Source organism: Vombatus ursinus, unplaced genomic scaffold, assembly GCF_900497805.2.
Source record: "Vombatus ursinus unplaced genomic scaffold, bare-nosed wombat genome assembly UNPS02009205.1, whole genome shotgun sequence".
In the NCBI taxonomy this organism is placed as follows: domain Eukaryota; kingdom Metazoa; phylum Chordata; class Mammalia; order Diprotodontia; family Vombatidae; genus Vombatus; species Vombatus ursinus.
In genome coordinates this window covers 1065306-1209484 of record NW_020948983.1, presented here as the reverse complement: position 1 = coordinate 1209484, position 144179 = coordinate 1065306, and the positions used below count along the sequence as shown (strand labels likewise).

General features: G+C 37.7%; 1 protein-coding gene across 2 annotated transcripts; it reads right to left on the bottom strand.

The window, feature by feature from the left end:
- Positions 1–26998: 26998 nt before the first annotated feature.
- CACUL1 (CDK2 associated cullin domain 1) lies at positions 26999–110369 on the bottom strand. Of its 2 annotated transcripts, none has more exons than XM_027851557.1 (10): positions 109806–110369; positions 98177–98303; positions 94182–94284; positions 60131–60226; positions 53833–53935; positions 48104–48193; positions 42534–42672; positions 33137–33180; positions 32965–33014; positions 26999–32648 (listed from the first exon to the last, which is right to left on the bottom strand). In XM_027851557.1, exons 1-9 carry the CDS (start codon positions 110338–110340, stop codon positions 32986–32988), a joined length of 1266 nt encoding a protein of 421 aa, XP_027707358.1. In that variant the 5' UTR covers positions 110341–110369; the 3' UTR covers positions 26999–32648; positions 32965–32985. The 2 variants fall into 2 exon arrangements, with proteins under 2 accessions (XP_027707358.1, XP_027707359.1); XM_027851558.1 differs by having other exon boundaries at positions 109974–110369.
- Positions 110370–144179: the final 33810 nt, after the last annotated feature.

Below are 144179 nucleotides of genomic sequence, written 5' to 3'. Positions count from 1 at the left end.
AAATTTATCAAATTTTCCAGCCCATCCTTGACCCCAACTTGCCTTTCCAGACCTCTCTGTGCGCCCCCTCATGGAGCACCGCCTCTAGAGTTCAATGAGCTGCATTTAAATCCTGATTCTGATATCTACTGTCTCCTAATGGCCTTAGGTAAGTCTCTTCCTTGGTCTCAGATTTCACATCTGTAAAATGAGGACATTACCTAGATGGCCTTGGTTACTTATTCCTACAAACACACCATATTCATGCTCATTTCTGAGTCTCTGGCCTCCTTACCATCATTTTCTGCCTACCCATGTATGGATCATCTAGTCCCATCCCTTCATTTTATAGATGAGGAAACTGAGTCCCCAAGAAATTAAATGACTTACCTAAGGTCACATAACTATACAGCATACTGCAGGGCCTCCTGGTAGCCTCCTCATAACAATCCTATCCCTGCCCATTTTTTTGTTTTTAGTCAATTGGGGTTAAGTGACTTGCCCAGGGTCACACAGCTAGTAAGTGTCAAGTGTTTGGTCTGAGTCCAGATTTGAACTCAGGTACTCCTGACTTCAGGACCAGTGCTCTATCCATTGTGCCACCTAGCTACCCCCCGGCCCATCTTTTAAGACCAAATTCAAGACAACCTATAAAAAGAAGCTGAAGGGGCTGGGGTCTGGGGAAGAGATACCAGGGAGTACTTACCATGGGGGCACAATGTTCCAAAGAATCAACACCAAACAGAGGTACTGGTGGAAAATAGTTACTTAAATTTGTTTCTTTGCAACTTTTACCCACTGTTCCTAATTCCACCCTCTAGAGCCCAAAAGGATAAATCAAATCTTTTTCACAAGACAGCCCTTCAGGGGCAGCTAGGTGGTGCAGTGGATAGAGCACCAGCCCAGCAGTCAGGAGGACCTGAGTTCAAATCCTGCCTCAGACACATAATACTCACTAGCTGTGTGACTCTGGGCAAGTCACTTAACCCCAATTGTCTCGCCCAGAAAAAAAAAAAAAAGACAGCCCTTCAGATAATTATAGAGAGCTATCATGTTTCTCCTAAGTCTTCCCTTCTTCAAACTGAAGATCCCCAGTTCTTTCAACTGTTTCTAAGCTAGCAGGAAGGTAAGCCTTCCACCATCCTGGTTGCCTTCCTCTGGCCATTTTCCAAATTATCAATGATTTTCTAATCTGTGATCTAGATGTGGTTTTGCTAATGCAGGGTATAGGTGAGACTACTGCCTCCTTATTCTTGGAAGCCTTGCCTCTTTTTGTGAAGTCCCATTTATTCTAGTTGTTTTTGTTTTGTTTGGAGAGGGGGGGGCCTTATCATACTGTTGACTCCATACTGTGGAGCTTGCAGTCCACTAAAACTTCCTATCTTTTTAACATAATTGTTATCTAACCATGCCCCCCACATTTTATACCTGTAAATTTGATTTTTTTTAACCCAAGAGTAAGATTTTACATTTAACTCTCTTTAATTTCATCTTATTTGATCATTAATAACCAATGATTTGGGGAGATCAAGAGTTCCTTCTTTTTCTATAGTTCTCATTTCAAAGTTCAGTCTTTTGAAGGACATTTCTGATAATGAGATTGAACTAACTCTCCTCAATGTGGGTCAGACCCCACTCACTCCCCCAGCCTCACAAGGAATTGAAAGTGAAACTCCCAACCCATTGTCTTCTACTCAGTCTTGGGTGGGGGATATAGATTCTTTGTCTAGATTTCCCCTAGACTGGGGGTAATTTAGAAGTAAATGACATAGTAAAAGTTAATAAGTCCATTCCTCATTGTAATATTCATTCTCTCTCATTACTTATTAACCAATTAGAGTTGATTGTGACACTCTGGAACATCTACTTTTCCAAGATCATACAAGCCTCAAACCCACTGCCATGTGGGTCTCTGGCATTTGAAAGTGCCACTCACCTCTTTTATTAAAATGCTACCATTATTAATAAAATGACTAATTATCCAGAAATTATGTCTCTTGAACTTTTTAAACATCATAGGCCCAAAGGGCTAGCCTCCAAAGATATTTTCACATCCTATCATCTGAAGCATTAACTGTCTCATGTAGCTTTGTGTATCATCTGTAAATGCCATAATATTGCCATAAAGTTGACCTATGACTTGACCTCTTAGGCAGGAAGATAGTGCCTTACTATGTGGCCTTCCTTATCTTGGATACCAATTTATGCTTAGCCATTTTTGTTTTATTTCTTCCAGTCCAAAGTCACTGATAAAGCTGTCAATGCACTGGGTCAAACCCAGAGGCTTGGAGTATTCCACTGAAGCCCTCCTTCCTAATGAACAGAGAACCATCAATGAGTACTACTTGGGCCCAGTATCCATCTAACTGTCATCCAGCCACATCTCTCCATGATCCATGAATTTTCTCCAGAACAGCATGAGTTTTGCTAAAATCTGAGTAAACTCTACCTATAATATTCTTTTGATCTACCAGTATATTAACTGTCAAAAAAAAAAGAGAGAATAGAAGAAAGAAACATATAAAGAAACAAAGAAAGGTCAATCTGGCTTGACCTATTCTTTTTAAAAATTTGTATTTATATCCTTTTTTTTTTTCAGTTGTTCAGTCATTTCAGTTGCATCCAACTCTTCATGATACCATTGGGGTTTTCTTGGTAAAGATGCTGCAGTGATTTGCCATTTCCTTCTGAGCTCATTTTATAGAAGAGGAAACTGAGGCAAACAGGATTAAGTGACTTCAAAGTCACATAGCTAATAAGTGCCTGAGGACAGATTTGAACTCTGGAACATGAGTCTTCCTGACTTCAGACCCAGCACTCTACCCACTGTACCACTTAGCTGCCCCTTTTATTTTCACACTGTATATATTTTCCCCATTTCTTTCCTCTTCCACCTCCCAAAGAGGAATCCTTTATAACAAGGAGTTTTTGTTAAGAAAAAAAGGATGACTTGAATTTTCACAGAGTAAAGCTCTGAATGAGTGAACAAGTGAATTGGCATAGCGAGCAGAGAGGGGAATTTGTTTTCTGACGTGTGAAAATTTAAGAATAAGATAAAGAAATGAAAGTTAAAATACAGGTTATCCTAAAAAGTCTTAGACTTTTGGGACATTCCCTAATTGAAAAAAAAAGAAAAGAAAAGAAAAAAGGATGAGAGGGGCAGCTAGGTGGCACAGTGGATAGAACACCGACCCTGGACTCAGGAAGACCTGAGTTCAAATCCGGCCTCAGACATTTGACACTTACTAGCTGTGTGATCCTTGGCAAGTCACTTAACCCTGATTGCCTCGTCAAAAAAAAAAAAAAAAGATGAGAAAAGATGAGAAATAAAACAAACAAAAACAATTCAGCAAAACCAATCAATAAACTGGAAAAAAAATCTGACATTATAAGCAATGTTTCACACCATTGACTTCACACCCCTGCTAAGGACGGTGTCTTCCCATTTCCCTTCTTTGGGGCTAAGTTCGTTCTTTGTAACTTTTCAACCTTCATTTTCAATTATTTTGTGGTAATTGTTCTTTCCATTTAAATTGCTGTAGTAATTATAGATGTTCTCTTCACTTTGTAACAGTTCATAAAGTTTTCCTGCGCTTCTCTAGATTTATCATTATGTGTTGTTTCGTACAGCACAGTAATATTCTATTACATTCATGTACCAGAATTTATTTAGCCATTCGCCAAATAATGATGACCTACTTTTAATGAGGTCAAGAAATCTCCCTGTGATCACCATTTCATTTTCTAGATGTTAACTAAGAATCTCTTTAATAATCCGTTCTAGAACTGTGCTAGGGATCTAAGTCAAGCTTGCTGGCCTATAGATTGCAGATTCCATTCTCTTCCCTCTCTTGAAAAACTGCACATTTGCTTTTCTGATGGTGTCTCTCTTGCTCTCCACAGTAGCATGCATAGTGTCACAGCAATCATGTGTGGTAGTTCCCTCAGGATTTAACAATGTTGTTCATCTTGGGACATGTGACTTGACCTCTTGGGAAGGTAGGGGGTCCCTTAATATCTGGCCTTCCTTGTCTTGGATATCAATTTCTGATTAGCTATTTTTGATTTATTCTTTCCAGTCCAAAGAACATTTTCCTTGGCAAAGAAAACAGAAGGCAAAGAAGAATTAAATAGCTCTACCTTCTCTTTGGTTATCAGTTATCATCTTTGTCTCAGTCATCTGAATGACGGTCCTTTGCCTTTTCCTTCAAAGAGATTCTTCGATACTCTTTCCCACAAAATAGCTTTAAAAAAAAATTCACTATCTTTTGGTTTCCCAGAAGTAGTCTGTTCATGCAAAGCTTCTGCATAATATTTCTTGCATCCATCCCCTTCTTTCCACTAGAATGCCCATTGTTCAGTTGTTTCAGTCGTGTCTGACTCTTCGTGACCCCTGGACCTCTGTCCATGGGGTTTTCTTGGCAAAGATACCAGAATGGTTTGCCTTTCCTTCTCCAGTGACAAAAAGAGGTTAAGTGGGACCTGCCCAAAGTCACAAAGCTAGGATGTTTCTGAGGCTGGATTTGAATTCAAGTCCTCCTGAACTCAAGTTTTCCTGATTCCATGGTCAGCTGCCTCAAATTCAAATCTGGCCTCAGACACTAATTGTGTGATCTTGGGCGAGTCACATCACCCTGTTTGCCTCAGTTTCCTCATCTGTAAAATGAGCTGGAGAAGGAAATGGCAACTTACTCCAGTATCTTTGCCAAGAAAACTATGCAAATGAACAACTTCCTGACTCCAAGCCCAGCATTACATCCACTGCACCACCTAGCTAGAATGTCCATTACCCCAACTCAATAATAATAATAATAGCTAACATCATATAGCATCTACAATGTGCCAGGCAGCATGCTAAGCTCTTTACAAATATTATCTCACTTGAGCTTTACATTGGCTGAGACAGAGGTGCTATTATTATCCCCATTTTACAGTTGAGGAAACTAAGGCAGGGTTTTAGTGACTTTCCCAGGATCACACAAATAGTTAGTGTCTGAGGCCAAACCTGAACTCAGGTCTTCCTGATTCCAGGCCCAGTGTTCTATCCACTGTGCTACCTGGCTGTCATAATTTAGCACCTGTCAAATTGATTACTACAATAGTCTCAGACCCACTGTGAGAAATGATTATTAATAACCAATATCTTAGGAAGATTCAAAGCTCTCCCCTTATTTCAAAGTCCTGATTTAAGTTATCTCTTGAAGGACATTACTGGTAATGAGACTGCATTAACTCTCCTCAATCTTGGTCAGACCCCACCCAACCTTACAAAGAATTTAATCCAAGGTGGGGAAGCCCATTGTGTTCTACTCGAGCTTGGGTGGAGACAGATCCTTTTATCTAGATAGCCCAAGGTTGCATTGGTCTGAGTACAGATAATTTCTCTGTCCAAGGGTAAGGTGATGTCACTAGCAGCCCCTCATTGCTTTGAAGGGAATTATAAACTGTGAGTCTGCCACCGTGATTGTCTTTGGTCAAAGAGAGATGGCCAAATGGCCATCCTTTTATTAATAACCTGCTGGACTCATTAATAAAATGATTAAATTACCCAGAAACTGTCTCAAACCTTTTTAAAAGTTGCCCCTACCTCTAATCTCTCCCCACCCTAATTTACCCATCACATAGCTGCCAAATCGATATTCCTAAAGCCAGGCTTGGAGCACATCCCTTTCCTGCTCACAAAGCTCTAAGAAAAGCTATAACTTTTGCCTGCAGGATCAAATAGAAAATCCTCTGGTTGAGCATTTAAATGCCTTCACAATCTGGCTTCAGCATATTCTGCCAGGCTTCTTGGTCATTCCTATGTTTCGTCTTCCACAGATTTCTCTAGTGTTACGGGAGAAATGCCTCTTCTCTGAGTTTATGGGGTAGGTAGCCGCTGCCAAAATAGTTACCACCACACAGAAATTAGAGCGGCAAAAACCTACATTTTATTATTATGCTCAAGCGTAGGTTCAGACCTGAGAGAAAACCTCAAGCCCCATTAGGATTCCAACCAAATAGGCCAAATTACATCAGAGTGACGGAGAAATAATTCTTTTACATATTGTAACCTTGTACGTTCCTCCTGATGTACAAGGCCATAGAAGTTAAAGAGAAGATAGAAGATAGGTCCATAATCCCATACTTCTTTCAATGACATAAAAGTTGAACAAACTTAAACAGAGTCATAATCTCATTTATCCCCTAAGGAAACAAACCTGCCAAACAAACTCTTGTAGGTAAACTAAGTCAGGTTACATTTAAAGGATTCACAAATATGCTGGCTGAGGGGGAAGATTCACATGCCACCAAGATAACCAAGAACACTTGGCATCAGGGAAGTCCTTCCTTCAACAGTTAGCTTGGGGGGGGGGGGGGGCAACAAATAACTAAATCACTTTGGCTTCCCTTTGGCTTCCACCTGAGGAATGTCAGTCTTCCCTTATCTCATGAGTCAGATTTTGGTCAGTTAAAGTTAATATTGAGAGAAGAAAGAGTTTTAGTTAATCAGAATATGCAGGAAGAATGGCCCTGAATCTTTAATAATAAAAGGAAACTTAAAAAATCAAAAATTCCCATTGTATTAGGCATCCCCAGCTTGCTCACCTTGAGTTTTCCTTCCTTCCATCTGTGTGTCTCTGCTAAGACTGTCCCCTACCCATCCTCACCTCTGCCTCTTAAAATTCCTCACTTCAAGGTTTAGCTCATGGGCCACCTTCCACAGGAGACCTTTCCTGAACCCTACAGTTGCTTCTGCCCTCTATCTCTAAATACTTTATGTATGTTTATATTTTCTTTTTGGTGTAATAGTCCTGGAAGGCAGAGACTATTTCATTTTGCCTTTACATGCCTGTCTGAAACCTAGTAGATGCTTGATAAATGCTTAATGGATGAATGAATGGTAACTGGGACTGCCACCTGAGGGGCAATGGTGCTGCTTTGATATTGCCCCTACACTCTGTGGAACAGGTACAGGACAGCAATGGCACCTCCTGAACCGCTATCATTGACACTTTGCCCCTTAGTTGGCCAGGGCTGGTCCCTAGAAAGGGGTCTGTCTGTCTGTCTGAGTCTCTCTCTCTCAATCCCCTAAGCTCTTTAGATGTCCTGCTCTCTGGTGCTTTACTGTTCTCTGATGACCAATATAATTGTGGTCTGCATTTCCCAGGTCCCCCAACAGACCTAGTAATTTCTGACTTGTCTGACATAAACACAAGGAATCAAACTAATTCAACTTTGCAAGGAGGCTGAAAATTACTTGAGAAGTATGACTGCAGCAAAAGAGAGAAGATTAAAGGCACCTAACACAGAGGCTGATGTAGGAAAGGACATCAAAGAAGGAAATTCCAAGATCAAAGTGTTGTTTTCTTCTCCCCCCCCAACCCTGCCCCAACCCTCCCAACAGCTATCTGATCAGGGGCTGGGGAACCCAACCACACAGCACTCCCTGGAATGCAAAATGGAGAAATTCAAAATGAAATTCAGATGTTCAATACAAGATTGATGGAAAATCCATTTCTACGGAAGAGAACTGAAAATTAGCAGGAGGTGGCTTGACTACATGTCTCATAGGTCTGATGGGAAAGTTGGTCAGACCAGTTGGGACAACCACTGCATTGCAGAGAAGAGCAACTCTGAGTCCCCAGATCTTGTTGGGGTGAGGGGAGGTAGTGAGATGGAGTCCCAGATGGAGGAGTCAGGAAGTGCTACAGGTGAGGGAAATCAGGCAAATCACAGATGGAGCACCTTGGTTTAACAGTTTGTAGGGTTATTCTAGGAAAGATTTCCTACAAGTTTCACAGGAAACCATAGAAATTTCCTTTGGACTGTTGTGGATTGTGAACACTAATAAGAGACACTTACTAAAGGAAAAGAAATGAATGTGTGTCCCAGAGGAGTACTGGACTTGGGCCACAGCTCAGAAAACAGAAAAGCTCTTAGGGATCAGGGACTTGTTGATTTTATACTGTCATCTAGAATCACTTATTTAAACTGAGGGCCCCTTACTCAACCACTTCTTCCTGACCTCAGAGTAAGATGCAAAGTGCTAGAATTTCATGAGTACGTGTGAACTGCAAGAGAAAATGAAGCTCAGTTTTCAGTAGTCGTTCTCAGGAAGATGCAGTCTACTAAGTAAAGGAATTATTGTCCTGTGTAAACAAGGTCCCCCCTAAGACTTTTAGAGGTCATATTCGCATAGGAAAAGTTCGGGAATGGGGCTGAGTTGTTGGCAGAAACAATGGCTTTGCCCTCTCAGTATTGAATACTTACTAGCTTTTCCCCTTTCCAATCAGTTACAAAAACAGGAGTTTAAAAATACAGTTGGGAAAGAACTGACTCATGAGAAATAGTCTGTGACAGAAGTGAGCCCTTGCGGGACAGCTAGGTGGCAAAGTGGACAGAGCACCGGCTATGAAGTCAGGAGGACCTGAGTTCAAATCTGACCCCAGACCAAACACTTGACACTAGCTGTGTGACCCTGGGCAAGTCACTTAACCCCAATTGCCTAAAAAAAAAAAAAAAAGTGAGGCCTTGGGACCTGGAGCGGAGATCCTACTGCTTGGGAGGTAGTAAGTCTCAGAACCGAAGGGACAAGAGAGCAAAACTGGGGAGATTCTCTGCTGGTCCCAGAGGAAAGGTTCTGGTTCTTCCTGAAAGAGTCCAGCAGTACCCCAAACAAACATTTCAACTGAGGCAGAAGCTAGAGTCCGTGGAGAATACAGCCTACCTACCAGCAGACGAAAGCTGGAGCTGATGGAAACTTCAGAGCAACACGTCCAGCATAAAACAGATCCTGAAAGTCCAGCATAACAAAGCCCAGAAGAGATGTCTCACCCAGCCCAACCAAGTGAGACATCAAGGCCTAGGAAGACAACAAAGGCCTTATCGCAGCTGTGTTTGGCCATGTGTGTCCACTCTCCTTGCTGATATTGGGTGTACTCATGAGAATACCTCCAGTTTAGGGAAGAAACAATACTGTAGCATAGCTTCTTACCAGGCCATTTCAGGAAAATGTCTTTGCTTTGAACTTACTGCAATCTCTGGAACTTCCTGGCTTCTGTCAGAGTCTAGGCTAAAATCCCACCTTCTGCAAGAAGCCCTTTCCTTAATCTTAGTGCCTTCCACCAAGTGGGATTATATCCAATTTATCCTGTGTATGACTTACTTGGGTCTAGTTTGCATGATGTCTCCACCATCACTTTGTGAGCTTCCTGAGAACGGGCTGGTTTTTGTTTGTCTGGTTTGGTTTTGATAGCTTTTCTTGGTAGCCCCGGTGCTTAGTAAAGTGCCTGGCACATAGTAGGCATTTAATAAATATTTGGGAGTTCATGAGCTCTAGCTTTAGGGCTGTAGCCCTCCCACCCCCAGACTACCTTAAACCCAGAGTCAGAGTCATTATCCAAGGGATCCAGCCTGCTGCTGTGAGTTGGAAAGGGTAGGCCAAAGGAACGTTCCCATTACATAATAGACTTAGAAACAAAAACTTAATCCACAGATTTGCTAATAAAAACCTTGTGGTGTCTCAAAACAGAAGAAGCAATAGACCTGAGTTTGAATCCTGGCTCTGAAAATAATGAACTTTATTATTTTTGGAGACTCACTTCTCCAATTTCTCCTCGGTGTCTTCGTCCTGTAAAATAAGGGAGTTGAAGTATGTGATCTCTAAGGCTCCTCCCAGCTCTGAAATCCTAGCGTCTTCTAGTTGGTTCAAAGAAAACATGAGGCAAAACAATGTTACAAGGGCCAGGGGCTGGTTTCACAGGAACAATGTTATAAATGGCAAAACAATGACACAGTATCATTGAAGTTATTAAGAAATGGCTTGAAAAGGGTGACATTGATGGGGGAGGGGGAGAAGGAAGGACACACGCTGGCTTTTTTTTCTAGAATGTTTCTTCTTTTCTAGAATAGATGCTAGTCAAAATTCCAAAACCTAAGCCAATGTAACCAAGATTAGGGGGGAAGCAGAAAACCGGGAAAGAATTTTTACAACCAGTGCCTCTAATAAAGGCGTCATTTCTAAAATATATATAGACAACTGAGTCAAATTTATAAGAATACAAGTCATTCCCCAGTTGATAAATAGTCAAAGGATATGAACAGGCAGTTTTCAGATGAAGAAATTTAAGCTATCTATAGTCATATGAAAAAATGCTCTAAATCACTATTGATTAGAGAAATGCAAATCAAAACAACTCTGAGGTACCACATCACACCTACCAGATTGGCTAACATGACAAATTACATGCATATGAAAATTATAAATGCTGGAGAAGATGTGGGAAAATTGGAACACTAATGCATTGTTGGTGGAGTTCTGAACTGATCCAACCACTCTGGAGAGCAATTTAGAACTATGCCCAAAGGGCTATAAAACTGTACATACCCTTTAACCCAGCAATACCACTTCTAGGGATGTATCTCAAAGAGATCATAGAAATGGGAAAAAGACTCACATGTACAAAAAATATTTATAGTAGCTCTTTTTGTGGTGGCAAAGAATTGGAAACTGAGGGGATGCCCATCAGTTGGGGAATGACTGAACAAGTTGTGGTATATGAATGTAATGGAATACTACTGTGCTATAAGAAATTATAGGGGGCAGCTATGTGGCACACTGGATAGAGCACCAGCTCTGAAGTCAGGAGGACCTGAGTTCAAATCCTGCCTCAGACCAAACATTTGACACTTACTAGTTGTGTGACCCTGGGCAAGTCATTTAACCCCAATTGCCTAAAAAAAAAAATTATGAGCAGGCAGATTTCAGAAAAACCTGAAAAGACTTACATGAACTGATGCTGAGTGAAGTGAGCAGAACCAAGAGAACACTGTACACAGTAACAGCCACATTATGTGATAACCAACTTTGATAGACCATCTCTTCTTAGCAATGCAAGGATCTAACACAACCCCAAAAGACTCATGATGGAAAATGTTATCCACCATCTAGAAAAAGAACTATGGAGTCTGAATGCAGATCAAAGCATATTTGCTCTGTCTGTCTGTCTGTGTCTCTCTCCCCCCTCTCTCATTTCTTCTTTCTCATGGTTTCTCCCATTGGTTCTAATTCTTCTTTACAACATGACCAATGTGAAAATAGGTTTAATATGAATATATATGTTGAGCTTATATCAACTTACACACTGTCTTGGGGTGGGAGGAAGGAAGAGATGGGGAGAAAATTTGGAACTCAAAATCTGATGGAAGTGAATGCTGAAAACTAAAAATAAATACATTTATAAAAAATTAAATTAAATTTTTAAAAAATTCCAAAGGCCTTAGATGGTTCAGAGAAAGGTGGAAGAGAGAACCAATTGCTCCAGCTGTTTAGCAGGTGTGGCATTAACTCACGGTGGTACACTGGGAAGGGACCCTCAGTCTCTTTGGGCCTCACTATAAAATGAAGGCATTGGGCCAGATTAGCTCCAAGTTCCCTTCAGATCCTGACTGACCTAAGAACAGCACTTCTGTTTAATTCCACCAATATTTAGAAGCACTACAAGAAGATATTATGCAATATCCTAAGAATAGAAAGGCAAAACAAACTGTCTCTACCCTCAAGGACTTGCATTTGAAGATTGAACATGGAGTAAAACTGTAAACACTTCTCTCTAAATAGGGGCCACCAAAGAGGCTATATCCTCAGGTAACCCCCAGGGATAAGGGAACAGCTGTAAATAAGGATCTAAAAATCAATCTGTCCACCAGGAAAGAGCAGGGACTTTTGAATACATCTGGACAGGTCTTTTGCTGGTCCTTTTGACCCTCTGCTTAAGTCTTTTCTGGTACACCTTCAGAAAATTCACTCAAGTCTTTCCAAAGGACTGACACTCCATTAGAGCCTACACTCGGTTCCAGAGATTCGTAAATTACTTTCTCACCAAAGTCTGCCAGGAAGAAAATGCATTTTCAAACTCAAGGTTAGGCTGGTTCTATTTTAAAAACGGTAGGGGATCTTGCTATGAAAGGCAGCTCTGTGATCCCCTAATCCCATCCCTGATGTTATCCAGTCTGTCCTAGAGGCTCCATAAATGAGAGGGAAAAGGGAGGAAGTCAGGATCCTCCCAGAGAGATGGCCAAAATGGGAGGCCATGTGGGTGCTTCAGGGAGAGTAACCCAGGAAAAAGCTGCCTGCGGGGCTCTTCCCAAGCTTCTCCCTGGTAAGCATAATCAAGGTTCCTTCTTTTAGAGCTGTGGAGGATGCTCAGATACTGTGAATGACACAGAGGTGGGAGGGAAGTGGAGAGCTAGGAACTAAGGTCTCTGGGATCCCTTACCTTTTAAAAAATAAAAGTCTTCATGAGAGGGAGCATGGCATAGTAGGATAGAGGGCTGGCTTTGGAGTTGGGAAGACCTAGGTTCAAATTCTGCCCCTGGCATAAATACCTATGTGACAATGAGGAAGATACTTAACCCCTTCTGCCAAGTACTTTTTCTGATTTATAGACCAATATTTTTTTTCCCCTTTAAGTCAGTAACTGCTGGAAGAATTGACTGCACTTGGAGAGATTAAGGAGTATAATTAGTGAGCTCTTCCCCCAAGATTTTGCAAATCAATATTTATTGAGAAAATATAACAAGAATAGAAGTATAAACGTCCCCTCCCCCAACAATACCTGAGGACACACTCTCCCCTATACCATCTTAGTCCTAGGGGGAGAGTGAAATCAAACTTAAAGCAGTTTCTACATAGCATCCACCCCACCCAGTTCACTTCCAAATTGGCAGATCCAATGGATGATGCCCTGTCATTCTTTCTTGGCTTTCTTCTAGTCACTAATTCACATATGGAGTCAAATAGGTCACTTCCTGGAGCTATACTAATAGCAAACTATGGCATAGACCCCATATTCCAGCTCACTTTCTTCTTACCTTTCAAAGCTCACAAAGTATCAGCCTGATTTATACTCTACCTAGGAGCAGGAAAGAACAGACACAAAGAGGCAAAGAAGAGAAGCCCATGTTCATGGGCAGCAAGGTAGCACATTGAATGTGCCCTGCACATGTAATCAGCAAGACTGGAGTTCAAATTCAGCCTTAGGTACTTTCTGTGTGATCTTGGTCAAATCACCTAACCTTCGTCTGCCTCAGTTTCCTCAACTGTAAAATGAGAAGAATAATAGCGCCTACCTCCCAGGGTTGTTGTGAGGATCAAATGATAATATTTGTAAAGCAACTAGCACAGCACCTGGCACACAGTAGGTACTTAGTAAATGCTTATTTCCTTCTCCTCTTGGACCACAGATTGGATGGAGCAGAGAGGCAGCTGGCAGCAGGAGTGCTGTTACACTGCTACCTTTCTCAGCAACAGTATGGCCAAGTACTCTCAGTTCTATGGCAGCTTCGAGGGAGAGAGGGCCCAAGGTCCCTCTCCCACCTGGAGATGACCCATAACATTCTGCTCACCACCAGAGAAGGAAAAATGCATTAACTAACTTCAGGAGCAATGCATTCCAGGCAATTCTGTAAGAATCTAAGTTATCAACAAGGTGCCAATTGCATTAGTGGAGGGGATTTCCATACCAGAAATTCATATACTTCTGAAATGAGAGACACATAGACAGAAAAAGACCTCCTATTACTAACCTTACCATGTGAGTTAGTGATCAAAGCAATGGTCTAGGCCTCAAAAACCCCTGACCTATATTCCAGGTTCAGTCACTAACTTGAAACGTAACATACGGCAATACTCACAACTTTTTTGGGTCTCAGTTTACTCAGCTGTAAAATGGGAATTAAAATAATCTGCTCTCCCTATTACACAGGACTGTTCTGAGGATTAGGTGAGCTACTGGATGGCAAAGATGCAGAGTCCTATAAACATGTGAGGCAGAGGTGTCAAACTTGCTACTAGTCAACCGGATTAAAATGTACTCAGGAAATGTTAAATAAACTATGAATAAAAATACAACATAGGTCATGCTAATTTGGGGTTTTCTATGTCAACATGCTGGCAGGGATCCCTTTCTATTTGAGTTTCTATTTGAATTTGACACCAGTGATGCAAGGTATTTAATAGCAACTTTATGCTAGATTTATCATGAAGATCACATTTTTTTTCCCCTTTTAAGACCAAGAAAGAGTTAGAAAAAGTCCTCCCCAGGCCTATCCAAGTGTTTTAATGTTAATGAAGGACAGCATATCACTATAGCTCATAGAACATTAGATATAAAAGGGGCCCTAAATATTCAAGAGTATTCATGCAATAAACATTTAAGTGCCTACTATGTGGAATCCCCTATGCTAGTCACAGAGTATGTGTGGAGGGGACAAGCATTCAGTAAGCACCTTCTATGTGCCCGGGAACTGTGCTACATGCTTTATACACATTTGGTCATTTGGTCCTCACAACAACTCTGTGAAGTAAGTGTTATCATTATCCTCATCTTACCAGAGAGAGGTTAAGTGACTTGCCCAGGGTCACAGTAGCTATGATGGGTCTGAAGCTGTGAACTCAGGCCTTCCTGATCCCAGGCCCTGTGATCTATCTACAATGCCACCTATCCGACCTAGATACAAAACCACATAAGATAGAGTCCTTTCTCTCAAGTTTACAATCTATTCTAGCCCCTCCCTCATTTTACAAGTGGCAAAAATGGGCCTTGAGCTAAGAGTTTGAATTGTTGTCTTTGTATCCCTCCCACCAATATATTTGGTATCAGGGTAATGTGTTTAGAGTTGTAAAAATAAGGGTTTTTTCTGTCTTTTAATGTGGTAAGGTTTCCGTGATAAATGCATAATATGTGCGTAATAAAGTCGTGCAGGTTATTTAGGAAGTAGGACAGAAAAGTGGAGAGAATTATTTAGAGCAGGAATTATCACCATGTGTCTTTTTAAGGGAATATATACATTTGTGGAGAATAAAAAAAAAAATGGGCCTCAAGAGGGGAATGTGACATGTCTAATGCCATACATCTCGTTAGGGGCAGAGCCTCTATGATTTGCCTCATGATTGCTAGACCTTTGCTCTTTTCCCATCCCCAGGCAATAAGGGGCCACTTCCCTTTCCCAAGACTGATGAAATGAGAGACACATAGACAGAAAAGTCAAGATGAAATCTCTTCTTGGGGAATGCAAATCTCTCAACTTTATTTTCAAGGGTCTTTTCCCCTCTGCTTCCTAGAAGCTCCTGAAGACATAATTCATTCTGGAATCTCCAAATGGGAATTAGGAATAAGTTGTTTTTTTTCTCCCATTTTCCCCTAGATCTGAAGTCATGTAGCACAACTGTCCAGCTGGGGCCTGAATGGAATATCATACAATATGGAGTGGTTAGACATCTTGGAGAAGGGATAGGCCAGCCCCCACATATTACAGAAGAAAAGACTGAGATCCAGAGTGATTCACCCAAGTGCACCTAGGCAGTAAATCCTAAAACTAAGGTTCTAGCTGAGTGCTTCTGAATCCATTATATCTATTTAATGAAATTTCTAAAACCAGACTGCCTCCCAATGAATAGTGTTCTTCCTATTGGTACTGCTTATACAGTATTCTAAACCATTTAATTTTTTTGTCTTTCCAAGAATAGATAATTTTTCTAGCAATGAATGGCTTTAAAAATTGTTGATTAGCAAATCTGAAGAGCATTTGGCAGAAAAAAGAACTTGTGTTTACATGCAGATCTTTCTGGGAACTCACTGGATGTACTCCACAAGAGCAAAAAGGCAAGCAATCTCAATGTAATAGCTCACAACACTACTACCTAACAATTACATGGTACTTACTACATGCTAGGTACTGTGCTAAGAGCTTTACAATGACCTCATTTCAATCAATCAATAAATATTTATTAAGCACTTACTATATGCCAAGCTAAGTGTTTCACAAATATTTCATTTGAGCCTCAAACCCCCCCCCCCAGGAGGTAGGTACTATTATTATTCCCATTTTACAGATGATGAAACAGAGGCAAAAAAAGTTAAATGACTTGTCCAGGGTCACACAGTAAGGGTCTGAGGCTGGATTTGAACTCAGGCCTTTCTGACTTTAGGCTCAATACTCTATCCACTGCACTGCGTAGCTGCCCTGTTATGACAATTCAATCACAAAGTTTTTGCCAACCCTTTCAAAGAAGGTCCCAGATACCACGAAACTGCAATCCATTTGAAATGTGCGTCCATCAGCAAGAATGATTATGGCTCCAATAAATAATTGTTGTTTTTTTTTTTGAATAGATGCTCAAGTTTGCAAAACAATTGACACACGATCACACAGGTCACACATCAGAGGTGGAATTTAAACCCAGTTCTTGACTCTATCTCCTCCGCAATGATACCTCTCTGTTTGTGCCACACACGCCCCACACACCTTTTACTTCCTGTTCACTACCTTGCACCCACTAGGCAGGACAACTCCAGAACAAAGTGTTAAAGCTAGAAGATAAGTCACAGATGCTCAATTTACAGAGGCAGTTAGCCAGAGCAGAGTTAGACCTAGAGCCAGGAAGACCTGAGTTCAAATCCTGCCTCAAACATTTCCCAGCTGCATGACTGGGCAAGTCACTTAGCCTCTCTGAGACTGTTTCCTCACCTGTAAAACGGGGACAATAAAAACACTTTCTAGGGTTGTTGTGAGAATCAAATGAAATAGTATATGCATAGTGTTTTGCAAATCTCAAAGCACTATTAAAATGTTACCTATTATTATACCACAAAGAGCACTAGACAAGAGAGTTGGATGTGTGTTAGTATCCTGCATTTGTCACTCCTAGGTCTTATCACAGATAATAAGTCAGCTTCTCGGAATCTCAGTTTCATCTTTAAAGTAAGGATAAGACTGGCACCACTTTCTAGTCCCAAGGCAGTTGTAAGGATCCAATGAGATATTCTGTATTCACAAAGCATATATGAGTTACAGCAATTGTTATTTGTGATGAAGGACCCAGATCAAAGAAAGGAAAATGACCTACATGAGATCACACACCTAGCTGGGGAAGAAGGGTTACTAGAATCCAGGTCTCTGCACACCTACCTGTACTTGGTTGAACAAGATGCATTCGTGAAGTGCACATTTTGTGCCTGGAGATCTTAAACTCTTTCCACCACATTTATTTGGCCTCTTCATGGAAAAGGCTTGAAATGGAACATTCTTGCCTCCCATCAAGGGAGAGTTCTTGTGGGTGAAATGATAAGCCACAGAGCAAGGTAACAAGAGAAGCCAGAACCACCAATCCTAGGGTCTTTCCTCCACAGACCCCCTTCCCCTCTTTTTGCAAAACCAAGTTATGATCACCCTTGAACAGACCTCATTTGCCTTAGGACAGCTAGTGCAGTGCCTGGATCATACCTAGCAAGCTGTTTAAGAGATCTCATAGGAGAACCACAAAGTGGCAAGGCTGTCAACACTGAGCCCACTGTAAAGGGTCAGGTGCAGAGAAAGGCATGGACGGCGGCTGAATTAATTCACTCCTGGAGTGTGTTCAAAATTTCAAGCTTGTACATCTTCCCCTGGAAGCCTGTGCAGGGGAGATCAGTCATCCCTTTCTCTTCTGAGCCATGCAGGGTTAGACATCTTTCACCTCCAAGTCTCCTTGTGACCCAAGAGAGCTATTGCTCTCAAGACGCCCCAGAAACCATTTGGGACACAGAAGTCATTTACCTGTACCTTGTTTATCCACCTCCTTCCCATGAGCAAGAAGTTGGCTCTCGAAGAGCACTGAACTCCACAGATGCTGGGGTTCTGCTTGGTAATGAGTGCTGCTGGCACATTTGCAAAGGTGCTAATTAGTAATACAATTTAGGTGCTTAAAGAATCCCAGAGATCATTCTATTATCAATTGCTCAAACTACAGAAAATGGTGTATGCTGAAACTGCATGTGCACAATCACCCTACTCCCTCCACTGAGTTTTTCTCCCAAGATGGGTCACATGCCATGCCTATGTCTTATCATTTCTAACTTTCAAGTAGACTCTGGCAACTGCTCCCTCCATGGAGGTGGGGAGTGGGATATGGGGGGGGGGCGGCGGCAGAGCTTAGACCAGTCAGAAGAGGTGACTAATTAGTTCTCTCTAAACGTGAAACTATAGCTATGTCCCTTCCTCCTAACAAATGGACTTACACCATTCCTTGTATATAGGGTAAATGGTTAATCTCCTCTGTTCTGTATTCATTCAACATTTATTACTCAGATCTCTACAGCTATCCCTCATCAGGTACCATATGCTTAGATCTTGAGTTACTCAAGCATGGGGGATGGTAACCACGCCTAGCTCTTGTATCCTAGGGATGAGAGGAAGGACAACCCCATCTTTCCCCCTTCGTGAAATCCATTACAAGAGTGAGCCACATGGGAGTGAGGGGTGGGAGCAGAAATAATGAGGATTGTCACCCTTACCTCTAACAAAAGCGGGGAACTGCTTTAAAAAAAAAATTCTCTTCTCTAAGGTCAAGATTATCATTATGACTACACAGCACTTGGCTTTAGCATTTTATATTATCCTACTGACTGAACATATTGTTTTTCTGGCTCTGCTTCAGTCTGCTTTGGTTCATAAACTTCCAATGTGTCTCTGAACTCATTTATACTTTTGTGGCACAATATTCCATCACACTTCATTATCACAATTTGTTCAACCATTCCCTAATTGATGGGCAGTTTCCACTCTGTCATATAGTTTAGTGTTGGGTTCCCCCCCACCCCCTTCTCACCCCCAGCATAAAAGTATTGCTATGAATACTCTGGTACATTTGTCTTTTGCTTTTCGGTTTTTGTCGTCTTTGATCTGCCCAGTATTTCCTTCTCTGTCTCTTTTGCTAGATCATGCCCATTAACGATGTCTCTCAGGGTTCTGTCCTGGACCCTCTTTTCTCCCTCTATGCTCCTTTATTTGGTGACCTCATCAGCTCTCAGGGATTTAATTACCAACTCTATGCTGACGATTCTCGAATCTACCTCTCCTGCCCCAATCTCTCTGCTGACCTCCAGTCTCACATCTCCAATGGCCTTTTAGATATCTCGAACTGGATGTCTAGTAAACACCTTCAACTTGTTAAATCCCAAATGGAACTATTTTTCTTTCTCCCTAACCCCACCTACTGTAGAGAGCAAAACCATCCTCCCAGTCCCTCAGGTTCACAACTTAAGGGTCATCCTGGACTCCTCACTATCTCTCCCCCTCCCCCCCCAATTTCCAATCAGTTGCTAAGACAGATCAATTTCACTTCTGCAACATCTGGGAAAACATCCACTTTCTTCTGACACTGACTCTGACTCTAATGAAGGTCCTCATCACCTCACACCTGGATTATTGCGGGCCTGGTTCAAGTTGTGAGAAATGCTAATAGTTTGGTTCCCACAGAATTGATAAGAAAACAGGACAGGGGGAGATTAGGTTATTGATTAATTGATTTATTGGGCAGGGGGAGATTGGTCCTCACAGACTCTATAGAAGCAATAGATACTGTTTTGTAAGCACAGATGTTAAATGGGACTTGTAGGAATGTTGGGACAAGTTGGGGGTTAAAGCCAAGTGATCCTATATAACCACTTGCCCTGCTCCTGTACAGGTGTGTGATTCCAATGAGGGAAACACACCCAATTCTCAATCCCCTCAAACCATCATCCTACATTTCTCCTCCCATTCTTAGCCAAACTTGTTTTAAAAAGCAGTCTACACTTCTTTCACTTCCTGTCCTCTTAATACTTTTCAATTTGGTTGCCAACTTCATCACTCAACTGAAAACTGCTCTCTCCAGTTACCAACAATGATCCATTATTTGCCAAATTTAATGTTTTTCCTAGTCCTAATCCTGCTGGATCTCTACTGCATTTGACATTGTGGACCATCTATTCCTGCTGGATAATCTTTCCTGGCTGACCTTCTACCTGTCTGACCAATCCTTCAAAATCTCCTTTGCTGATTCATCATCTACATCATGTTCCGTAACTGCAGGTGTTCCCAGATATTCTATCCTAACTTCGTCAGCTCCCATGGGTTTAACTATCAACTCTTATGCAGATGACTCCTAGATCCATATATTCATCCCACCTCTCTTCTGAGCTTCAGTCTCACGGCACCAAATGCCTATGGGATAGTTCACATTGCACGTACTGGAGAGATTTAAAAACTCAGCGTTATCTACAACTGAACTGAATTTTCACCCCTACTCCCTTCTTTCAAACTTCCTATTTTTGTCAGAGGAATCATTATCCTTGCAGTCTTTTGGATGTAACCTTAGTATTATCCTAGACTCCTTACTCCCCCTTACCTCATACATACATCCAATCAGTAGTTAACTCTCACCTTTTCTAATCTCACAATAGCTCTTGCCTCTGACCCCTCTCTTAACACAGCTACCTCCATAAGCCAAGCCCTCATCACCTCACCGAGATTACTGCAAAAGACTTCTGCTTCATTTCTCCCCAATCTAGTTCATCCTACACAGTAGTGTCAAAATAATTTTCCTTAAACACTCTTCTACCCGAATAATTTGTATCTTATTACCTCTAAGATCAAATACAAATATTGATTGGTTTTAAAAGTCTTGCATAACCTGGTCCTACTCTTTCTAATACCATGGACGTTACTATTTCCTGAACTTCACAATCCAGCCAAACTGGCCTTCTATCTGCTCTTCATGTGACATTCATCTCCCATCTTCATGCCTTTGCATTAGCCACCCCATATGCTTGTAATGCACTCCCTCCTTACTTCATGAGTCCCTCTCTTCAAGATGCAGCTCAAGCATCACCTTCTGCATGAAGCCCTTCCCAATTCCCACAACTACTAGTGTCCTCCCCCTCCCAAACTACTGTATTTAACTACTTTGCATGCATTTACATTAACTATATAGTTATGCTATGTATATTTTTAAATGTACTTGTCTCCTCCATTAAAATGTAGACTGCTGAGAAGAAAGGATTGCTTAATTCTTTGTATGTCTCCAGCATCTAGGACAGTGGCTTGATCAAGAGCTGTCTTAAGAAATGGGGCTGTTTAGCCTAGGAGTTGGGGGTGGGTGAAGGCACACTGGACATCAGTCTTCACTGCTTTGTAGAATCATTTCTGCTTGTCACTCATGGTAACTGGGTAACTGACATAGGTACTTGTTTCCTCACTTTACTATCATTGCTTCTCCTTGGGAGAGAAGTACATTGACTGCAAATTGCTATCTATTTTTATCTCTTCATCTCAGCATACTCCCAAGTAGCCCTTCCAGGTTTTCTCCTTTTTAAGTGTCTATGATTTCAAAAAACTGAAGTGCAAATTACCAAAATTTGCCTATGGTTTTTTGTCAAATTCTAGCAAAGCCTGCTGCTTCTAATTTGAGTCATTTTTTTCCCTCTTCCATTTCCCAGATTGTAGTCTTTGAGAGTTTTTTTTTTGGTGGGGATGGGGAAAGGTACAAAGGGAAGAAATATCAGCAATCCACTGTCTTATGTCACCCAGAGCTAAAGTAGGTTCCAAGAGTAACTGAGGAGACATCACTTACCAATAGAGGGAACCCCTATTGCTTCCTACCCCACCCCCCAAAAACAATATTCTCACCATGAGATCCTGAAGGCAATAATTTAGATCTGGGTGTAACCCCCTAAACCTAGAGCATCAGGACAGATTGGAGTAAATCAGAGCCGTCAAACACATATCCAGTCTCATGCATGCCATCAACACTCTGGAGTACCGCTGAACCAGATTAAAATTAACTGGAAAAAAATAACAAAATAAAAATATAATAAAAACATGAATAACATTACCTTTTAAAATTGTCAATATGCAACCAGTAGGGAGCTTTATATATAGCTTTACCACCCTGTCCCTTCCCTCCGCCAGTCAAACTATGAGGAAAAGAGGGTAAAGAAAGTATCCCACTGCCCATTTCAATATGAAAAAAACTATGTGGAAACCTCATGTCATTTTACTTTTCTTTATAAGGCATGCTGTCAATCTGACAAAATTAACATATCATGACACTTTACATGTAGTCTCATCTCATTAGATCATTTTAACAGCTTTGAGATAAAGCAAGTATCATTCCTAATAAAAATGAAAATCATAATTAATGACTTGTTTTCAGCATCCCTAATAATCTTATAGAGCTAAAAGTTAGGCTAGAAGGAACTTTAAAAAGATGGAAGCTCAGACAGGAGAAATGATTTGCCTAAAGGTCACATGAATAATGGCGTAGCTGGAATGGCGTAGCCCAGATCTCTTGAGAAGGCTTATGCAAGTCCATATAGTGCACCCTTAAACCCTTATTCTAGCACTATTTTTAGTACAGATCCTTTTATGGAAAAATCTTTGGAAGTTTATGTCTTGTCTTAGACAAGCAGCACATCTTTAGTGTGATATCTTAAGTGTGATGTTACCTTTAATATAATAAAACTTCAAGAGTTATTGGTTGTTTAACTCCTATGACTCATTTTATTCACTTAGTGATTCAAATACCATTTATTAAAAATGCTTGAGAAAGCTGGGAAACAATCTTTACAACAGCAAGTGTCTCAGATAAAGGCCTCATTTCTCAAATATAAAGAGAACTGATTCAAATTTTGTAAGAATACAAGTCATTCTCCAATGGATAAATGGTCAAAGGATATGAACAGTTTTCAGACAAACAAATTAAAGTTATCTACAATCATATAAAAAATGCTGTAAATCATTACTAGAAAAATGCAAATTAAAACAACTCGAGGTACCACCTCATACCAATCAGATTAGCTAATACGACAGAAAAGAAAATGACAAATGTTGGCAAGGATGTGGGAAAGTTGGGACTGTTAGTGAATGTGCTGTTAAGTGAAGTTGTAAACTGACTCCACCATTCTGGAAAACAATTTTGGAATTATACCCAAAAGGTAATCAAACTCTGCCCACCCTTTGATCCAGCAATACCACTACTATCCCAAAGAGATTTTTTAAGAAGGGGGGAGGGGGGAAGAGAAGGACCTATTTGTACAAAAATATTTTTAGCAGTTTTTTTGTGGTGGCAAAAAATTGAAAATTGAGGGGATGCCCATCAATTGGCTGAACAAGTTGTGATATGTGATTGTGATGGAATACCATTGTGCTATAAGAAATGATAAGCAGACGGATTTCAAAATACCTGGAAAGACTTACATGAACTTACGTAAAGTGAGCAGAACCAGAAGAACGTGGCACACAGTAAAACAGCAACACTGTACGATAATCAACTGTAAATGACTTAGCTATTCTCAGAACATCCAAGACAGTTCCAAAGGATTCATGATGAAAAATACTATTCATATTCAGAAAAAGAACTGGAGTCTTAATGCACATTGAAGCATAATATTTTTCATTTTTTTTGTTGTTTTTTCCCCTTTGGGTCTGTATCTTCTTTCACAACATGACCAATATGTAATGTTTTACATGACTGCATATACACACACACACACACACACAACCTATATCAGATTGCTTACTGTCTTAGGGAGGGGGGAGGTATGGAGAAAACTTGGAATTCAACATTCCAAAAAACTGAATGATTAAAATTGTCTTTATACGTAATTGGGAAAAAATAAAATACTATGTAAACAATAAAGGGGAAAAGCTTATTTGGGCAAAGCAGTAATGTCAACAGAATTCTGCGGCTTTATATCTACGTTGCCTTTCTTCATCCATCCTTAACTTCCTTCTATAGCCCCTAGAGTCAGCTGCTCTCACTGCCTCTCCTACTGCTTTCTACTTTCTTTTTTGCACTATGTTCTCTTATTCTTTGCTTTAGCACAGGAAGAACTTAATTTTTATTGACATCTTTAGATAAAAGTGCTTTCTTCTGGGCAGGAAACTGACCAATTATGGCTTCCAAAAGAATCTTCTTGTGTGACTCAACTCTTCAGAACTCCCTTTCTTTAACTCAAAGGTCTCAGGTACCCTGGACAACTGAGGGCATAGAACAGACATGAGCTAGTGACAAAATACTCGTATTTCTTTGAATATTCTTGGATTTTAAAACAAAACCACAGTCATGTACTGATGCATATCTTTGAGAGGATGAGTGTAATCTGATACCAAAATACTGAGGTTTATCTTTATCCAGAATACACTTGTTCTTAATTCTAAGAAGATTAATTTCAAAATGCTGTATGCTTAATCAAATCAACTCTGAGGTACCACATCACACCTATCAGATTGGCTAACATGACAAAACAGGAAAATGACAAATGTTGGAGATGTGGGAAAACAGGAATGCTAATGCATTGTTGGTATAGTTGTAAACTAATTCAATAATTTTGGAGAACAATTTGAAACTATGCCCAAAGGGCTATAAAAATGTGCATACCCTTTGACCTGGCAATAGCACTTCTAGGGCTATATCCCAAAGAGATCATAAAAATGGGAAAAGGACCCACATGTACAAAAACATTTATAGCAGCTCTTTTTGTTGTGGCAAAGAATTGGAAACTGAGGGGATGACCAATTGCAGAACGGCTGAACAAGTTGTGGTATATGAATTAATGGAATATTATTGTGCTATAAGAAATCATGAGCAAGTGGACTTCAAAAAAACCTGGAAAATCTTGTATGGACTGGTGCTGAGTGAAGTGAGCAGAACCAGGAGAACACTGTACACAGTAACAGCCATGTTTTGTGCGATGACTAACTTTGATACTTAGCTCTTCTCAGCAATGCAAGGATCTAAGACATCTCCAAAAGTCTCATGACAGAAAACGTTACACACATCCACAGAAAGAACGATGGAGGTTGAATGCAGATCAAAGCATACTATTTGCTCTTTTTTTCCCTTCTGTTTTGTTTTTTTTCTTTTCTTTTTTTTTTTTGGCTAAGCAAGGGGGTTAAGTGACTTGCTCAGGGTCACACAGCTACTAAGTGTTATGTGTCTGTTTGAACTCAGATCCTCCTGAATCCAGGGCTGGTGTTCTATCCACTGCACCACCTACCTGCCCCTTGTTTCTTCATTTTTATGGTTCCTCCTACTGTTTCTAATTCTTCTTTACAAGATGACTTATGTGAAATTATGTTTAATAGGAATGTATATGTAGAGCTTTTATCAGATTGAACGCCATCTTGGTGAGGCAGGCAGAGAGGGTAGGGTAGAAAATTTAAAACTCAAAAACTTATGGAAGCAAATGTTGAAAACTAAAAATAAATTAGTAAAAAAAATGACCAAAAAAATGCTCTATGTTTAAATTATACCACCCTCCCCGCCCACCCCGTCAAATGGACACCATGGTTGTCTGGTTTTGAAAAGTCTTAATTCCTCACCTAAAGCAATGAGTATAGATAGGGCATTTTAACTGTTATTGGATGATTCCATCATCAAGCTGCATATAAGGAAGGCATGTGACACATTGACCTCACCAACACACATCCAACAAAAGAATAAGATAACAGACACATATATAACATAACTAGGTCTCTCTCAAAGGACACCAACATTAGATTAGCATTTCCTCCCATGCAGCACTTAAAGGACTTTAAAAGACCATCAGTGTATAGAATGGTTTCCAAAGATATTGATAGTTCCATTTCCCAGGGAGGACTGAAAAGAAGTTAGAAAAAGATGGTAATGCTGGTTGATGGAAGGCTATATTCCTAGCCAAATTAAGGAAGGATAAGGGGGAATAAAGTTGTCCTTTGCCAGTTACTAGCATTCCCTACACCTTTCCAATTTCCCCAGAAAAAAAGTATGCATAAGCTTTGAAATATAATTTTAACTGGAATTAACAGGCTGAAGGGAAGGAGGAAGGGGACATTTTTAACAACAGAAGACGCTAGTAGACAACCCTGAAGAAAGGGAAATAAGCATCTACTCTGCCAGAGTATATGAGCTTTCTAAACAAAGCTGTTTTATAAACACCACCCAGAGAAAGTAAAAATGGATTAATGTGAAATCAAACAACCTTTTTATGTCAGCTTATTAGTCTAACAGAAGATATGAGGAACTAGGTTCTTCTTGGAACCTCTCAACGATCACGGTGAGTGGCTGCCTACACAGAATAGTGCTTAGTAACTGCAAATGTGGCAATGCCATGCCGCTAAAAAGCAAACATCAACATTTGAGTGCAACTGAGAAAGAGGCCAAATGTGCTCGATTATACAGAGTTCAGATGAAAAAAAAAATGCTGAAACTCAGTTCAGGTTTAGAAGGACATATAAATGGAATAAAGATTAGTACAAAATTTCGGGGCAGCCAGGTGGTACAGTGGATAAAGCTCTATCCTTGGAGTCAGGAGGACCTGAGTTCAAATCCGGCCTCAGACACTTGATACTTACTAGCTGTGTGACCCTGGGCAAGTCACTTAACCCCAATTGCCTCACAAGCAAGAGATCAGTACAAAATTCAAAAAGCCTTGGCATATTAGGAAATAGGCTGGCAGAGAGTAAACAACACTTTTTGACCTAAAAAGAGGCAAAATTGAACCTAACAGAAACATGATGTGTGCTCAATAGAAATGTTAAGTGAGGAGGGCAACTTCCTAAAAAATTCACATAAAGAGACATAAGAGAAAAGAATAACACTTGAACAAGAAAGGGCAGAGAGGCTGAACAAAGTTAGACCAAATAAAAAATAATCACACATAATGTGTATACTATAGATACATATACTGCATATACTAGAAGACTAGATATGACGAAAACTGAAGAGGCAGTAACTCAGGTGATAAGAGAAGAGCTTTTGGGAATTAGTATTCTGAAAAAGTACTCAGGAATGGTATTTCAAAAAAGACAATTACATGCAATAAAGTAAACATTCATAGCAAAGGTTTAAAAAAATAGCAGATATAATTTTAATTTAATTTCAAAGGGAACAACATCTAAAGAATAAGGTAACCAAAGTAAAAACATTTCCACACTTTTCAGTAAGATTAAGGTGAAAAAAACCAAAATTAAGCAAAAGAAAAAAAAAAAGAAGATGAAGTAGAAAAGAAGCAGAATTTATAACTCTAGTATTAGGGCGCAAGAATAACAATACCTTACATTATAGGCTAACCAGTTTGTGTGTTAGTGTTTACCAAGTAACAGCTGTATTTCAGAAGATATGACCAGATCTATAGTGTAACCATAATATAGGAACCATATTATACTTGTCATATCAACACAGCAAGACTCAAAACAGCATTACAAGCTTTATTTCATCAATAATAACATTCATGAAAGAAAAGTATTATTTCCTAATACAGAAAAGACAAGTAATGACCTACCGTAAAGTAAAACACCACAGCAAAGATTTTGGCATAAGTTTTAGGGCAAACTTGAGGGAATATAACAGGGTCTCTTCTGAATGTCAGGGAAAATGAAGTATCAGGTATGCTAACATTTAAAAAAAAAAAAGAACTATGTACAAGATCCTCTAATGCTATTATTATGATTCAGCAGGCAGGTAATAGAAGCCTCTTGCCTGGACCTGGCTGGTGCAGGGGGTATCGTGCTAGTGAACTTCTGCTTCTCAACCACAGTTCTTTGCAACCACATTTCTAATAATTTCTTCAAAATATCATGGTTGTAATGTTGGCTAATTGGCCAAACAGTAAATGCTACTAAATCACTACCTGTTTTGAACTCAGCACATACTTATGGAAGAATGTCTAGAGGCTTACTGCATTAGCTACATATTCATCACATTAAAGTAATGAATGAAAAGTAATTTAAGTTTTTTTTAAATTATTAATCTCAGATCTATATTGTTTCTCAGAATCGTAAGTCATTATAATTGCTTTTTGTATTTGTTTTTTAAAAACAAAAGTCTGAGCAAAAGAGATTTAAATAATTTCAAATCAGCATGTGTGCAATATATACATATGAAAAGAGAAAGAGTGTTGCATAAAAATATGTACTCTTGATGTGGCATTTTCTTTAATAATCCTCTTACAGCCATCCAATAAAAATAAAGAGATTTGTTAAATATATTTACTGTCCTCCAAGAACAGATATGAAGACTAACTGTGGATTAGGCACCCACAATATCATCCAGCAAATCTTTTCTTGGGGGAGGAAGGGAGGACACTTAGTCCTATGCCTTTTAATTGAGAACCACTGAAATAATTAATTTTATCTTCAGAAAACTCTGTAAACACAAGACAGAAGTTGATAGTCATTTTTCAATCAACTCAGTATATAAAAAAGGATTCTGGTGTGTTTTAAATATTTTATATTGGGGGGGCAGGGGGGAGAAAAGAGAAGTAGAGAGGGTAGTCCTTTTATATATGTAACAGCTAGAAGGTGTGGCCAGAACAATGAAGATTTAAAGAAGGCTGTTTTCCCATGAGCTCTTGTATCCTCTAATTCTTCCTACAATTACATGAAATCTTATTAAAAATTGCTAATTTAACACTAAAAAGTCTTGTGTTTTCTTATAGGCACTAGCCATACATAATATACTTATGTTCAAACTTGCTATTGAAAGACTGGGTCTCATTATCCTTTGTTAAAGACCAAGCAAAAGGCTCAAAAAGGAGACCATAAAAATCAGTCCTAAATGTTCCATGTGGATTTTGTGTTTTTTCATTTTAATGGTAAGGCTTTTAATAGCTTGGATTAGTTTGTACTCATAACCCAACATTTAGAATTATTAATAGCAACTGCACTTAGACAAAATATTTTAATTTTAGGGCAATGCCCTCAGGGCAATGCCTCTCCCACAATAATCACTAAAATAATTAATTTCTCTGCAGCAGAGTAAACAAAAGGAGGACATACTGCCAATCTTAATAACAATAATACAGTCTTGTTTTTTTGTGGAACATATGATATGGGAATAGAAAATGAAACAGAAGAGTAAGAGATCTACAGGCAAAGCTACTGTTCAGTTTAGAGAAGCAGAAGCTGAGTGGGTTTCTTCAATCACAGCTGCTCCTCTCACAAGGAAGTCAGTGGACTCATGTGAAAAAGGAGGGAAAGATTTGTTCCTTTTTCAGTCAGTACAAGAGCCTGCTACTTGATCCGAGTGCAAAGTATTATTGAGGGATAACAAATACATACAAAACTACAACAGAAGAGACTCATACGTGGGATAAAATAGGGAAATTTTATATATTTGTACTACTAAGGTCATATGTTCACAAAGTATTGTTACAGAGGAGCCTGTATCACATAAATATTTTTTAAACAAACCTCCTTAGATCTTAGCACCATGATTCAATCAGGTTCTAGGACTAAAGGGATAAACTCTCTACTCTCCTTCAAAGGGAGAAGAAACCGCCTTTCTCAACTGATCTTAACATACCTTCCCAAAATATGTTATGATAGAAAGAATAGCAATTGTGTAAAACTTACTGACAGAAAATTAAGTATGCACCAGATAAATATTTTAAAACATTTTTTGGTTGAAGCTTATGCTAAAGTTCAGGTTTCCTGACAAGATTTTTGTTTTTTACTCCTACAAGAAAAATAGGAAACAATTCCTTCTGGGTAAGGGTAAAGTGGTGAGACAGAAAGATAGCAAGATGAGGCTAGTACTAAATTCAAATCTTTAAAACTGAAGGCAAATCTTTAAAACAAGTAATCTTTATGAAAAAAAATTCATTAATTTGATCCAACTGTTACATCACTGTTTGAAGGTTTTTTGAGGCCTTCTGCCTTCAATTATTTTTCATCCAGGGCACAAAAATTAGGGAGGATTATCAGACATGTGCAATAATGTGGTACTGATAAAAAACATAAGCAAAAAGTATTTCAAGAAAGCATTTTCATGGTGAGTATTTTCTACAAAGTCAGCATGTTGTAGGGAATAGTCAGCCTCAGAGTGATGAAGACCTGGGTTGGAGTAACACCTCTGATATAGACTAGCTATGAGATATAAGACAAGTTCTTTAACTTCTTGGTATCAAACATGAGGACCACTGTGCAGCCCAAACCAGATTAAAATGTAATTGGGAAATACTTAGCAAAATAAATAGAACTACAATAGAACAGAATGTTAATATGTGGTTTTCTGAGTTAATATGAGGCCCACAGGGATCTGAAGATAAGATCTAGTGGCTCATTTCCATTTGAGTTTGACACCACTGCTCTAGGCCACTGAGGCAGAGAAGAAGCCAACCTGCACTGGCAGAGAGGCATTTACTCACCTACAGTTCTATAGCATCAAAGAAATCCCAAATCTGTTTGCCTCCCCTCCGCCATCCCAATTATTTACTTAAGTCTCATGGCAAACTTTGCTGTTACTTAGCATATCTCAAGCCAGCAAATTACAAATAAGAATTCAGTACATAATCTTAAAATTTAAATATCACATTGTTTCACTCAACAAATTAAAAAAAACATTTAATATTAATACAGAAATATGTTCCAAAGTATAGTTTGTATTTCTGTTATTGATGAGTTCGTTTCAGGGGTGGAGTGGAGCTTGGGAACAATATACAAAGCAAAACCAGTTATGTCGTCAGAAGAATGACCAATTCTGTCTTACCTTACCCTCGTGGCTTTACAGTACCAGCTCCCAGAAAGGAGATGCCTTTAATCACAGTGTAAAACTTAGAAAACTAAATGTAGGCTATTATCTATTACGTTAAAACACACACAATAATAAAACCATAGAAGACAGTATAAAAATACCTCTGCATTAAATTAATAATGCAAAAACATACACAAATTTTAATGCCAATTCACAACATAATACAGTATTTTTTTTTCTTACAAAGGAAATTCATACATACTGCTGGACAAGCAAGAACGCTACATTGTGGAAAAAGGTTTTCACTACTGCTAGGGTGCTTATGCATTCATCTACATTAAGAGGAATGTTCAGTTTTTCCCTCTTGTAGGACAATGAAGTTTACTTCCGAATGAAAATTTGTTATAACCACCTTCTCAGACGTGAGACTTCAGTTCTGTGTACTATTTACAAGCTCAATATCAAACTTTTTATTAAACAAAGTAAAATTCTAACTTCATGATGAAAGAATTCTTCAACACTCTAAATTAGAATGTTACTGATGTAGCGAATCAATTTCTCAGGTCACATTTTGTTCCTGTACATGTACATATATATATATACATATATATATTTTACAATAATTCAACATCTATTACCACAGCCTATAGATCCTTGGATGGTTAAATGGACCCTGCTCAAAGTGCTCCATAAGACTGGAAGGTTCTCCTTAATCACTGATCCTAACTAACTGGAAAACTCAATAACATCTTCAATTCTTGCTTTCCTAGTGGAACAAGTTTTCCCAAAGTGGAGGCTACTTTTGAAAGGATGAATTGCTCCCCTGGATCTTTCTTTTCAACCCTATGTCTTATTGCCTAACTCCCTCCCAAACAGAGCCAGTTGGAATTTATGGAGGCTACATGAGATAAGGCTTCAAAACAGGAGTGAGTGGACCAATCCAAAGGGTCCCCCTAAAGGCCTCTTTGCCACCTCTACAATTTTTGAGGAGGTAAAAGTTATGCTGACACAGCCACATAAAACTGAAGTCTGTAACACAAAACAATACAGTCTATTTGGACTTAAGGAAAGAAGAGAAATTTTTTTCCTGCCACATCTTGCAATTTTCTCCTCCTTTTAAACTGGGATAAACTTAAAAGAATTTGGCCAAGAGAGAGTACTGTGGATGTAGAAGAAAAAATACTCCTTTGCCTCTGCTGGGAAAGGTCCTTGTGACAGCAAAGTAGGTCTAACCCCACCTCCGCCATGCCAATGAGCTCTATCAGGATGATATGGCTACCAAAAGCTAGAGTCAAACTGCTTTGTTTTGTCAAGTACATTTCTCACCCATTTAAAAAGAAATGTATCAGGAACCCTACACCACTGATTTTATCTGGATTCAAAATCTAATTCAGAACTTTAAAAGGTGATAGTTGTTCTGACAACCCTAGAAACACAAAAGTGGTGTGTGTTCTGAGATTCACTTACTTACTGCCATCACAGCAGCAGCTAACATATTCATGGTTAAGTGATAAAGGGAATGGAAATTTCTCCAAGAGTTGGTCCCCAACACTAATATGAACACACACATATTAAAGCAGATGGAATATCTGACCAATCTGCTACAGATTAACAATTTCCCCCCTCAATGAGCACCCTGCCAGCTGAGCAGCAGTTAGCGCCTTCCTGGGTTTGTATATGACACCACAAGCATCTTCAGGAAGCATCTCTGAATTTGCAATCAGTTGTTGCAAAGTGCACAAAGCTCAAGGCACACAGTGGAAAAAAGAGAACCAATAAGAATTCAGAATATTTATGACAAAACAGAGTTAGCAATCTCTTTTAACACACTTTCTAATGCTAAACAAAGGACCAACTCTTTAAACAGGGGATTTTGTTTTGGTTATGGACAAAAAAATACTGTATTGTAATGATTTTTAAGTAAAAGATATCTTGACATATGAAACTGATATATACCAACACACTTAACAGTCCACAAATGAACAAAAAATAAGTGCAAAAAAGGATTCTTCTGGTCTTTTGCAGGAAGCTGCTGATTTGGGCTGCCAATTTTCACTGAGTAATGCTTCTCAAGATACCTGTTCCTCAGAGAAGGTGTGAATAAAATTTGTTGAAAGATTGTCACCTCTCAAAATTATCCCCAGGTCTAGCAGCAACTGACATTTTAAGAAAAATTAGAAAACCAAGCATGAAGTCCAACCTCCTCTTCCAAGTCTACCTTGGCGACAGAGCTCCTGAGTCTTAGCAGGGCCCAAGCTGGTGCTCTGGATACAATTCCAGCTCCTCCAGGGTCTCCTTTTAGGAATGAAAGCACATTCAGGACACATTCACTATCTGTACCCTCTGGAACTGGCACATGCTGATGAGCCATCTGAAAAAAACATCTGAATAGTAAACAATTGTGTACACAAAACACCATTCGATAGTACTCTAGGGGGCTGTTGCTATTTCCCTAGCCCACACAACCTCCTCCCCAAATCCCGTTGTTGCAAAGGAAGGCTTTTACAAAAATATTCTGGGTAGGATTAAAGGGCACTGAATATATAAGGGTCATGAAAAGTGCTAGATCACTAGCATGTGAAACTGGGTCACCCTTTATTCTGGTGAGAAACTGCACAGTGCCAGCTTCTTCACAATCACCCCACCAATGCCCACCACCAACAACTTGATTTCCCTACTGAAACTACCTGCAGGAGTCAGTCTGAATTTCATGAAAAGTTGGTCCTTATGTGGACACCTGTTTCACCAAGAAATGTACCAATGTTAAAACACTTCATCACATAGTTATCAATACTATTTGTACAAGGTCACAAAACTATTTGATTCTTTAGATTTAAGAACAAAAACATTATTACTTACTATAAGCTAATTCTTCTCCAGCTCTCTTACGTGACTGATCACCTCTAGGAAAACAAAAGCAAGAAGGGTAAACAAGACTGACTTATTGGTAGAGATACAAGGGAAACCATGTCCTTAATTATGATACAGATATGTGTATGTGCATATATATATGGCAGATCCAGTCTTAATTACTCCTCTGCACAGGCTGTCCCCCATTCCTAGAATGTACCACCATCCATTACAATATCTACTTTTCTTTAAAACACAACTCAACTGTCATCAACAACATGAGGCCGCTGCTGATCCTCCCACCTTCCAGTGATTCTGCTCCCCAGTGACCCTGCATATATGTGTACATGATATCTCCCAAGAGAAGGAAAGCTCCTTGAGGACAGAGACCATTTCTCTCAGCACACAGCAGCCATTACATGTTGACTAACTAATTCTAATCCAAGCAACAGATTTAAGTCATGATAATAAAAAGCAACACTGCTGCAAACTCTGAAACTTGGATCATATGCATTTTAAAATAGATTCAGCTCTCAAATATTTACATCTAATGGAAGGACAGTGACTATGACAATCTATATTCTGTTTTCGAATGTGTTTTTGCACAATATTTGAAAGACCTGCATGGGATAAGAAATGTATGAGTCTAATAATGCAGTGTTTCCATGTTCTGAATTTCAATAAGCATCAATTCTAACAGACATGAAAAGTCTATTTTTTTTTTGCCACCATGAATTTATGAAACAGGCAGAGATGGGACAATTCTGTTCTCCTTTTGGTCCCTGCTCATCTCCTCCAAAAACCCTGTCATATAGTTTGAAGATTACAAGAAGTAACTGGGTTGCTAGCAATGCTACTGATGTATAGATTTAGGCAAATCCTCAGACTCCCCAAATGCCAAATGAACATTTGAAGGGTTTTACCTGAGAGAGTATAATGAAGCTAAACAAAATGCCTAAAAAGTTCATAAACATCACCCTAATGTACCATAATGTCTTTCTTCCAAGAAAAGGAAAGGGATTATAGATATTATCTAATTTACCTTAAAACATATGCAGGAGAGATGGGGACAAAGATTTCTTTACTCTTTACTTTATAGATGAGAAAATATGGAAGCTAAAATTGGCAAATCCAGAGCATATTAGTGGCAAAAACTAGGACTAAGTCCATGCATCACCTATAATCCATTCTCTGCCTTCATCCAGGCATTTTAGTTAATATATGAAATCATTTTCATGCTTAAGATCACTTAAGTAATATTTCATGTAGTCATTACTTATGAGTTATTAAAGCACAATAAATTTCCTAGTTTTGAAATCTCTCTCCAAATTTATATATTTTTCTGATCTAAAAAATACTAAGTTAACTAAGTAAAATAGACATCTAATTCTCTTTTCTGGGCCTAAAATTCTAAGAAAAATACATTCTTTTTGAAACTCAACTCAATGGATAATTTGGATCCAGATGTTATCAATTCAGGAAAAAAGATTCCATTAGCAAATAATATTTATAAATAAGCTTGTACAACTCTGTTTTCAGCAGTACTTAACTAAATGCCAAATGAAATTCCATTCATCATAATGTTCTTTATGGGAATAATTCTGAAAAAAGGAGGTTCAAGGACCCTCCATTCATGATATAAACTGTCATGAAAAATATTCATTACTTCACCTCAACAGACACAATTAAAAACATAAAACAGATACCATGGAAAACTACAAATGCACACAATGTAGAAAGACTACAAACACAGGAGAAATCTAAGAATAAAAATACAATCCCTTGAACCTATCTACCCATGAAATCAATATACAGCCAATGACAGGCCATCTAACCCATACTAATGACAAACTGTGAGGTACTCTAGAGCTGTAATCTCTATTACCACACGGATACAGTAAAAGTTTTCAGGTTCAACTACGTAGAGGAAAACAGACCAACACATTTAAGGGCTTCGATTTTCTTTTGTAAAAGAAATTGTTCATTGTACTATTAGGAAGTTTTCTTTTACTATTAAAAGTAGTTGGTAGTTACCGCCAAGGACCCCAAATGAAGGTGTAAATTAGGGATGGTTCAATACCTTTTCAAGCTGAGCACACACTTTAAAAGCTCAAAGTTAAGCTTACTTTCCATTATTTGATTTCAGACGACAAACCAGAACCTACAAAGTCAATTCAATTAAAGAACAGAAAAAAGTTGACTCCAGTAAAGAACAAAAAAATTAAAGAATAGGAAAAGTTGACTGCAGCTCACAATATCAATTGTGTTTTAAAACAAGACACTCTGTAGAATTCTTTACACTCACAAACATCTTTTCCAATTCACGAAAACACCCAGCCCAAATGTGAATGTGCTCACTACCAACTAATAACATAGTATGAATACAACAAGATTTATATATTAGGACAAAACACTGCAAAGACTTCTGTGGCACACTCTATTAAATCTTGGACATAGTGCTAGACTCCAAAATAATGTGATGGCAATATAATCTTAAATGAAAAAGTGGTTTGCAAAGCTGTGCAGTATAATCTTGTGGTTGGCTGAGCATAAATCATAAAATGACTGCTCGTATCAGAATAGCCAGTAACAGAATTATTATTAGATAACTGTACTATATTCTTGATTCTTCTCGCATCAGTGGATACAATTTCTTCAAAAACTGCTCTGGCCAAATAATGATCAAAGAAGGCACTGAGTTTTACAGAGCATAATTTATAAGACCCATCAACAAGCTCTTAAGAGCAAAAGGGTGGCTTTTGCATTAGCCTAAGTATGGTTTCTGCAAATCCCCTCTGAATACTATTCAGTGGGAGGATAAAAAGTTGGACTGGAATAGTTGTATATGATGACATGAGCTTATATTGCCTGTTCTACACAAAGTACTATCATTATAATTTAAGAGGAGAGTTTAATCCTCACACTAAACGTATAACCGTAAATTTAATTATATAAAAAGCACAATTAACTTGATTATAATAAAATCTATTTTAATCTTATTATGTTCTGAAATATTGCCTGGTACTTAAATTTCAGCCAGAGGCTGAGCAAAGAAAATGAAGTTTTTCCATATAAAATAAAATTTTTAATCATTTTTATGGACGTAAGGGATTTTGTCTTAATTGTATAATTCAGTTATATATTTAAGTTAGTATTGTATGTACTCAGAATTTATACATGAAAAGATTTAATGAAGAATTCATACCATGCCTAATGACTTCAAATCCCAAACCTTAAAATGTCTTGTCCTAAGGACTAGAGAAATGGTTCTGCATATTCACTCATCCTAATAAATTGTTCTGGCACAAAGCATATTCATTCTTCAGAGAAGCAATAAAATGAAAGCACCTTGAAGACAGAGACCGTGTCATTCTTGTCTTCACTTCCCCATCAGACAGCACAGTACTCAAAGGTATTTAATGAGTATTTGCTGAATTGTATAGCTACAATCTTAACACTACCTTCATCACAGTTCAAATAAAAAAACCAAAAAATGTTTAAAATTGTAAAAGTGATTCTCAGTCCCATGTAGGTCACCTTTTAGAGGCAGAAACAGAGCTTGAGGGTTAGAAGAGTTGGTTTTTAGCCGAGGAGTTAGGTTCTTATCCTTTTTTGTGGGTATTGAACTCCTTTGGCAATAACCTACATATTCCCTTCTCAGAAAAGTGCTTCTAAATATATAAATACCTAAGATGATAAAAGAAACCAATTACATCAAAATGTGGTTATCAAATGGTTAAAAAAAACTGATGGTGCCCAGGTTAAAAAACAAATTTGTTTTAGGCCATCTATAAATACTAAACCACTGGTATACTGAATATAAGCCACTAATCTATCGACCAAAGAGTAGACATAAAAACATAAACTGAATTATATAAACCTCGGTATTCCCATTTTAAAAGATAATAGGAAACAAAAGGAAACTTCAGTTAAATGGAATTAGGGCACATGGGTTCTCCTTAAAGAGCAAACAGAGGAGTTGGTTGTATTGTTTTACTCATGCACCCCAAAGTAACAATGAAATTCACAAGATACTAGGTAATCTTACATTGGTAAGATGTACAAAAAAGATTCACCATGAAAATAACTGCCACTTACATATCACCACCTGTTGTGGAGATGATGGAGGTTAAAAAAAAAAATTCTATCAAGAAGCTGATATGCCTCTCCTTATTATATTAATATTATTAGAGATGGAAACAAAAAATCTAGAAAGCACGGTTTAAGATTAAAAAATAAGAAAGGCCAAAGGAGTACAGAACATACTCAAGAGCTGCCTCTAACAGCAGATATTTTTAACAAATGCTTATTGTCTGATTGACACTGAAAAGAATCAGTGCCCTAAGCTGATCTACCCTAGTTCCTGCCCATGCATACCAGCCTCTAGTAGACCATCATGATGCTCCTAGTCAGTAGAAATGTTCCTCCAGATCTCCCCCACAGGATTTTGTTTGGCACACCTCTCTAATGGTTCTTATAGAATATCATATAGGATAGTTACCAAAGCATGTACCTCATTCGTCTAATAAACTTCCTATCTTCTCCACTTTCTCCCCCTAAACACACACACACACACACACACACACACACACACACACACACACACACACACACACACACAAGACTCAGACCTGTATGGCAAAAGTACTTAAAACAGAAGAAAGTCATATGGTGCTAAACATGGCAATCATCCAAATAACATCAGAAAATAAAATGAAATTATATTTTAACTGAAAGAAAGTAACTGGTTACTGATGTGGAAGTCATTTCGAAATTAACTCTCTATAGTCGGACTACTGACTAGTTACAGAAAACATCAAAATCAATATGAAATTAAGAGGAAAAAAAGATATGGCACGTAACCGAGACAATTCTGACCTGACCTAAACAGGCTGTTTATGTACAGAAATGAAAAATGGGATATAAGATTATCACCATTTCCTAAAGAAATTAAAATACTAAATCAGTAGTTACAATAAGGAAACCAAAACCTCAACTGGTAAATACTTCATTTCCTTGTCAAAAGTGATACAGCAGGTAAAAGCATGAGTTTTTATAAACTCAAAAAATCTCAGAGTAGAATAGGACAAAATTATGATCAGTAAGTGAATAAGAAACAGAGTAAGAAATGGTAAACAGATATTACAGATGGAAAATTATAAAGCTCATAATTAAATAGGTATAGAAGAGTTGTATTGCAGCTTTGCAACCAGGTGGTGCAATAGATAAGGTGCTGGACCTGGAGTCAGGAAGATCTGAGTTGAAATCCAGCTTCAGACACTTACTAGATATGTGATCCTGGGCAAGTTACTTAAATCTTTGTTTGCCTCAGTTTCCTCAACTATAAAATGGGGATAACAATACCCACCACCTTCCAGAGTTGTTGTGAGGATAAAATAAGATAGTATTTGTAAAGCTTTTAACAAGTGCCTGGGACATAGTAGGTACTTAATCAATGTTTATTCCCTCCCTCCTACCACATTGCAAAACTGCTCCACTTTCACCCCAAAGCGTCTATCTGAAACAAAGGGCTATATTTTTTAACATCCACAGTGATACCATATGGCTAAGGGATATAAAATATCACAGTCTCCAAAGAATTCAAGTTAAGGGTCACCCAAAGGTCAATGACAATGCACATGACAGGCATACACAGACTGCAACAAAGTACCAAGAGGGACTGCGCGGGGAAGAAAATGTAGTAAAAGAAGCCAGACATAATTGACCAGAAAAGAAGTGAGGGTTGGTTACACAGCACAAATGAAGGCTAACTGATAGACTGCTTCCTGCTCCACTGATATCCATGCAATGTCAAGAGATCCAGAGGAAGTCCCCCTAAGCACAATGGGTAGACTCCCCATTGTGGGGATTTAAGGTAAACATCAGCAGAGTGTTCTGCACAGGTGAAGCACTGATGAAAACCTAGAACCATATAAGTAAAAGTTTTTAAGAGAATACTTAACTTACAGTGCACACAATTTTAAGATGATCTCTAAAAAAAATAAATCCAAATGCTTCTGGGTCATGCAAGATAGTGGTCTTTCTCCAGACCACTTTAATTCTTTGAAACCGCCAAAAAAAAGATTTCAGATCTAAAGCAATTACAGCAAAATCCAGTTCAAAGAGAGAATCCCCACAAGGTAAAATCCTTATGAATTAATACCTCTCTCACCTGCCATCATACTTCTGGCAGGAAAGCACAAAGTAATTCACAGGCTTGAGCATGAGGCCCACATATATTGGGATCCAGACTGCTGCCAAGGCTCCACTTCATACTTTATCTTTTATGTCCACAACTCACAACAGTAAGCAAACACTGACCCTGCCGAGGAGCATGAGGAGAAATGATGATAGCTGAGTAAAAGCATCCCTTTGACTGGGCCCAACCCCAGGTTATCGCTCCCCCCACTCCAACTCCACCCCTGTAAGACTTCAAAGTAGTATACAGAGACAACTTCGGAGTCACAGGTATTCCAACAGAATGTGACAAATCAAAAAGCCCAAATGCCACAATGCAGGAAATGCAATATAGCTGATGTGTGGTTTTGCTGAACTTCTTTATTCCCCTTTTTTTTATTCTTGTTTGGAGAAATGCTTTGATGGGAAGGGGAGGGATATAGAAATGAATATGATGTTAAAAAAAAACAATAAAAACATTTTTGAATGCTAAAACTAGATTTCCTCCCCCTCATCTTAAAACACTAATTTCAGATTAATGAGCTTGTGATTTCATGTGGGCACTCTTTCTGCCAGTACAAATGGCAATGTCTGCTTGCCTTCTCATCCTATCATTCCTGTCCATGTCTTCCCAGAAATCCTCCACAGGAGTATCTATCCAATTGTACTCCAGCCTCTGCTTTAGGACTTAATCTTTCATAGGTACTTAAGCTATCCAGCTGTTTTTCTTTAAATGATTAGCTAAATTCATTTTCATCCAAGCCCTTTAGTATATTTTTTACACTACTTTCTATGTGCATATTACAGGTAATATGTTTTACCCTATTTACTTACACACAACCTGCTCCTACTTTTCAATGCCCTAAATCACCTTCAATTTAGATTCTTTGGAGATGAGGTACAATTTGTATCAATAAACACCAAGTTTGTATCATAACCGGGAGAATATTGATATTAAAAAGATTAGTTTGTGTTTTAGGAAGCAGCGTAGGACCCAAGTGCCAATAATTTCCCAAAAGTAATCCAGCTCACTCTCCTATTAATTTTAGGCCCAGTTCACTGTTCACATGCAAAATCATTCCAGATATACATGCTGATAGAAACAGGCTAAAAATGAGCTGTCCATCTAATTGCATGTCATAATCTGGAAAACAAGCATTCTCCCATTATCCATTTTCTTCTTCCTGTGCACGTTACCAAGCTGATTACCTTTTTAGAGAGTGTGGACCTCACTGAGGTAGCCTTAGGACTTGACTCAATCTGAACAATGTCATCCACAGACAAGAATATCTGGAGAAACTCATCACTATGTTTTGCAAGTAAGTGTATGTTGAATTAAACAATCTGGTATTTAAAAACATTAAAATTTAAAAACAATCATGTATTAAAAATCCTTGGCTGTTTCTTGTCTCCATTGACAAGGAGACCAAGAGTTTACCAGTTTAGGTGATCTGGGGGCTCTTCAGACTCCATGTTGTGACAACTTATTCATATAAGTTAAACTTTTCTAAGAAATAGTAATGATGGTAAAGCTAATAAAAGCTAATGATGTTCATTTAGCTGCCATTTTTTCAGAGTCAACAAATTATTTAGACAGGATGACATACAGTATTTTTTCTTTATCCTTTTTTTATAATTTGATGCTTATTTTGGCCTTTGCTTTTAATCAGTTAGTTTGATGGCAGAAACAAATGATTAAGAAATGTCTCCAACATCCGTAACCTATAATTTGCTATCTAATGAGATAGAGCCAGTTTCATCCAACAATGAATCAAAGTGAGACAGTAACTCCTCTTTGAATCCTGGCCACTAGAGGGAACCAAAGATGGGGCAACACTGCTGTAACCCATGTAACTCACTTGCAGCTAAGCAGTGAAGCTTTACCAGGTCAATCTACATAGACTGATAATGTGAAGAAGCAGCAGGAAACACTGTGTGCTAATAAACAATGTGAGGGTATAGTTCTACCTTCTATCCCCCCATCCCACTGCCAGCCTCCCCTCCTCCAGGCACCTACAACTGGAGGTATAGCCATCAATAATATCTTCATTTACAAAGGAAAACAGGAGTCTGAATAGCTCTATATCAAATGTTATATGAATAAAGAGAATATGATCATATTTATTATTCATCACTAACAGTAAAACATATATAACTGTAGAACTGAAAAAGAGCTGTTATCTCAGCCAAGGTTACCCCAAAGACTCAAGTAAACACCAGAACCTTTGATAAGTCCTCGTTCGCAAGAGCGTGTTCATCTCCAGCTCTGAAGAAAGGAGCCTAAAGAGGGCATGTTCCTTTCCAGAGTTTAATATCCTGTCAACAGTTGGTATACAATTACTCTTAAGAAGTATTCAAGCATCTTCATTCCCTCTAAAGGATTGCCGAGCCTGGTTTTGTAACATGTTAGGGAATCTCCAAATTTTCAATGGATGTCAAAATTCAGACAATTTTCATTTACTTCAACTTAAATACAGTACAGTAGGGCACTTTAGCAAAAGGGGTGTGTATCACTCAAAAATTATGTTTAAGAAAAAATAAGATATGGTCAACTAGATATAAAAAATTTCTGAAAATTCTAAAGGAAAGTTTTCCAGGAAAAAAATAAAAATATATAAATACCTTAAAAAAAAAGTGCTCTATGCATGTTTTGTTAGCTTAGGACTAATAAAATTTTATTTTACATAACTCAATTTGATTAAAATGTTGTCTATTTAGAAATGCAAAGGTCCAAAAGTAATCATCTCCCCCACCCAATTTTTACAATTTGGGGGTGGGGGCAGTGTAAAGGCTGTAAGGGTAAAAAGTATCTTCCCTTCTAGGAATTCCTACTCTAGGAAACCTCTAAAACAGGGGTTCTTGATCTTGTTGCGACACGAACCCCTTTAGAAGGCTGGTTAAGCCTATGGATCCCTTTTCAGAATTTTTTATATGCAGGAAATAAAATTTAAAGAATTACAAAGGAAACCAATTACATCGAAACACAGTCATCACACTATTTAAAAAGCATATTCATGGACTCCAGATAAAGAACCTCTGCTATCAAACTTCACATAATGCAATAAAATCTCTTACATAACCCTCCCATGGAACCTATCCCCTATTTTAACACTATAAATATCCTATCTTGTGGAAACCCATGTTAACACTGATCAAACTACTAAAAAGGTTTTCCTTCAGCTGCAGCCCTAGCCTATGAGAGTTGGTACTGAAGCATAATTCAATATACCTTGCAAATCCATTTTGTAAAAGGTCTCTCTGGAGTTTCTGATCTTGAGCTGCATATTGCTGAAGCTCTGATTCCACTGCAGGTGGGAGTATGTTTGGGATGAACTTAGAAAATAAAGCTGGTGCCATCTGAACCCACTCTGAAAGGAGGAAAAAAAAAGAAAAATTAAATGAAATGAGGAGTTTGGGAGTTTATTTTGTTTAAAAAGCAAAATCTATACCAAAGTAAACTTTAAAAGAAAAAAATCATTAAAAGATCTCATCTACTACTAAATTTTAAAACTTGACTCTCAATTGTATGCCAGCCATGTACACTGCCAAAGATGAATAATACTGTCACTACCCTCTAGGAACAGGTGAATATAAAACACACAAATAAGCATGGAACAAAATAGAGTGTGGTAAAGATGCTCAAAATGTTGTGAGAGTTTTAGTAGCGACAAGGACACTTTTTGGGAATGATTGCCAGGGAAGAAATTTTTGGTCTAGGCAGTCAGAGGGATTTTGAGTGGAGACACAGGGAAGGAGGCTACTGCTCCCTTTCTATTACCAGTGGTAGTACCAATTCGTTAACTGCTTACAGATTAAGAGTAAGAGGTAGAAAAGGGGTGGAGGAGTGGTATATGCACAATTGCCACTGTTCAGTTGTGTCCAAATCTTCGTGACCCCATTTGGAGTTTTTTTGGCAGCAATACTGGTTTGCCATTTCCTTCTCTAGCTCATTTTACAGATGAGCAAACTGAGGAAAACAGTTAAGTGACTTGCCCAGGATCACACAGCTAATAAGTGTCTGAAGTTGAATGTGAACTCATGTCTTCCTGACTCCAGGTCTGGCACTCTATCCACTGTGCCCCCTAGCTGCCTGTATGCACAGTCACGAGGTAAATAACAAGATGCTGTTGTGTAGGCCCCTGATATCCTAGGAGACGGCTGGAAGGATGTGAATCTAGACAGGAGTTAAGGTGAGTTTCTGTTCACCTACATAGCAGGAAAATTTGCATCCCCTCTCTTCCTACCCTAATCATCATGAAAATTATTTTATACATATATATATGTATATACACACACACAATCACACTGCCCTGTATTTAGAACTCTACAACTTCTTCATAGAAAAAAAAAGATCTTCCTTATCTCAGAACATAGTAATGCTACTTTAAGCCATTGTTAGTTAAAATTTATCTTCATTTCTACTAAAAAAGAAAGAACTTTTAGGTGCTCTGGGGAGTTTAAGATGAAAGAAAGAAGCAATGTGACTCAGGGGACAGAAAATAAGGCTTGAAGTCAGAAAGTCCTGAGTTCAAGTCTTCCCTCTGACTGACTGTGTGATACTTAACTTCTCCACTGCCCCAGGCAATTCAAGACAACATATATCTAAGAATAGTTGCTAATCAGTATAGATAGAGAATCTGGTTCATCTTAAGTTCCTTTTACCAATTGAATCATAAGTGCAGACCCTTCCCTCCCTTCCCAAAATGCTAAAAGAAAATAGGTACAATGTGGTAAGTAATGGTAACAGTCAAATGCTGGGTATGTAAGGGTTTGGGGTTCTTAAAATCATAAATCATGTCTTTTTTAGGAACTTAATCTTTTTTAGATGAGTGAACATAGTACAATACAAACTCCTCAATAAAACAGAAATACAGAGTTCTTAAACATCTTCAGTGCAATTTTAAGCTATCAAAGCTTAAAACTGTATTTTACTTTTAAACTTTTTAAACATTTTCAAGACACCCTCCATAATGGCTAGTGCTAATAACATAAAGGTGCCAAAAAATAAGTCCCTCAGAAAATATCTAGACCAGCAAAGGCTGTCTAAATGGGGAAAAAAAAAATGTTTAACAGGTCAATTCTTGAATATCAAGTTCTTCTCACAATATTATAAATTCTCTTACTAGTGCCCCAGCCTAGATAAAATAACTTTTAAAGAAACATGCACCAACATTTCTTTTTACCCTAAGAGATTAGCCCTATTTATTCAAAAGCCACATGCAATAAAGCTGTCTATTCAGTATACAGAACTCCAAAATGCCACAAAGTATCTGGTTGCCATCCAACATGAAAATATTACTCATAGGCTAACCCTTAGAAATCATATGAGCTCTGTTCAGTACTACTGTTTAATTTAAAAAGCTCCAATTCAGTTCAATAAGATAGGTAATAGATTATTCAGGGGCTTCTAGTCAAAAATTTTCAGGTATATAACCTAGTAAAAACCTGACACAAATTTGTAATACTTCACATTAAGCTTTTTAAACAACTAGGGAACCACTGGTATTAATAATAGTCTATGGGCATTAGGAATTTCTAGGAAATTAGGAATGGGGGGGGCAGTCATTATATTTTACATCAACCTTGACAGGCTTCATTGGTTGACTAGACCAGAAACTTTCCTTAGAATTCTCAACAGTAATACAGTAATTAAAACTAAATTAGATGGGTATGGCATTTTACCAATTAAGGAACACTTTATTTACAAATAGTTATTAAATGTTTTACAGACTCATCCAAAGAAACATTATCTAAGTTTGCAGGCTGTAAGATAATGTTCCACATTGGGAACTTAAGAAACTGTTCCTGTAAAGTATTTTTAAAGCTGCGTTTTTTTTTTTTAAACTAAGGGAATTGCTTGGGATGTTTTCCATTCAGATGGAACAATGATTCAAAACTTTAGTCTGATATTCAAGACTGCCCATATCTGCCAGATTATCACCTTTATTTCAATCTCATCCCATGCTAACATCCCATTACTAATCTTATAATTTAGTTTAACTGCTCACTGACTCCAAGGATCTTCTGTACTCCTCTACATTTGTACTTTTGCTCCTGTCATTCCACAGGCTAAGAACGGCCTTAACCCCCAATTTTTCCTGGTAAAATACTACTATCTTTCAAGACCTTACTCAAATGCTGCTTCTTCCATGAAGCCTTCCCTGCTCCTCTTCTCCCAAGAAGAAGCCTTCCCTTCTCTCACAGAATTGATGCTGGACAATATATCTGTGAATATCTAGTCCAAATCGTAACAAAAAAAATCTTCTAGTTTCATACCGAATAAGTAGTCATTCAGCCTCTGCCTGAAAACTTCCCAATGAAGGGAAACCCACAACCTTCAGAGTCTGTCTTCAAGGAAGAATTAGTTGGAAGAAGCTAGGCCGTTGTGATACACTTATCAAGTTCTTGAAGCCTGTTCTACAAATATTCTTGGCCTCTAAGTAACCTCTCCAAAAAAGATTGAATTTCAAGAAACACACTACATACAGTCCTTTTGGAGGGCATACTCACATCCATATATCTTATACTCAAATTCAATAAACAATGAGTAAGTGCCCATGAATAATATAATAATGATGACGATGATGACTAACATTTACGTAGCACTTATTGTGTGCCAGTCACTCTGCCAAGCACTTTGCAATCATCTCATTTGATCTTCACAATCCCTGAGTGCTATTATTTTCCTTGTTTTACAGATGAGGAAACTGACACAAACGGGTTAAGTAACTTGGTCGGGATCACACAGCTAGTCAGTGTCTAAGGCTGGATTTCACTCTAGGCTCAGCACCAGGGATGCAAAAACAAAAACTAAAAAGTCCCTGACCTCAAGGAGTTTACATTCTATTAGGAGGACACAATACACATACAGAAAAGTATACTACACAAAGTAATATGGAGAAGAAACTAACCACTGAGGTGATTTGGAAAAGGTTGCACCTAAAAGGAGTCTTGGATTCTGAGAGGCTGATCTCAGGAAAGAGAGCACTTGAGTCATGGTGATGAATGATATGAATGCAGAGGCAGGAGATAATGTCAAGTTCAGGAAGAGCAAAGAGTCCACTTTGGCTGGAATATAGCACGAACGAAAGGGAATAATATGAAATAATGTCGAAAGGTATACTAGAAACTAGGGCTTGAATGCCATGCTATGGAATTTATATTTTGTGGTAGAGGGGAGAGAGAACTAGACTTGGTTTTCAAATTCCTTTGGTAATTCACTAGCCTGTGTAACACCAGGAAGTCAAAATTACCTAGGTCTTAATTTCTTTATGTATAAAATAAGGGGGTGAACAATTCTATATTTCAAATCCTTACAAATAGCCCTGTGAATACCCTTATTTTACAGGGATGAAACTGAGCTTCAGATTGATTCTGGGTTACTGGGTTTGATAACTAATAAATGCTGAATACCCAGATCTGCCCGAACAATGACAGCACTCTACCTGTTAGTCCATCCTGCCACTAAATCCTATAACATCAGGAGCCATGTTTTATCCATTTCTGCATTTCCCCTTATGACTGGTACTGGGCACAGTAAGCTCCTTTAAAATATCTGTTAAATTCTATCTGGACAAGAAAGCCTCTTAGGGTTTCCTTCACAGTTGGGCTGCTCTTATTTCAAGACAGGTACACTCGAAGAGCATGCAAAAATACACCTATGAATGTGTGGGTCTTAATTGCATTAATGCATACAGGCTTTGGAAATATTTATTTAAAACCAGCAGCACTGTTGTGACACTTCCAGACCAGCAGTTTACATTTGTGTCTGGTAAGATAAAGCTATATGTATATGCAAGGCAAGAAGAAGTAAAGATTCTTTAAAAGAAGTATATATCAATACACAAAAGTTAAAACCTGAAACATGAGATTCAGTTTCTTCAAAGGATCTTTTTTGCTACCATTTAACTCCTTCTTTTCCTAAGTCCTATTTTAGAGTACAATTTTGCCTAGATCACTTGTTCTCATGTCACGATGATAAATACCACTCCATGCTATGTGGCAGCGCAGTACAACTGAGAAACGGCTAGTCTTGAAGTCAACAAGAGCTGAGTTCAAGGGCTGCCTCTGATACATACTAGCTAAGTGAACCTGGCCAAGTCACTGAACATCTCAGTGCTCCAGGCAATTCTCTAATTCCATAGGAGGCAGAACAGTTGTATGTTGGCATTGGTAGAGGGAGTTTCCTCACCCAGCATTCCATAACCCAGTGAAATCAAAGGTATGGAGTTACTCCACTTTACTCCCAAAAGAAGCATTTAAAACTTCAAATATTTTCAAAGCAGTTACTTCAGAACTTTGGCTTCTATTTAACACCTAACTTTTCTTTTCTTTTTTTTGGGGGGGGGGATTGGGGTTAAGTGACTTGCCCAGGGTCACAAACTAGTAAATGTCCAAGGTCAAATTTGAACTCAGGTCCTCCTGACTCCAGGGCCAATGCTCTATCCATTGCACTACCTAGCTGCCTGCACTTAACTTTTTAAAAGCCTTAGTTTTCTCATCTCTAAAATGAGGGTGATAATAATAGCTACAACCCCCCCAAGGTTGTTGTGAGGATCACATGAGGTAACATATGCAAACCTTAAAAGTGCCATATACACAATAGCTAATATCTACCATTAGAACAATCTATAAAGTGGTAAACTAAATTGACACAATGAAATGTCCTACTATTAACCTTCACAGAGGAGAAGATTTAAAATATACATTTAATTTTTAAAAAATTAAGCCATTTCACTATTGGTTGAGGCTGACCCTCAATGTTTTCAATCCTTTTCAAAGGAAAAAGGTAATGTTTACCTGGTCTAAGTGTATACAGGCCTTTCACAATATTTGCCATAGTTGAAGGTGTTATTTGAAATGGTGTTGACTGGGCTTCTAAAAGTAAAGCTGAAATAAAAAAGAAAAAATGGTTACAAAGGCTAAAACCCTTACTAGTCCCCAAGGCTGCTGTTTACAACCTTCCTGTTTCACCTGCTTCTCTAAGAAAAGCTTATCAAAATTTCTACAAAAGATCTACATATAACTAGAGACAGTAATTGCTGGCTTACTAGTAAACATGAGAGTCTGTGGGAATGTCTAATGGAAATGACTCAATTCCCACACATTCTAGCATATATCACATTTGAATATTGACACCATTCATGTTACTATAATGAATGAACTTGTAAGTGCTTCCATTAAGTTGCTGAATCAAACATTTTCACTGAGGCAGTAGAATGTTCTCTAGATTTGATTTTTTGACAATAAATAAACTCAATAAGGTCACTATCCCCTATCTTTCCATAAGAGAATGTTTCTTGGTAAGTGAAGTCAATAAATCCTGACAAGGAAACATTCAGAAAAATAAAATTTCTGGATTGCAATGGTCTGAGTTTATTCTAAACACGGCAGGAGGGCTGATAACTGAGCTGCTTTAATAATTCCAAATGAAAATGAGTTTTGTTTTTGTTACTAAGGATTCACTGAGATTAATTAACACTTATTCATTATAAAAATTATTAGATTATTCAAGATATCACAATCACAAACAGATAAAAATTTTTACTATTTTTCCATTAATGTTTAGTAAGCTTTAAGTAATTTTTTGGCAGATACTACAGTGTGAATCAATAATGTTATTTTTTTTTTAATTTATGGTCACTTATTTATAGCTAAAGTCTTTCAAATAAGTCAATAGCAGAGTTTTACTATAGTCTGATATAAAGTTACAGAAAATAATTCTTCATTTATACATACTCAAACGGATCTATGATCTCATTGATTAGGGAATTCATTCCAAGATAGATTATAATTCATCCATATCTGCCTATTTCATGTTACTCAGGTCCACCGCCTCAACAAAGGCTTGCCAAACAGAGTTCATCCCATTTGCTGGAGGCCTTACTCTTTTCCCACAGGGTAGCAATTGTACACAATGGCTGCTTATCTGACACACACATCCCCTTGCTATGTGACCAGACTTCACTTCTGGTCATGCAATTCTCTGAAGACATCTTTTACTCCTATTTGTTAGAGTTTCTTACTTGTTATGTGCTGCAGGCACCATGCACTCCTATATTGCTCTCTGTGTAATACTCATTTTTAGTTTTCCATGCCATGTAGCAACACCAGTAAAATGTTAGTATTTAAAATATGGGCCGCCTTTGCCTTTATGAGAAATTTTGTAAATGGTAAAAAAGCTTAGCAATTCCCCTAAAGTAATCCAGTCTGCTCTCCTCTTGTTTGTTGAACAAACTCTGTAAGGCACCTATCAAAATACATGTTGATATGTAAGCAATAGATCAGGCCTACACAAGAAGTTCTTCATTCACTTGGTCTTTCCTATGTGTATGAACAAGCCAAACTTCTTTGAATGGTTACATATCTCTTCCAGGAGGCTACATATTTGGTGCAACCAGCATAGTACTATCCAAAGACAGGAATATCTGGAGGACTTCACAATCCGGAGATTATCCCTCCTTAACTTGGACTGTGAAGGCCAGATCTCTTTCATCACAATGGTAAATACCTTTGGTGAGAATAAATCTCCCTGTTTTACGCCTCACCTGATGTTTATTATCAGAAGGTCACTGAACAGGATTATTTCTATTGTTACATCTTCTAAGAAATCTAAGTTGTCCTGATGCATGGATGGAAGACATCTTGTAAAAGATCCTATAAGGTTGTGTTTTGTTTTACCAAGTCAAATTCTTTCATAATCAATAAGCACAATGGGATCACTGTTTATGTAATTTTTAAAATGAGAAGTATTTCCAGGAGAGATATGAGAAACTTCTTTTTGACAAACTTAACCTTTCATCATTTAAAAAATGTTCAGCTAGTTAAACTTAAAGTTGACCTAACGAAGCATATCACCATCAATATACATTACTCATTTAATTCTAATTTCATCTGGAAAAAAATCTTGACTATATTTAATGCTGCAACAGCTTTTACATTTATATCCCAATTTATTAATAACAAATTGTCAAGAAGGCGAATTCTATATACACTAGAGATGCACTGTTGCACATTCTCTTTTACTTTAGAATATTTAAATTAAATGCCAAATTTTAAGCCATATCTAAAGACTCCCCAAAACTTCAAGATATTACCTCTACCCTAATCCTAGAGCAATCAACAGGGGCATTCAATAAGCACTGCTGTCACTAAATTCTCACTACTCAACCCAATGTTTCAGTAAAGGCAAAGGTAAATGCCTCAGTTGTGTTGCCAAGTAACATAAACATCTAGATATAAATACTACACATCTCAAAATACATTGTGCCAGGCAAATCTGAAAGCTTTGGGATAAGCACAAGTTAAGAAACAGAAATAAATTTAACTGATGGCTCTTTAAAAAACAAAATATACATAAGAGTGAGATACATATATATATGTATATATGGAGAGAGAGTTTTTTTGTTTTTTTTTTTAGTAAAAAAAAGATCACAGTGTGGTGTAGGAAAGAGTACTGGAGTCAAAGAACCTAGATTGAAAAGCTGGCTCCAACACTTAAGCATGTATATAACCTCTGTAAGCTAAGTCATCTGACCTCAGTTCTCATATTTATAAAATGGGAATACTAATCGTATTACTTACTTTCTAAAGTGACAGGAAAGTGGGAGAGAGGAAGCACTTTGTAATTATAAGCTCATGATGTTATAATAAAATGGAGTAAATATGAAAGTACTTTGTAGCCTCAATGCTTACGTAACTTATACTTAAAGTTAACATAATTGAAGCTGTTATTATCACTGATGATAACCAAAGAGGAACTGTGAATTTTTGTCTAACATATTATTCCTCTTTGAGGACAAACCTATTTAAAAAAGATTCCAATTCTCTTTTTGTCTGTCTCTCCCTCCCTCCCCGCCTCTCTCTCCCTTCCCATCTTATATTTCTCTTCAAGCAAACTATTTTGCTAATTTTGATGTGCAAACTGACATCGATCTCTTTGCAAATCAAAACACTCATATCCTGAGACACTTTCTGAAATTAGCTAATCAAAACCTTTGCATCTTTAGCTTAGCTTGCTTATTCCTCAAAGAGTTATCACAATGTAGCTTCTTTTGGCTTATAATGGGCTTATAATGACCTTACTTCCTAAAGCGTATTTCTAGTTGAAACCAAAATAACTATTTTCTTTCAAATGAGAATACAATTTTTATATCAGCCAGAAGAAGGTATGTTTTATTCTACTCAGTCAGATATTCAAATAATTGTACTACAGGTACTTAAACAGAATATTTTTATACCTGCAATCAAAGGTCAGTGTTTGGAATTATTCATGAAATAATTCCTCTCTACAAATCACAGGTTCAGCTTTGGCTTTTGGTCACAAATATTTTCTGCACGTGGCAATATGCCTTCAACAACCAGGTCATGCTACAAGACAAGGTGCTATTCAGTTGATATGATACCACTTTTCACTGGAGAAAAGAGGGTGTTTACCAGCTGAGTGAGTGTGGAAGGACTGGGAAATGTTTTCTATTTCCATTTCTAAAGAAAGGTTTATAGATGAGTTGGTAGAAGGAAACTGATAAACGGGAGTTTAGGTCCATAAACCATGAGGTTTTGTTTTTTTGTTAGAAAAGTTAACAAATATAACTACATCACTATTGTTTAGATTCTTTATAAGACTTTGAATTTGAGAGTCTGGTCACCTGTTCCTTCCTGAGTGCTTTGATGGAGTAAAAAATGCAATGTAATTCTGCAGACCAAAGGAATGATCACTCCTAGAGAACAGACCATTTCTATAAAACTTTTATGCCCTATATTAGGTGACATGAGTCTTCTCAGAAAACCCACATATTTATGAAAAGATTCATGTTTTCACTGAAAACATCATAGTAAGAAATCTGACCAACCCCTCCTCCCCAACCTAAAAATAGCAATTATGCCTTCACAAGTATTCAAATAACAAAACTACACAAAATAGGTAGTCAATAGAAGAGTAACATCTTCCTTAACACTGGGAAAAGAATATTTAAAATGTATAGGTAGGTGGTGGAAAGTAAACACTCTGGCACTCCCTACATTCACTAGGTGAAGTGCAAGGAGCAGAGAGATGTTTTAGAGTAAAGTAGATAGAACAAAGTAGAGTAAAGTAAAATATAACAAAATGTCCTATCCCATAGCTGACCAGTAGTTGCTATACATTCATGGGATTTAAAAATATTCATGGAGTTACTTGCTATATTCCCCCTTGAATAAGTGGGAACATTCAATTAATGCCCATCCGTTTTTGGAAGACCAGAAGCCTTTTTTTTTTTCATCTCTTTAGCATCATGTAAATGATAATAAGCAAAGAAACCTTTTATTCATTTGACCCAAACTTCTAAAATCTCTGAAATTCCCTAGAGCTGTGATAAATGAGCAAAATGAAATTGTTTTCCTAATTACTGCCAAATACAAACAGATAATTATAAAATAAATAAGTTTTTTGTCAGCTGGTATAATTTCTCTGTAGGATTTTGGCAGTGTAGATTTTCAACATGCTATATATACCATTTCACAATGGAAGAAACATGAAAATATCAACAGTCTAGGGAATACTTATTAATAGCCAGAATACTACCAGGTGAAATGTTTTAAAACATCTGCCCAACTTTTTAAAAAACAAATGGTATTCTTTTAAAATCCTAGGCATCTAAAATGATTCTATGATTTCTCAGGAATTAAATAACAGATACAGATAACTTCTACCTTTTACCTTCACAAATCGTTTTTTGGATGCTAGTTATATACAACCTTCAAAGATGTCAGTGACTCCCCATACGCTCTCACCATTTAGCTTTATACAATGGATTCATTCAAACATTTATTCATCCAAATACATACTGTGTAAAAGAAGCTGAGGGAGATAGTTATTTACCAGATATAAAATTCCTTCCCCTAACATTTTTTTACTGTGTGATTTTTAGTATGTCACCTAACCTCTTTGCTTCAGTTTTCTCATCTGCAAAAATGGAGATAATATCTGTACTATTTCACAAGGCTTTTGTAAATGAGATAAAAGATTTCAAGTGCTATATAAAAGTCAGCTATTACCCAAATGCCATGAAAAACTAACACATTGCTTTCTAAAATTATCTCCTTTCATCTCTCTTCACAGTATGTTTATATCACCATTTAATATTAAAGAAATTTCTTAATGAGTGATGAGGCTATATGAAATAAAATGGAATATAAAATGAAAAGCTAAATAGAATGTTTATGAACTGACCATTAAAGTCAAGGAATCTGGGTATTAAATCAGACAAAAAATGAAAAATATGCCCAGATATTTTAAAATAAAATCCACTACGCATTTTCATGTTATATGCTAATTTAGATGACTTAGTTTTATACAGTTCCAAGGCAATTAAATACTAGACTATTCTTTTTGTGCCTTTAATGCCAAAGTATTATCATTTTTCAGAAATAAAGTAAATGATATAATCATGAAAGCATGATTCTTCCAAAAGATTAGTTTTAACCAGAAACCTTTGCCAGAATAATTTTAAAGCCTCCTCAACTTTCAAAAGTTAAATATATTTACTTACGCATTAGGCTGTAAATGTGCTTTTCTGCAACATGTTCCGTAAACAGCTTTATAAGATCATCTTTTAAGTCTCTGTTAAGCTTGGTTTCTATGTAAAATTTATTCTGGAAAATAAGATTAAAAATAATATTTATAAGCAAATAATCATTCCAATGAAGTGATTCACTAAAATACTAATAACATTTTTACTTTTAAGTAAGGGGTGCCAAATCTCTAAAAATAGTTTCCACCACAAATATCAAAGTCATCTTTAGTTTTAAAGGTATAACTTTGTCCAACATTATGAAATAATGCTAAAACCCACAAATTTTTAAGTTAAATAATGTTGTTGATTCTGTTTCAGTCAATTTCATAGAACCAAGGCAAGTAGAAATGAAGACTTCTCATTAGAGGAGAAAACAAGGGAAGAAGTTGTAACTTTCCAACCATTCTCAGGTAAAAAACTGCATTACAGGAGAAAAGGTAGCCAGGGATGCAAGAGGTTAGCGCAGTACCTGAGTTGGGCTTGTCTCAACTAATTTAACTTTGTTGTTACAACAAAGTTTAGAAAAAGAACTAAAGATATAGAGTGGATTCTTTTCTCTCTCCCCCATTCTGTTCTCTATCTCCCTCTCATCTCATCAGGTTACTCATTACAAAATAATAGATTAGTCTAAAATCTTTGGTCCCAATTGGAATTAAGGAACCTTATCAATACTTAAATCAAACTTCTAGGAAAAACTGTGCTCATCTTTTTTAAGGGTGACTCCACAAAAGCAAGAAGTCCTTGACTAATCCATGTAAGAGCAGCACCCTCTCTCTCCATGCATTGACCAAATTAGAGTAATGATTAGATTAAGGAGAAATCTTTTGATTCTTCAGTTCATGCATGTATCTCTAGATTATCTTTGGTGAGGAGCAAAGGAAAACTCTTAGGGTGAGTAATCAAAAAGATGGACTGGACTGTTTTATGAAAACAAAAATGTTTTAATTTAATATTGTTCTTAAGACTTATCTTGCTTAATCTTGACTGTGAAGTCTGTCTATAGTTTGAGAATATTTAAAATTGTAAACTCCAAAATGGGGAAACTGTCACCTCTTGGGTTTGCAGAAAAAGTTCAGATTATAATTGTTTCTGGCAGGTTCATGTGTACAGAATTTTCTCCCACAGAACAAAGAGTAACACATTCTTCTCTAAAGAATACTGGCAATTACACCATAGTTAGTGTATGCTACAGTTTGCTACTAAGTACTAATAAAAGACATTGAACTTAATTAAACATTATCACAGCTTCAAAGGATTTATAGCTCAAAAGAATCTCAACAAAAAAAAAAACCTAGTCCATATCTTCATTTCACAGATGAGGAAACTAAGGTCTAGTGAAGTCAAGTGACTTGTCTAAACCACAAAGACACTAAGTAGAAAAGTTGAGATTTACATATTTAGCCAATCCCTGAATTCACTAGTCTTTCCCTTCTCCTCTATCACTCTATTTTTCTCTCTTACCATTCTTAAATGGGACCATTCTGATAGCTCCTTGGTCCAATATCATTACAGTTTAATCATGTAGCACAAGTTGTTCATTTCTCACTCACTCACAGCTACAAAAAGAGCTGGTCATACTCTTGATTTTACCATCATACAAAACTGCAATGTTTCTGAATTCTGAAATTCCCTTATCTGTTTCATTGTTTTCATTCATTTCATTCATTCATTGTTTCCTTCCACCTTGCAACCCCAAACTCTGCTCTTCGTCCTCACTATGACCTCCAAACCCTCTATCCTTTACTTCTTTCTTTTCCAGGCTACCACCCCTGCACAGGCTACATTTTTTCCCCATTTCCATTTTGACATTCTGGAGAACCAAATCCATAGTACACGGTCCTCTCCTCTCAAGTCCCTTTCCACCTTATAGTATCATCAATCTGGCCTCACCCACCCTTAGACTTGAATTACTTTCACCATCATTGCCTTTGCTCCTACTGCTGTTGAACAAAAGTGAAGAAAATTATAAAACTATGCTACATAGGTCCACAACAAATCTGTTACATAATCTCAATTGGACCTAACTTTCACCAGGCAGACACCTCCCTGACTCACCATCCCACTCACCACAGCAAGGTTTTCTAAACCTTTTCCTCTCTCCTCAAACCTCCCATGGTTCCCTCTTCCCAACCTGAGCTGAGAAACTTCTCTCGTATTTCACTGAAAAAATTGAGATCATTTGCTGATAGCTTTTTCGTCTCCCCTCCTCAACCAACAGGTGCCTTCACCCTCATCTCACCTGAGGTGGCTACTCTTATCCTTGCCTCCAAGGTAAAACCCTTTTATTCACAAGTGACCCCATTCCATCCCTTCTTCTCTTAAGACTGCCCTATCATTACCAATCTCATTTATCTTCAATCTTTTCCTGTTTACTGGCTGCTTTCCTACTGCCTACAAACATGCCTCTTTCCCTTCCCTTGATCCATCCTTCTCAATGAGCTACTGTCCCTTCCAACTCCTTCCTTTTGTGGCCAAACTCACTGAGAAGGTTGTTTATAACAGGTGCCTCCACTTGTTCTGCTCTCACTCTCTTCTTTACAGTTTGGCTTCTGACCTCATCATTTAGCTGAAACAACTTTCTCCAAACTTACTAACGATCTCTTAACAGCCAAATCTGACGGCTTTTTCTCAGTTTTCATCCTTCTTGACCTTTCTGCAGCCTTTAACACTATCAAATACCCTCTTTTCCTTGATATTCTCTCCTCTCTGGGCTTGGGACATTATTCTGACTATGAGCTTCTTGAGATCAGGGACTGCCTTTTGCTTTTCTTTTATTCTTAACACTTAGCACAGCGCCTAGAACAAAGTAAGTGCTTAATAAATGTTTACTGACTGACTCCGAAAGAATACTGAATTATACTTAACTAGGTGACATACATCAGGTAACATGTCAGAATGCATACCTGTTAATGAGTTTCATTAATAAAAGGACAAAACATTATACATTATCTGTGTTCATTCTATGTTTTTATTCATAGTTCAGGAACTCACCTACTTTACACTATACAAACACCACTAAAAAGTATCTTATTACTGAGTATGTAAGAGGCAGACTGGAACAGGAGGAACTCCAGCTTTGGCATTAGAAGACATAGGTTCCAATTCTAGCCTGCCACCAACTTGGGTAAGACAGTTCCTTTCTCTAGGCCTCTACGTTCTCACCTACAAAATGATGGGGTTGAAACAGATGAGCTATAATGTCCTTTCCAACTCTACACTGTATGATTCCCTAAAATAAGTCAAATAAATCAATCTCACATACATACCTCTCTCGACTTAAAATTACAGTGGCTTTAAAAAGGTAATATGAATGAACAATGATAAAGGACTAAATGAGAATAAACTGCTTACATTCAAATATGGGGACATGATAACACATGTCCCCTTTGAACCCTATCATCACCAGAGTTCAGACAGGAAGTCCAATTAGACAAGGCCTGAGAGGGGTTCTGTTTTGTCTTGATGACATTAAGAAAAGAATAGAAAGAAAGGTAAAGAGGAATACACTGGGGAGAAGGAGAAAGGAAGGTTAGGGAAAATTATCTCACATAATTAGGGTATACAAGTAGACATCTAGACAAACAAGGAGAAGGAAGTAAGGAAAACAGCTAACACTTGAACCTTACTCTCTTGAATTGCTCAAAAGAAGAAAGAATACATACTTACATGCAACCGTACAATCACATACAGATGGCACAGAAATACATTTTACGCAATAGATGAACAGGAGAGAAAAGAGAGAAGGTGGGAGGGAGGTTTAGAAGGAGGGCAGATGAAGGGGAACAATTACTACTAAGCAAAACAAATTCTAAGGGATGTATAAAAATACTGACAGTTCTTTCTGAAGTAGCAAAGAATGGGAATTTGAGGGGATGCACATAAACTGCAGAATAGTTGAACAAGTTATGATATACATAAATGTGATGGAATAGTAGCGTTGAACTCTTATCAGCATAATAAGATTTAATGATGAAAAATGTTACCCATTTCCAGCTAACAGCGAAAGGATACAAATGCAGAATGAGAATTTTTTTTTTTTTTGGTGTTATGGCCAATGTGGAAATCTGTTTTGATTGACTCTATGTGTTTGTAATGAGTTTTGTTTTTCTTGTGTGCTCAATTGGGGGATGGGGGTGAAGTTGGTGTAGGAAAGTAAAGGGCATATCTTAGCAAATTAAAACAAAGAAATTTTTTAAACAAAAAAAAATTACAATGGCTTTGTTTCAGATGAAAATTTAATATCCAGAAATACAAAGTTAGTGAAGCATAGTTTAAGGTTGATTTTTAAAGTTGAATTAATGCAAATCTTTTTTTCCAATTTTTTAACGTTTTTATTTAAAGTTTTGAGTTCCAAATCCAATTCCTCCCTCCCTCCTTCCTTGCCCTCCCTTCTCCCTGAGACAGTAAGCAATCGGATATGTTATATGTGTGCAATTATGTAAAACATTTCCATATCAGTCAAATTAATAAACATCTTAAATAAAACCTTTCCATTGTTGTTCAAATAAAAATTTAAAGAAAACATTATTTAGCTGTATGCGCATTTTCATCCCTTGAAGTAAACAAGGTGTCTGTGATACTAATGTGTATAGCAATAAGAAATGAAACCATTGTGCTTACAGAAGTCCCAAAGGAAAGTCTTTTCAATATATATGATTTATTTCCACTTCTGGGTTATTACACAATTAAAATTTTAAGTTTTAAGGTACTAAACTTTGATGTTACTACTCAGTAGTGGGAATACACTGTTCTGATTGTAATACAAAGTTACAAAACTAGTGAGTACATGTGGGACCTTAAACAAAAAATACTGTATTCCATAGAATAACTTAAATGTTTACAATATTTGCTCTTCTAAAATATAGGATTACCCACATCAATGAAAACATAGGTACAATGAAGTATTATATAACACATCCTGACTAACATACAGACACTGTCTTTCTTCATCACAATGAGACAATAAGTTTAATACTTATTATTCAGTTTTAAAAAACAAGATATTAATTGTATGACCTTAGATCACAAATAGATCTTAGAGCTATAAGTTACCATATTTTATTCTTAACACCTAGCCACTGTCAATTTATGTACACAACAGACTTTGAAATTAAGTTTTAACATCTACTCACACCCAATTCTCTCACCCAGAAATACCCTCTATCCCTACAATCTACTTCTGATCTACACTCTCTATAGTGGAAATATCAAGAGACAAGGAGTTTAATTTATGGAAACAAAAGTATGTCCATATCAATACAGTTATTACTTTAACTGCCAATATCACTACATCCCAAAATAACTAACTTCTCCTAAATAGGGTGCGTATGAGGTACTTAAAAAATAAAAACAGGGGATATGCCTTTTCCCCCCAAAGCTGACATTTCACTAAGGGATAAATGCTATCCAATCATTCACAAAGAAACAGTCAATGTCATTTCTTTAACAGGAATGAATAAATGCATCTTTATGGACTGCAAAAAGAGGATTTTTTTGAAGGTTTTATTTGACCCACCTTCTTACAAAGGAAATACAACCCTAGTTCATTCAGCATTCTACTAACAAAGCCCCTATTAGTCATCATTTTTGCTTATAGTACAATAACTTATGTTTGTATATTTTATTTAGTATGAATACAAATTCATAATGTAAATAACCAGCAACAACAGCTGTAATCTAAATTGATGGAATGAGTACTTACACTAAAAAAAGGTTATATCTTCTGCAGCAGTTTTTAAAATTTATATTATACATGCGGCATATATATTCCTTATTTGTCTGAGTAGTTGGTTGATTAAAATATCTCACTGCCCAAATCATGCTGACAATTGTAACTTACATGAGCAAGGTCTGACATCCCAAAAGATTACAAAACATGACCAAGAAAAAATGCAACTATGACCCATCAACCAATGGGACAGAAACAATATATAAACTCTCCTTAGCAGTGTGACTATACCCCTCATTTGATACTTGGCATGTGCTGTCTGGTATTATTAGTTACTCTACAAGTCTTACCTCTTTAACTAAACTCTAAGCTCCGTGAGAAGAGAAATCAAGATTTTTAAAGATATGCAAGTGTTGTTACCAGATTATTAAATGACTTATCCTAAATCCTGGAGCTGTTACTTTATGGCAATTTCAAAAAAGGGAAAAAAAGGCAGAAAAATGCCACAAATATCTCAAAGGGCATTCTCTCATTGATCAGATCATGGTTCTAGTTCATATATTCTCCTCAGGGTCTTTTTGTTTTTTTTTAATAGCATAAACTTACCATATATATGAAAAGAGGCACAATGCTCTGCAATGCTCCCATATATTGTCCAAGTGCTAAGTTAAATCTTTCAATATAGAGTTCTGGAGGGCTGGCCTGCAGGAAGCAATAAAAAAAACGTGATCTTTTGTTCTGGCCCAAATAGTGAATAAAAACCTAAGGGAAAAAGGAATATGGTTAATAGCTACAAGTCATGGTTAATACCATGACTTGAAAAGTAAGAAATCCAAAATGATACCATAACTGATACTTGTATGAAGTGAAACTTGGGTCTTAAATATTAAACAAAGATCAGAACTCTCTCTACTACTAAATATGACTGTGATAAGATCTATAGTTTGGTTGAGAGACCTTAAACACACACACACAAAACATTAAAAAGCTCATTAAAAAGTCTCACCTCTTCCTAGTTGAAGACATATATTAATATTTAGATAAAAAGTTCAAAGTTATTACTAAATTGTATAACTAACTTCAACAATTCATTTTGCCCAATGCAGAGCAGAAAGTCAAAATGTGAAGAAGTTTGGAAGACTTCATGTAATATGAAATTCCAAGTCATAAACCTACCCTTTAAAAAAACACTAATACCACCTTAAATTTTACATTTTCCTTAAATAGAAACTAAATGTTTTTATATACAATTTCATACAGTTCTCTAAGAAGCCAGGACGTTCTTATCACCCCTGACACCAGTTGTACAACTTTGTTACAAAAGTACTTCACCTGAGTCTCTATGTCATTATCTCTGTAAGAAGGGAAAAAAATCTTTTTACGTCCTTCCCTACTTCAGTGGGTTACTCTGAAGAAATGGCCTGAGTCATAATTTTATAAAGAAACAAACAGCAAGTGGTTAAGTAACTTCTCCAACAACACCAAGCACAGCAGCACCAAGCTGATGTTACCTGACTTAAGGGCTCACTTTCCTCATTAGATCATTCAACCACAAAATACTCACACAAAGTGAGATCAGTTGTATAAAGTAGAAAATATAACATTTTCTTCTTTGGATCAAAGAACACAAGTCTTGTTTTTGTCTTCATATCTCCTACAGAAAGAAGTCTGACACTACTTAAAGTAATAAGAAAATATGTAACAGCTCATATTTATGTAACATCTTAAGACTGTGCAAAGCACTTCTCAAAATTATCTCATTTAATTCCCCTAACAATGCCAAGAAGCAGGTGCTTTTATGTCTCTTTTACAGATGAGGAAATGAGGTTCAAAGAGAATACAAGGCTTGGACATAGTCACACAGCTATCTGAAATGGTATTCAAACCCAAGTCTTTCTTACTCCAAATCAACCTGCAACACCACACTTTCTCTGCAGGAATTAACTGGTTGGAATCCTGTCTCCTTCACTTATTAATTGTATGAAATGGGCCAAGGCATATCCTTTGTACTACCTGACTCACAAAAAAGCTGTAAGAAAGTGAGAACATATATAAAAGCACTTTTAGAGGTGTAAAGTACTAAACAAATAAGATAAATTTTATTTAAGTAAAATTTCCTTTTACATTAACAAAAATTAGTGCAACCAGAATAAAAAAAGTAAATATTAAGGAAAAAAATTTTTGCATAAAAATTTCATAAGCATCTGATGGAAGAACATGAACGTACAAGACAAAAAGCCATTCCTCAGTGGATAAATGATCAAAGGATATGAAGAAATCACTCTCAAAAGAAGAATATAAGATTGTAACATAAGATTATTACAAAACACTAATAGGAGGAATACAAATTAAAATAACTCTAAGGTTTTATCTTATTTCCAGAAAATTAGCAAAAATGCTAAGAAATAAGAGTCTAAGTTGAAAAGGTTACTGAAAGATACGGACATGAATATCCTGTTAGTGCAAATTCATCCAACTATTCTAGAAATCATTTGGGAATTATACCAAGAAAGTGACTAAAATGTCCCAGAAATCCTACTCCTAGACAAATATACTCTGAACAAGTCAAACTTAAGCCTAATGGACGATAAAATATTCACACAATCACTTCTTGTAGTAGCAAAGAACTAAAAACAAAATAGATGCTATCAACGGAAACTAAACAAATCGTGGTGAATTGTAAATGTGAAGGAATATTCCTGTCATAAGGAACAACGAAAGTGAAAACTTATATGAACTGAAATAAAGTGAAGTAAACAAAACCAGGAAAACTAAATACGGAAAGAACAACAATTAAAATAGAAATCAAACACTCTGTAATGATAATAAAACTTGAACCCTCTACTTTGCAAATTAGAGGATTACAGATGTGGAACACCGCACATGCTCAGAACTATTTGTTAGTTCTGCTGAACTGCTTTTTTGTTTCCTCTTCTTTATTCCTTATTATTATTTGGGTGGGGAAAAGATATATAAAACACAAAATAAAGGTGACATAAAAACAAAATATAATAAAAGGAAATAAAATTTGCTTGCTACTATTTTAAAAAAATAAGTACTATTAAACAGAACAGCATATATTGAGTTCATATACTGAAACTGGAAAAAAAAAATATTAACAACTTCTACTAAGACCATTTAGGAATCTCCAAAAAACTGCATGAACATAACAGTCTTCCAACACTAAGTGAAGGAGCTTAAGAAGTGATGATTGAAGTTAATACAAACACATTTTTGTTTCAGCATCTACAAAACATAAAAAATAGCTAAAATGACCTTTGAAATCCTTTCCCATGATAACATTCTATAATTCTAAAAAGTACCTAAGGCCCAGCTCCCTGACACATACATACATGCATGCATGCACGCATACATATACACATACACACACACTCCATCATATTAAATAAATGATCAAGACTCCCAAAGAGAAACAATAGTAAGCTCTTCCATCCAACATAAGTCTGCACAAGAAGAAAGCAACAATAATTATTAATAATATAATTAATAAAATTATTAATACTACTACATTTATATAGTGCCTACTACATACCAAGCACTGTACTAAGCGCTTTACAAATATGACCTCACTTGATTCTTTAGAAAAATCCTATGAGGTAGAAGCTGTTATTTTCTTCATTTTATAGATGAGGGAACTGAGTTAAAGAGAGGTTAAGTGACATGCGCAAGGGTCACAGAACTAGTTAAGTGTCTGACATTAAATTTGAACTCAGGTCTTTGTGATTCCAAGCCCAAGGCTCTATCCACTGAGCCACCCTAAGCTAGCTCAGGAAGCCTGAGAAAGGTCCTGCAAGAGGCATCAGCATCACTTGTAAGGATAGGAGCAAACAAGGCCTGATTACCACAACTAAAAGGGTTAAGGGAGGCAGAGGGACTAGATGATTGGGATCTGACCTTGGCCCCAAATCTCAAACCAAAAACTGAGGCATCTTTTGCCTCTTTTTATATCCCAGGGTTTTAGCACATAAGCTTTTCGCTTACAACCATGAATCACGTGTACCTTGCAGAAGAGAGCATAATCTTAAATACAAACACAAGAATAAACACAAACCAAGAAGGGCAACAGCATCTGAGCAATCAAAAGGGACTACAAGTGGATAAGCTATTTACATAAGGGGAGAAGAGACAAGTATACCTTTAGAACTTGGCATTTCTGCGTAAAAGAGGTACTTAATAAAGACAAACACAAGGCCTAGAGGAAGTTTTCATTTGTTTTAATGGTTTTAAGACAAAAGAAAAGGAAGGGAAAAAAGACACTAGAGAAGAAACAAGGAAGATAGAAGGGAAACCTGCTAGTCCATATAAATGGAGTGCATGAGAAGAGCGTACAAACAAAGGAGGGTTGAACATATACAAAGTTTGTGTAGAAATACAATAAATTCAACAGAGAAATAGGTAGGAAGAGGGAGAAAGAAAGGGGGTAATTTAAGAGGGAGGATAGTAAGGAAGTGAATAGCCCCAAGAAAAACAAACGTTTAATTTTGAAGCAAGGATCATAAAAGGGAATTTTTTTTTAAAGAAAGAAAATACAAGAATCAATAGGCAGTATTAACTAGGGAATGGCTACACAAATCATGGAATATTACTGGGCTGTACAAGAATGGAAATATCTACATGAACTGATGCAGAGTAAAGTAAGCAGAGCCAATAAAATAATGTACTGTACACAGTAACTACAAAACTATAAATCGAAACGATTCATCAAAAAATCAAAAGTAAACACAACAAAATTATACACCTCAACCTACCCCTTTGTCAAGTGGGGAATAGATGCTACACGATGCACATTTTCAGACTTTTTTGATGTATTTATTAGTTGTGTTGACTTTTTCTCCCTTTCTAAAAAAAAAAAAATACTATTTGTCATATGGGATGGTTGGGGGAGAGAGGTTACATGGGATATTATAGTGATATAAAATATAAACATAAATTAAATTAAAATAAATATTTATATAAAATATAAATTAAAACTTATCTTAAAAAAAAAAAAAACCTGTGGGCAAGCTCTGAACTAAATGAACAGAGGAGGAACAGTGGAATAGGAGCACATCAGTTTAGAAATTACCTGTGCTGATCACACTATTTTTGTTTATTACCTTCTTCAAAAACAGAACACAAGGGCAACAGGGAAAACATATTAGGGGAAATTCACAGTCACAGTCATGAATATGAATGGGATAAACTCAATGATAAAATATAAGAAGATAGTAGAATGGATAAGAAAGCAGAATCTAACAATATATGTTGTTTATAATAAATACATTGGAAACAAAGACTGAATTAAAATGACAAGTTAGAGTATATTTTATTGTGCTTCAGATGAAATCAAAATAATAATCATGATCTCAGACAAGGAATAAAAATGAACATAGTTAAAAGATAAACAACAAAATTACATTATGCTTAAATATACCAGAGAGAATTAAATAATATCAACATTTAATATACAGGCACCAAACAGTACAGGATCTAAGTATACGAGAGAAAATTTAATTGAATTACATGGAGAAATAGAAAAACCCTAAGAATTGGGGACCTCAATGATCCCCTTTCAGACTTGGAAAAAACTAACAAAAAATAAGACAGAAGTTAAAGATCTGAATAAAATTCTAATAGTACAGACACAGTAGATCTTGGATAATCACTAAATAGGAATAGAAAGGACTATCCACATTCATCAGTTATGAAAGACACATTTATAAAAATGACGTGCTAGGGCACTGAAACTTCAAACAAATTAAGAAAAGTTGAAATATTAAACACATACTTTACTGATTACAAAATAATTCTCTTAAGAATTCAAAATTAAATGGGAGACTAAATAATTTAATCTTAAAGACCGGTGATTCAAAAAACAAATCATTTAATAAAAATTTATTAAGTGTCTACTATGTACCAGGCATTGTGTTAACCACTGTGGACATGAGAAAAGGTAAAAGACAGCCCCTGACTTCACAATAATAGGGGAGACAACATGAAAACAAATATATGCAAACAAGCTATATATAGGATAAATAGAAAACAATTAACAGAGGGAAGGCAATAGAATTAAAAGGGGTTGAGAAAATCTTCCTGTAAAAGACAGGATTTTAGTTGGGACTTAAAAGAAGCCAGGAAGGCAGTAGGAGGTATTGAGAAGGATCAGCCAGGGAAAATGCCCAGAGCCAAGAGATGTAGTGTCTTGTTTGTGGAACAGTCAAGAGACAGTGTCACTGGATCAAAGTACACATGGAGGGGAGTAAGATATGACAAGACTAGAAAGACAGAAGGTGGCTAGAGAGAAAAGAGTATCAAGGAGAAAGGAATGATCAGCAGAATCAAAGGCTACGGAGAGGTAAAAAAGAATGAGGATTGAGAAAAGGACATGGGATTTGACAACTAAGAGGTCATCAGTAATTTTGAAGAAAGAAGTTTTGGTGGAATGATAAAAGTTGAAAGCTGCAATGTAGGAGCACCTATTGCAGACCTTTTTCGAAGAGTAGCTATAAAAGGAAGAAGAGATATAGGATGATAATGGAAATCGAAGGATCAAGTGAAGGATTTTTCAGGATGGGGGGAAACATGAATATTTGGAGACAATAGGAAATGAGCCAATTAACAAAGAGAAACAGAAAATAAGTGATAAGAGTGGGGATAACAGAGGGGACAGATAGAATGGGATCACTTGAGCAGGTAGAGAGGTTAGCCTTGGGAAGGTATAAAACCACCTCATCATATGAGACATGGGTGAAGGTATCTGAGTGATAGAAGGTAAGGAAGAAAGGAAGAGCTCACAGTGAATGGCCTTTATTTTTTCTATAAAATAGGAGGGAAGGTTATCAGCTGAGAGGGTTGGGGGAAAAGGAGCCATGGGAGGTTTGAGAAGGGATTAAACGGTTTGGAAGAGCTATGGAGAGTGGGATAGTGAGTTCATAAAGCAGGTATAGAAGTACTGACTAGTAGCAGTGAGAGCCCAGTTAAGATTATGTAACAAAAATTTGTAGTAGACCCAGATAGAAAGGTTGCGCAATTTTCTCTCCTTTACTCATAATTCATGCATTATTTCATCAAAACAAATAACAAAGGAAACAAAAAAAGAATTGGGGGGATGTGAGTTTTAAGGGTCACATTTATTATCTCTAAACAGTTTCATAACAAAAGAGAAAGGCCCAATCAGTGAACTGAGCATAGAAATTTTTTTAAATGGAAAAAGCAACAAATTAACACAAAAAAAAATCAAAACAAAATTACCAACAAGAAATCATTAAAAATAAAAGTGAGGTGGAATTTTTTTAGTGAAATAAAAAAACTGTTACCTAACCTGATGATAAAAAAGAAAACTAATTTCCAATGTGAACAAGAGGAGAATTCTCAACAAATAAAGAGAAAAGGCAATCATAAACTATTTTTCGAATTATATGCTAACAAAACATATCTATGAAATGGAAGAACATTTACAAAAATACAAAATACCCAGATTATCAGAAATAAAAACAGACAATCTATTAGCCTACTGTCAGAAAAAGAAAATGAACAAGCCATAAATGAACTCTCAAAGAAAAAATCTGGAACCAGATAGATTCACCAATGAATTATATCAAATCTTCAAAGAACAATTCTAATATTACACAAATTGTTTGCCAAAACAGAGCAAAAAGAAAATCATAACAAATTGCTTTTGACACAAATATGATCTTGACAAGTTAATAATAGACAAAGCAGAAGAAAAGTATAGAATCTAAAGAACAGCAACACAAAAACATTAAATAAAATATTAACAAAGAGGCTAAAACAATGTATTTTAAAGATTATATGCTGTAACCAAGTTACATTTATACCCAAGAATTCAGGGTTAGTTCACGATTAGGGAATGTGTGTGTGTGTGTGTGTGTGCGTGCGTGCGCATGCGCATGTGTACATATATATGCATGTTATATAACATGCTATAATATGCTATGTTAATTTCTAAAAAATAGGTAGTTTTCATACACCACTTTAAACTTTGCAAAGCACTTTTACGTATGTTAACTCACTTGATCCTTATAATAAACCTGGGAGATAAGTGCTATTATTATCCCCATTTTACAGATGAGGAAACTGAGGCAGACAGCGATAAAGTGACTTGCCCAAGGTCACACAGCTAGTAAGTGTCTGAGGCTGGATTTGAACTCACGTCTTCCTGACTCAAGGTCCAGCACTCTATCCACTGTGCCACCTAGCTGTCTAAAAAATAATAAAAACCACATGATTATATAATTAAAGGCAGAAAACGCTTTTGATAAAACACCCATTTCTGTTAAAAAAAAATTTTTAAATTATAGGAATAAATGGACCCTTAACAAAGTAAATTATATCGAGGTAAAAGCTTTTCCAATAAGATGAACCACAACAAAATAAAGTTCAATCCACTACTATAATTTGATGCAGTTCTAGAAATACAAGCTATAATAACAAAAAAAGAAAAAGAATTTTGGGGAATAAACAAAGGCAGAAGAAAAAAATATCAATTTTTACAGATGATAATAGTTTAACTTTGGAGCACTAGAGATTCAACTAAAAATTAATAGCAACAATTCCTAATGTCAGAAAAGTAGCATATAAAATAAATCCACCAAATCTCCAATCTTTCTGTATATTACCAACAAAACCCAGTAGCAAGAGACAGAAAGAAAAGTTCCATTTTAAACAAATGCAGAATGTGCAAAATATCTGCGAATCCATCTACCAAGACACACACAGGATTTGTATTAATATAACTATAAAACACTCTTTGCAAAAATAAACACATGTAAATAATCAGAGCAATATTAACTGCTCATGCCTGATTGGGCTTTACCAATATAATAAAAATGATATTACCTAAATTAATTTGTAAATTTACTGCCATGCCATTAAAAATACCATTATAAAACTAGAAAAAATAGCAATTTGGAGTCAAGCCAAGAAGCACTGATTAAGCATTTACTATGTGCCTGGCACTGTTAGGCACTGGTTATTACATGTAAAGATAAAAATAGTTTCTCTCCTCAATGAACTCACAGTCTAATGGGGGAGACAATATGCAAACAACTATATACATAGAAGATATATATAAGATAAATTGGTAGTAATCTTAAAAGAAAGGCACTAGTATTAAGAAGGATCAATAAAGGCCTTTTGCAGCCAGTGAAAATGGATGGAGTGGGAAGGCCAGTATCCCAGGGTCATCAAGTACATAGAAGGGAATAAGCTCTATCTTGCTGCTGGATCCAGATGGCTCTGGCTTGCCAAAAAGACTATTTTATGGAGAACTCACACAGGGCAAGGTTCATATCATGGTAGTGATACAAGGACTCTCTTAAGAACTTTGGAATTGATTATGTGACATGAGAGACATTGACAGATGATTGCTCAGTATGGTGTGCCCTCATCAGAGAAGGTGCTGTGAGCACCTTTGCTAAGAGCAAAGCAGAAGTGAAGTAGCTCAAAGAAACATGAGATGCCTGATAAGGGCCTCCTTTCTAAAATATATAGAGAACTACATCAAATTTATAAGAATACAAGTCATTCCCCAACTGATAAATGGTCAAAGGATATGAACAGCTTTAATTTTCAGCTGAAGAAATTAAAGCTATATATAGTCATATGAAAAAAATGCTCTAAATCACTATTGATTAGAGAAATGCAAATCAAAACAACTCTGAGGTACCACATCACACCTATCAGATTGGCCAACATGACAAAACAGGAAAATGATAAATGTTGGAGAAAATGTGGGAAAATTGGAAGACTAATGCATCGTTGGTAGAATTGTGAACCAATCCAACCATTCTGGAGCAATTTGGAACTCTGCCCAAAGGGCTATAAAAATGTGCACTTCTAGGGCTGTATCCCAAAGAGATTAAAAAAATGGGAAAAGGACCCACATGTATAAAAATATTTATAGCAGCTTTTTGTGGTGGCAAAGAATTGGAAATTGAGAGAATGCCCATCAACTGGGGAATGGCTGAACAAGTTGTGATATATGAATGTAATGGAATACTATTGTGCTATAAGAAATGATGAGCAGGCAGACTTCAGAAAAACCTGCAAAGACTTGCATGGACTGATGCCAAATGAAATGAGCAGAACCAGGAGAACATTGTACACAGTAACAGAAACGTCATGCGATGACTAACTTCGACAGATTTAGCCCTTCTCAGCAATGCAAGGACCTAAAGACAATCTCCAAAAGTCTCATGATGGAAAACGTTACACACATCCAGAGAAAGAACTATGGAGGTTGAATGCAGATCGAAGCATACTATTTGCTATTTTTTTCTTCTGTTTTGTTTTTTTTTCTCTTTCTGCTGGTTCCTTCTATTGGTTCTAATTCTTCCTTACAACATAAATAAAGTGAAAATATGTTTAATAGGAATATATATGTACAGCCTATATCAGATTGCACACCATCTTGGGAAGGGAGGTTCGGGAAGGAGGGGGAGAAAAATTTAAAACTCAAAAACATTTATGGAAGTGAATGTTGATAAATCAAAATAAATTGATAAAAAAAATTAAATTAAAAAAAAAAAGAAACCTGAGATGTACAAATTTAGAGAATCTACCCAAAATGTTCACATGGACTATTTGTGCCCAATCTATGATAAAACACTCCAAGCTCATGGTGGTCTGATCAGCCACAGTAGTGTACATTGTAACTTGACTCTAGCATAGTGATGTCACTTTGGTCCTCTTCAGGAACAAAGAACAAGAACCTAGCCTTAATCACTGAATGGGCCCTGCCTCAGTCAAACTGAGATCTGGGAAAGACCTTAATTTAAAAAGGCCCTCACTGCATCCAGGGCCATCTCCAGTCATTCTATCTATAGCTTGCCACCGGACCCAGATGGCTCCAGAGGAAAGAGTGAGGCTGGTGATTTCGCCCAGCCCTCCCTCATTTAAATCCAATTCACTTACAAGTCATGGCATCACCTCCCTGATGTCATGGTCCCCTTTGAGAACAAAGGACAAACAACAGAAGGGAGTAAGGAATCAGAAGACTAAAAAGATAGGAATGGGCCAGGTTATAAAAGGCCTCGATAGGCAAACCAGATTTTCTATTTGATAATAATCTAACAGGGAGTCAATGGAATTTATAGAAAGGAGGAGGAGGGTGGCACACAGGTGGTCAGACCTGTGCTTTAAGAAGACAACTTTGATAGCTTAGGACCTCTTTTTTGTGGGGTATGGGGGAAGGCAGAAAGGGGATAGGATAGCGATACTATCTTTAAAAAAAAGAAAATATGAAAATCAATGAAACTTTTAAAAATGTTCAAAAGAAAGCAGAAAAAAGTTCAGAGGGAGACAAAGAAAACACAAGCTTGAAACTCCAAAATTATCACGTTGACTTTTTCAATTATTTTGTTGATACGACTTCTAGTTTCTGTGGGAGATAGGCTGCAGAAAACAAAAACTTTAGCTTACTAAAAAGAAGAAAACTGTGTAGATGACCTGGAGGAGAATAATGAAATAGTAGTAGTTGGCTGAATTTAGGAAAGAGAAATTTCGAAAAATTTAAAGAACAATCTTACAATGTATATCAAAATAAAGTCAAAATGGGTACACAATTTAGATATAAAGGCTGATACAATAAGCAAACTGGGAGAGTAAGGAATAGTTTACCTATCAGATTTATGGAGAACAGAAGAATTTATGACCAAACAAGAGATGGTGAACATTATGAAATGCAAAATGGATAATTTTGGTTACATTAAGTTGAAAAGTTTTCGCACAAAGCCAATGCAACCAAGATTAGGAGGGAAGCAGAAAACTAGGAAAGAATTTTTACAACCAGTGTCACTGATAAAGGCCTCACTTCTAAAACATATAGAGAACTGAGTCAAATTTGTAAGAATACAAGTCTTCCTCAATTAATAAATGGTCAAACTATATGAAGAAGCAGTTTTCAGAGAAATTAAAGCTATCTACAGTCATATGAAAAAAAGCTCTAAATCACTATTGATTAGAGAAATGCAAATCAAAACTACATCACACCTATCACACTGGCTAAAAAGACAAAACAGGAAAATGATAAATGCTGGAAAAGACGTGGGAAAATTGGAACACTAATGCATTGTTGGTGGAGTTGTGAACTGATCTAACCATTCTGTAGAGCAATTTAGAACTATGCCCAAAGGGCTATAAAACTGTGCATACCCTTTGACTCAGCAATAGCAATAGCACTTCTAGGTCTGTATCCCAAAGAGATAAAAAAAAATGGGAAAAGGACCCACATGTACAAATATATTTGTAACAGCTCTTTTATTTAGTGGCTAAGAACTGGAAATTGAGGGGATGCCCATCAGTTGGGGAATGGCTGAACAAGCTGTGGTATATGAATGGAATACTATTGTGCTATAAATGATGAGTAGGCAGACTTCAGAAAAACCTGGAAAGACTTACTTTCTGATGCTGAGTGAACTGAGCAGAAAGAGGAGAACACTGTACACAGCAACAGTCACATTGTGTGATGACTAATTTGATAAACTTATCTCTTCTTAGCAATGCAAGGATCTAAGACAACCCCAAAAGACCCATGATGGAAAATGCTGTCCACATACAGAAAAAAAGAACTATAGAAGATGAATGCAGATTGAAGAACATTATTTGCTTTCTCTTTTCTTTTTTTGTTTTTTCTTTCTCATGTTTTCTCTCATTGGTTCTAATTCTTTACAACATGACTAGTGTGAAAATAGGTTTAATATGAATGTTATGTTGACATAACATTTTACTCAATTTACTCAACATCTTGGGATGGAGGGAGAGAGATGGGGAGAAAATATGGAATTCAAGAATCTTATGGGAAGTGATAGTTGAAAACTAAAAATCAATCAATAAACTTATTAATTAAAAAAAGTCATAAAAGCTTTCAGGTAAGACAGCATTCATTAAGAGGAAAAGGAAGAGGAAGAAGAAATTAGTAGTAGTTATAATTTCCCTCCTCAGAGATACTGAGACAACTATTTGTTTAAGTTAAGAAAAATAAAAGATGCTTTTCTTCATGAAGCAGGTATCCAAAACAGAACCTCCCAAGGCTTATCAAAACGGATAAATCATCCATTTCTGATTATTCTGGGGGCACAAATGACACTACCACAGTTGTATTAATTAAAGTATTACCAATGATTATGAATCTCAGCCAAGAAATTGAAGATCATAGGGGTATAGATTGTGTTTTCTTCAATGTCATCCACTGAAATCAAGAGATACAAACCTCTATCAAATTGCTTACCATCCAAAAAAAAAAAATTGCTTATCATCTTGGGGAGAGGGAAGGGGAAGGAGGGAGGGAGAAAAATTTGGAACTTAAACTCTTAAAAGGAGAAAAAGAAAGCAAGAGATACAGAAGAGAAAAAAGTATATTAGGGAAGTCAATGGTTGACTAAGAAGGTTATATCTGAGAATGGAATTTGGATTTCTGGATCATAGCTTACAGCTTAAGGTTGACAGATTTCTGGTCAGAGATGGCCTAACAAAGGCTGGTAAAAAAAGAATTTGCCAGTTGTCTTGCAACCTAATCAAATGACCTTGAAGCCAAAAAGGAGGGTTGAGACTACTTATGTATATCCCCTAAATTAGATACTGTAGAGTCCAAAGAGGGAAGAAGAGTGGTTGAAACACTTAGAAATTCACAGGAAACAAAATCCAAGAAAGAAGTAAGTAGTAAAACCCATGCCTTTCTATAGCTATGCACAAGTTCTCTAAGTTTAAGCAATGAATAAAAGGAACTAGAGGTTCTACCATAAAGGGGAAATCTAATCTTACAGGTATTACTGATACATCTTTGGATGAAATCTCTAACTGGATCATCCCCTGGAATGTACTTACCCACCTTTGCTCTGCCTCAGAGTCCCTTTATTCCTTTAAGATGCAGCTCAAACACCATCATCACGCAGCCTTTCCTGAGGACTTCAGAAGCTTCTGCCTCACCTCCCTAACTACCTGCTATTTAACTACTTTATATATGTTTGAATTTATGCTGTATGTATTTAATATGTACTCGATGCCTTCTCCATTAGAATGTAAAATCATTAAGAGTACCCCTCAGGTCTCTCCCAAGCCACTGCCCCTGCATTAGATATCCTCTCCTTCTTTCCTCACTTTAACTCCCTCGGTGAACCAATTCAACTCCATACTGTCTTCTCAAGTCTTTTATCCTCTTAAAATGTTACCAACTGTGCTTTGTGAAGCCTCAGACTTGGATCATTCCCACCATCCACTGCCTTCGCTCCTATACACATGCTACAGGAATGAAGGTGGAGAAAAATCATGCATCCACACTGACTGGGTCCACTACAAATTTATGTTACATAACCCCAACTGGGCCTTAACTGATGATAAATAATCCTTTTACATCTCCCTAATTAATTTATTATCCCACTCACTACAGTGGCTCTTCCAAACCTTTTCATCCCTCTTCAAACTTCCCATGACTCCCTCTCTGCCCACCTTCTCAGCCGAGAACCTTGCTTCATATTTTATAGAAAAAATCAGCTACATGAAGAGCTGCATGAAGAGCTGCATGGCTTCAAAGAACAGGAAAGAGAAAATTCTACTAATCTTTGCCCTTGTGAGACCCCATCTGGAGGATTATTTTCACTTATAGGCATCACAGCTTAAAAAGGACATTGACAAAAGACAGTGTCCACAGAAAGACAACCAGGATGGTAAATATCCTTGAGTCCATGATAGGAATTGGGTGAAAGAACTAGGCATGTTTAGCTTAGAGAAAAAATGACTCAGGGAGGATGTGGTGGTAGTACTTACACTGAAGAGTTGCCATTTTAGAGAAGGAATTAACTTGACTCTTAGGGCCAAACAAGGAATATCGGGGAGGCAAATTCAGGCTTGATGTCAGGGAAAACTTTCTAACAATACAAAAGGAAAATGGTTTTGCCGTGAAAGGTGCTGGGTTTCCCCTCTTTAGAGGTGTTCAAACAGAAGTCAGACAATCACTTGTGCAAATTATAGTGGGGATTCCTTTTATCTAAGGGTTGTATTGGATGGGTGTTGAAATCCCTTCCTACTTCAAATTCAAGTAATTTGTTTTCTACTTTTAAAAAATAAGCTGTATATAATAGATTCATGTTATATTCTTGCCTTATCTTTGGAGGATGTGAGTGGATACCAGGGAGGTTTAATATCTTTATACTACCAAGCTACCCTTCAAGAATGTCTGCTTTATTATTACCCAAAGAAGTCTAGTCCACTAGCTCCAACTTTGCAGGTGGACTCAAACAATAAACATTTCTTAGTCACAGGAGGGAAGGAATTGTTGCTAGCCCCTCATTCACAATTCCATCATATTGTCTCCTGAGCCTCAACTCTATAACCAATCATATTGATTTTGCATTTCATGATGTTAAGCTCTTGTAACTAATCATAACTTGTTCCCCACCTACGGAAGTCCTGTTCTGTGTTCTGTACTCCCCAAAAACTACAAAAAGGAGCTGTCCTCCACAAGGTCTTTTGGCTACCCAAGGCAGTCACCAGATCGCTTTAGTACATGATTTGCAATCTGCTAATAAACTGTTATCTTGTTCAGAGAATACACGCCTCAATCAACTTTTGTTAAATTTCACTCTTGACGCTAGCCATATGACTTCATAAAGTGTATTTAAACACTATACGCCTATGTTATCTCACACAAAAACCAAAGATAGTAATAGTTACCCTTATACAAGATGGTTAAGAGGATGAAATAAAATGCACATGAAAACTATAAAGCATTTTTATAAATGCAATATTATCAAAACATGTAGTTCTACAGAGAAATAGAAATTTTTCTTGGAAAATTTATATTCATTATATAAAAATTTATATTCACCTACAAATAATACAAAGTTTAATAAATTATTCATGAATAACTATACCATATTATGCCATAACTACAGTTGAGAGATTAAAGAGTAACTAAGCCTAGCATTATGATAGCAAGATTAAGACAAAAACTTCATGCATCAACTATTACTAAACATAGTTGATCCTCATTATTTGCAGATTCTGTATTCGCAAATTTGTCTACTCACTAAAATTTATTTGTAACCCCAAAATTAATACAATGCTTTCACAGTTTTACACAGTGAAGTAAAAAATTGTGGGTTGCCTGATGCACATGAGGTGTATATTCCCAGCTGAGATCCAACAAGGCAATACTCCTGTCTTTTTGATTCAGCTTTCATAATGTAAACAAGTGTCCTTTTTGCAGTCTATTTAGTGCCATGTTTCAAAATTTTTGTACTCTTTTTTTGTCAGTGATTTCTCTATTTAAAATGACCCCCAAGGTTAGTGCTAAAATGCTGCCTAGTGCTCCTAAGGGCAAGAAGGCTACAACTGAAAAGTCAATCTAAACAGATCTTCTTTATCTACTTGGTGTTTCTTATATGGCTGACCAGGCCAAACTCTGGGGTGTTTATAGATGTCTTCAAGGAAGCTTTACAATGTTACTGAACTTGATGAAAACAGCACAATATAATCCACAAATAAAAGCATCTAGAAGACCTCACCATCCGCAGGGCATCCCTTTTCAAATCCTGGATTACATCTCCTCAATCACAGTGTCAACCATCCTTGGCAAGAATAGATCTATCTCCCTGATGTTTATGATCAAAATGTCACTCAACAGTTATTTCTGTTACTATGTCTTTCAAGAAATCTGAAAAGATTATGCCATATAATTATGGCAAGAGAGCATTTAACATGGTATTTTATTCTACTGAATCAAAAGCTTTTTCATTATCCACAATAAACACAGTGGGATCTTTTATTCCGTACATCATTCAGGCAAATGCATGAAGATGAAGGATAAAGATGTGGTACAGAGTAGAATACAGCTTGTAAAAGTCTGCCTGTTCTCTAATACCCTAACATTCATGATATCTTTGGTATATGAGCCTCAAAGATTTTGTGCAGTGAGTAAAACAGTAATAGAGGTCAATAGTTGTTAGTATTTTCCTGGTTGTCTCTTCTTGGTATTAATAAAATTCAAGAATTTTTTCCACACCTTTGGTATATTCCTTCCTTCAGACACCAAATGAATGGAACCTTCAATGCCTTCTTTCTCAATGTCTACACCATCTATATACACTTGGTCCTAAGTGGATACTCTTCAATCTTTGTTCTTGCTAGAGTCATCTCTACCTCTTCTAAGAGCAGTGGCTTTACTGTCTTTGACTGTAAAAACTGTTTCAAAATTTTTTGTCATTTCCCCCCCTTTTTTCTTCTAGCTATTGTCCACTTTCCATTTTCATCTTTAAATCTCCTCAGGTTGGGGGCAGCTAGGTTGCCTAGCCAAAATTAAAGAAAAAAAAAATACACACACACACACACACATCCTCTGGTTGACTATGCTTTACTGGCTCTCTAGCCAAGTTTTCTTTAAACTGGTTCTATCTTCCTCTGCTCCATGAAGCAATTATTTATAATTACCCAATATCATTATTTGTAAAATAATTATTATTTTTGTTTGCATTTATTTATTATTTGCAAAAATACATCATTGTTTGTAAAATCTTATGAATTAGTTTCTATTCTAAGCTGATGTTATCTCTGATTGATTACATCTCTCTCCACTTGGCAGATATGTCAAATTTTTTTAAGGTGATTTTTTTTTTTTTGGCTAGGCAATGGGGTTAAGTGACTTGCCCAGGGTCACACAGCTAGTGAGTGTTATGTACCTGAGGAGAATTTGAACTCAGGTCCTCCTGAATCCGGGGCCGGTGCTCTATTCACTGCGCCACTTAGCTGCCCCCAAAGGTGATTTTTTAGGACTACTTTAAGTCTCCCTGTTATAAGTGAGTTACAGGTGCATTAAATATCTGTGTAAAATCAGATACACTGTCAATGTCATTTCTGCTATCCATTACTCATTTTCATTGTAAATTATTTTTTAAATAGTTTAAGATTGAATTGTTTCAATTGCATGGCATATATTTTTCCATTTTTTTAATAACTCTGATCTTTGTTCTAAAAAGAGAGTAGTCTAACTATAGCCAAACAACACGTCAATAACAAGCCTTCTCCTGTGCATTAAAATGTTATCTATTTCATTTTTTGTGACCTTATTTAATAGCCATTACATCCTGTGCCTGCTTTTTTTTTTTTTTTTTTAAGAGGGAAATGTTCATGATAACGAGTCATGAGGTTTCTGTCTCGAAGTCTTTGGTCTCTCAACTTGTTTTTGATCCATGCTTCCTGATATATTTCTCAAAAGCTTCTTCTATTCTCACAACTTTGCATTCAAGTCACTAAGTAACAAAGTGTCTAAAGATTTAATTTGAAAGGTCTTATTAACATCTTCACAGGATGTCTCTTCCTCTTCATACTCAGGAACTGACATTAACCCATAAGCTGCAATTATTTTCATGGTGAATCTTTTTTATAAATACTTATGAGTACTGTAATCCTAAATCAATACATTATACTTTATCTCACATCATTACTTTATAAATCTATTTAAATGTTATAAATCTATTGTAAAATCAGCAACATTACTTAACCTATAAACACTGATTTTTAAACCATCTTCCAAGTTACTATCTGAAGGGGTAAAGAATGAAGCCAAGGAGACAGTAAGAATGCCTTCACAGCAAAAGAGACATTTTGCCACATTTTCAAACCAACATAACACATTTTAATCAAAGTTCATTAAAATAAATGTTAATTTTAATAAGCTGATTTTTTAAAAAATGAAACTTTTTAAGCTAATATTCTTAATTACTCTACATTTGACTATCACAAAATGAAGTATATTAATTATTATTTCACATTTTCTTCTCATTTCACCCAGAGCAATTTATCATGAAAGGATTAATGTGCCTTTATGCCAATAGCACAATGCAAGTTTAAAATTATCTCCTAGATCTGTGCATACGTGCACATCTGTACACGTGTACACACACACACACACGGACTATATAGATTTCATTTTCATATTTCTTCAAATTAGTAAAACTGACAGGAGACTGCTTCAATAACATAAAGACAGAGGCTTTGAAAAGTACTGATCTTTGAAAAAGTCAATAAATGATCTAGTTTTAATCACTGAATGGGCAATGCCTCAGTCAAACTGAGACCTGGGAAAGACCCTAGCTTAAAAAGGCTTAAAAAGTCTCCCACTGCATCCAAGGCCATCTCCAGTCATTCTGATCTATATCGTGCCACTGGACCCAGATGGCTCCAGAGGAGAGAGTGAGGCTGGTGACTTTGCACAGCCCTCCCTCACTTAAATCCAAATCACTTGCAAGTCATGGCATCATCTTCCTGATACCATGGATCCCTTTGAGAATGAAGGTCAAACAACAAAAATGACAATATTTTAGAATTAGGACTTCTGAATATTAAAATTAACATCAAAGTCAAAGAAATCAGTTCATTTGGACATCAAAGAACAGAGATGGCTTCAGTTACTCAAATTCATAGCCCAAATTCTACCGGTTCTAGAAATTGTTCATATTATTTCAATATGTGTCCATCTCATTTGGCATAAAAAATTGGCTTATCAACCATTGTCTTTTATTCACAAAAGTTAAAATAGTTGTTCTTTATAAGATTTTTCTTTTATAATAAAAACAACCCCAGTCTAAAAATGTTCTTATATGTCCTAAATTAATCAAGTACCTAGAACTTCATAAAGTAACTACTGATTTACCATACATTCACTTCATTTGCTCTGCTTCCAAAATTTAAAATTCGCACGCTTACCATCAGCAGAGACACTGAAATTCTTGGGCAGACTCAAGCTTAATCAATTATCTCTTTTCAATCTAAGCTTGTTTCCTCAGCTCTCTACAGCTATTTCCAATCTTTAGTTTTGGTTTCAAGGCAAAAGTCAAGAATAACATCTGAAGACATACTACGTAAAGTAGCTTTTAGAGTCAATCTAATTCTACATATGAGAAAATATTACATCATGAGAAAAGCACAGGAATAAGATCTGGGTTAGAATTCTGGCTCTGCTTGCAACCTTGAGCAAGACATATTTTCTGCAGAATAAGGAAGGTTGATAAAATGATCTGAAGTCAATCTCTATGTCTAAATGCTATGACCCAAAGAGATAGAGTGCTGCTTCATTTAATTATACGGAGGGAAGTATAATAAGATATGCTATATGTTGCATGTATTACTGGGAAGCTTGCAATGAAATTCACAAGGATATAAGTATTATAGATGTAAAGTTGGAAGGAACTTCAGAAGTAAAATCTAATTCATTTTTACAGATGAGTGAACTGAGGCTTGGAGAAATGAAATGACTTGAACCAAGGTCAACACAAGTAGTAAGTAGCAGAAACAGGATTTGAACCCAGGTTCAAATACTTTACCACAGATTGCCCATACAACATAGTGCTACTATTTTATAAAATATCTGAGAATATTTTTGCTTTGTATAATTCATTACTTATAAAACACAGTAAAAGACTGACATTTAAAAAGTCATACTGTATTAAACTAATATTTTAATTTACCTAACTCATGATTTTCTTAATGTTAATCAAAATCTTATTAGTAGAAAATAAAATATATATATACATACATAACTTTAAACAATTCTTAAAGAGGATAAAATGTCATTTGTAAAAACAATAAATCACAGGATACAGCAATTCTTTAAGTTGCAGTTTTTTCCACTCCCTAAACAATTCGCCCCATTATGTAGTTGAAATAACCTTCCCTACACAAGGTCAGATGGCCTTTTATCACTTCTGTCAGTATAATAAGTTTGAAGAATATTGTCCTCAAACAATCAAGAGGTAAAATGAAGGAAAACAGATTAAGTAGCTGATCTTTTCAATTCACCTTGTTCCTATCTGCCCCCACCTAAGAAACACATTTTACATGTAAAGATTTTTAATGTGAGTTTTTTTATTCTAATTTCAGTACGCTCAAATTTAACAGTTCAAAAATAATTTGTCATATTTTGTTTGAATTGCTTTATCACTTTGCTATGGCAGGGAGAGAATCAATTTTGCTAAGAAAACTATGGAGGAGTTAAAAGATAAAAAGAATTGGGTTTAAAAGGGATGCATACATATGAGAAAGACAGCAGGAGGTAAGGTTTAGAGGAGAATATTGCACAAACATGGCTGGGTAGGAAAGAATCCCTGACTACCACTAACCAACGACTAAGATAGTCGCAAAAGAGCAAAGGTGAAAGCACGTTAAACTGCTGGTTCAAAAGTTCAATGACCATAATTTGGGAAGTACCTATGAATAATAAGCATCCATTGAATATAATAAAGTTCCACTTATTTTTTTTTCTTTAGGCAATTGGGGTTAAGTGACTTGCCCAGGGTCACACAGCTAGTAAGTGTCAAGTGTTTGGTCTGAGGCCGGATTTGAACTCAGGTCCTCCTGACTTCAGGACCGGTGCTCTATCCACCGCGCCACCTAGCTGCCCCTGTTATTTTCTTTTGAGGAAAGGGAAAGAAGTTGATTTTATGCCTAAACCCCTTGCAAATTTGGCTTCCATTAAGGGACAGCTGTCTTCAAGATCACTAATCACTAAATTATCACTAATCTAATGGTATTTTTACTTCTATTTTCATCCTTAATAATCTCTGTATAGCAGCTAACACTGCTGACCACACAACGCTCCTTGATCTCCCTCTACTCCCTTGATTTCAAATTGATTAATCTCATGGCTCTCTATCTATCTGACTACTCCTCCTCTGTTTCTTTTGCTGTCCCCAGCTGCCTACCAAATAAAATCCTACTAATTTTGGCATGCAAGGTCCTCCAAAGGCCAGCTTCAAGTTCCTTATACAGACTTCTCTAATATTCTTCTCCTTCGTGGACTTTACATTCCAACCCAATTGTACTGTGTTCAGAGGTAGAGGCAAAATGGTGGAATAGCAGGAACAATAACAAACCAGTTCCCTCACCAAACCTCCCCAATAAAGATATAGAAAATGTATTAGACCAAATCATGAGTTATTTTCCAGTCCAGGTAGGTTTAGGGTGATAGATTATAGAGGTCTCTGGCCACTGGGGACAGGGTCTGGTCTAGCCAGGAGAGCACTGTGTGCAGTGCATTGCAGTGTTCAGGGACTGAAAGATAGCTGAGACTGCGCATCAGGGCAGGAATCACTAAGGCAGGAAGAGATTCCAAGGGATCCCTGGATTAGTGCAGGTTCCATCTAGTAGCAGTAACCAGTTACAAGTCAGATTTAGGGTAGGATCTGTACCTCACAGTGACAGAGAGAGGTAATTGCTAGCAGGCCCTACCTGTATACCAGCTGTGTGGCTCTGATCACTAGGGCAGATTGGAATTGGGGTTGGGGGTACCTAACCTCCAGTTCAGGCTGAAATCTATAGTGGAATAATCAGGGCAAAAGACCCAGACCAAAGGGAATTTTGCAGCTCAGTCACTCAGAAGCAAAGAACCTCCCAGTGGTCAAAAAGCAGTTGAGTCCAGTAGTAGACTACTGAAATTGCCAACCAAAACCATGCTGACAAACTCAAAACTGGATCAAGAACTTACATATGACTCACATCAGGAGGGCAGTAACCTGACTTCATGGGGATCACAATCAAAGCTGTGAAAGCAGCATGAGAACGCAGGAGGATTGAAGCTCAGGGAAGACATTCCCCCAACACTAGCACAGAGCTCAGCCCTGACATAAAGTCCAAAGTCAAGAAGTAAGCTGGAATAGTGAGCCAACAAACAAAAAAAAATCCCACCATAAAGAGCCATTATGGCAATAGGGAAGCTCAAGACACAAACTCAGAAGAGAATGACTCTAAACACCTACAAGTAAAGCTTCCAAGAAAAACACAAGTTCAATCAGAATTCCTGGAAGAGTTAAAGCAAGCATTTCAAAAAAGAACTAAAAAAAACTTTTTTAAACCAAATAAGAGTGGTAGAGGGGAAAAAAGGGAAAAAGAATGAGAACCATGGAAAAAAATGTGAAAAGAGAATTAACAGCTTGAAACAAGAGGTACAAAAAAACTTATTCAAGAAAATAAATCACTAAAAATTAGAACTGACCAAAGAAAAACTGACTCCGTAAGACATCAATAAATATCACCATGCTCTAAAAATCACTAATAATTAGAAAAATACTAAAACAATTTTAAAGTACCACCTCACACCCACCAGATTGGCAAAGCTGACAAATATGGTAAATGACATGCTAGAGGGGTGAGAAGAAACAAGTACATTAATGCACTGTTGGTGGACCTGTGAATTGGTCCAGACATTATGGAAACAATTTGGAACTATGCTCCAAAAACTACTCAACTGTGCCACTAGTAGGTCTATACCTTCTAAAAGATCCATTTCTTTTTCCTGTCTTATTGCTACAGGTAGCATGTCTACCACTAGATTGAATAGTAATGGTCATAATAGACATTCTTCCTTTACCCTTGATTGTTTTGGAAAAGTTTCACTGCAGCTCTTTTTGTGGTGACAAAGAACTAAAAATCATCAAATGGAGAAAGGCTCAATAAGTTGGGATATATGGATGTGATGGAATACTGTTCTGCTGTAAGAAATGATGAAGGGGATGGTTTAAAAGAAACCTGGAAGACTTGTATAACTAAGATAGTAATGTGAGCAGAACCAGGAAAACAATTTAAGCAATAAGGACATATTGTACAGACAAGTAACTCTACAAGACTTAGGAACTTTGATGAACACAAGGACCAACCACAATTCTAAAATACTCATGATGAATATGCTATCTACCTCTAGGACTCAGTATAGATTGAGACATTTTCTTTGGACATAGCTAATATAGGAATTTGTTTTGCTTGACTATACATATTTTAAGAGGTCTTGTTTTCTTGCTTTCTCAATTGGGGGAGGGGCAGGGAAAGGTGGCAGGGAGGTAAGACTGGGCTACAGTTCTACTTTTTGACACACACTGGCCATGTGACCCTGACCAAGTCAAACCTCTCAGGGTCACTCTCTTAGAAGAAAGGTTGCAGAGAAGCTGCTGACCCACCCTGATAGAGGGAGTTTTCCATACCAGTAAAATCACAGGTCCAGTCCATATAAGTGCATTCTAATATCCTATTTTGAAATCAATTATTACGTCACTATCATCCCTAGACCACATCTCAAAACTAAAAATTGAAATTACTCCATCCATATTCTTATTTAAAGGAAACTGGAACAGATCTTGTCTCCAGTTCCCTCACTGGTCTGTGATCCTGTATAACAAGCAAGAAAAGTCATTCAAAAACACACACCCTGTCTCCATGTGAAAAGGAGTTTCATGATCCTTCTACAAACTTACAAAACTAATACAGTATTTTGATTGTGCATTTCATATTACAAGCAACAGACTACAACATTACTTTCCAGATAATTACTGTAACAAATTTGAACAAAACACTAATAAATATACCTGTCTCTTCTAGGCTTGATGAGGCAATGACAGAGAGGCTAAAAATGAATGACGAGAGCCAACATACAAGACATTCCTATTATTGCCCACTTCTTGCAGAACAGACACTGTTTTAGCAGTAGATTTAAATCCAAGTTACTATATTTTTAAAACTCTGGAATTCAACCTGAATACCTAAACTATTAAAAAAAAAAATAGAGCGATATAAACTAAGTTAGTTGTCATACAACAGTTCAAAATTTTCAACTTGGTTAACAATACAAGAATAACCTAGCTAACTATATCTATAAGGTCTCCTTGAACATAAAACTAACAAACATTTAAGTATGTATGTACCTACTATGTATAATTTATTACATGAGAATCCTAAGGATAAAACACAGTCCTTGCCCTCAGGGAGTTTATAAATTAGTAGGGAGTCACATAGTCAAATAAATATGGCTAAAAAGTGCATTATCTAATATGTTATTTAATTCTTAAATATACATTATCTAATTTAAGCCTCAGAACAATCCTGACAAATGCATTAAAGGAAGTATAACCTAAGTTTCTAAATAAATATCAGAGATATTGGGGGAAAATTTCATGCAGTAGTTGACACATGAAAAGAGTCTAGAAAGATAAATAAGACATTCACTGAAAGTTTTAGAGAGATAGCGTCCTAATCAGAAGAAATGGTGTGAACAAAGACACAGAAGCAGGAAGGTCAAGAGACAGGAATACTAGTAGGGATGTACTCAGGAGACAACAAATAGAACAATTTGGTTGGAATGTCAAGTGTGAAAGGAAAAATAGTAGTAAGTCATAGATATGGAGGTAAAAGCCAGGCCTTCTAAGTCTAATTCTAATTCTTGTACTAAGTACAAGACTGAAAAAGATACAGGAGAAATTCCTATGCAAATGATTAATCTATCAGAAAGCCTTCAACCACTTTAACACTTCTGACCTTCTGGGGCAGCCAGGTGGCACAGTGGACAGAGCACCAGCTCTGAAGTCAGGAGGACCTAAGTTCAAATCCGGCCTCAGACCAAACACTTGACACTAGCTTTGTGACCCTGGGCAAGTCACTTAACCCCAATTGCAAAAAAAAAAAAAGACTTCTGACCTTCTACAATAGAAGAATCAGGAGGTCCTTACCACAAGTCACCTCTAAGACAAAATAAGAATCAGTGACACAAGGCAAACAAAAAAGATATTAATATTATATTAAAGAGGTAACATTCAAAAGAAATCACATTATAAAAAAGTAGTTCATAAAATGATTATCTATGACTAAAACAACATAAACAGGTCAGGATTACAGATTTAGAGTTAGAAAGGATCTTAGGTCACTGAATCCAAATCCCTAATTCTACAAAGCAGGAAACTGAAGAGACCTGCCTAAGGTCACACAGGCAGTGAACAGCAAAGTTGGGATTCAAAGAACACCAAAATTTCCAAAGGATCATCATTTTGTCATCTAAGTATATACTTTCATAATCGTCCATACTAAAAGCACGAATGTAAATCTGAATATAACTGACAATTATCAAATATAAAAGGCAGCTAGGCAGCACAATGGATAAAGCACTAGGCTTGGAGGCAGGAAGACCTGAGATTAAGTAAGTCCTCAGATGATGACTAGCTGTATGACTCTGTGCAAGTCAGTTATCCTTTGTCTGTATCAATTTCTTTAACTGTAAAATGGGGATAACAAAAGCACCTACCTCCCAAGGCTGTTGTAAGGATCAATGGGATAATATTCATTTAGCACCATGCCTAGCACATAATAGGTGCTATATAAATGCTAGCTGCTATTATTATTATAATTATAAATGGATAAATTTCTATATTCTGGTTCTACCAAATGATTTCAAAGGATTCTATAATACAAAAAAAAAAGGTCACATGTCAGTGACTTATCAGCATGGCATCCACTCCACCTTCTCCCCCACAGATACAAACCTCAAAACTCCTTTATGCCTTTACATACTCTACAATTTTTTCTATTATTTTCCTTTAACTTCTCCAAGGAGAATCTGTCCAATTCACTGGAAGTATTCTTCCTTTAATGTCATGAGGGTTCCACTATACCATTCTATCCAGCTGTCTACCAGCTATATCTCATTCCATTAAATTACAGATAACCACTCTTCTTCCAGCCACATACAGCTACCATAATTTTTATGTCACTTCTTGCTGGTAGACAGGCAGCAGCAGGTTACAAAAACTTATTTGCAAGAAGTGACACACTATAAACTTGAGACAAGTGATATTAGGAGAAACAAAACAATGAGCTACTATAAAAGAGCTAATACTGTGTAATAAAATCTAAGCCAAACAATCCGAATTATTACAGTATAGCAAAATACTTGTATGACATATGAAAAATTGTTACTCTTTTCACCAAAGTCTAATTTAAAATGTCACTAATACAGCTATTAATTAGCTTACTATAATTTCTCCACTGTGGGGGAAAAAAGCTGTTCCACATTAGTTTAAGCCTCAGGTATTTCAGTTAGCAATGAACTCAATCTCTAAACTTCCATAACAGTAGCATCAGCAACCAACCTTTCCAACTATATACCATGAAAGGAGTAAAGATTTTTAGGTTGTTTTACTTCAATTTTAAAATGTTATCTCTAGAGGAAAACACCCTCAAGTCCACTACATTAAGAACTCTATGGAGTCTGAAGCCATCACTGTTGCTTTTAATAAATAAACCCATGTCCTCAAATAGCAAAGACTTAATGGTACAACATAAGCACATCAACCTCAGAAGTGAGGTAACTGTTAGCCCACACACTGTATATTACACACATATATACATCCAAAGGGGAAAAAAATTTCTACAAAGTATATGGTGTCCCACATAACTGAATTTTCAACTAAAGTTTCATCTTTTATCATGAAAACTTACTAAATTTAAACTAATTTATAAGGAAAATTTAGCATATATGCTTTACCGTCTGCTTAAACAGTACAATTAACATAATTCAACCTTTTTTTCCATGACTCCAGATTCATCATTATGAATATCAATTAATGTACTTTGAAAAATATAAAACTTTTTTAAAAAAATTATCACCTGTATGTTCATACAGTATTAACATACACTTTCAAAACTAGAAAATGGATCATAATAAATGTGGAAAATATTCTAACAAAAACCAATAAATATTACTGTAACAAAAAAATAAATGAAAGAAGCTCCCTCATCCCCTGTGATTAGACTTAGTCTTCATCATTTCATTTTCCTAAATAGTAGTTTTATAGATTAGCTATTCTAACTTTAATTTAGATGGCAGATAGTAGCCATATTAGCTTCAGCTTGCTATGTATAGAGTGGATTCTACATGGAAACAATGACTGGGGAACAGATCTTTGATACCAAAGCAACAGAGATGATTTAAGTAGGCACACTCATACATAATACATTATATTTTTCATTTTTACTCATTACTCCCAATAATCTGAATATGAAATTCTCACAAACCTCCATCATGGATATTCCCACTCTAATGCCTCCTACAGCCATAATAAAATAGATTTCTTAAGCAAAATGAGTATTTTCTTAAGACAGCTGCTTCAAGTTTTGACAAAAGGCAGATTTTCAAAAGTTCTATTCAACAATGACATTTATTTTACTCTGCCACCTTAAAAATTCTAGCAAGGAGGTAGTAGTCAATATACCTTGAAAATTAACTTTGTTTATTTGGGTTTTGCAGTTAATAGTTAAACAGATTACAGATTTTAAAATCTTTTACAAAGCTTAAGTATATTATGACCCTCCACTGGGCAAGAATGACAAAGTTTTCCTTATTTGCTCCAATTTTAAACTTCAAATAGTGCTTGAGAAGCACTGAGAATTTATACAAAAAGAAAAGTTCAATGTTTATCATAACATTATGAAATACATAAATGGTAGATTAGCATTAGTCTATAAAAGGAAAATAATGAAACGCTTTCCTGGGAACACTGGTAATTTCTTAGAGTGACATTTTGAGGCTACTTCATTTAATGTTTCAATGTTCAGTATTCTCCAACAAAATATTTTTAGGGAGCAAGAATGAGCAAGTTCATATAGTCCATATGCCAAAATGACTAAACACTGCTCTAGATGGCACAGATAAGGTGTGATACTCTGTAGATCCAATTGCAGTTCTTATCTCACCCTCCTACTCATATTGGAAAAACAAGGTTGAAAGCAAAGAAACAGAGTTGCAGCGGAGTCACTATGAAAATAAGGTTTGCTTTCTTTCCCCTCTCCACCAGAAAAGCTCCTGACATACTCTGGTAAACATGGAGAGGGGGAAGAGAGTGGAGACAGGAAAGAACACACACAAAGACACAAACTGAGAGGGACAGAGATAGGGAAGAGACAGAAAGAGAGGGAAGACAGACAAAGAACACACAGACATTAGTATAAAGACACAGAGACCACCTTAAGGTCTGTCATATAATATGTACTAATAAACTAAGTTTTTAGAAAACTGAAGGTTAGTAAATATACAATGCTAATCACCTAAAGATCAGCTTAGTATGGTACAGCAAAAAAGTGCTCAATTTGAGGTCATGAGATCTGGGTTTGAATTCTTACTGTATGATGTTTCAAAAATAGATTAACCTGTCTGAGTCAGTTTTCTCATTTGCGACTTGGTCTACCTACCTCACAAGCAAAATGTTTTGTAAACTTTAAAGCACTATATAAATATGAATTTATTAAGATCATTCCTTAACTGAACACTAAAGCACAGAATTTTTAAAAGTCAGAACAGAACTTAAAAGTTAGTTAATTCTACTTCATTTTATAAAGGCAAAAAGTGAGACTCATAAAACAGTATCTTGCATAAGGGTCACACAACCAGGGAGTTGAAAAGCCAGGACTAGAACCCAGGTCTCCTTACATCCAGTCAAGTACTCCTCATATTACTATACTAGCCCCAAATAACATTAGTTATAGAATTTTCAATTTTATGGAAAATAATCTAAAACTGAATTTTCAGAGTGAATAATTTGGAAAATGAAAAATGAACATAATTCTAAAAATAATGAAACGGTATCATAATAAATGTTTATTGAATAAGTAACCATCAAGTTGCCACACTGATTTAAAGAACAGAGCACAAGTTATTTTGAGATATTTATAATCTAAAATCTTCACAAGAAAAGAAAGCCTTTTGAATATGTATCCTTCCAAAAGGGTACCATTGAGAGGAGTTTAACTGTATGGTACTATAGTGCCCTCTAACTGTAAGAATTTTTTTAAAATAAGCCCTTATAACATAGATAAACACACATACATACACATATACGTATTAAAACCAACTCACAGAGACATACTGTAATCTAAAAGTGAATTTAGTAATTTTCAAATTCAACAGTCAGAATAACAAAATATAAGTGCATCTACTGTAACAAACCACTGTAAAGCAGGAAATTTTACTTTTCTGCAAATAAACTTTGTAAGAAAGCATGTCAAACCACTTTTTTGTCTAGCAGTTGTAAATTACAACTTTTTACACAAAGAAGCACAGAAGCATATTACTGTTTGTGAAATATTTCACTGATACCGAGTTAGTAATTCTGAACATTATATTAAGAAATTTCTCCTGGGAACCAAATTTATTGAGTTTATAGAAGCATAAGAAATAGCTGCTATAGCAAAAGAAAAAAATTAAGTATCTAGTCATAAAAGCCAACATTCTCATTAAAATTAAGTTTAGAACTGTTCCAAACAGTATTTCCATCAATCAAGTAAAAAACAGTACAAAACAATTAAGATAAAAACATGTTATATAAGCTGTAGGAAAAAAAAAACACAGTACCCTTCTATAGTTAATATGAAGTAATTAAAGACCACAATGGCTATTTGGGTGAGAAAATATAAGGAATAACAGGACTGTAAGGTTATCTCCTGCCTAAAAAATAAAGTCCCTAGAGATAATCAGGAGAATGGAAATGGTCCAATCAGAGCCATAACAAGAAAGGGGAGATCATGTTTTGCTAGGAAGGGAAATTTAGAGGATGTTAATAATACTATCACATTACATTCAACACCACACACGAACACCCACCCTCACCCCTTCACCCCCGCCCCCACACACACACCCCACAAGCTCCCCAGAGGTGAACTCTTCCCTGGGCTCTAGAAAATGGACAGTCCATCAACAATGTACATATTCTGTGGAATCCAGGCTACCTAGGCAAACCACCACACACACCTGCTACAGACACAAAAAATGCTACTTAACACCTGTACCCCAAAACACTGACTCCTCTTCAAGTGCTGAAATGCTCCCTCGCCGGCCTTCAAACTTTAAATACAGTTGACGCAGCAGTAAACAACTGACAAGTGACTTTTCTGAAAGCTAAATTACCACACTACAATGTAATCAGCACTGGAAAAAAAATGGTACATGACTTTTTATCACTCTAAACTTCACCGTGTTCAAATCCAGCCTCACACACATACCATGCACTAGCTGTGTGACTCTGGGCAAGTCACTTAACCCCACTGCTAGCCCACCCCACCCCACCAAAAAAACTTCACTGTGGTAGCAGTAAAATAATGTCAGAGTTTAGGTGGACTCCTCACAGCAGAGTACCTTCTCCAACTTACTCTCTGACATGTTATATATATATCATGCTCACCGGTAAAAAACATATTTTATTTGAGTAAAGATTTTCACTGTTTTCCAAATACAGGAAATATCGGAAACTTGAAGGCAAGGCACAATTTATTAAAAAATGTTTTCAAAATACCATAAACTATGGGGGGGGGGGGTTTGAGACATAGGAAGGGAGGATGGATTTATTAAGTTCCTACAAGGTGCAAGGCACCATATTGATACTCACAGCAACCCTGGGAGGTAGGTGACACTACTATTCTCATTTTACAGATAAAGAAACTGAGACAGAAAGAGGCTAAGTGACTTGCCCAGGGTCACATGGCCAGTAAGTGTCTGAGGACAGACATGAACTTAGGTCTTCCTGACTCCAAGCCCAGTGGCTCTATCTACTGCACCACCACATTACCTCTAATTATACTGTACCACCTAGCTGCCATATATCACAATGAACTCCAAATGGATATATGACCTAAATATAAAAGTTCATATTATTAAAAAATTAGAGAAGGGAATTAGAAGTGATCACAAAAAATAAAATGTCCAAATTTTACTCGGCCATTTTCATAAAATTAAAAGATTTTTACACAAAATTAATGCAATTGGAATTAGAAAGTAAATGAGAAAATATCTTTGCAACAAATATCTGATAAAGGTATGATAATTCAAGATACATAGAGAATTGAGAGAAATATTATTAAAAACAAGATTAACTGCCCAATGGTTAAGTGGACAAAGGATGTAAATAGACAGTTTTCAAATGTGAAAATGTAAACTATCAACAACCACATAAAAATGCTCCAAATCACTAATTAGGGTAATTCAAATTTTAAAACCTTTTAAGGTTCTGCCACATAAACATCAGACTGGCAAAGATAACAAAAAAGGAAAATTCCAAACGTTGGAAGAGCTGTGGTGGTCAGGCATACTTGTACACTGTTGGTAAAGCTGTGAACTGATAACAATTCTGGAAAGCAATTTGGAACTACACCTAAGAAATCACTAGAATGCAATCACTCTTCTGACTCCATACTATCACTACTAAGCATGTACCCCAAGGTACATGTTACAAGGCACGTGTACAAAAAAAAATGTTATAACTATTTTTGATTGCAGCAAAGAAGTGGAAACAAATGGGTACACAGAAACAAAGTAGGATCATAGATTTCAGAGCTGGTAAGGACCTTAGTTAGAGGCCATGTAGTCCAACTTCCTCATTTTTCAGATGAGGAAACTAAGGTAAACAGAGAGGTTGCTTGAATTGCCCAGGATCACACAGCTAGTAGGTCTGAGGTGGAATGTGATATCATGTCTATCTGACTTAGATAAATAGCTCATTACACCGAAATAAATGACAAATATGAAGGATTTAGAGAAACTTGTAAAGACCTGTATGAAATGATGTTAAGTAAAATAAGAAGAATCAGAACAATTTACACAATTACCACAATAAGAGAGAGGGGGAAAATATCTTTTGAAAAAAGACTTCAGAACTCTGATATGACACTGTGACCAATCATGACTTCAGGAGACTAACAAAGCAGCATGTTCCCTGCTTCCTAGCAGAAGGGTAATAAACTAGAGGTGAAGGATTTTTGTTGTTGTTCAGTCTTTCAGTCATGTCCCACTCTGTGTGACCCCTTTCGGGGTTTTCTTGGCAAAGATACTGGGGTGATTTTCTATTTTCTTCACCAGCTCATTTTACAGATGAGGAAGCTGAGGCAAACAGGGTTAAGTGACTTGCCCAGGGTCACACAGCTAGGAAGTGTCTGAGGTCAGATCTGAATTCAGGATGAGTCTTCCTGACTTCAGGCCCAGCACCCTGCACCACCTCACCGCCCCAGATGTGAAGGATACATTTTCCAAACTAGGACTCTGTGCTGATTTGTTTTCCTTGACTAAACTTAACTGTCATAAGGGAAAGTTTCTATTGGGTAGGGATGAGATGGTACAATGGTTCTCAAATTGTAGTCTGGGGACCCTTGGGAGTCCTAAGACTCTTTGGGGGTACTCAAGGTCAAAACTATTCTCATAATAATACTAAGTTGCTTTAACTTCTAATATGCTGTTAGATATAACCCACATAAACAGAAGTTCTTTGGAATCCTCAATTTCTACGAGTGTGAAAAGATCTTGAGATCAAAAAATAGAATAATCACTGAGTTGGTGGTAGTGACTGAGATGCAAATAAAAAAATGTCAACATAAAGCATGTAAAAATACATAACTAAAAACAAAAATTCTAAAGAGACAAAAGAGGACAATTTTATTACAATTTCATTATATTTCATGTACAATTTTTAAAAACAAACTATATACATTATAAAGAGTGTTAGATTTGGTGTTAAAGGGCCTTGGTTTAAAATCCCAAGTCTATAAATTACTTGCATGACGCTACACAAGTCACTTAGCTCTTGAGATTAAAAAGTTACATCTTCCTTCTTCTCCAGACTCTACTGCTGACTCTCCAGACTTTTCTCACCATTGCACAGAATGCAAGTTCTCTCAGCCCTTGGCCTTCTCATTCTGGAAGTTCACCCTACTACCTTGCAATCTCTTCTTCTAACTAGTCAGCCCCTCCCTGAACTTCCATTTTATACCAACCTTCTCCAAACCACACACTTTTCAGGTTCCTTTTATGTCTTGTCCTTCCTCATTAGAATGTAAGCTCCACAAGGGGAGGGACTGTTTTTTTGCTCGTGTTTGTATTCCCAGTGTTCAGCACAGAGCCTTTCACACGGTTGGGGCTTAAATAAATGCTTGCTGATTTGGTTGTTGTTGTCGAATTATAAGTGCTGCCAACATTTTTTACGATAAGGTCATGGGGAAATGTCAGAGTGTTCCCCAAGTATGTATCTGATGTGTCAAGACAAAATACATTAATCTCTCTTTTTTTTTTTAATGAAAGCAATGGACTAAATTCTAAGATCCCTTCCAGGTAGAATCTATGATCCATGACAATATGGACCCAAATATGACTTATGTCCAGAGGAATTTAAGAAAGCCATTAACTTCTAAGGCAGGATAAAGGGGTATGGGGGGGAGGAGGAGGAAATAGCTTGAATATAAAATATAGAATTATAGCTAAAAATAATAGCTAACCATTATAATAGCATTTATATAGCACTTTAAGGTTTGAAAAGTGCTTTACAAACAACTCTTTTGATCCTCACAAAAACTCTGGGAGATCAATGTTATTATTAACCCCCGTTTAAAGAAGAGGAAAGTGAAGCAGAGACGAAGTGATTTGTCCAGGGTCACATAGCTAGTAGGTATCTGAGGCTAGATTTAAACTCAGGTAGTCCTATGTCTAGGTCAAGTCCTTTAATTGCATCATCTAGCTACCTAGGTTTGGTTTGGTTTTGCTTTTTCTTTTAAATAAAAAAAGATATAGCAATAAATGCTGTCATTTAAGGCTCTATTACACACCTTGGACTACAGAGAGGGGGAGTACAGCCAGAAAAGGAAGAAACTCAATACAAAAACCTTCACAATTTATAGCTCAACTTTTAAAAAGAAATGCATGTCCCCACATCAAGAATTATATGGTTTAATCAATTTTGAAAACCTTCATAATTACAGTGAGTTGTGAACTTTTAAATGAATACTTCCCTAAAGTTACACTATGCACACTATACCATTTGTAACAAGTTAGGGAAGAAAAAAAGATCAAGCAATTCCTTACCTGCAGCTCCTTTGAGACTCTCTCTAAGTGGTTAGTTATCTTTTTAATCAGATCACTATACATCTGTTCCGAATGCTGCTGGCATACACATTTATACACACAGCTGCAGAAAAACAAAAAAGATACAGTAAGGCACTTGCAGTAACTTAAACTTAAAGCAACTATGCAAATGGACTGTAACCAAAAGAATTGAAACTTTAAAAAATTGGCCCCTAATAGCTTTTTGTCCTTTGCCTTCAAGCAACTTTCAACTACACTAAAACTGTTTCTAAATTATCACTTGTAAAAAATGTTGGCTACTGTGCATAATCAAATTGAGGGAGGAAGGGGATCTAAATCTGTGACTGTCACTATGAGGCTTGATACTTTCGCCTTTCAAGAGTACCAGAACAGCATCTGTGATTGGTAGAGGATATTAACCATTACAATAGCAATCCTCACATTACAAACTTTTGGAACACAGCATGATCTTAAAATGTTTGTTTCCAAAGAAAAATATGCTTAAGTTCAAACAAGCAGTTACAAATGCTAGGAATCGCTGTTGCAAAATTAATCGTCCATTCTCCCCAAAACCCATTTTAACCAATATGCAGCTTAAAAGTTACCATATTTTTATGCTTGACAAATTGTGTAGCTGTTTGAGGAAGCAGTGGTTGTCACAGAAGAACCACCGGCTCTGGACTTCAGTTATTGCTGTTCAGTCTTTCAGTCATGTCTCACTCTTTGTGACTCCATTTGGGGTTTTCTTGGCAAAGATACTGGAGTGGTTTTCATTTCCTTCTCCAGTTCATTTTATACAGACAAGGAACTGAGGCAAACAGGGTTAAGTGATTTGCCCAGGATCACACAGCTAGTTAGTGTCTAAGGCCAGATCTGAACTCATGAAGATGAGTATGTAATATTTATGCATTAACAATTTATTTTTGTAGTTTTTCTATCACTATCAGCTATCACGGTTGCTAGAAATACCTATTGTCCATCACCTCCATTACCCCACCATTCTAATTTACTGCTTCTAAATTGTAAAAAGTCAAGAAACCAGACTATATGCAACTCTAACAAGTATCGTTGGGAATGGTCAACAGAATTAGAACAAACTTTTTTTTGTTTTGTTTTGTTTTTTGGTGAAGCAATCGTGATTAAGTGACTTGCCCAAGGTCACACAGCTAGTACGTGTCAAGTGTTTGGTCTGAGGCCACATTTGAACTCAGGTCCTCCTGACTTCAGGGCCGGTGCTCTATCCACTGCGCCACCTAGCTGCCCTAGAACAAACTTTTTTCATGGGCAGAAAAACACATACTCATAATTTCTAGTACTGGATTTTTCCAAAACTGAATGCATGATCGTTTTCCCTTCCACTCATGCCCCCTCACCCCAATTTCACGTTTAGTTTTAACAACAGTATTATTCCCCAAGGTTAAAAACTCAGAATCACCTGCCTCTTCTCTTCTTAATCCCCTACATAAAATCAGTAGACAAATCCTTTCAATTCAACCTCACCAACAGTTATCCCAACTATTTCTTTCCTTTTATTTTAGCTGCCTCCAACCTAATATATGCCCTTATATTATCTTAGGAAAATGGAGAAAATTTCTAGTACCCTTTCCTCCCACCACTCACTTTTCTAATCCATCCTCCACTCCCTGACAAAGTAGTTGGATCACCTCAGTCCTCAACTCAAAAGACTCTTGACGCTTTGGGAAGTTCCCCACCGCCTAACAGACAAAATACAAACTTTTCAGTCTGAAATTTAAAATCCTCCATAACTTGAGTCCAACCAGTCTTATTTCACACTCTACCCCTTTACACAGTCTACTTCAAGCTGGATTACTCACCATTCTCTAATCTCAATCTGCTCATAACTTCTGTACATTTGTATGTGTGATTCACCCTATGCCTAAAATGCCTAATCTTCAGTTGTTGAAATTCTTCCATCGCTGCAAATACCTGCTCCGATAAAAACTCCACCATGAAGTTTTCCCTGATCCCTCAACTAGAAACGAGCTACTTCACTTAAATTTCTTATGCCAATCTGTATGTGCCCCTCCTACATTCAAATGTTTATTGTGTTCAGGTTATATACCCCTTAATATATTATAAGCTCCTTGCTGGAAGGGGCTATGTTGGATTTTCATCTTTGTACCACCTTAAGCATAGAAATTAGTTGCTTAGTAAATATCTGTTTAATTGAATGGGCTTGTGGCAGCTATTCTTGTGAGTTCTTTTTTTACTCATATCTATGCTCTGAACAACATTCTAGATGGTTGAAATGGGAGGACAGGGGAGGGGAGCTGATTTCCAAATAAAATGGATATTACTTTACTTCAATATCTGTAAAACATTTGCAAAGTGAAAAGTACCTATTGAATTTTTCATCCATCTTGTTTTTAAACTAGCTCTATTATACAACATGAGCTGTTATACAACATGCGCCGTGGCTATAAAGCAATCTTTCTTTCTCAAGTCACTCAGAATCTTAGAAGTTGCTAGGTTCTGACTGCCTAACTTGCTAGGAAGGTGCCTTGACATCAACTATGCTAGGTACTTCTACAAAGAATTACAGCTTTCCCTAATTTCACATGAGAACTGAACATAAAGACATTAAAAGGGACCTAGTATGGGTCTCACTAAGGAAGAAGGTAAGTAATTTTTGTAAAAGACAATAAATCTTTGGAAAATGAATATAATCAGAAAGTAATTAGCAAGAACACAGGCTGAAAGAGAACAATTTCTGGCAACTATCGTTGCCAGCTATATAAGAAAGTGATTTTATAGCTGAACTAGCAGCAGTTTGGAAGCAAGGTTATGTTGGAGAGAAGACTAGTGCTGGACTGGTGAGAATGAATTGAGATTCTTGGCAGGTGACTAGATCCAAATTGTAATACTTAGCTTCATGGTGAGCTCCTGGAGGGCTGGGACTGTCTTTTCCCCTTTTTTGTATCTGTACAGTTTAGCACAGGGACAAAGCAGGTGATTAATTGTTTACTGACTAATCGACTTTCATCTAGAGTCTCTCCGAACTCCTACTCTTTGTCTTTGTCTGCCACATTGCCACCCTGAGAAACTTTGCTTGTGGAGTCGGTCCCCCTCCTCATCAGTCTCCTGATCGGTACGCCCATTTGAGGAAGAATTCTAGCCATGCTTCACTTCATTCCTGCCCAAAGTCTCTCCAAGACTTCCTGTCTGCAGCATTACTACACTTGGACAAACCCTTCTTCCTTTTTCTCAGTCCCACCTATGTGTTGTCTTCTCCCATCAGGATATAAGGTCCTTGGGACAGCCAGGTGGCGCAATGGATAGAGCACCTACCCTGGGGTCAGGAGGACCTGAGTTCAAATCCTGCCTCAGACACATGATACTCACTAGCTGTGTGACCCTGGGCAAGTCACTTTACCCCAACCGCCTCACCAAAAAATAAAAAAATAAGATCCCTGAGAGCTGCAACTCTCCTGTTGCTTGTATTTGTTTCACCAACCCCTAGCACAGTACCTGGCACATAGCAACACTTTTACTATCTATCTACACTAAGATTATGCAAGGCTAATCAGATGCACATTTCACACATTTTAGATAGAAGAATGTCCACAACAGCTACTCCTATAAACTTGGGAATAAAGAACCTGCTTCTTGTACCCTTCAGGGTTAGAAAGAAACCAGCTTCCTCATAACAGAAAAATTATTGTCAGCCACCAGATAATTCACTGCAAAGGGCAGTAAGATTTTAAAGGGCTTCACAAGCAGAGAGAGGAACTATGATCTCTGCAAAGGAAGTAGGGCTAGGAAAAAAAGGGAAGGATGAAACTCGGTTGAAGTAGAATTTTGACAACACCTTCGAGAAAGACTTTGGGTGAGTACCGGAAATAACTTTGTGGCTTGTGGAAATGACCTAATACACTACATGTATACATTAAAAATTAAGTCACATTTAAATTGCAATTGGACCAATAAATGCAACATGGTTAAAAAAAAGTTCAGTCCTTTAAAGATGGTCTTACCTGTATATCTGTTCATATGATATAGGGATATAGTCACCAGGACTTTGAGTTAAAAGCTGATCTATGGCACCATCCAATTTTGGCCAGTATGTGCTCTTATAATCTTCAATAGTTATAACATTCATTACTAAAAATACAAAAAAAAAATCATTTTCATCTACTGCATTTAAAATTGTAAAACAATTTCATTATAATACTTTTTTCTGACCTACTTTTACACTTGTACTCTATCCCCACTTTCACACTTGTACTCTATCAATTCATCATGGCTCCATTCCTAATTGGTACCTCATTTCAACAGAAAAGGAAAATTGCCCAGTGATTTAAAATAGCCATCAATCATGCCTTGAAAAGAATTAACATCTTGGAAATTAAACAGTTCATCTTTGACTACGAAAGTATTTGGCAAATTCAGCTGATATCACCAGTTTCTCTTGCTCCTTTTCGTAAAGCTTCAGATACCATTAAAACATTCTCAAAGTCTGGTTCATAATGCACTCACTGCCATTATAAAGGCAAAGGGCCTATGATAATTTAAAGACATAGTCTTGATAACTTTAGTGATAGTCTTCAAGAATCCTGTGAGATCTGTGACACTGTCTAAAGCAAATACCTCAGAACCCCTACAGTGGCTAACACTAATAGAACAGGGGAAAAGGTCAATTTAAGGAAAGAATACTGCTACTCTAACATTAGTATTAAGTTGACAGATAATTGACTTTCACCTAGATTCCCTGTAGATTTAACAATTTCACTTCAAGCTCTCATACTTTTCTAAAATTTTTTCATACTTTAATGCAGTTCTAAAAGATGAGTAAAAAGAAAAGAAAAAGATGAGTCATTATTAGCTCCACCTCAAAGATGAGATGGCTAAGAAGCTAATACTCAGAATGAAACTATAAGAAGCAGAGCTAAGTATGCACAAAACCTCCCATTTTATCATCTACATGATAATTAACTTGACAATATTTGGTCATGTTAAAAGACATTTCCTCTTCTCAAACACAACAAAACCTACAACTTAAATATGAAAGAGTTTTACTGAAGAAGAATGTAAGGCTTTTACTAAGAAGCAATATAAGTCCCATTACAGTAGTACTGATAAGTTTTTCATTCTAGAGTTGACAAATATGCCACAATTTCAAAATCACTGTGTTTCAAGGATACTTCCAAAGTTACTTTTAAAAATAAAAGGAGGAAGCATAAATGAAAGTGGAGAACTTTAATGTTATTTCCACATCTAACAAAAGCTATAAGATACTTAATTACTGATAACTACTTTTAATATATTTTTTTTTTACTTCTAAGAGCTAGGAAACCAATTTGGTTGGGCCACAGTTTCCTCACCAGCAAAAGAAGGTTAGACTATGTTTCTTCTGGATCTAAGTTTGAAATCCTTTGTGAATGAATTATACATGCCAACTAAACTCCATGGTAACACCTGCCCTGCTAACAGTTTTCTTAGCACAATCATCAACATTCACCATTGAAAAAAATGCTATCAGAGCAGCAAAACTTAAAAATGGCAAGTATCAGGAGCAAAGCAACCCAGTTTATTTCCTACAAGGAATGGATTAGCTGATGGGAACAGTATTGCAACCCAAAGAAAATATGCATATCAATTTGGGAACAGATCTATATACCAAAGTCTTTAGACTGCACAGTAAACTTTAAAGAGTTTGTTTCATTTCCTCATTCTCTAATTTTAACTTGATCACTGATGTTCTAAAACCTGTTAGCCACACTCATGCAATTTTATACGAAACATGTTCAGCCATAGAGTAATAGTCTTGAATTTTATACTTTTCTAATAAGATCTTAATCTCACAACATCTGAATAATCTTTGACTTTTACCCATAAAGGTCAAGCTTTTTTTAGTTTACCATTTCTCCAAAAGAAAAAGGGGCTATAATTTACATGATGGGAGAATTGTTTTAAAAATTAAAGGTAAAGAGACTCTTAGCAGAAGTAGAGTTAGAGATGTGATTTCTGGGATAATTTTCTCAAGCCTCTCAAGATTTTTTTTGACTTCTGAATCTGGATTAATTATCCAAGCCACTAATAAAATGTTACGCAGTACAGGTCCAAACACAAATTTGGAGGACAATTCACTGGAGACTTCCTTCCAATCATTAACAATTGAGTCTAAATATTAACCCAGTTCCAAATAGCCCTAACTATATTATTGGTGCTCAAGAAGAGACTCACAAATTCTTTAATAAAAATCTAAGAGCTATACCTACAGCATTTCCTTGATCCCAGATATATACATACACATGTTTAGTCTGGCACGACCTGTTTTAGATGAAACTATGCTAGTTCTTTATAATAACTACTCCTTTGCCAAATATTTACAAACACTCATTTTAATAGGATTATAAAGTTATGAGAGGAATTGGAAGTCAAGCTTACCAGCCTACAATTTGTGTCATTCTTTCCTTTTATGAAAATTATGATATTTGCACCCCTCTAATCTCTCAATATTTCTCTAATTCTCCATCATCTTTCAAAGATGAGTAATTGAAGATGAGATTGGTTCAACAATCCCATCTGACAGCTGTTTCAGTATTTAAGGATATAGTTCATCTGGATCAATAGAGTTCACAGAAAGTCATTTAGTCCTACTCCTTCATTTGATAGACGTAAACACTAAGGCCAGCAACAGCAAGGCCCCTGTTGGGGACTTACTCAAAATCACAGATACTGTCCAAGTTGAGATTCAACCCAGTTCCTGACTGTAGAGCCAATGCTCTTTCCAATTATACCATCAATCCACTGAATTCAGCCCTAAATGTTTGCTGAATTAAATCAAATCAAGGATTAGATACTAAGTCCTAAATGGTAGCACCCCAAAGCAAACACTGTATTTCCAAAGTGGTCTGACCAAGACAGAGCAGAGTAGAGCCAACACCTCCTTACTCCTCTGTTACACTTCTTTGAATGTATGCTGATGTCACATTTGCCTTCTTGAGTACCTAGTGATTCATAATGAATTTTCAAGTGTACTAAACCACCCCCTAATCTCAACTGCTGTCTATCCATAACTCCCTTATCTTATATTCATGAAACTGATTTTCCTGAACCTAAGAAAGAGACTTTATATGAGTTCCTATTAAATTTCTTATCAAATTTAGCTTAATATTCTAGCCCAGCAGCATCAAAAAAATATTGGGGGAGGGGAGGAGGCGGCCACAATCCACATGTAAGGATCCCTGTGGGGCACATATCAATTTAGTTTTCAAATGCAATGTTATCTATGTTTTACTGCATTTTTATTTATTTTGTTAAATATTTCCCAATTATATTTTAATCTGCTTTGGGCTATAGTAGGGAGTATTGGAAGTGGGCAGGTTTGACACCTCTCTTCTAAACTGTCAATATCTTGACTTATGAATGATATTAGTTATAATTAAGGTAAATAAAAAAAATTATTAGCTGTCCTAGCAGGGAGAGCTACAAGAGATGTCGAGATGTCTCATGTCCCCCACCCCTACTGTAGCATACTGCTATAGGCTTGTGAGCTATTTCCCAAGCTCCTCAAAAATTTCTTCTTGATTTCCAGATGGTCTGTAAAATACTCAAATACTCCTCTGCTTCTGCCTCCACTCTTCTTCACTCAAATGATCTGTACCATGCTTTCTGTCCTCTGCTCCCTAGATTTCCTTAAATTCACATGTCTCTTTAATGCTACTATCACATCACTATCATGGATTCTCATTCTAAGGTTCAATACCTATAAGGTCAAATTTGTCTCCCTGCATTAGTTTCTCTAATTACTGTTACAATGTACATGATACATTTAGGAAGTACCTTGTCAATAACTAGTTTATTAAGAGGTAAAAACATCAATGTCTAGCTTTCTTTATTTAGTCATTTTTCAGTCATGTCCAACTCTTCATAACTTCTTTTTGGGATTTTCTTGGCAAAGATACTAGAGTGATTTTACATTTCCTTCTCCAGCTCATTTTACAGATGAGGAACTGAGGCAAACAGGGTTAAATGACTTGCCAATGACTTGTTAAATGACAGCTTGAAGTGTCTGAGGCTGCATCTGAACTCAGGTCTTCTTGACTCCAGACTAAGCACTCTATCCATTGTGCCAAAGGAGTCAGTTTAATGCCTTGTCTGTTTGCTGCATACTACCATGTGATAAGAACCTTGACAAAAAATATTTACTAAATTACTTAGTAAAAAATACTATTTCTATTAGGTCAATCAACAAACATTTATTAAGCGTCTACAAAAGACTGTGCTAGACACTGGAGATACAAACACCAACAATGAAATAATCCCTACTCTCAAGGATCTTATATTAAATAAATATTTATATAATGTAAAAAGTATGGATGGTTTCAACTATAACATCAGGTGATATTATACTTATTACTCAAGTGATTCAGACCAGAACAGTAAGCATTCATAAAAATAAATTTGGAAGTGGGTAGAGCTGGTTAAAATATGAGGTTTTGAAAATGCCAGATTGCTAGTAATTAGGTAATGATTATAATTTATTCCAACATAAATAAAAGTATTCTCAACTCCCACACAACTTCAGCAACCATTGCCAGATTAAATGTTTATATATCAAACAGTCTGAGGCATACACACATAAGTTAATGCCATTCAGGCTAAAGTGGCTAACTAGTTCAGTCCTGCCTGATAAACTGTTACTTGGGAAAACAGTGAGGGCCCAGATTTTCACAATTGCCCAGATTTTCACAATTTATCAGCTTTAAATTTTAAAAGATTCAAAATGGCTAAGTAACTTTAGCACAGGGAACAAATGAATACTAAAATCAGAAATCAGAGAAAGCTTTAATAATTCAGAGTTGGTCCTAACTATAGTAGTTGACTAATTGCCATTAATTTACTTATACCAATCTACTCAATCTCAGCAACTCCTGAAAGCCAGCCAGTGGTCACTGTTAAATATTCCATGAAAAACTAATGTCATAACTCCAAATTTTAATCTTTGAAATCTTTTGACTGTCATCAACATGTCTCATCAGGCAATGCCCAGGCAAGTCTAAACAATTTGAAATGGAACTTCAAGTAAGAGTTGCAAAAGCATGTCTTCTTCCTAAATGCAAATGCAAAGAAACCAAAAAAGCAAGGGGGCAACTAGAAACTATTTTTACTGTTTTGACACAGGCAACACAATTTCATCCTCTAATGTTTTAGACCTACAAAATCCCACCCACTCACCCCTCTTTAAAAAAAAAAAAAAAAAGTAAAACATCCAGAATTTGCAAATGTCACCTTAAGCACACAAAAGGGCTATTTGGTAATTTTAACACATTAGACAAATTAATACTGGCCCCAAACTTAAGTAGGCTCATCCTGTAGTCGTTGTCACAAATGTGATGACCATTCAGATCAATTCTATTCACCTGTAGCATGCCAAGGCAATTGGGGCTGGACTTAAAAGTTTCTAAGGTCCCTTCCAGCTCTCAATCCATGAACCCACAATCACGCACTGGAAAAAGAGTTTGGTTTCTGAGTTGGTTTTTATGATCTCAAGCAAAAACCTCAACTTCTCTATATCTCAGCTTTTTCAATTGTAAAGAAAATCCTAACAAGTTGAGTATTCCAGATATCTCATACAAGGGAGAAGACCCCCCTAGGCAAAATAAAAAAGTCTGTGTTAAAGACTAGAAGGAAAATAGAAGGAAATAAGATTGACTAGGTAACTGGGCACCAAATTACAGAGTTATTAAGGCAAAAAAAAAGTTACTATAGGTTCATAAGCTTAAATTCATAGGTTATTAGAAATAACATAATCCAAACCCCTCATTTAAAAGATGAAGAAACCAAAGTCACACAGTGATCAAGTTCCTGAATACAATACCCTTCCCACTATCCACTCTGCCTCTTGAGCAAGGTACAATATTAACAAAAATGTTTTAGGAGGATTAGCCAGAAAGTAATGTATAGGATAAATATAATGGAGGCTGGGAAGGACAGCCATAAGATAACTGCAATAATACAAATATAAGGTAAAATTAAGGTTGCTATTGAGGACGTCTAAGGCCCTTTCCTGCTCCAAAGCCTAGGAATTTGGTCTAAAGTGGGAGCACTAGACTAAGAAGGGTTAAATTGGACATGTTCCAAAAGCAAGAAATAGTCAAGCACTAGTGACAAGTTGGATACAAGGAATGAAAGAGAATAAAGAGATAGTGTAAGGGAAAGAATGTCAGATTTGAAATAAACTGAAATAGGTTGATATCCAGCTCTACTAGTTACTGTGTGACTTTTGGCAATTCACTTTACTTCTCTAGGATTAAGCTTTTCTCACTTGTAACATAAAAGAGTTGGACTATGTGATAACTTAAAGTCCCTTTTAGCTCTAAGGTTTCTAACCTACGAGACTAAAGAAATGATAAATGACCACTGGGATACCTAAGAACTGGTTTTTGAGGAGAGAAGCAATTTGAAAAGACACATTCTATTTTGTTCCTAGGTGTCCCCAAATCCTCTCAAACTCTTCAAGTAAATTGTCTCCCAGGCTGCTGAAAATTCGGATGGGAGTGCAGATGAGAGGATAGGGGATATAAATTTAGGAGAGATCTACAGAGAAAAGAAACGACTAGCAAAGGAGAAACAACAATGTGCTCTGGATCCATAATTAGACAACTCACTCCACCAACTTTAGTATAATTGACAAGGTCTTAGTAGATAAAGATAAAGACCAGGGAGTTTCACACAAGTAATAAATGTCAGAAGTAGAACTACAGCACATATCTTAGGGACTCTTAAGTCCACCTCTTACCTGCTACCTGACTGCTTCTCTGCAGTATCTCTCAGGGAACTTTTCTAGGTCCTCAGTTTTCTTGACCTGACAGCAGCTAGCTAACCCAATCCTCCTTGAAACTCTCTTCTCACTTGACTTCTGGGGTTTTGTGTTTGTTTGGTTCTCCTATTTATCTTCAAACACTCTAGAACTTCAGGGATGAATGGATTAGTCAACAATATCTGTTGCCATAGGGAAGTCAAGGAGAATAAAAAAAATAAGAAAAGTCCACTGCATTTATGAAGAAGGAAATCAGTCACTAATAACTTTTTAGAGGAAGTAAAAATCAGTGGAGTAAATCTGTTTTAGTATACGTAGAAGAATGATAATTATATTTGTAGTTTATAGAGTTTTTTGTATGGAACTTAAAATGTTTCTCCACTTATATAGTCCAAATATTCTCCTGCTCTGATATATTCAAGGCACAAAGGTTAAAAGTTTTAGTCTAGCCCTTGACAAATTTATCACACAGTCAGAATTTTTAAAATAGAAAGTAATGTTTTAAATATATCTTTAAAAATCTGCATTAGTAGATCAGTTTCTTTCTGATAATAAAAAATAAGTTATTTGACATTTATAGTACAAGACGGGATTCACTATTGCATCTAAGAGTATGCCAGTAAAAGGGAAAACAAAATCATCTACATCTGCTTTCTGCATATTAAAAAGAACAAAACCATGCCCCATTTATCACTCTTGCCTTTTTTGCCAAGTTGTAAACCAAATCATGGCAGATATGTTGATAAGTCCCAAGGAAACGACAACAGTTACAAAAGCAGGCTAAGAAAGACTATTTTAAGAGGGTTCTTTGTTTTTGTTTTTGCTTTTTTTGTAACAATATTGGATACAGAAATTTTGGCCATGGCAAAATCCTTGAGTTTATTGTAAAGACGTAGTTCAAATAAAATGTTTCGTAACAGCACTGGTGTCTGACAAGATTAAATGAAATTTAAAACTTTGGCATTATACATACATACATACACACGCACACTTTTCTTCTTCAGTCAGATTCTTTTATTCCTCTCCATCCCACTCCCCTACCAATGATGATAAAAGCATTACATTTAGGTGAACTGGGTCCAAATTCTAACTGTGCTACTTAGTGACTTTGGGAAAGTCACAATCTCTCGGGGCCTTAACTTCATCTGTAATATGCAGGGGCGAGACAATATTTCTAAGGCCTTTTCCAAGTATCTAAATCATATAATCTACATTCCAGAAATAATCTGTAACATTCTAGCTACCTGAAAGGCCTCACTATACTTTCCTCACTCTAACCCTTCAGAATATATAACACACAAGAAATTGCACTGAAAATATGCTCTTGCCCAGCCTTTTCTTCTATGGTTTCAGATCTAACTTGGATATAGGTGTTTTCTGCTGAGAAGCCTTGGAATTTGAGAAAGCTTCACCAAGTATTTTTAAGAACAGAAAGCTGCTTAGGGTAGCCTGCCACTTTCTACAGCTGGCAAGATTATCATCTGAGTTCCTCTGGAACAGCTACTGTACAACACCACTATGCACTTCTAAAATTACAACATGGTTCTTTAGGCTGTAATGCAATAATGTGAAGTGAACACAATCTCTACGTGGTAGTTGCAGGAAAAGCACAAAGACCATCAAGACCTCCACTAGAGACAAAGGTTCAATTTAAATACATATTAAATTTGGCAAAAAATAAATCAAAAGTTTACTCATCCTTTGAACTGCTGGAGATGTCATACTTGAAGCTCTAATAACTGCTTATTTTTCATGGTACTAATTTAGAGGTAGCAGTACAATAAGTTGGTGGAGAAATAGCATGGCAGTACATAGTAAGGCTTAGTCAGGCAGACATAGGTTCAAGTCCTGCCTCTGACACTTACTGGGTAGGTTTAGGCCAGTTCCAACCCCTCAGTGCCCCAAGCAACTCTAAGACTAGAAGGTGCTGAGAAACTGCTTATTTGCATTGGTAAAGGGAGTTTCCTACAATGAAATCATAGGTCTTGCCCAAAAATTAAACAGTAGGAGGCAACTGGATTGGAGTTAAGTCCTGGCTCTGCATTCAATAGTTGTACAGCCTTGGAAAAGTTATTTCAACTCAAGTCTGTTTCATCTGTAAAATGGGAAAAATAAAAATAATGGTACTGACTACTTCTTGAGACTATGGTGAGATCATGTACTTTCAAGTGCTTTGCAGCTATAAAGAGCTATATAGAAACAATTAGTGATAAATCTTTGCAGAGTAAATTTGGAACATTAACTTCAACAAGTTCTCTGAGCTTTAAAATAAACTATATTATCTGCTGGAATACGAAACATCTTTATACCAAAACTTCACTGCAAAAATATTTGATAATATCTATAAAACTGAGTCTGGAAAGTTAGGATATTAATAAATTCTTCTCTAGCTAAATCAATCCTTTCATCTCATAACAATCAATGAGGGAAGAAGTCAGTGCGTTTTTAGTCAATTTTACAGTCATGCCTAAAGGTACAATGAAGCAGAAACTCTATTTGCTGACAATTGCACTAAACTAAGACTAGACACACAAATAGTGAATGAATTTACATTGTAGGTTAACAAACCTCAAGAAAGTCATATATTAGCCTAAACCAGAAAACCAACACATGAAACTCTTTGATGTTAGTTATACAAGGCTGAAAGCAGTCAAGCTAGCAATCTATCATCTAAATATTTAAGTGGCAATAATTTGCCAAATGTTGGGGTAAAAAAAGAGATTATGAAAAGTTAGGAAAGCCTGCATTTTGGGACTGGCAAATAGAGACCAACATGATAAGCTTCAGGTCAAGGGGGGTCCGTAGAGCTTACAGACATGGAATAGGACCTTCTGCAAACAGTACATCCAGCTTTTTCAGGTGTCACCAGTTTCATCAGTGTCACCTTAGAGCAAGTCTTTTTAACCTTGAGTCATGGACCCCTATGGTGAAAACCTATGGACTGTTTCTCAGAATAATCTTCTTAAATGCATGAAATAAAATACAGAGGATTACCAAGAAAACCAATTATATCGAAATATAGTTATCAAATTAGGGAAAAAAAAGTTCGTGGACCCCAGGTTAGTAATTTCCTTAAAGGGATATTCAGTTGGCATAGAGGATCATCAACAATGTCTTGGAATGCAGCCTTTTTCAAACTTAACCTTTTTCAAATCTACTTTTTTCAAAAATATATTTTTGGGGGGGCAGCTAGGTGGATAGAGCACGGGCCCTGGAGTCTGGAGGACCTGAGTTCAAATCCGGCCTCAGACACGTAACACTCACTAGCTGTGTGACCCTGGGCAAGTCACTTAACCCCATTGCCTAACCAAAAAAAAAAAAACCCAAAAAAGATATTTTATGTAGCACAGCTCCACTAGACTAAACATGCAGAAGATAGTTAAGAGCAAAATATGTGTTATATGGCCAACTATAAGGATAGAATAGGACCAAGCATAAACACTGAAACAATCCTATATACTAAATCAGCCAGTACATAAACCTGCCATCTATCAATCAGAAATGGAATTCAATCCTAGCAAGGTTTTTAAGCAACCTGTGAGCCAAATAGGCAAAAGAAAAGACATATGTGTCAGTTAAGGTCTGTGTGCATTTACTGACCTCTTTGCAGATCAATCAACTCCCCTACAAAATGATGCAGAGAAATCTTATTCAGGATTTAACAAATAAACCCAAACATATTTTTTCCCTGAATTCCAGATCAAATTATTTTCAAACATCTTTTAATTAGAACAAAATGTAATAGAATCAAAAACACTTTCACTGGCACTTGATTTTCATTTACTGTTTAACTTTCTGTCCAACTTAAGTGTTTTTCATATTAATATCTGCAAATATTAAGCATCAAATCAAGCTCTTCTTAGCTCCTATACAAGTCAAACAGTCAATTTGCATATTGTGACAAGTACTAACCTGGACCTTAATAGCAATTCAAGGATAAACTACTTATGTACACAGTCCTTTCCCACCACACCCACACAATTAGGTATCAACATCATCTTCAAGTGGAAAATGAGCATTGATACATTATCCTCTAGTAAAAATTTGTATAATACTATAATTTGATACTTTTAGTCAAATATTTGATCTGCACAGTAAATTGGGCAATTACTAGTACAGCTTAACAAAATTAATCAGAAACTGAAAACCTAGTTTCAAAGCTGCTTTACCAGATGCCACTGAACACAAACTCCTTATAATAATGGGGGGAAAGAAAACTACGAATAACCTAGTTATTATAACTGATATCTTTGACTTAGAAAATCACTCAGAGGTCCATGAACATGGAGGAGCTTTTTCAACACTTGAGGAAATCAAACAGGACCCTTATTTCAGGAATTTTAAAAATAAGGAGTATACCATCTTAGTTCAGGATGAACAGACAGGTTTCTAAGCTCAAATACGCTCACAGTGTTGACCCAGATCACTCATCGGCCAGAAAGTTTTATACTCAACAACAAACTTCCAACTGGAACAGGTGCTAGAGAAAGTTATTTTCGGGAACGCTGCCTTTGAAAGGGAGACCATAATTACTACCTTCAAGAGTCATATCACTACTCCCAATGAATAAAAAACATTGTGTTCACTCTGGAAGCAAACCCACCCCACCACGTCTCTTTAGGTTAGAGGTATGGACAGGGGTCACTTAGATTTGTGGCTCCACCAAGACGCCCAGATCGGTTGGTTTCGAATGGGTTAATAGCCCAAGAAACAGCACTGGGATGCTGTCTCTTTCTGGACAGTCGAAGACGTGGGGAGGTGTCTTCCTTCCCCCCCTCCCCCACCCCCCAGCCCTCTGGAGACAAGGAGAACAAGAAGAGGAGAGAGGGGCTCCCCACCGTGGGAGGGTGGCTGCCAGCGGGGAGATAACGATCGTGCCAACTTTGGGCTCTCTGGACGATGGACGGCGGCCACTCCAGGCAGGTAATCGACCGAGCTCTGGCTGTGGGAGGGGGGATCCGCGGGACAAAGGGCGGAGGGACGCCGAGGGTCGGGAGAGGACTCACAGAACTTGGAGGTGGAGGTATTGATGTTGATGGTGGCGCTAGGGGTGGGGGCGGTGGCCGCCTTGGCCGCGGCCGCGTCGCAGCTCTTCATCATCATCATCGTCACCCCGTTGGCCTCGGGCGGCGGCCCCAGCCCTTCCTTGGGGCCCTTCCTCTCCGAGGCCGCCGCCGCCACGGCCAGCAGCTGCACTCCCGGCGGCTCCCGGGGCGAGGAGGAAGAAGAGGAGGGGGGCGGCGGTTGGGGCGGCGGTTGCTGCCGGTAACCGTCCATGGCGGCCTCCCAGTTGTTGTGGTTCTGGTCGTCCATCATCGCCTCGTAGCCGCCGCCGCCGCCGCCGCCCTCCTCCTCCTCCATGCTCTCCTCCATGCCTTCGGCCCCGGGGTGCCTCGCAGCACTCCCCCTCCTCCCGATACACACTCACACACACACACCCCGCTCGCACCCCGCACCACCACCCCCCCCTTCGGCCCCCTTTCCCCGCCTCCCGCGACACCTGCCGCCGCCTCAACCCAGGGGCAGGGGGCACCACAGCCTCATGGCAGCGCTCACATCTCTGGAGACTGGGGAGGGACCGGGGGAGAGAGAAGAGCGGAGAGGAGAGAGGGATCCTGGGGGAAGAGGAGAAGGGGAGCGCGTCCGGGTGAGACAGCCGGAGGAGACTCGGTGACCGGCCCTGGCTGCCGGTGGGCGCTCCCGGGCTCGCCTCAGTAACAGCCGAGCCGTAAAGCCGCCGGTTGCCGCTCACGACATTTTACAGCAGCTCCGGCTAGGCACTGGGAAGGAGCAGAAGGGGAAGCAAAAGGAGGAAGGGAGGAGGGGACCTGGCCCGGCAGAACACGTGGTGTGGGCGGAAGCGAAAAGAGGAAGAGATGCCGAGAGGGGCGGGGCCTCTATCGCCAGCCCCCCGGGACACTATAGGCAGGATAGCCAGGGCCACAGCTAAGTGGTCACGTGTTGGGGGGGGTGGGTGTCGTGTTGATTCAGCAGAGTTCTGACTCTCGATGGCGCGACCAATGATGGGCTCTGTAGCACGTGACGCAGGAAGTGACCTGCGCTTGCGCAATTCCTGGGCTGGGGGGGGACTGTGGAAAGAAATTTCTAGTCTCCCTCACCGCCCCACCCCCCCCCATGGTTGCCAAGACAACGCAGCACCTGGACAGCTCACCCCATTGAGAGGCCCAGTTAATAAAATAGCCTGTTGCTGTCTGTGAGATATTTAAGTCCAACAGTGCTCATCTCCGTAATTCACTCCCTTTTCCCTCCGTCCCCCGTGCACATTGCAAACCATCCATGCTGTGCCATTCTTGCCTGTACCTTTCCATAAAACCTACATAGAAAACCTTTTAATATTTTGTGTAACAGTGGAGTTGCTGATCTCAGGAAGGGCCTCACATAAGAAGCTGTGTCTGAGCTAAGAATTCTGTCCTGTGTGGGGAACAGTAAATTGCTCAATTTGGCTCTCATATGACAGTCTGGAACCAGATTTAAAGGACTTTAAATGTCAAAGAGCAGAATTTGTATTTTATTCCACAGCCAATAAAAGCCACTAGAGCTTTTTGAGCAGGGGAGTGACATGGTCAGACCTGTGCTTTAAGAATATCAATTTGGCTACACTGTGGAGGATATATTAGGGGAAAGATTTGAGGCAAGTACACCATTAGAAGCCATTGGTCTAGGAAGGCCTAATCTAAGGTAGTAACTGTATGAGCAGAGAGAAGAGGACAAGTGAGAGATGTTATTGAGGAAGAACAATGATTGGATGTGGTAAGTGATTATGAAAAGTACAGGATGATTCTGCATTAGCAACTTGGATGACTAGGATTGTGCTGCTGTTGATAGGAAAAGGGAAAGCAGAGGATAGCAGTGGATTTGGGGGAGAAATAATGGATTCCTTTTTGTATACATTGAGTTTAAGGTAGAGATATGGGACTGGAGCTCAGCGCAAAAGAAGTCAGACAGAAACAAATGTCTGATACATAACAAAATATTTATGGCAACGCTCTTTGCAGTAGCAAAGAACTAGAAACAAAATGGGAATCCGTTAGGAAATGGCTGAAAAAAAATTTGGTATATGAATATAATGGGGTATTACTATACAGTAAGAAAAATGAATATGAGATTCAGAGAAACATGAGAAGATTTGTATGGACTGATACAGAGTGAAATGAACAGAACTAAAACTAAACAATATGCACAATGACTTCAACAATGTAAATTAAAAGATCACTCACAGGAAACAAACTGAGCATTTGAAAAAACCCATAGAGGTCCAAGAAATAGATAACAAAATATTCCTCTCTCCTTACAGCAGAAAGGCTGTGAGGAATTAGTAGGGCAGAATACTGTATACATTGTCAGATAAGGCTTTTCTTTCTCACTAGGGAGGGTTTAGTCTAGAATAGGAGAGAAACTGTTAGGTGTTTGAGATAAAGACAACATGCATAAATAAAATGCATTTTTTAAAAATGTAATTAGTGCATTTAAATCAATCCAGTGAACATTTACTAAACATCTTCTACGTGCAAAGCATTGTGCTAGGGAATGGAGATACAAAGACATAAAAAGAAGCAAAACAATCACTTCCTTCAAAGAGCTTACATTCTATTAGGGGAAAACGACATGATCACATACAAGTAAATACAAAATATATACAAATTAGATATGTAAGGGTGGGATATCCCCACCACAATTAATGTAAATACAGAAGGCCCAGACTTTTCTAGTTTCTCAGAAGATCAAAGGTGTAAACTAGTTGTGAGCAAGTCCTTAATCAATCTGGGAATGGCAAAATACTTGGATCTTTGGAAAAAGATGATGAAGGAATCAGACACTTCGCTGGGCCTATGTGTAACACAGCAAGCCAGTCTAGTGGTAGAATACCTGGAGCCAATTTGAGCAAGAGATAGGGAAGTGGCCCTGAAGGAGTGTTAGAAGCAGTTGTCACACCAATACCCTCTTTGTTTAGGTTAAATGTTGGAATGAAATGAGGCACTCAAAAGTCATTAAACATTTAACAAAGGAGATTTATTTTGCCTTAACACATCAAGAACATTCAACAAGGATACATGACCCTTAGCTTCTCTGCACATGGCCCCTTCTTGTTTCCATCTGGAAATGTATCTGGTCAGTAGGTCATCTGAGTATGTCAACTCACATGGTCTTAGGCACCTACCAAGTCAAAGGCCCAGATTCCTCATGTCTGGGACTTTTTTTGCTCCTAAATAACAAGGAAGCTGCATCAGGGAAGCTGGGACCAATCAGGTTCCAGGGACAGCTTTGTCCTGCTACAAGGAGTTACTACAAATACAAAGTAATTTGAGGAAAGAGTTCATTCAGAACTTGGGGAATTAGTAAAGACCTCTCATGAAGGAAGTAACCCTTAAGTGAGCCATGGAGGAAGGTAAGAGTTCTAAAAGGAAGAGATAAGGACTCATGTAAGCCCTAAGTATATTAATCCCAACTCCCACTCCCATTGATGAATTGTGTTCCCAGAGTTTGCCTATATCTCCCCATCAAGGTTTTAGAGGAGCCCTGATAAGTGAAGGGTGATTCTTTCAGTCTACTGGCTTGAGCTCTCACCAATGTGCTTCTCACCAAGATTATCAATTGAAAATAAATTGTCAGTCAACTCTAATTATCTTTAGAAAGTAGTATTTACTGAATTGGTACAGTAAAAAAAAACAGTTGATACAAAAGGTCCCCCTAAAAGTCTGTGATACAGTCCCATCCCAAGTACATACAGAGTCCAGGACAAAGTGGGCGAAAGCTTAGAGGACACATGTGACAAACACGCAGTTGCTTGACAAGGTTTCCCTTAGGTATGGTAACTTTTGCTGGGCTTTTTATGGAACTGTGAAACTAAAGTCCTGTCTGTCCTTTGCTCTCAATGTAGGCACTGCTGTCAGCTGATCCCAGGACATCAGCAGGAAGATGGAAAGTCCAACGTCCTCTGGACCCTTCAAACCTCACGAGAGCCTCCTCTGGTCAAGGTGGAGAGGAAGGAAGGACTTAGGCAAAAGCCAAAGAGGAGTCCTCTCCTTGCCCCCCAAGACATTCCTTCTCAGGGCAGCTAAGTCGCACAGTGGATAGAGTACCTACCCTGAAGACAGGAGGACCTGAGTTCAAATTTGGCCTCAGACCAAACACTTGACATTTACTATCTGTGTGACCTTGGGCAAGTCACTTAACCCCAATTGCCTAAAAAAAAAGTTCCTTCTGAAGGAGGTTGGGTGAAGGACACACCTGTCCTAAACTTTGAAATGAATCTGGTTTTAACTAGCTTAGTAATTTATAGATGATTATAGAAACATGGCCAATTTTCCTTAGCTTATCAGAACACTATTCTTGTGCAATATCAACTTGAGGGACTTTTTGAAATTAATAATAATAGTAACTAGGATGTATATAGCACTTTAAGGTTTGCAAAGTGCTTTACAAATATTATCTCATTTTATCTTCACAACAACCCTGGGAGGTAGGGACTATTATTATTTAGTCCCTACCTGCAGTTACAGATGAGGAAACTGAGGCAGACTGAAATTAAGTGATTTGTATAAGGTCACACAGCTAGTGAATGTCTGAAATTGGATTTTAACTCAGGTCTTCCTGACTCCAGGTCCAGTACTCTATCCATTGTGCCAAAGCCCATGATCTCACCAAGTTAAGATATATAGGCTAAAATGGGGTGGAGTGGTTTTGACTACTACCTTATATTAGCATGGGAGAGTAGGAGAGACAATGTTATGTATAAGGAACAGCAATTAGACCAGTTTGGCTGAATTGTAGCATGTGTGAAGGTCAGTAATCTAAAAATCAATCTAGAAAGAGGTATTGGAATCACATTGTGAGCATTTTTAAATTTCCAACAGAGTAATTTTTGCTTTATCCTAGAGTCAATAGAGAGTTCCCAGAGCTTTTTTGATCAGGGGGATGAAGCAGTCATACATGTTTCATTTCAGCAGCTATATGGAAAATGGATTGTGGAAGGGGAAAACTTGAGCTGAGAGGCTAATAAGGAGACTGCTTCAATATACATGGCACAGGTGACAAGGATTTAAATTAGAGTCGGGGCTGTGGGAGTGAAAAGATGGGGATAGATGCCAAAGTCAAAATAGAGTGGAATCAAGACCTGGCAACTTATTGGATTTAGATATATATGTAACTGTTTGGAGGTAGGGATGATTCCACAGTTGTAAACCTGGGTAATTGAAAGGGTGATGATGCTCTTAATAGAAATAGGGAAATTAGGGAGTGGGAGAGGATTTATGGGAAAGATAATGAGTTCTATATTAAACATGCTACATTTGAGCTACCTGTGGGGCATCCCTATGGAGATGTCCAGCAGGCAGGTGGTGGTATGGCTCTGGAGCTCACATGAGAAATGAAAGTGGGCTAGATAGATTTGGGAGTCAGCTATGTAGAGATGATAATTAAGTGCATGGAAGCTGATGAGATCACCTAGATAGAGAGCTGAGAGATTAGAGAGAAAAAAAGAGTCCCAGATAAATTCCTGGGATGCACCCAAGAAAGGGGTACAAAATACATGAAGATCCTGCAGAGAAAAATGATATGGATGGATATTCAACAGGTAGGAAGAAAACCAGGTTAGATCAGTGCCATGAAATGCCAGAGAGGAGAGACCATGTCAGAGAAAAGGGTGTAGTAGTGTCAAATGATGCAAAAAGATCAAGAAAGATAAGGACTGAGAAAAGACCACTGAGCTTAGATATAGAGAGATGTAGAGATCCTTGGTAACCTTGCTGAGAGATGCCTCAGCTCTGTGGTGGAGTCAGAAGCCAGCCTGAAAAGGGCTGTGAAGACAGTGGAAGAAGAGGAAGTAATGGTAATGGTGACTCCTTTACCTAAATTAGCGTCTTCTAAGAGTTTGGCTGTGAAAAAGAGGAGACGCATGGGACTGTAATATGAGAGGATAGTAAAGTCAAGGGAAGGTATTTTAAGGGTGGAAATCTGGGCATTTTTGTAGACAGCAAGAAAGGAGCTAGTGGATAAAAGGAAATTGAAGGTTAAAAAGGAAATGATTAAAAAGGTGCCCCTTGAGAACATGAGAGGGGATAGGATTGAGGGCACAAGAGGAGGGGTTAGCCTTGGCAAGAAGGATCACCTTTTTCTCTGAGACAGGAGCAAAGGAGGAGAGAATGGAGGATAATATTAAGGGGACTTGAGTATAGAACTGGGGAGGCCTTCATTTTCTCAGTACAGTATGATATAAGGTCCTCTGCAGAAAGGGAGGGATGAGAACGTGGTCCAGGCAGCTTTAATAGAAGACAAGGTCTGAAATAGCTGCCATAGTAAATGGATTACTGTACATCACTGAGGGCCCAGTTAAAATAAGATAAAATAAATTAGGAACTCTATTGTGTGAATTCCTATAGCAGCATTCAGCAGCTTGCAAGCCCTAATGGAGAAGGTAGATGGATAGGCTAATTCATCGTTGGGACTTGGAAAGAATGTATTGTGATAAAACTGTGAGGCAAGAGATTCAAGGGTTAGAGTACAATGTTAAGTTGAACTGGTTAACCATAAGGTCAAGATTGGAAAGAGAAGAAAGTTAAACCAAAGAGGGATGATGACTGAGAAAGCAGGGAAGGGAGTGACTGAAGCCTATGATGAGGTTCAAGGATAGTTAGGGAGGAATGAAGCAGGTGGAAAGATAGAAGGAAAAGAGTTATGGTCTGAGAGAAGAAAGAGTTCTGGATGGCAAGGTATGAGGAATCATCCCAGTCACCAAACTGTCACATTGTCTTCTTTGTATCCCTGGGTCTCCATTTATTCCAGCTCCCTTACCAGATCCACCTGCTTATTTCACTTCCTTCATATGTTCCTAAGTTCCTAATTAATACCAATAAACTCCAAATAATTTCTTTCAGACAGTGCTGCTTCACATTAATTAATGGCATACATTTTTTTTGAGGCAGTTGGGGTTAAGTGACTTGCCAGGGTCACACAGCTAGTAAGTGTCTAAGGCCAAATTTGAACTCAGGTCCTCCTGACTCCAGGTCCAGTATTCTATCCACTATACCACCTCGCGGCCCCATGACATACAGTTTTCAAATCAATAAGTATTTATTGAGAGCCTGTAGGTCCAATGATGATAGACAATACGGAAGACATCTTAATTTTGAAATCAAAGAAAGAGAGCAGATTTGTCACCCTAGGTAAGATTGGCAAATGTGATTGGTTGGTGAGGTAATGGAAAGGGGAAACCCTGAAGTAAAATCCGTGATTGACTCACGCTCTCTTCCATTCCTGTCTAGTCACCCAAGTCCTATCAATTCTCTGTCAGCAAGCGCTTCATTTGTTTGTTTGATTCACAGCTGTCAGTGTAATTCAGGTTCTCAACTCCTTGCTCCTTAATGTCTGTGGATAACATGATCACTACCTCCAGTCTCACCATGTTAATCTTTTCTATGTACTGTTGCCAGATTAATATTTCTAAAACATTGTTTCCTGGTTCAAAAACCTAAAATCACTCCCTCTTTGTGTAGAGGACCAAATCCTAGAAATCAAGATAGTTTAGGGCAGAAAGGGAGCTCAATCTGACCTCAGTTTTCACATAAGAAAACTGAGACCCCAGAAAGATGAAGCAACTTGGCCAGAGTCACACATGTAGTCTATGCCAAAACCAAGACTAACATTCTTCAGCCTGACATTTAAAACCCAGGGCCTCACTTTACTAATACAACCTATTCTCTTGCTAATCCATAATAGGTTGATCTACTTACTGTCCCTAGGAAATAATCTTGCTTAAACAACAAATATTTCAAGACATTCCTTCTTTTCACTAATACCCATGCTATCCATCTAGAATGCCAAAATCTTTTAAATCAATTGAAACTGAGCTGGGTCATGAAATTTTTCTCAACAGTGTACCACACTGATCTTTCAGTACTTAGATATACTATCTTTGCTCCACCATACACTTACTTATGTAACTACGTATACTATACACAGATATGGCACCCACCTCTCACCAACTCTACCTGTGACTACAAGAATCGGTAGCATGCACAGCAGTGATACCCCAGTAGACTGTCTTGGGAAATGGGATAAACCAGGTTGAGGATAACTGGCCCTCAGACCCATTGGTGAGTTAGGGAAATGTCTACCCAAGCATGTGAAGACTTCCCAGGACAGAATGGGCAGATAAGAACACTTTGTTCCAACAGCCACAAAGGCATTTAGAGGTTGGTCAGACATGGAAGATACCAAGACCATCCCCTGCATCCCTGCCATCGCCAGTTGGCTTGACTTTGGCCTTGCCACTGGACTTTGATGACTCAGGTAGAGAAAGTGAGGCTGACAACTTTGTGTGACTTTCCCTTATTTAAATCCAATTCACTAGTACAATGAGAATGAACTGTATAGCACTATGGAAAAGTAACACTGGTCTATGAATCAGGAGGCTTTGATTCCAACTCTGTCATTAATTGGCTAAATGACCTTAGGCAAGTCACCTAAATTTTCTAAATCTTCAGTTTCTTCATCTTTAAAGGTTTAGAATATGGTGCCTAAGAGTCCCTCTTCTGCTAACATCCTTACAAACTATTACTTTATTCTCATGACAACTCAAAGAGTTAAGTAGGGCAAATATTACTATTGTCATTCTATAAATTAAGAAATTCAGACTTTAAAAAGTTTCCTCCACATGTACAGAAATATTTATAGCAGTTCTTTCTTTGGTGGCAAAGAATTGGAAATTGAGAGAATGCCCATCAATTGGGGAATAGCTGAACAAGTTGTGGTATTTGAATGTAATGGAATACTATTGTGCTATAAGAAATGATAAGCAGGTAGACTTCAGAAAAACCTGGTAAGATTTGCATGGACTGATGCTGAGTAGAGTGAGCAGAACCAGGAGAACGTTGTACGCAGTAACAGCCGCATTGTGCAATGACTAATTTTGACAGACTTAACCCTTCTCAGTAATACAAGGATCTAAGACATCTCCAAAAGTCTCATGATGGAAAATGATATCCACATCCAGAGAAAGAACTATGGAGTTTGAATGCAGATTGAAGCATACTGTTTGCTCATTTTTTTCTTCTGTTTTGTTTTGTTTCTTCTTTCTTGTGGTTTCTCTTATGGGTTCTAATTCTTCTTTACAACATGACTAATGTGAAAATATGTTTAATAGGAATGTACATGTAGAGCTTATATCAGATTTCACACCGTCATAGGGAGGGAGACAGGGAAGGAGGGGGAGAAAATTTAAAACTCAAAAGCTTTTGGAAATGATTGTTGAAAACTAAAAATAAATAATTTTTTAAAAGTTTCCTAAAATAACTCAGTTATTTGGATGGGACTAGAACGTGTTTATGACCCAAACACTATGTCTTATTCTAGCAAATCACAAATTACCTCGGGTTTGCACTGTACCTTGACATCAGGGACTCTGTCTCCTTCTTTGATATCCCCCAATGTACTAGATACAAAGAAAGCATTCAACAAAACCATGATAAATTGAATAGAATCTTGTGGATATCTATACATATTTGAAGTGGTACCAGAAATAGGTTAGGGGTTGTTTCATTATTTGTATCTCTATTTTGTGCCCAGCACAGTATGTGTTTGTAGCAAAAGCTTAATAAATGTTTATTTATTGCTTTATTATCACCCTACTCTATAGTTATGGTTTTAGTTATTATATTACTATAAATCATAGAAGCTCTGAGGATCCTTATTCCAATTCTTGCCCTCACAGATGAGTCTCAGGCAAGACCGGATCTCACCATCAAGGGCCCAAGGGTACCCTCTGAGAAGACAGGAATAATTCTCTAATACCATAGGCTTGGCCACCCAACAGTGTGTTCTCACCAGTATTATCTTTGAAAATGAATTTAGTCAGTCAGCCTTAAGTAGCTACAAAACATCCTCCTAAGAGCCAGTGGTACACTTTCCCACAAATACATAACAGAGTTCAGGAGAAAACCTCAAATTTGGCAAAGGTTGCTGGAAGTCCTTTTTTCCCCATTCATGGGGTACATAGGACATTCCTTTTAGGTATGGTGTAACTTCCTTGCTGGGTTCCTTGTGAAGCTATGAATCTACATCCAGTCTGTCCCTTAGTTCCAAAAGCAGACACTTCTGTCAGCTGAACTGGGGGGTGATATTAGGACACAGATGGGAAGAAGGAAACTCCAACACCTTCGGGACTCTTTGAAGCTTGAAATGTCCTCCTCTGGCCAGGGATTGGGGTGGGGATGAGGAGGAAGGGAGGGAATTAGGAAAATGAATGAGACTTAAACCAAGGCATAAGCTGAAGAATCCTTCTATCCCAGGCACTTCCTTCTCAGGGGGCCTCCTGGAAAGTCATGTTTGTTCTAACGTCTCAAATGACTCTGGTTCTAAAATAGCTTGATAATTTACAGAAGACCCCATGGCAAAAGCAAGTTTCCTCAGCCTATTTGAAAATGATTCCTGGGCAGTCAATCCAATTCCAAGGACTTTTCTCACTAAATCTAAAGCCTATGGTTGAGATTGATTGATTGACTGGTTGAGCATCTTATCACTCACTTTAACTGGGGTGGGGTAACTCGTTAGAGTAAATAACTCAATCCCAATGAGCTCCTTCTGAAAAGCAACCAGGCTTAGTGAAAATAGCATCATACCTGGAGTCAGAAAACCTGGATGCAATTCCCTGCCCTAACACTTGCTGAGTGACTGCCTTTGGCAAGTCACTTAAATTCTCTGGGTCTCAGTTTGCTCATCTATAAAATAGGGGTAATAATACTTACAATGCCTTAAAAAGTTGTATGCATGAATATTTATGTATATACATACAAATATATATGTAATATATATGTACTACATAAATGTGAGTTATTATTATTACTTAGATTTCTCTATTACCATTAAAGAAAATGCATCTACTCACAGTCATTCATTATCATAGAATTATTGGTTTTTTGGTTTGTTTGTTTTTTTGCCTTGCTTGTATTTCAATCTGTTTATTCATTTTTGGTAGAGAAAAGGAGTGTGAATTCAATTTTCTATGTAAAGAAATCAAAAAAAGCAAAAAGAATAAAACAAGTTGAAACATGTAACTCTTTCACATTTCTAGGATTTCTTCTATTCTCTTTTTCATTGAATTTTTATATTATCCCATACATACTCCTCCACTGGGAACTACAGTATTTCTTATTTTTAAAATATGCTGTAATTGTTTTTTATAATTGCTAGTCATAAAAGTCAGAAGGTGAACATGGAGGAGTAGTATTTGTGTGCGTATAAAGGAAACAGATGATTAACATTCCCCCATGTCAGAAGGCCCTCCCTCCTCACCTCTCTCAGAATCTCCAGCTTCATTCAAAGCACAGCTCAGGTGCAGCCTCCTACACAAGATATTTTCTGATCCCTCTAATCATTAATGCTCATTCCTTCTTGAATTTACTTCACATGACTTTTATATACTTTGTACTTATCTCTAAGCATGCTTTATCTTCCCAAGAGAATATAAGCTTAGAGGCAATGACTTTTTTTTTCTTTGTATTTCTAGTGCCTAGCACAGTGCTTGGCACGATAAGTCATTAATGACTACTTATGGAATTGAGTTATAAATTTACATAATGAACTTTTTATTGGTGGTGCTGGTACTGGTGTATCTGTGACTACAAAGACAACTAATATTCAGAACCATTCAAATTGGACCCTCGGGGGCACTAGGTGGCGCAGTGGATAGAGCTCTGGCCTTGGAGTCAGGAGGACCTGAGTTCAAATTCGGTCTCAGACATATAATACTCACTAGCTGTGTGACCCTGGGCAAGTCACTTAACCCTGATTGCCTCACCAAAAAGCAAACAACAAAACAAAACAAAACAAACTGGACCCACTCCAAATTCATTTTGCCCAATCTGAGCTGGACTATAGGTACAGCTCTACCACTTTTGTATTTATCTTACAGATTCAGTAGCTAACTACATATGTAGTTGTCCTAAATTTGATCCTTTTTTGTCAAGACCTGAATTCATCTTCTCACTCTCAGCTGTAAGATAGCCAGACCTGCGTATGTCACCTCATTTTGAAAAAAATTGATGCTGTCCATCGTTGGCTCCCTCAACCAATTTCATTTTTACTTCAACATTTTTCTTCTCTCTGCATCTATTTACTTCTCCTTCCTGCCAGTCTCAAAGGAAATGGTACCATCCTTTCCAAAACCTAAACCTTCCCACTGTGCCATGATTCCATCCTTCACTTTCTCCCATGGTTATCTTCAAACTAAACTCATCTTTCTCTACCAAAGCCTCCCCTCTTCCCAACTTCCTTTTACTGTTGAGGACACTGCCATCCTCCCAATAGCCCAGACTCATGACATAGATGTCATCTTCAACTCCTCACTCTCACCTCACACATCCAAATTGTTGCCAACTCCTCTCAGTTTTACTTCTCTCATACCCCCCCCTTCTCTCCTCTAACACTGCAGTCATCCTGGTACAGGCCCCACCCTCATCATTTCACCCCTGGATTCTTTCTTCTTTTCTTTTCTTTTCTTTTTTTTTTTTTTTTTTTGGTGAGGCAATTGGGGTTAAGTCTCACAGCTAGTGAGCATAACGTGCCTGAGGCCAGATTTGAACTCAGGTCCTCCTGACTCCAGGACCAGTGCTCTATCCACTGCACCACCTAGCTGGCCCTCACCCCTGGATTCTTACAACAGCCTTCTGGTTGGTCTCCTTGTCTCAAAGATGATCCCACTCCAGCCTGTCCTCCATTCAGGTCTCAATTTAATCTTAAAGTGCAGGTCTGACCATGTCCATGCTGCCTCCTTCCCCCTTTCAGTTAACTCCAGGGGTTCCCTATCACCTCCAGAATCAAATATAAAATTCTCCATTTGACATTAAAACCTTTCATAAGTTGGCCTCCCCCTCCTACTTTTCCAGTCTTCTTATAGCTCACACTCCTTCCCTCCGTGTACTCTTCAGTCCAGCCACACTGGCCTCCTTGCTAGTCCTTATACAAGATTCTCCATCTCCTCCCTGAGAATTTTCACTACCTGTGCCCCAGGCCTTTATCTCCACTTCCTGGCCTCCCTGGCTTCTTTCAAGTTCCAGCTAAAATCCCACCTTCCACAAGAAATCGTTCTTGATCCCCCTTAATACTATTGTCTTCTCTCTGACAATTGTAATTTAAGGTGCATGTAGTTTGAGCATTGTTGTTTGCATGTTGTCTCTCCCATTAGACTGTGACCCTCCTAGAAGGCAGGGAATATCTTTTGCCTTTCTTTGTATCCCTACACTTAGCACAGTGCCTGGCACATAGTAAGTGATAAACACATGCTTGTTGATGGACTGATTCTTCTGCTCCAGCACCTTGGGCCTCTTTCTTTCCATTGGTCCCTTTCTCTGTTTTCCAACATAGTCAGGTCTCCCCTAACTTCCAAAAACCTTAATTTGACCCTATTGCCTGTCTACAACTTTGGGTTTAACAGCATATAGTCAAGTCAAGAAGACTTGGATCTAGAGACCCCAACTGACAGAATCCCCAGAAGCCATCTCAGTCCACAGTCCTAACCCTGGGCTCAACTCCAGGCCTCTCTCAATTTCCCTCAATAATAAATTCAGACAAAAACAGTTAATTTGTGAAGAGATAGGAAATAATTAGAAATCATAGACATGAAAAGGACCATAGAGATCATCTGTCTCAAAATATTTAGAAAAACTGAGACCTAGATAAGACTTGATCAAACTCACACAGATAATTCATGGCAGAGCCAAGATTAGACTCCAATGTTCCATGCATCTCCCCATTCTACATCAAAATGTTGTTCAGTCATGTCTGAGTCTTTGTGACCCCTTTTGTGGTTTTCTTGGCAAAGATACTGCAGGGGTTTGTCATTTCCTTCTCCAGCTCATTTTACAGATATGGAAACTGAGGTAAACAGGGTTAAGTGACTTGCCCAGGTCACACAGCTAGTAAGTGTCTGGATTTGAACTCATGAAGATGAACTAATGTAGTAAAGCTTAATAGGTACAGTTTATTTTGAGAATTGGTGTGAAGAAGGGTAAGAAAATTGCATTAATAAGATACAGTATTCCCACTGCTTTAAAAATCATAATATTAGATATTGTATATTCACCAAAGTCTACTCCAAGGCCTTATCATGGAATGGAGATGGCATTGGGTTCTCAACGGTCATGGAGCACAAGCACCAGCAGACCTCACCAAGCAGGAAAGACCTCAAGCACGAACCCAGCAAGGATGGATCTTCTGGTGGTCTGAGGATCTGTCTAGCCAAGGTCCAGAGAGACTCATCACTGTAGGAAACTGATGATGAGTCTGCCTCATTAGAGGCAGTAACCACCCTTAAAAAAAGCTTGGACATTTAAAAAAGATATTCTGCAGTCTCAAAGTCAGCCTAATGAATCAGTCCGAATTTTTTGAGTTTTGTCTTTTTGTTTTCTGACAGTGGTGAGCCATTTTTTTTAAACAAATTATTATCCATGCTAATGAAAAGCTAAAAGAAAAGTAGATATGTAAAAAGAACACTTTAATGATTAGATCCACCCATCTGCCCCGCCAGTCTGGCTTCATTTTCCCATTTGCTATCTTTATAATAATATTCTCATATTTTAATAAAAAGTAAAATTTATTGTTCAAAATTTCAACTCTTCATTGCTCTCCTCTCCATCCGCTCCCTAGGATGTTAGCAACAAGTCACATGGCCCAGAGACTGACAGCCAAAAGGAGGAAGAGTTTTAAGAAGAAGCATTATCATGATCTTTCCCTGAAATCCTCCGCCTCCCTTTGACCTCCCTGTTCCTGCTTCTACCTCCACCACTCACCCCGTCACCCATGTTTGAAACGCTGCTGCCTTTGACTCTTGTGTTTCTTTCACCTCCCACATCCAGTCAGTTGTCAAGTTTTATCAATTCTGCCTCTGAAATATCTCTCCCATCTGTCCCCTCCATTCTATACTCACTGCCACCACCTTGTGCAGGCCTCCATTACCACCCACTTAGATAACTACAAGCCTCCTAACCAGTCTCCCCACCTGCAGGCTTTGCCCTTCCAATCCATCCATCACACCTCTGCCAGCTTGATCTTTTCTCATGAACACGTCTAATCATGTTACTCCTCTAAACCTTTAACTGATTCCTGTTCACTGCTAAATAAAATCCATAGGCCTTGGCTTCACATTCAAGGCCTACTCCATTTTTAGGCCTTATCTCATGCTACTCCCTTCAAAGTATTCTATTCTAGCCTAGCTACTCACTGTAGCCTAGCTACTACTCACATTTTCCCGTTTTCCCATTTCCCATCTCCATACCTTTGTTCCTGTCATCCCCTGTGCTTGGAATGCCCTCCCCAACCCACTTCTACATACTGAATTCCTACTTTTCCTTTAAGACCCAGCTACACTGTCACTTGCTTTGTGAAACAAACCTTCCTCCCATCTTCCCAGCTAGAAAATATCTTTCCTTCCTTGGACCTGTATTGCACCTGGTTTGTAATTTCACATTGTTCAGCTAGAAAGCAGCAGTGGATAGAGTGCTGGGCCTGCAGATACTTGAGTGACCCTGGACAAGTCATTTAACCTTCATTTGCCTCCCTTTCCTCATCTGTAAAATGGGGTAATAATAGTACCTGATTGTGAGAATCAAATAAGATAATTATTTTCAAGCACTTAGCACAGTGCCTGGCACATAGTAAGTGCTATATAAATGTTAACTATTATTATTTATAATTGTTGTTCACATTTTGTTATCATATATATATATGCTTATTTATATTATATGAAAGAATGAAAAGCATTTATTTTAAGTTTTTACTATGTGTAAAACACTGTGCTCAGCACCGGAGATACAAATAGAAAAGCAAGACAGTCAGTCCCTGCTCTCAAGGAGCTCACATTCTAATCAGGGGAGACAACATACCCAGGAGGAATCCACTCAGGGCAGAAAGAAAGGTCCAGGAAACTTTAGGGTCCAACAGCGGGGCAGATGGCAGGGTACGGTGGGCTGGAGGGCTTCATGGCAGAACAGATAGTAGGGCGCAGTGTTCCTTTGGGTTCAGCAACAAGGCAGATGGGCCAAAACACAAGTAATCCAGTTCAGTTGGAGTATAGCGGGGAGATAAAACTGATCTACTCACTCTTGCCCCCTCCTTTTTCTCCCATAGGCTTCTTAACATAGTTAAATATATAAATGATATCGAGAAAATCCTCTGGAGTAGCACAAATTCAAACCCTGAGACTGCTACCCTGCTAATGCTATCATATGTGTATATCTATATTCATGAGTGTATATATTATACATTAATATGGTATTAATGAACATATAAATACACACACACATATATATATAAAATATATATATATATATATGCAATCCCTACAATTTTGGCTTACACGTATGTATAGCTCTTTCCCACCGCATCTCTCTGTCTTTCTCAGTCTTTGTCCCTTTCTCTCTTTTTCTCTCTCCCTCTCCATACACATGTGGATAGAGTGCTGAAGCTGGTGTCAGAAAGAATTGAATTCAAATCTTGCCTCAGATACTTAGCAACTGTATGAGCTTGGGCAAATCACTTGACCTCAAGCGTTAGCCTTGTTTCCTCATCTGTAAAATGGGGATCCTAATAGCACTTACCTCCAGAGCCGCTATGAAGACTGAAGTATATATGAACATATACAAAGGGCTTTGCAAACCTTGAAACACTATATAAATGTTAGCTATTATTATTGTTGTTATATGTTCATAAGTATATATATATACATATATACATATACATATATATGTGTTTGTGTGTGTGTTGTGTGTGTGTGTGTGTGTGTGTGTAGTAGTAGTAGTAGTAGTAGCCTACTAGACTGTAAACTCCATGAAGTCATGTATGGTGTATCTCATCTAAACTTTGTTTCTCTTCCCTCCCATAATAAGCACTTAATATTTGTGGAATTGAATTGAACTAAAATAAAGATATTTTACTGTCTTAGACTGTTGTAATAGCCACTTAATTGTTCTTCCCTCCTGAAGTCTCTACCCTCTTCAACCCATCCTCCACACAGGTACCAAACTGCCTGCCTCTTGTCTCTAGGATAAAATACAAACTCCTTAGTTTAACAATTAAGGTCTTTCTCAATTTGATTCCTGACTGTCTTTCCAGGCTCACTATCCTCCAACTATTCTATATTCCAGCCTACCCAGAGTATTTGCAATATGTAAAATTCATCTACCCCCTCCATGCCTTTGCACAAACTGTCCTCCATACCTGAAATGCACTCCTTAGAGAATGCCTGGCTTCCTTCAATGGTCAGCACCACCTCCTGGAGAAGGCCTATCCTCATTCTCCCAGTTGGTAGTGCCCTTGTTTTTGAAATGATTTCCTATTTAATTTGTTTTTATTTTGTATTGACTTATGAGTGTCCACTTTGTTTCCCTCCAATACAAGTTCTTAGAGGTCAGGACTTGGAGGTCTTCCTTCACCTCAATACCTGGCACAAAGTAGGGATCTAATAAATGCTTGTTGAATTGGATAAATGACTTAATGAATAAATGAATGGATAATCATATCCTAAATAAGCCAGGAAGAACTGACTTGAGTTGGAGGTGATTGTGAGAGACAACATTTATGTTTAATTTCTTAATATTTGTTATTACCATTTTATGTTGACATTTAATTCAATGAAAGAATTGGCAGGGACCACTTAAAAATATGATCTTTGGTGGTGATAAAGATGAGAGACAATAGAAAATAATCAGTAGAACGAAACTGTGTGTGCATGGATTTTTTAAAGTGCACTGAGATGATAAAAGTGCCCAATGCAATAGCTGACAAAGAAATCATTTGCAAATACTTAATACAATTGGAAACCTGATTCTGAAGCTATTGGAATGATCCTGATTAGAAGGTAAAAGGATTAAAAGAGTGTAAATAGTTCAAATCTCAAAGGCTCCTTGTGAAGATTATTACTTACAATTTATACATGTAACCACTCGGGGGAGCATTTTCTATTTCATCTATTTCTTTTTATGTCAGGTTTTGTTTGTGCACCCTCGACCATCCTGTAAGTTGCTTCCCCAGCAGAGAAGAGAGGTAAAGTCTCAGCTCAGTAAATTCTGTGAAAAACAATGAGAACAGCCTTCAGAGGGAGGTGTTTCAGTGCACTAGCTGAAATAGAACTGCATGTTAAAGAAAGGACAAATACAAGAATCAATTGGAAATTCACCCAAGTGGGACCACCTTACTTCAGCAGGGCTTCTCAAAGGATTTGTTTTCTTTTAGATGGTTCTTTTAATACCTGGCATTGAAAGAGAGAAAGGGGAATAGGGAGAAGGAAAGAGGGGGAGAGGAAGAGGAGAGAGGGAAGGAGAGAGACAGAGACAGAGAGATATGATATATGCACAGATGCACTTACTCTTCTCCTAGGTAAAGACATCTGTAATATTCATGCTGCATGGTCTATTTTAGTAAATAGGTGTTAAATACTTGCTAAGTAAAGAAATCTGTGCTAGATAATGGAGGAGATGGTGGGGTTAAGGTTGATGATCAAAGCCATTATGTAACTCAGCAATCAATGGCAACTAAGAAAAGTTTAATGGCCTGTGATATTGCTGGTGCCTAAAAACTAAAAACGATGCTAAGCCCTGCTGATTTCACGCAAGCCTAGAGAGCTGACTCCTAATGGGCAGTGGACACATAGTCATTTTACAGCTTTATGTCTTTATTGTCACATTTATCACCCAGATCCCTTTAGATTACATCCCAGTTCCAGAATCATAGGATCCAGAGCTGGAAAGGACCTGAGAAATCATTCAGTTTGACCCTCTCATTTTATAGATGAGGAAACTAGAGATCCAGAGGTTAAGTGATTTCTCCAAGGTCACACACACTTGCCCTGACTTCCCAGGAACAACCCTGTTGTGTTATGTACTTTAGTATTTCAATAGACCTGTAATCTCTCTCCAACAGCACAGATGCCTGTTTATTCTGTGCAATTCTTATCTCTTGTTTTCTGGAGATCATCTGAGAGGAACTACCCAATGAACTGTTGGCCTTCCTCTAGGTCTTTTTACATTTCACAAGTACCAGAGAAGGACACTAGCTGTCTATCTGTTAGCTTTTGTTCTTGTCATATAAGCAACCCACTTCCCTTTCTTTAAAAATTTTTTTTACATTGCATTACATTTTTTACATTCATTTCTGAATAGATTCTTCCCCACCCCCACTGTAACAAAAATTTTAAAAGAAAAAGAAAACAGTTCAGCAATACCTGCCAACTTATCAACTGTCTGACAGTATATGTAATATTTCATATTCATAGACCTCTAGTTATCAAAACTTTTTCCCAAGTCAAATTTAGTCATTACAAAATACAGATTTGTTGGATTTTTTAAAAATGTTCTTTCTATCACATTGTTGTAGTCATTGCATGTACCTTTTCCTGGTTCTACTTATGTTATTCTGCATAAATTCTTATGTCTTCCTGTGCTTTTCTGAAGTTTTCACATTCATCATTTCTTACAGCATAGTAAAACTCCATCATACTCATGTACACAATTTATTTAGTCATTCCCTAGTTAATGGACATCTGTTTTGCTTTCCAGTCTTTGCTAGCACAAAAAAAGTGCTTCTGGGAAGATTTTGTTATATATGGGACTTTTCTTTCTGTCTGCTATCTCCTTGGGGCATATGTTTAGCAGTGAGATCTTTGTTCCAAAGGTATTTTAGTCACTTATTGATATGGTCTCAAATTTCCAGAATGTTCAAATCAATTCACAGCTTTGCCAACAGTGTAGAGTACTTGTCTTTCCATAACCCTTCAACAACGACAATTTGCATCTTTTGTCAATTTTGCCAATTTGCTGGATCTGAGATAGGACCTCAGAATTGGTTCAATTTGTAATTCTTATTGTTGATAATTAGAAGCAGTCCTTTATTTTTATTTTATTTATTAATTTGTTTTGATTTATCAACAATCACTTCCATAAGCTTTTGAGTTTTAAATTTTTCTCCCCCTCCCTTCCCACCTCCCTCCCCAAAACAGCATGCAATCTGATATAGGCTATACATATGCATTTCTACCAAACATATTTTCACATTATTTATGTTGTAAGAAAGAATTAGAACCAATAGAAGGAACCACCAGAAAGAGGAAACAAAACAAAACAGAAGAAAAAAATAGCATATAGTATGCTTCGATTTGCATTCAAACTCCATACTTCTTTCTTTGGATGTGGATAGCATGAGACCTTTGGAGATATCTTAGATCTTTGCTTTGCTGAGAAGGGCTGAGTCTATCAACATTAGTCATCACACAACATGGCTGTTACTGTGTATAATATTCTCCTGGTTCTGCTCATTTCACTCGGCATCAGTCCATACAAATCTTTCCAGGTTTTTCTGAAATCCGCCTGCTCATCATTTCTTATAGCACAATAGTATTCCATTACATTCAAATACCACAACTTGTTCAGCTGTTCCCCAGTTGATGGGCATCCCCTCAATTTCCAATTGTTTGCCATCACAAAAAGAGCTGCTATAAATATTTTTGTATATGTGGGTCCTTTTCCCATGTCTATGATCTCTTTGGGATACAGCCCTATTGCTGGGTCAAAGGGTATGCACATTTTTATAGCCCTTTGGGCATAGCTCCAAATTGCTCTCCAAAATGGTTGGATCATTTCACAACTCCACCAATAATGCATTAGTGTTCCAACTTTCCCACATCTTCTCCAACATTTATCATTTTCCTGTTTTGTCACGTTGGCCAATCTGATAGGTGTGATGTGGTATCTCAGAGTTGATTTGATTTGCATTTCTCTAATCAAAAGCAATTTAGAGCATTTTTTCATATGACTATAGATGGAAGCATTCCTTTATATATTTAATAATTTGCAATTCTTCTTTTGAAATACATTTGTTCATATCCTGACCACCTATCCATTGGGGAATGGTTCTTTGTCTTATATATTTCTGTTAATTCCCTATACATTGGGCTCTTATCAAAGATATTTAATGTAAAGATTTTTCCCAATCAGTTATGTCCTTTAGAGTCCTACCATGTCTAATGGTCAATAAGGGAAAAGAGAGAGAAAAGTTATGGAATTAGAATTTTCCTTCCTCCAAAGGAAAATACATCGCCCTATTATGTGGTATGAGTATGCCATAAGGGTTGACATTACCAAAAAACTGCATGTTTAATGCACTTTAATGATTAGATCCACCCATCTTCCCTCATTCCCTACTTCATCCCACTGGAGTTTACACTGGATTCCCACTGGAGACACAGAGACTTATTTTACACTCCTTGGCAATGCCAGACTGTTCACAATGTTGCAGACACGAAGGCTTTTCCAGTATCTACCAGACTTTGGATTTGATTAGGTGGCACCCTGCCAGCCTTTCTCTTCTGCACTGTAGCCATTCCACATAGTCCTGAAAACTTACAGGTCCAGTGGTGAGATGTGACAGCAACCCAGACATTGAGATGAAGTACCTTTCATAACCATCTAACGGACAAGTAGTTAGCCCACCACATCCTCTTTCCCTAGATCTGCTGCTAGGCTGATAACAAGGTTATGGGGAAAAGCTGTGCTATTCCTTGGAGTTAGAAGGTGGTATGGTTCGAGAAACAGGCATTGAGATTATTTACTGTTTAATGTATTTTCCTGCTGTTTGCCCTGTATTTTAAATACATTGTCCCCACTGCAATATCTTCCACTTAATTAATATTGGCTGACGTCAGAGAAAGAAAATGTGTGCTCCAAACAAGAATTTATTTAAATATGTTGAATATATCTAAACCCAAACTGGACATAAAATACCTCAAGATTACCAAAAGGAGTGCTGCAGAAATACCACAAATCTGTCCCATTTTCTTGGGATAACACAGTTCAGTTGGATGTCACACAAAGTTTTCTGAACACCTATTTTCACTTTTGCTGCTTTTTATTGTTTTATAAGTTAATATTGGTCATAGTATTCCATCCTCCTCCTCTTCAATGTTTTAGGATTACATTTTTATTCTGAAGCCAGTGTTGCCTTTGGCTTCAATCTCTCTTCATCTAGAAAAGAGATCAGCTGTTGGCTGGCCAACACAGCTATGGATTCGTTGGGCCTCCCTCTCCTTGTGATAACTACTTTTCATAGATCTTCTAGTCCAACTCCCTCATTTTATCGATAAGGAAACTGAAGCTCAGGGGGTTAAGTGACCCAAGATCACACAGGGAAGAAGTATCAGAAGTGTTATGGACTGGGCCTTGTACATTTCGGGGCAATATTGGAACAAAATGAGACCCTTGCAGATCATTCAACAGTTAACAAGAGATTTTTTTTAACCCATCACTGGAGGACAGGCAATTAGAATATCTAGAGTCGATTCAATTGAATGAACTCTTGCCTGAGTTATCCATCCTCATCATCCACCAGCCAATCATCAGAGCATCCTTGGGTCTCCTTGTGACTATTGTGCAAACAGCAAAGCCTTTAGTCTCCTAAGCCAAGCAAGACTTGAGGGCTCATCTCAATATCTTTTTTGGGGGGAAAACTACATTAGTTTGCACAGGGACAGGAGTTAGGATTTTGCCCCTACCACAAGGCAAGATTTAAACCTAGGTCCTCTGACTCCAGTACCTGTACTCTTTCCACTGTCACATTTGCTAGGTTTATTTCAGGAAATTATGATAATCAAAGTTAATATCTTTGCCTTTTTCCATTTCTCACTTTTACGCTTCAACAATTGTTTGAATAGGTCAGGTTGAAGTTTTTTTACATTGTCTCTTATCTTTAGCCATTCTTCTGATTCGATGTTGATTTTTACCTCTGTTCTACCTAGCCAATGATCTAACTACACACAGATAACTGATTCTGATGTAATTCCGTCATCCAATTGGATATCATGGTTTGAACATTTCCTTTCTTAAGAAATAGGCAGCTTCATTTTTTTATATGTTACTCAATACTTCCCGTGTTCTCAACTGTTTGAAAAAAAAATATTCATGATATATAAATAGGTATGAGGCTCCTGAGTAGTCTAAATGATGCTGGGTTCTTAATTTACTAAACTTGAAACATGTTTTCCAAAACACCACTTGTCATTCTATCCTGTACCCACCATATGTTGACTGATTTCATATTCTTTATAGAATTTTTCTATACCTTTATCTTCTATAAAACATCATTAATAAATTATAGAAGACACCAGACTTGAAGTTAAAAGTCAAGGCTCCTTGAGAATAGGAATTGTTTCATTCTTTGTATTTGTATGTTCAGCCCCTAGCATACTTGCTATTCTTATTATTGTTCATTCTTTTATTTATGCATTCAGTGAGATTTATTGAGCATTTATCATGCACAATCATACCATGGGCACTGCATTGTAATAGGTAGTTTGGCGACAGTACTTTAAATAGAAATGCCTTGCTTGAGGCAGAGGAAGCTGCCAGGGGCCTACAAACAGGGTACTCGAGAGAAAACAAAACAAAAATCATATATCCTTCAAAGGGCAGAGGAAACAAAAATAAATACTACCTAAAATGTCCCATACCCTTTGACACAGAGATTCCACTTCTAGGCATATATAAAACCACTCCAAGATATTTGTCGTAGCACTTTTTGCAGAAGAAAAGAACTAAAAGTAGATGTCCATTGGGCAGGGGATGACTAAATAGGTTGTGGGGTGTTGTTATTGTTGTCATTGTTTTCCAACTCTCCATGACCCCCCTTTGACAGAAATACTGGAGTGGTTTTGCATTTCTTTTTACAGCTCATTTCACAGATGAGGAAACTGAAGCAAACAAGGTAAAGTGGCTTGCCCAGAGTCACACAGCTAGTAAGGGTCTAAGGCCAGATTTTAACTTAGTTTTCCTAACTCCAAGCCGCCAACTCTATCCACTGTGCCACCTAGCTGTTCCAAAATAGGTTGTGGTACAAGAAACATAATGGAATGTTACTCCCATAAGATCCAGTGAACATGAAGAAAATAGAGAGACTTGGGAAAATTCATATCAACTGTTGAAGTCATCAGAACCAGAAAAACAATGTACAAGAAGGAAACCGAATGCTATCTATTTATTAATGTCAGAACTTAGCCTTAGACAAAAAGTAAAGGGGCAGCTAGGTGGAACAGTGGATAGAGCACCGGCCCTGGAGTCAGGAGGACCCGAGTTCAAATCTGGCCTCAGACACTTGACACTTACTAGCTATGTGACCCTAGGCAAGTCACATAACCCCATAGCCTAGTTTAAAAAAAAAAAAGAAAAGAAAAGTAAGATAATGGACCAAGTGGGGAACTATGGGTATGGAACATTACATACACTGCTGGATTTGGCAGATATGTATATAGTTTAGTATTACTGATCTGTCTTATTTTCTTCTCTTTATGCTTCTTTGTTATATGGGATGAGTGTCCTGACCACTCTCCTAAGCTCTAGTCTTAATTTCCCAACTACCTGCTGGACATTTCTGACTGGATATCCTCTATGTACCTTTTCTCTGTCAAAATCAACTTCTCTTACTGATTCCATTTTTATGTTAAGGCACAATTATGCTTCCAGTCATCTAGGCTCAAAATTTCAGTCTGACTTCTCCATCTCCTTAGTCATACAATCAGTTGATAAATTAACATACAGTGATCTTCTTTGATCCCCACAATATCCGTATGAATTAGGTAGGCTGGATATTATTATACCCATTTTATAGATAAGGAAACTAAAGGCCAGAGAGGTGAAATGATCTCTCCAAAATCACACAGCCAGTAAATGACACAGCCAAGACTTGAACCCAGGTTTTAACATCAAGCCTAATGTTCTTTGGATAACAGCATATCATCTCTCAAAAGACAGTGCTTTGCTTTCATTCATTCATTTATCAAAATTAAATACTAAGTGCTAGGCATTGAGGGACATAAAAATATAACATATAATCTCTGCTTTCTAAAAGCTTAAAGTCTAGTAAAAGTGATAAGATGTGTACAATTAAGAATAAATGGGAATGTGAATAAGGACAGAAAAGAAGCAGATGAGATGCTGTGAGATCTGATAAGGAAGAGATCACACACATAGCTAGAGAGATCAAGAAAGGTTTCACTATGGAAATGTCATTTGAACTAAGGCTAAAAGATGAGTAGGGTATCAATAGTGAAATGCAGTCAGAGATGTAAGGGAAGGAATTGCAAGCATAGGGAACGGTGTGGGTAAAGGTACCCAGGAGGGAAAGGAGGGATGGGTAGTCACATGCTTTGGCTGAGGCATAAAGTATTTGTGGGGGAATAGTGGGAGATAAGTCTGGAAAGGTGGTTTGAAGCCAGATTGCCGGTTGCCCTTGGCTGCCAGGCTGAGGAATTTGGATTTTGGTGGGCACTAGGAAAAACGAGGAGCCCCGGAATTGTTTCGAAGAGCAGAGAGGCGTAATCAGATTTGTGTAGAAGATAGACGAATTTAGCCAAGTGCATAGAATGGTTTGGAGAAGGAAAGTGGAAGATGCGAGCCTGGTTAGATGGGAGAGTCCTGCACAAATAACACTTAAGTCAATATCCACAGGGGTTCACGGAATTTGAGACAGCACCAAACATAGCCAGATGTGGGCAAGCGCCCAGGGATTGCTATCCTGAAGCAAGAAAGCCAATGAGCTTGAAGCACTCAGATCCACGCAGTTTGTGGCCTTGGTGGCTGCTCCTTCACAATCTGAGCAAAATCATTCGTTTCATGGGTTTTGGTTTTGTTTTGGTTTTGCGCCAAACCACAAAGATGCTTGTGAGAGCATCGGATTATTAGAATGAGGCCGAGCGGCTTCTGAAAATCCCAGCATGCACAACACCAAGCCTCTCTCTTATTGGCCATTGCCACCAGGGGGCCTTGGCGCTTCGCTTCTGAGAGGTGGGAGGCCTTTCTGCAAAAGCGAACTGGCTACATTATGCAACCTGCGCGCAATCTTCCTCGCGTTTATTTCAATCTGCGGCTTTTAAACCCCAGCCGCGGAAGGCGCCTCACACAGATTGCCGCGCTGAAAGGCTAGCTGCCTGTCAAGACTCTGGCGCAGGCAGCTCCTGCCCGAGCAAAATGAGTTGGCTTCATTTCCTGGCATAATGCGCACCACCTGTGTTCCAGAGGAACAGAATTGGCAGCAATTTGTTTTCATTGAGGCCAAGCTGTCTATTTCATCCCAGCTCCTATCGCAAGTTTCGATTCCTAGTGAAAGCAGGGCAGGTTTATGCGTTAATGCAGTGTTAGCAGAGATGATAGTTCTGTATTCCAAATGACCTGTTTTTCTAATGGTTTACCTCCTGCTTAGCAGGCAGTGACGGCTCCGTCTCTGCCGCCCCATTATACTAGGTGCAGGAAGCCCGGTTCTCAGAGACCGGGACAGGTGCAGTCCCCGATGGCTAGCATGACTAAGGAGCCTAACAGATCGCCCAACCGGTCACCCAACCTTGTACGTTCTGGGCTGTCTTCAACAGCCTTTCTAATTTGGGTAGGAAGCACAGAAACTCGGCTCTGAAAGAGACCCTAAGGGACTGTCTATCCTACTTCTTCATTTTCCAGATGAGGAAAGTGACGCTCAGCGTGGGAACTGACTTGCTCAGGGTTACACAGTAAATCAGAGGCAGAGCTAGAACGGGACCCCAGGCTTCCCGATTCCTGCAACAGGGCTCCTTCCTCTGTTCCAGCTCTCTCCTACACTCTATTATCTCCTAATAAAAACCTTTCCCACCCACCTTCATTTTCCTCTCCACTCCAAGCAGCACTTGTTTGAAATTTCCTACTTTATCATGCAAAGGTTCCCTGATTCCAGAAAGGATCCCCTCAGTGTATTTCATGATTACCTAGTGCTTTCTGATTTAAAGAGCGTGCCTGGGGTTTAGAAAAGCAATTTAGGTTCTATGAAAATTCCTGATTTTTTTTTCTTACCCTATGCCATATCCACTCATCATTTCTTTTCCTCCAAGCGTGTTCGAAGGATTGCTCTAGGAAATCATGCAGTGCAAGGCTCCTGCTGTGGGGAAGGAGCCAGCCATTTTGTTTTTATCAACATGTCAGCAAAATGGTAAGAAACCAGAGGAAAGGTATATTTTGCACTAAGTTGTTGCCCACGGTGTAAAGGAATAATAAAGCTGAGATTTCTATTTGGCCTTGGGGTAAGACTACTCTCAAAGGCAACTGGATGTCTTTCCCTTGACCTGTGGAGTGATCTAATTTTCTTTTTTCGTTTTCTTTTCTTCTTCTTTTTTTTTTTAAATGAGAGGTAAAGGAAGGAAATGATAGAAGACTGTCCTCTGGAAACTCTGCCCAGCACCCTGGCACCAGGGCATTTATAACTCACACTCTATATGGATTCTTAGTGTCTTGTATATGTGTTCTTAATTTGCATAATTTTATCCCAATGCCTCATGAGGATGAAAGAGGAAACAACAGAAGTGGTCTGTTAATCTCTGAGCTGCTCAAGTGTGGTCCTTTGGGAAACCTACGTCCTGTTGAAGGGACAGCAGGGCTATCCCTATGAGTCATCCTAAAGGAATAGAGGGTGAGAATCAGTGACCACTAAACCCCCATCCCCATCAGTGGCCTAGCAAGGGTGAGTTAGGTGCCACTCTTAGACTTCTGGACAAGACGTCACAAGCATACTCCCTATTCCTGTCTGTCCTTTAAGTATCATGGACAGACCAATTTCCTAATGACTTGATAATAAGCGGACAACCAAATGACGGTCAGAGAGAATACTTGGGCAGCTAGGTGGCACAGTCGATAGAGTGCAGGGCCTGGAGAGAGAACCTGTGTTCAAATGTGGCCTCAGATACTTACTAGCTGTATGACCCTGGGCAAGTCACTTAATCCTGTTAGCCTCAGTTTCCTCCCCTGTAAGGTGAGCTGGAGAAGGAAATGGCAAACCACTCCAGGATCTTTGCCAAGAAAACCCTAAATGGGGTCACAAAGAGGCAGAAACAACTCAACAACAACAACAAAACTAGAAACATAACAAGTAGTCGGGGGAGCCATTAACAATTGACCTACCAGGCATTGTGAAATCAATGTAATCAAGAGAATCTGTGGACCAAGTGTGGAGACGGCTGTCTCTACTAGTGGTTCCTGGTCTGGGCTGTGAGTAATTTTAAGGTCCTCAGAAGAAAACTAGGAGACAGGTACACTATTGTCAAGACCACAATTACTGGTACACGTTTCTTGCCTAGAGAAGTGTGATCATCTGAACATAACCTGGGCCTTTCCTTGCCTAGAGCTTTTGGAATTTTGTGAAGGAAGCCCCTCTCCAATCTGGCCCTCTCTATTCTACGTGAATATAGTCCGGGGTTCTGCCTTTTGGGGTATTTCTTTCACTTATTTTGTTTGTTTGTTTTGGCTAGTATACGGGGTTAAGTGACTTGCCCAAGGTCACACAGCTAGTAAGTGTCAAGTGTCTGAGGCTGGATTTGAACTCAGGTCCTCCCGACTTTAGGGCTGGTGCTCTATCCACTTAGCTGCCCCTTTTCACTTATTTTTTGGTGTGTTTTTTTCTCCCAAACTTTTTTAATGCCTAAATACACTAAGCAAACCAAATTATACAGAAACCATTTTTCTCTTCCTAACCACAAAGATATATAGGGAATTAAGAAAAAATAAGTACTGTAAATATTTCCATTTCTCTTCCCTCCACCTCCCCCATTTATTTATTTATTTATTTGTTTGTTTGTTTGTTTGTTTATATCTGCTTCAGTAACTTCAGAATTTCTGTAAATTTCACATCTATTTACAAGTAAATGAAAATGTTCAATGGGCAGCTAGTTGACACAGTGGATATAGTGACAGCCTTAACGTTAGGAAGATTCCTCTTCCTGAGTTCAAATCTGACCTCAGACACTTACTAGCTGTGTGACCTTGGGCAAGTCACTTAGCCCTGTTTGCCTCAGTTTCCTCATCTGTCAAATGAGCTGGAGAAGGAAATGGCAAATCACTCCAGTACCTTTGCCAAGAAAACCTCAAATAAGGTAACAGAGTCAGACATAACCAAAAAAGCAACTCCACAACAACAAAAAGAATGTTCAAAGGAAGGGCAAGATTAAATATGGGATATCTGGGAACTGGTGGATTGTACTTTCTGTGTCCTTTATGCCTTAGCGATTAACTAGTCATAGTATACCAGACTGAGCTAGAAGGGACCTTTGCAATCACTTAGTCCATCCCCATCACCTCGAAGGTGAGGAAACTGAGGCCTAGAGAGGTTAAGTGATTTGCCCAAAGTCACACAGGAAGTTAAGTAGCAGAGAAGATTCAAACTCAAGTCGGTGACTCCAAGTTCAGAGCTTTTCCCACCTGATACCAGGCACTCTCTCCTAGCTCTAGCCATAGAACTCTTACTAATGGGCATTGAAGGAAGGGCCTAAGAAATCAACCTCTGCTAGGGCGACAGAGAGAGGAATAGCGTGTCTTTTGAATTTAATTTTGAGAGGATTTTTATCATGCAAGCACTCTGTACAAGCAATGTCTGAAATGAGTCCACAGTATTCCTTTCTGCAGCGCTGTCTCTCTTTGACCCAGGCTTTGGATTATTAGCCTAGTCAGTAAATGAAGGGGGAAAATCAGTTAAAATATAGCCCTTTCACAATGGTTCCTTCCTCTAAAGGAAGACCTAAAGTCAATTAGCCCTTGACGTAATGGAAGTTGGCTAGATGGCACTTGCCTTTATTAAGTAAACAGTACATTATTAGTGGTTGGCAAGATGATAAAAAAAATACAAAGAAAAGCAAATTAAGGCCATGATGGTGATTCTTATGGTGGCAATTAACATTTTTTTTTGTTGTTGGTTTTTTATAAAGCAGCAGGTAAAAGCTCACGTACCCACTATGATGTTTCACATTTCACCTCAGTGGAGAACACTTTTAAGAAAAGCACATTAAAAAAAATTAGATTTAATTTAAATTAGTTGATAATACAGTCACTCATCTATGGGTAGGGTTATTGGTTTGTTTTTTGTTTTTTGTTTTTAATATCCCTTACAGTAAGCAGAAAAAAATTTAGTCAAATTATCATGCATTACATGAAAAAAAACAGGAGGATGGTCTACATCAAAAAGGGAAATCATTGTTTGGGCTGAATACACTTTGCTCTTGTATATGCTAAATAGGATTTGATCAATGAACAGGTTTCTTCCCTTTCACCTAGAGTTGTTTTCTACCTTCTCTTTGTTTAAGGAGCTCTACTTTAGATTTCATGAGGCTCATTCTTCTCCCTAACACCTAAATAATTCCCTAGTGACAACATCTGAGCTTGGAGGGAAACAATAATTCTACCAGTCTATTATGGGAGCATTTCCTGAAATGTTCATGGTAATAGCAATATGCATCAAACCAGCAAGCATTGACTAAATAGGGACTAAGTGTCAGCCACTATACCAGGTGCTGCCTGGGATACCAAGATCAATGGAATTATGCCATGGTGGCTAGAGCATACTGAACTGGGAGGCAGGAGAACTCTAGCTATGTGACTTTGGGCCCCACATTCCCCATCTGTATAATGAGAAAATCGGTCTGCATATAATCTCTGACGTCTCTTTCGGCACTAAGAATTTCATAATCGTATGATTTGTTGGCAATAACTCATGGTTCCTGTCCTCAAGGAGTTGATATATCTTTCCTTCATGATATCAGGTTGACATTACTGAATCACTATAAGTAGAATTCAATCAAATTCTACTTCAAATTTTTGAATTCTTTTGAATTTCCCACAGTACTATCAAAGAGTCACCATGATTTCCATATGCTTTCTAGTCCCACATGTGATCCTACATATTTTTAAGAAGACCTGGCCAAATTTGTTTGTTTTTTTATTTGTTTTTTGCTTTTTGGTGAGGCAGTGAGGGTTAAGTGACTTGCCCAGGGTCACACAGCTAGTAAGTGTCAAGTGTCTGGGCCGGATTTGAACTCAGGTCCTCCTGACTCCAAGGCCAGAGCTCTATCTACTGCGCCACCTAGCTGCCCCCAAGACCTGGCCGAATTTAGAGACACAGTCTAACACCAGATATCCACCTGCACAAGATAAATGTCTAACTGGATACAATGACAAGATCCTTTTAATTATCCTCAAACCACAATCAACCTACATTGATTCACCCCAGTGACCTGAAGGCCAGAATGGCCCAGCAAGATAATGTGTCATTTCTAAATGGAACTATAACACAAGAGTATGGCAAATAGCCTGAGACTTACACAAATTTAGGACTGGCATAGCCATGTACTGGGTGTGACAAATCAGAGTGAATCAGCCCAGGCTGTGATCTTGGTTGTACAAGGCCCTGCTCTCTGTGCAAGACAAGGCACTGATGACGCAGGGCATGGATTCAGAGACACTTGGTAGAAGAGGTGACCGGCTGGTGCTAAAGAATTTGATTGCAGAGTGTGTCTATGAATAGATTTCAAGGGGGCCATAAACTTGCTAAGTTTTTAAAAAATATTATATATATATTATATTAAATTATTATCTATTATAGGTATTCATATATATATCTACAGATATATGTAAATATAGCTATATATATACACACGCACATATATATAAATATACATACACACATACACACACACTCATGGGGGGAAGCAGTCAGAGGGATACATAGGTTTATTCATACTGCCAGAGAGGTATGAGACACATTAAAAAAGGTTAAGAATTCCCCCTCTAACAGAATCTCCAATATAACATATTCAACCAGTGGTTGTCCTGAGGACCTCCACGGAATGGATGCCTATCACCTCTCTAGGCAATCCATCCCCTTTTGGACATCTCCAATGTCCAGGAAGCTTTCCCTGACATGAACCTAACCTGCCTTCTGTACAACTTCCACCCGAGGCTACTGGTTCTGCCCTCTGGATCCAAGCAGAACAAGTCTAATTAATTCTCCACATGACAGCCCTTCAGATTATTGAAGCTAGTTATCATGTCCTATAGAGCTTCTCTTCTTTTGGCTAAAGTTGACTGGGTCCTTTAAGTAATCTTATGACGTGAACTCAAAGACTTTATCTTTAAACTTCTGTACACTGTCCTCCTTAAACTGCTGCCCAGAACTAAATGTAATACTCCATGTGTATTGGCAGATAGAGGCAGAGAAAGTATCATCACCTTATTCCCGAAAGATTTTTTGGTTGCCACAACACACTGAGCTTGCAGGCCACTAAAACCCTCTGATCTTTTTCAGACAAACTACCATCTGACCACGTATCCCTCATCTCACACTTGTAAAGTTGATTTTTTTTAAACCAAATGCAAGACTTTTCGTTTATCTCTATTGAATTCATCTTATTAGGTTGAGCCAACTGTATCAGCCTGTCAAAAGAATCTTTTGGATTGACTTTGTCAACCAATGTGTTAGCTATTCCTCCCATGTTTGTATGATGGGCATACCATGTATGTCTTTATCCAAATCATGGATAAACCTGTCAAACAACACAGGATTAAGCACAGATCCTGTGGTACTTCTCTGCAGACTTCCTGCCAAGCTGACATTGAATCATTAACAAATACTTTTTAAGTTCAATCATCCAACCAGTCCTGAATCCATTTGATTGTGTTATCTGTGTTAATCTGATTGTGTTATGGTATTGTTAACACATATCTCCATTTTCTCCATAAGAACAGTAGGAAATATGGCTTTACTAACATCTAGCTAAGATATCCACCGCATTTCTCTCATCTACTAATTCAGTAATCCTGACAAAAAAGGAAATGAGTTTAGCCTGGCAAGACCTCTTTTTGATGAAAATTCTAGCTTATTATAACTGCTGCTTCCCTTTCTAGGTGTTAATGAACCATCCCTTTAATGATCTATTCTGGAGCTTTCCCAGGAATCAAAGTCAAGCTCACTGGCATATAGTTTGCAGACTCTGTTCTCTTGCCCTTTTTTGAAAAGCATAACATTTGTCCTCCAATCTTGTGGTTTTGTAGGATCTCTCAAATAACATTGACAGCAGTCCTACCTGCCATTTCTTTCAGAACCTGAGAATAGAAGTCATCTGGTCCAGGTTACTAGAAATGGTCCTGAACATCACAGAGAAAGTACTTCGGTCACTTGGCATAGAGAGTCTCCCTGAGTTTGGGTTGTTACTATGGTGGTGGTGGTGGTGGTGGTGGTGGTGGTGTGTGTTTTCCCAAAGAGAGCTGGAGAGATTATGACTACCATGCCTGACGCCTCCTGGAATTATTGTAGAGAGGAGAAGCGGCCAAGAGCGCTGTGGCTGTGAGTTCTGGGATTTCCCTCTGCTAGATCCCCCATCCAGAGGAGCCAAGTTGCTGCCTTCAATGCTTCCCTGTCCTCGTGCATGCCAGGATCTGCAAGCAAGTTCTCCTATTCCTCCTTGTGAGTGACTGAGTCCTCTCTCCTCTTACTCTGTTAGAGAATCAGTCAGAGGAACCATTTGGAAGCCATGGCAATGGCTTATATCCCACCTCCAACTGCGGTGGTCACAAGAGACTGGAAAGGGTAGGCCTCACCAAAGCCATGTTGCCAAAACTGAGTGGCAAAACTTGGTGAGTAAAATGCCTAGATCCTTCTCCTGTGGTATAAAGAGGGAATGGAGGGGGACTGAGACTGGATTTAATATAAGGAAGTTGAATGTAATCCTCGGTGGCAATCTGTGAGAGAAAGTATATCTGTATAGTGTATGGCAGGGAGGGGATTGGATTTTCTTTGTTATCTACTTTACTATGCTAATTAATTAAATGTCTTTTGCTTTTAACTTGATCAAATCTGATGAAAGGAACATTTGTGAGTTTTGATTTTGAGCGGATGCTGACCCAAAACATGCTGTGAAGCCAGATTGGCTTTGAGGAGGTCCATGGGGTCCAGAAGAAAATACTGAGGCCCAGAAAGAAGAAATGATTTTCCGAAAGACAAGTGGGTGTAACAGAGTTGGTCCTAGAACCTAAGTCCTCTGACTCCAAATCCAATGATCCTTATTCTGTAACTAGATGCCAGTTTGAGGGGGGAGGGGAAGGAATGGAGCTGGAGTTTGACAGTTTGATGATATGATTTGCTCACGGTCTTTACCTCCTCCTCCCTGTTCCAGTGGCACTGAACGACCCTTAAGCACAACTCCAAGAATAGATTAGTGAGCAAAAAGGCTGATTTTTCTTCTTGTGCAACAGGTTAGTGCCAAGATAGAATAGCATAGACCTCTAAGCCTTTGGAGGGGCCTCGTCCAGAATCTCTGTGAGCGGATGTCTTCTTGGTACTTCTCTCTGTGGTTTTAACATCATACCATACACAGCTGCCAGAAT

What these genes read in the sequence shown, in the direction of transcription:
- CACUL1 (XM_027851557.1), bottom strand. Translation starts at nt 110,340, where the DNA reads ATGGAGGAGAGCATGGAGGAGGAGGAGGGCGGCGGCGGCGGCGGCGGC. An exon ending in CTGGCAGCCACCCTCCCACG is followed by an intron (nt 98,304 to 109,805) that starts GTGGGGAGCCCC and finishes TTGTATTTTTAG; the next exon opens with TAATGAATGTTATAACTATT. An exon ending in TTACAAAATGGATTTGCAAG is followed by an intron (nt 33,181 to 42,533) that starts GTATATTGAATT and finishes TTGTTTTCCTAG; the next exon opens with AGGTGATCAGTCACGTAAGA.